Genomic DNA, 144,179 nt, shown 5'->3' with positions numbered 1-144,179 from the left:
CATTTCGGAAGCTGTTTTGAAAGACATCATTTAAATGTGTCCATTCGATGGCGGACCATTATACTCCTGACCCCCAGAGCTCAGGCAGCTCTGCTCAGGGTCGCGTCCTGGCAGCACACGCTGGGCACGCGGCGGGTCTGTGCTGAGTGAGTCAGGGTGCAAGGCGTTGCACAGGGGCCGCTGAAGACGGTCTGGCGTGGTCAGGACGTGACTAGTCTGTGCAGACGAGGCAGGGAATGGCCCCCTGAGACCGACACCTCCAGGCGGGAAGCGAGCCGACACAGTGTGGCAAGCGCCAAGATGCCGAGAGGCCGCTGGGCAGCAGAGAGAGAGAACTCCGCCGACGCCATCCTGCGGGGCCCTACCGCCACGTATTGGTACAAGCCCAGCGCGCACCCCCTGGGCTCCACGACGGCTCCGCGTGATGACGACGTGTCCGTGAGGCTCTGCCAACCACGCCACCGCCACTCTGTGACTGACGCCTGCTGTTCTGGGGGGGGGGGCACCGGAACTGTCCCTGCATTCTTCTCCACGGCGCTGTGAACCCAAAACTGCTCTAAGAGAAATGAAGTCTTTTAAAAAGATGAAATCAGTGAAGAAGCTCTCGATGTAAATGTTGGGAAAAGTAAACACAGGCAAAAACCAGAGCAGGCGCCATGACGGACCTCGCTGACTTGAAGGGCACAGCGCTCTCCCTGCAGGGCCGAGGGGCTGACCCCAGGGAGGCGTATTTCAGTGACAGGAAGAAGGAACTTTGTCCAAATGTGGAACTGCCTGACCGTGACACGTGCTGGCCTGGACAGCGGTCATTTCTGTCGCTGGACCCATCGAGGAGCAATCCAGCAGCCCGCAGCAGGGGCTCGTCTGTTCCCGCAACAAAGCACACAATAAGTGCCTGCTGTGTGCCTGCTGTGCGGGGAGGATGGACCGTGCAGAGGACGGGGACCTCACGGAGCAGCCCTCGGTGGCTCACTCAGGGAGCTCGCCCGGGTCACGGCATGAAGGGAGAGGCGAGAGGCTCGTGCACCATGGACAACCTCCTCCCAGGAACCTCCTCCCTGCAGAGTCAGAAAACAAAACGTGTTGCAGGCACACTGGTACTGAGTCACTGAATGTTTCAGAATCTTCCAGCAGGATGGATGGAAGATAAGACCACAGGCCTGACAGCGTCCTCACGCAACACCCGGCGCCCGTCGCCTGCCCTCCATACAGCGGAGCTTCCAGACGACCCAGGAACAGAGCCGTGAAGGGCTTCCGGCTCACACACTCCCTACAGTCACACCTGGGAAGCACGCATCTGGGGCAGGCTCACGCACAAAGGAAGGTAACTCATGGAGCTCATCACGTCTGCTCATTTGAAATCATGGGGTAAAACCTCCACCCAGGCCAGTGGCCCTAGAGCGCAGAGGACGAGGCCCTGGGCCCTTGCTGCCACCTTAATACGGGCAAATCCAGGTGTCGTTCCACTCCCGGAAGAAACGGAAAAGGTAAATCCACCTTCCTTTAGGAAACAGAACATTCAAGGTCATTGGATCACGTGGTTTCCACCCAAAGACCTCGAAGCAGAAGCCTGACGCCAAACATGCCCACGTCCACAGTGACGCCGCCCAGCAATGACGCGGTGACCCCCACCCCCGTGCTCTATGGGTAAGTCCCTTCCAGGTGCGTCTGGGGTGAGGAAAACCACACACTGTGGCTTGCTCATGGAAAAGCTGTTCACCACTGAGGCCACAACGGCCTCGTTTCCCACGCGAGAAGCTCAGAGGAGCCGAGTTGGCAGGCTGGTGGGCTCTGCACAAAGCTGCTGTGTGGTCAGATGTGAGCATCCGGGGTCACGGGAACCAAGAGCCCCCGTGAGCAGATCGGCTGGAAAACGTGGACTCATTCCCTTGGCTTTCTGGGAGGACCTGCGATTCACCTGTGTTTAACCAAGGGCCGCCCAAACGCACGAGATCTTAGATCCTTTTTACTCCCCTGGGAAGGCTCTGTTTGAGGAACAGGGACTTGGGCACAGACAGTTGAAGCGCCCACCTCAGCGAACGCCAGTCTCCCGTCACGGAGACCGAGGTCCAGAGAGAGGCCCGGCCAGGTGCCAAGGAGGCACGTGATGCGACGGGTGGCCCGGGAGTGTGGCCCCTGACTACCGGCCACGTTCTTCCATATCCGCGCCGCCGCTCTGCGAATGAAAATCACCCCACACAGAGCCAACACACACACACGCGGACGGGTTCCCGGGCCACAGGTATTTCCGTAAGCACGGTGTAATAGAAATGTAACTCAGAAAAGCATTCCGGCTCCCTACAAAGGCTTCAGAGGCAACCACTAAAAGGACTTGAGGCCAAATCTGGAAGGGGGGAGGGACAGCCGTATTATGCAACAATTTGTTGTCCTTGCCAAACACCGGTGCTTGGAAGTTAAGAAGAGACCGCAGGCGCACCTGTGTCCGTTGGCATCGAGTTGAATCGATCCCAAAATTAGGCCAACAGCCAATTACCTGTCACCCAAAGATTCACTTAAAGGATTTAAATAGTTTTTACAAGCATGAATTTAAATTTTCTGTGCTCCTAAGGTAGTCTTCCTCAGATATTTACAGAGACATTAAAATTTTATGGTATCACTCATGAAAAAGTAGGAAGTTACAATGTGCATCTCCGGCGCCTGCAGCAGCACGTCAGCGGCTCCCTGGGGATCCCCAGGTGGTGGGTGAGAATCCCCTCGCCCCTTGCCTGCATCTTTGATGTTTCTGGTTCCCTATAGGGACGAGCACGCGTCGCTGACGTTTCTCTCTGGCGTGCTGATGGTTCTTACTCTCTGCGACAGATTTCGTCCCTCCTTCATGGCTCCCGATTCCCACTCTCTGCCCGTCACTGCTCTGCGCCCCCGCAGACAACCGAGCAGACAGACGAATTACCCTGTCCTCACGAAGCTGGACACCGCGGAGGGCTTATTAACACAGTCACAAATCTTGCTTTGTAAACAAAATCTTTTTTTCCATTGTCTTCAAAAGCAGACGAGGACGAGAAACGGAGTATCAGGGAAATACACCGTCAACCTCCTTCTAGCAAAGATATTCCCCGGAACTCCAGGCTCCAAAATACATGCTTGCAAGGAATCCCCACGATCGACAGGCCGTGGTGGGAAAGACCTGTCACAGGTGTGGGTCCCCTCGGGGGTGTCAGCTACCACAGCAAGAAGACAACACATATTTATTTCTCTCCATAAAACTCAAGAAGCAGGTACTTTTAAGAAAAGTTTTAAGGCAGTTTTCATCTTTTTCTTTGTTGTAACTTAGTAGGTAAACAACAGTAACCGGGGCATGATTTCAGCACTGTGAAATTTCTGAAGAACTTTCCAGAACCACGTTGGCTGCGAGGCACATACAGCCGTATGGGGTCAGGTGGGGTAGGAAATCCCCCACCAACAGGCACACACAGACCCCGAGCCTTTGACCAGGGTGACGCTGACGATGGGATGTTCGGACCTTGTCGTGTGGTGAGACACCGATTCCCCTCCTGGAACAATGTTTCATTGGGGTCACTAAGAGAGATCGCACACCCCAAATCCTTCATGGAACTCGTAAGGGTACAAATATGAACAAATTTCTGGCCATGTTTGTGGTCGTTGCGGACACGGCATGCTACCCGTCTGGGCCTGACAGAAAGGCCCAGCGTAAATGTTCTTTAGGTCTAGTTCTCAGAAAAGGTTTGCTTCTCCTGAGGAACTAAGATGTTTCTTCCTTTCTAATGATGAAAATTCTGGTTCTCACCGTGGCTTCGTTTTCACCTTGCATTCCAGGAGGCTCAAAACCAAATGTGAGGCAGAATTCTCACGTCTCTGTGAGCTTTTGGTCTACTTGGGCTCTTTTCCTCCTCTACCAAACTGCTTCTATTTCCATCCTTTTAATTCTTACTAACAGTGTTTTTCTGTTGCTGGTTTTAAGCGGCCCCTAATCCTTTTCTGGAATGAGCAGGACCCAACGATGGTATGCATACATTCACATAAACCTTCAGCTGACCGACAGGGAAATTATTGGTACAATTTCTAAGTGATGGGGCCGGAGTAACAGAACCTGGACGGACCCAGAATTGGAACCCAGATCTCTGCAAAACCAGTCTGGGATTTTTACTATGCTCCCTCCCTTCCCCTTGTCAACTTCAAGGTAAACACCCAAGACACCTTGCACAGGAAAAGTGTCTGAACTTAACAGACCACACACCTTCCGTCTCTGAGACTCCTGCTCCCAAGCGGACCTGGTGTGACTGGACCGCTGGCGACGGTTCATCTACACCGATCCGAATCACCAGCAGTGATACAATGAAAACGCCCTTTGATTCATCTAAGACCCAAGTAGGTTTGGCCCAGAATGGATGAGTTAACTAGAGGGTTTCATTCCATCAAGAATTAAACTTTAAGAAACATAGGCCATAACTAAATTTTTTTTTAAATCAGTTGGCCATAAATTCCACTGATGCTGACACAGATCTCTATGACCTCCTGGCAGCTAAAGATAATCTTTTCTTTTTAAAGTTTTTTTTTTAAGATTTTATTTATTTGACAGACAGAGATCACAAGCAGGCAGAGAGGCAGGCAGAGAGAGAGGGGGAAGCAGGTTCCCTGCTGAGCAGAGAGCCCGATGCGGGGCTCGATTCCAGGACCCTGAGATCATGACCTGAGCTGAAGGCAGCGGCTTAACCCACTGAGCCACCCAGGTGCCCCAAGATAATCTTTTCTTAAACGTTTCCTCCTACCCAGCAGAACCCCCTTGGACGTACTTAGGTTTATGCCCAGACACCTGGATTTCGCCTGGATGACCTGTTCCTGCCTCGGAATGAGAGCGAAAGCAGTCCTGTTGGTTAACGCACTACAGCTGCAAGAGAAGCTCTCCCGCCCTTCTACCAACGTCCGCGCCCTGGAGAGGTGACCGGTTCCCGAGTAGAGGTTTACTTGTCTGCCTCGCCGTTGGTCTAGGGGCGCCAGGGCTGTGTCTCCTGGGGGGCCGAGCACCCTTTGCTGAACACACTGATCCTGCGATCCCGTCAAGACAAGCGGTTGCCTGCACTTTCAGGCCTGTCCACTGCAAAGACAGATTTCTGCTCAATCTGCGACCACTTCAGGTGTCGACTTCGTCACGACGATCATCCCCTCGCCTGCCCCCTCTGGCAAACCTTTGTGATTTAATAATAATAATTACGGAAGTTTCAAATGAAGAATTACAAGCTGTCAGACACCCATGTGAAGAGTTGACCAGTCTGCGATCTTGGCACGTACAACAAGGCCCACAGTAAACTGGAAACATAACCTTTTTCTACTTAGAAATGCAAAATGTTTGATAAACTATTTCAACCAACAGCTATTTGTCAAGGCCCGTCTAAGAATCGGACTGGGAATGCGTGGCTGGGGAGGGTGTCGCAAGCATGAAAGACAAGGCCGTTTCCAGGTGAGCACATTCACCTGGGTTCGGGTGAGTGGGGACAGAGGAATGGGCAGGATGGGGTGAGGGGCTGGAGACCCCGAGAGACAGAGTGTCTGCGAGCGGCTCCAGAGATGAGAGGAGAGTAACCAGACAAAGGGACCGGACGAGTGCCGAGCCGGGGGCAGGAGGTGCAGGGAGAGTGAGCACAGAAAACAGGACACGGCAGGTGCTGGCAAGGATGCAGAGACCCGGGAACCCCGGGCACGGTCACTGGGAACGCCAACGGGTGCGGATGCTGTGGATACTGTGGAAAACAGGACAGAGCGTCCTTGAAAAACTAGAACCACAACTCCTGTGTGGTCCAGCCATCCAGCTCTGGACGTTTGCTCAGAAGAACCAAGACGAGAATCTTAAAAAGCCGCCTGCTCTCTGAGTCACGGCACCTAGTTGCGGAGCCCGGATGCAGAGACGGCACCCACCGGCGCACGACCGGAGGAAGACTATGGGCTGCACACGCTCTCGGCGGCCCTTAGAAAGAAGGGACTCTACAACACGCCACGACACCGGGCGCCTTGAGGACACTGTGCTCAGCGAAACGAGGCAGCCACAGAAAGACCAACACGGTGCGTGTCCACGCCATGAGGCACCCGAAGCAGCCAAACTCGTAAAACCACGGAGCAGAGTGGCGGTTGCCTGGAGACCTGGAGGCTGGGGGGGGGGGGGGGCGGCTCACCGGGGGGCCCGGGGTGTCCCGCGGAGCCCGGCAAACAAGCCCCAGGGCTCCTGGCACAAGCGCAGACCTGCGGTCACCCACATGTATTGTCACTCGAAAAACCATTAAGAGAGTAGGTTTCACACGAAGCATTGTTGCCACAGCAAGACAGAACCTTAGAAAAGAGAAGAAAAGAAAGGCCTCGGGAGAGGGAACAGGTACCCCGTCAGTGAGGCCACGGGAGGCAGCTCAGAGCCCCGGCGACTGTGGTTGGGAGCTCGGGCCCCCCTGCGAATGCCGTGAAAGGCCCCTTCAAAGTCCGGTGAGAAGAGGAAGGAGACCAGGGTGCGGTATTGCGTGCGATCGCGGTGAATTCCGTGGAGACGGGGAGAGGAGGAGCTAGAGCCGGACCAGCGGAGACGAGGCCCGGTGCCAGGCACACTTGCCACCGCCGCTCTCCTCGCCGACCCCGCGGCCCTTGCAAGACATGCGGCCGACGAGAGAGCCTCGGGCGCGGCTGGGAGGCAGGGAGCGGGGCGGTGCTGGGAGGCTGCGGACGCCCGGCACCCGATGGCGGCACCCGGTGGCCCGCACAGCCCCTTGCCGGAGTCTCTGCCTCCCCGCCCCGCCGCCGGCAGATGAGCCCGCTAGAAAGAGGCCCGCGAGGAAACCATGACAACTGCCGGGCGCCTCCTACCCGCTGATGGCTCTGGCCCTCGCCACAAACCCAGACGAGACACTGATCGCTCCGATCAGCTTGCGAGCAGCGTCCGCATGACAAAGGCAGGTTCCCATGCGGAGCGACGCGGACCCGGCCTGTCCCCACCGCGGGGCGCAAGCCCGTCCACACGGTCCTGACAGGCAGCGGCTCTGGGCATGGGGCTCAGGGGCTCCACGCCTCAGCCCTCAACTCACCCTTTTTGTCACTGAGGCTCTGAGTAAGATTTAATTTTAAAATAAGTTTCCACTATCCCCCCACATCCTGAGAGTCCCGTAAGTAGTGACCTCAGGGGACACGTACCATCTGGTGACCTGTCCTGTGTCACCTGGCCTCGCTTGACCTCAGCGCTGCTGTCCAGACTGCTAGTGACTCACCTGCTAGTTTGGGTCAGCTGGACATGTCCGCCCCGCCCCTGGGCCCAGCAGCGGCCTGTGACCTGACGCTTCCCCCCGTGCCCCGCAGGGCTGCCCCTCGCGCCCCCGCCTGCGACCCCAGCTGCCACGCGCCCGTGCACTGTGGTGTTCACACGTAAGCCACCAGGCACCAACGTCAGCCTTCTGGACGTGGCCCGCGTGCACCCCGGCAACTGAAACCCAGCAAGGTCGCCGTCGAGCACACAACTCCTCCCAGAGCCTGGCCACCTCCTGTCTCCACAGTGGCTGCAGCTGCTCCACCCCTGCCGGAACCCCTGCACCCCGCGGGGCCACAGGTAGGGACGGGTGCTCACTCCTGCACACGGGTGCGTCAGCACAAAACCGGCGTCCTCAGCCGTGGCGAGGCTCGGGTGGTTCTAAGCTGGTTTTATTGTCTATACTGTATGATAAAATCATTCCGTGATCCAGATGACGAGCTGTGGGCTCCCCCCCTTCCTCCCCCTCTATCAGCGCCCCCCAACTCAGCAGCCACGGCCTGGGACCTAAGCCAGAAGCAGCCAGACGGATGAGCTCATGTGACCATGACTCGGGGTGAAGGGGGGTACGGGAACAGGGACGCGTCTGGATTTTAGAGAAGCTTCTGGAAGCAAGGGCAAACCCCAAGTGTTCTGCTGCTTCTTTGTGGAAGACCTTCGGCCTGGCAGAAAGCTGGATAAGCAGAACTCGTGTCCTGGGAGCAGAACACAGGTGAGCGCCATGTTCCCCGGATGGGAGACGCCTGCTCAGCCGAAAGCAGGTTGTCGGTCCCCTGCCACCTGCCGCAGCTGGCTTCAGCCCACCGAGGCGGCACTGCGGTCCCGCGGGACAGCATCCTCACAGCACGCAGGGTGCGGCCCGCACGCCCACACAGGTGTGGGCCGGAGCCCAGCAGGGTGAGCAGAGGGAGAGCAGTCCGCCCCGCGGTGAGCCGCGCATCGCACACCGAGACTGCACGAGTCCGGGCCTGCGCCTTGCGGCCTGTGGTCAACCAGCACACAGAGACCCTGCAGCCACTCCAAGCAGGATTTCGGGACAGCAGCGACAAAGACTTTCTAACCACTCTTCATCGCTGCTGTGCAGACTGAGGACAAGCCCCAGGAAGTGACTGTCCCCCATGTGTCGTTCCAATACTGCGTGTGTTTGCTTTCCATCAGAGCCCTCTTCACTGTTGGCCACAGATCATGAATATGGGCCAAGTGCATGTCCCCCAGACCCATCTGCTTGAAACCGGACCTGCAGGCTTAGGTCATGAGGACAGGGCCCCGGGCTGGGATCAGTGCCCTGCTGAGACGAAGCACCCGAGTGCTGTGTCCTCTCTCCACTCTCGGTTGGATGTCCGGACGTGGGACCCCAGCCCCAGCAGACCCCAAAGCTGCGGTGCCCTCCAGATCTGTGAGAGGGAACATCAGCGAAGCCGCCCAGACCAGGGGCATTCTGCTTGCATGGCCTGAACCACGACGGGCACTGCGGCACGAGGCTGGGGGCTGCTTCTTCCCCATAACACCGCGCTCTGCCCACGTCTCCCCATGCCACAGATGCGATCTCCACACCCACACACCCCAGTGGTGGCTTCTGTCCCCTCACAGCACCCACACGGTTCCGAGTGTGCTTGTCCCCAGCACAGAGAGCCCGCGCTCAAAGCACTGACTAGCTAGAATCCACCAGAAATCACTGGAACACTGCGGTACTGAGCACAGAAGTTCCCGCGTGCAGGACGTTCTGAGAAGAGCCGGGAGAGCAGGTCCAGGAAGATCCGCACCACCTCTGTCCCGAGACGCCCGCGGGGCTCCCCCGGCTGGGAGAAACAGTCTCATTCCCACACACGAAAGGAGGGGGGCTGACGACTCAGCTGCCCGGCTCCCCATGAAGCCTGGCCCCTGACCTCAGGCCGCTCGTCTGACCCCGGGGACAGCCTCAGCACGTGGGTGAGGTCACGGACCGTGGAAGCAGCAGCCCCCCTCCTGCACGGGAGACGTGCACAGCAGAGACCCCTCCGTCGCGTCTTACCGACACGGAGACTAATCAGCCACCCACAGCGCGGGTCCCACATCGTTACCCGCAGAGACACTGACGGACTGAAACCCGCGCGAACTCTATTCGTTGACCGCGGTGAAGCCTGAGGCCTGCGGGAAGGTCTTCTTGACAAATAACACTGTCGGCCACTGTCAGGCCCGGTCCCTCTTCCGGGATGCGACCTGAGATTTCCAAACATCCTGTCGCTACTGGGTTATTGTATATAAGAAACGCCCAGAAGAGCCCAGTGACAGGCACGAGGCTATCGAGGGCTGCCCTAGCCTCGTCACAGTCAGACACCCATGTATCGGTCAGACCGAGCCCCACAGCACCTGCCTCGCTCCCAGGGGTGGGGGGACACGCTGGCTGCAAGCAGCAGGGTCCGTGTCCACCTCCTCCGAGAATGGGCGGGCTCGGGACTTCCGCCAACACAGCATAACTGCGTAACTCGAAGCAACATCACATCGGTCAGGGTCTAGGCAAGAGAGAAAACCCACACAGTCCCCCGAACGGGGAAAGTTTAGCATAACGAACCCCAGACCATAAGCAAGAATTCGCACCATCGCGGATTTGCTAGCGACGAGTAGGGAGAACTCCTAAGAACAAAGGACCGCAGAGCCCGGAAGCAGCCCCAACCCCACACCCACCCCGGCGGAGACCCAGGCCTTCTCGGAGACGCAGGCCCATGGCTCGACCACCCACGGGAGCTTCTGGGGGGCCACGGCAGCAGAGCTTGTCCAAAGCCCTCCCTCTACGGAGCCTGGGAAGCTGTTCACAGGGAAGCATCTGCCAGAGGAGCTGTGCCACGACAGTGACCGAGAGGACGGCCAAGGGAAGCGGCGGCCACCATCCGCAACAGCAGCCGTCCCTAGGGGTCACCCACCCTGCTGGGTGCAGGAAGGGCACGCGTGTGCACAGGTCAGCACTGGGACAACCCTCCCCGCATGGGAGACCCGTGCCAGAAAGGCTGTCCACGCTGCCAAAGCCACGGAGGCCGCCCGGCCATGGCGGAGCCAGGAGGTCAAAGCCCATCCTCTTGCAGGGCCTCTCCACCGACCTCTGCCAACAGAGCTTCACGTCCAGCCGGCGGGCAAAGGAGAAGTGGTCCGTGGGCCCACGTCCACTTCGGCAGAGCGGGCAAGGAAGGGTGAACGTGGAGCGGAGCGGCAATAAATCGGTAACTCGGACATTCCGCCACGCAGCTGCCTCCCCGCTGCCCCGCCCCACCTCGACCCTCCACTCAGCCAGAGTGACGCTCCTCAAAGCTGACCGGATCGCCCCTCTCCTCTCCGGCCCCACGCTTCCAGGGGCCCCGGCCGCCTCTCCCCGTCTCAGCCGCCCTCCTCTCTCTGCCACTGCCCGTCCCCCGCTCTCTGCCACTGCCCGTCTCCCGTCCTGTGGAACTGCGTTCCCGGCCCCAGCACACGCGCCTCGTGATGGCTAACGTGGGGTCCACGTGACCGCGCCACAGGCCCCTAGACAGCCGGGCTCCCATTATTCTGGCTGCATCTGAGAGGGTGTCCTCAAGGAGACGAACGCTGGAATCGGGAGACGAGCAGAGCAGACTGCACTCCCCGTGTGCGTGGCCCTCCTCCAGGCAGATGGAGCCCCGATTGGGACAAAAAGGCTGGCCTCCTCTGGAAAGACAGAATTCTCCTGCCTGGCGTTGAGCAAGGACTGGCTCCGGAGTCTGGACTCCAACAGAAACCACTGCTCCTCCTGGGTCTCCCATCTGCCCCCCAGACATCCTGGTGCTTCCCACCCTCCATGATCATGAGACCCGACCCCTTAGAACGCGCGTCTCCGATACCGTGTGGACAGGTGCACGGCAACCAACAGGGTGCGGTGTGTATCGTTCCGGATCCCCCAGGCGCTGGCTGGCTGGGGCCCCGTTCATCAGGACAGCGACCTGGAGTAGGACGGGAGACAAGAAGTTCATCTGGGGGTGTCGCAGCCCTTGTGGGACATGCAAAGAGCCACCCAGCTGGCAGGTGGGTCTGGGTCCAGCTGGATGGGAGTCAGCAGCCGCTAAGCTGTCAGAAAGGTAGGTGTGGCCCCACTGCGGGTCGGCCAATACCCGGGACAGAAGCCTGGTACCCAACAACGTGTGGGGAAGAGCCAGAAGACACTACCTGGAGGTGTTCTGAGGCAAGCTTGGAAGCAAGGACAGCACAGAGCCTCGGAAAGGACACGGTGGCCAACGGCAGCCGCACGGGATAAGGACCGAACCACCCTGGGCCCAGCGGCTGGCCCGGGACGGGGACGGGGGCTGGATCCCGTGCACTGGCAGCGTCTAAGCAGTGGGGGCTCAGCGTGACCAGGCGGGAAAAGAGGAGTTGAGGGGGTGGAGACCCCACATCGGAGGCGCCCTCGGGGGCTGAGAACTTTTAAATACTGTCAGAAGCGTCCGGAAAGCAGGGACATTGCAGAGGGACAGAATGCTCCATGAGGGCTGTCCCTGCAGCGGCGGCCGGCAGAGCAGCCCCCCAGGGGCAGGTGGGCCGTGGCAGGAGCTGGGAGGGGGTCAGCCTTGGGGACACATCACCCTAGAGGACAGGCAGGCCCTCTGATGAGGATTTGGGGAGAAGGGAGACGGACAGAGGCGGTGGCCGTGGTGGGAGGCGTCCAAGGGGGGCACAAGAGTGGGTGCGCGTCACCAGGCGCTGCCGAGGGGACCGAACACTGCAGCCGCCTGTGACTCCTGACATCGTGGCTTCAAGCCCACCTTTCTGTGGGGGTTTCGTTTTGCTCCCTACTTCCTGCGACCGCGACCGGCTCCTTCCACGGGAACTCAACAAGTCACATACGCCAGCGGAGCCCGCACGGCCTGACACAAACCCCACTCGGAGAGCCTCCGTCAGGACAGCCCCTGTCGGACAGACGTCCTCCCGGCAGCCAGACTCCACAGACAGCAGCCGCCGCAGCGATCCTCCGGGCTAACGACGAGGAAGCCCATTGGGTTCTCCCGCAGCTCACCCAGCGGCTGGGAAGGCCAGGCCAGCCGCGCGCCCAGGCTGGTGTGGAGCGTTCCATGCACGGCTGAGCAACGCGGTTAAACGCGTTCTTGGACGAAATGCATCCTTTGCAGGAATCGGAAGTGAAAGCACCTCGCGTATTAATTACACCCACAGCTGATCAACGCACGGCACTCCCCACCGTCGCGGGCTGGGAGCCAGGCCAGGGCCAGAGGGGCAGCTCGCCGGCCGGTCTCCCGCAGCCCCCTCCCCCAGAGACCCACACCCCTGCCCTCTGTGGTGGCGCCCGGCTCACCCCTGCTCCAGACCAGCCCTTCTCTCCTCCTTGTCGCTAAGGAATAGCGATCGCCGAGCTGGTTACTCCCGAGTGGGTGAACGACCAGGCTGCCTGCCTGCGTGGGGCGGGGGCCTCACATGCCTTCCTGCAGGGGTACCTCTCTGTTCACAGGGGAGTGCTGGAGGCTCCGGGGTTGGACCCAGGGCGTCCCCCAGTTGGACCCGAGGCAGCCAGCAGCAGAGACGCGGGTGCAGGAGGAAGGACCCGGAGCCTCCTTCTCCTGGCTATGGGAAGGCTTTAGACCCAGCACAGAGGGCGAGCGCCGCTAAGAACGGAGAGACATCGGGGTGGGCTCAGCAGTGACAGAGGCTGTGTGGGGACACAGGGGACAGAGGCTCAATGGCAACAGAGGTCGGCTATGGGGACACAGGGTGGCCTCGTGCAGGAGGCAGCCACCCCAGATGGGCCTTATGGGTTGAGCAGACACGGTCAGTAGCGGGTGGGGCAGGAGGACAGGCCAGGCCTGGCAGAAGCAACAACCTAGGTCAGCTCAGGGCGCTGGCCCAGTGTCTGTGGAGAAGGGAAACGCCAAGAGCGTGAGGCCACGTGCGGGGGCTGGAGGGCAGGCACTGCACTGGGCTCAGAGCCAGGACACGCGGTAGACACGGCTCTGGGGTGGAGTGCGCCTGTGGAGCACCCTGACATTGACGATGAGGTCCAGGTCCAAGGGCGGCGCAGGGGAGTTCGGAGGAAGGCAGGGTTGGCCGACAGACTTGGCGTTACCAAGTGAGATTACAGCTGGCGGGTCTGGAAGGATCCTTGAGGAGTGATGTTTGAGTGAGGGCTCAAATACAAGCCCCCCTCGAGGGAGGTCCCGCAGAAGTGGCGGGGTCACCCATGCAGGGGACTGTGGGCAAGATGGATGCACAGGAGAGAGCGGACTGAGCCAGGATGGATGGAAAACACAGCGCCTTCAGCTTTTATAAGCATTCACATAGAGCCAAATGCACGCATGAACACGCGCACACGCACGCACATGCACACACCCACACGTAATCCGAAAACACCCTGTGCCCAACATTCTTTTCAGATTTAATACTATGCAATTAATTAACTGCAGAAGTGGCCTGCCATGGCCCAGCCAGAACGCGAAACAACGTTCAGGGAACGCAGAGCGAGAGCAGCTCAGAGGAAAGCCCAGCGGAAGGTGAAGCGGGCATTTCAGTACGAAGGAGGAAAGTCAAGTTGGATGACACAAGGCACCTAGCTCTTCATCCCAAACCAGAGAAAAATGAACAGGTGTTTGCCAAGAAGATGCTTTTAGAACCATTGCCTTCAGCATTCAGTCACTGTCTTGCAGAAATGATGACAGAGACAGGAATGAAAGTGATCACGACGACACAAACCAGCAGTCGGATCTCGAGTGTCCGCCACGGCCGGGCCCCACAGCGCGGGCTGCACACACCGTGGCCCATCCCGCTGAGCTCTCACGGCCCCGGGATCTGGTACTAACTACCATCCACTTCATACAGACTCAGAGAGGACACCCAGCTCTCAAGGTCACAGAGCTGGGATCACATAAGTATTATTGCCGACATCTATTAAACTTCCATTTTTGAAACAAAGAGAAATAATAATTCAATGGTTTAGTTCTAAACCTCCCTCACTGTTTGCTTTTCTCTTGAGCTAGAAAAACCCCTTTCCTGCTTACTGGCCGGGCCAGCGCTCTAACTCAGCACCCCGGAGAGCGGCATCCTTGCCCGGGGCCTTCCCCTGGGCTCTGCGAGGGTGTGCAGGCCAGACCCTTGGAGCCCACAGAGCACGGGACAGCACCCTCCTCCTGTGAGCCCCACAGCCTTTCCAACCTGGCCCTGCGCTGTCTCCTGGGTGGGAAGGATTCCGAGGCCGGCGGAAGCTGGGGAGGCCACCCCCGAGGCCACACAGGGAGGGAACATGCCCAGGGGAACAAGTGCCCCCCCCACCATGGCCCCAGGCCGTCTCCTCCCCCGATAAGGCAGTGTCCCCAGGCTCAGTTGCCTCAAAGGGAGGAAGTGACAAGTGGGGGCAGGAACTCCCAGGTGTCCCCGAGTAGATGTCCCTTCACTGACGAGAAGCCCTGCCATCACATGGCCAGAGTCCTCAGCGGAGCATGGCCCCGACCCTCCGCCCAGCTTTCTCATGCGACGCTCCGTGAAAGCCGCGGCAGGCTCCCCACTGACATCCGTGCTTTCTCCTCAGAGATAAAAATAGCGGGTGAGCCTTCTAGAAGTTCTGCTCCCGTTTATTGAAAGCGCCATCTCAAATGAGCTTCTGTCCTAATTACGGAGCCAGCCCCTGAGGGTGGGGCGCTGGGCGGGAGCCTAGAGCCCGGCTGGGGGCTTCCTGACCTTCTGTCTGACTCGCAGACGCTGACCGATGCCGACCGGGCAGAGGGTCCCCGGGCCAGAGTCCTTGGCTTCGCCACGTGGAGAAGAAAGTTGGAAGGTAATGAGGGACAATCCTAAGGAATAAGAAGCCTTAATTCCACATCTTAAGAGACAGCTCGTTTTCTTAACCCTCCTGCCGGCTTCCTGGACCCCCATCCCTGTTCTGCAAACGTTGAGCAGGGAGCTCGGGCGCTTTGGCGAGACGTCCGTGGAGGCCTCGTCCGAGCCTCGGCTGGAGCCGGCTGCTTCCGGAGCCGTTCTGCTCCACGTGAGGCACGCCAATGTTTTAATTTCTCACCGCCAAGTCTCGTGGAAGTCTATTTTTAAATGTATAAATATTTATGCGCTCATTTACAAAATGCTTAGGCAGTCATTTTTTGTGGAGATGCTGGCCGGAGCCCACAGCCAGCCGAGGCGCACTCAGAGCCCCCGGGAGGAAGCCCCTTACCTGGGAAGTGGGGGCGTCCAGCCAACCACGCGGCCATGGGCGCACAGCTCGCTGGCGACCGCTCCCGCATCTCCCGGCAGCCGCCTTCCAGCCCGGAGCTTCCTTCGCGGGGAGAGTCCTCTTCGCAGAGACTGAAATACTTAACCACATCGAAGACTTCCTTCAAGTGCCCCCACGGCAAACTCGCGGGAAACAGCTAAACCCTCGTAAAACAGCGGCTCTCTCCTGACCCAGTGATGGATGAGCAGGAGTTCGTTTATTCGGCAAATATTTATTGAGCCTCCACTATGTCAAAGGCCCATACCAGGTGCTGGGCTATGCTATTACACTATTAAATGTTCCAACAATTAAATTTTTCTGTGTCTAGAATGGTTTATAACTTACTCAAAGTGCTCTGTGCAAAGGACCCCGGAGCGTGCAGCGAGCCAGCCACAAAGATCCCGTCACTGACGGTAAATCACACGGCATAAACAAATAAGAACATTATTTAAATGAGAGGCCCCTTACTTACAGAAACCATATCGCAGGTATTTTCTTTCAAGATCTAATTAGATTTAAAGCTTCATTTGGGAAACAAGATGAAAATGAACGTCTTCTCCTAAGGGCATCTGGACGGGAGTCAGCCGTGTGCATAATTTTTTATCGTATAGCAAATTTGCCCAGGTAATAATCAAACAAAAGAGCTCTGTTCTAGGAGAGGAGTAAAAGGTAAGAAAAAAGAAACCAAGCCATGCATTGGGATGGTGCGTGATCCCGCCAGGACACCCCTGACCGGTCTCACTGACCACCAGTCACAGATCGTGACCATGGATGACCTGCCAGCACACTCCTGAGCGGTCTCACTGACCACCAGCCATGGATCATGACCAGGGACGATCCCACTAGCACATTCCTGAGCAGTCTCATTGACCACCAGGCACGGATCGTGACCATGGACGATCCCACTAGCACACTCCTGGCCAGTCTCATTGACCACCAGGCACGGATCGTGACCATGGACGATCCCGCCAGTGTGCTCATGTCTGATCTCACTATTTTTAACCACTATTGGAGGAAAACTCATACTGTTTAATTCAGTAAATCCCTGTATGCTTGGAAGTTCCTGAAGCAAACCACCTTCACGTGTACCCGTGCATGCCCCGGAGTGCTCTGGAATTAAAAACAGAACAAGGATAAGCTCCACCAACCCTAAAAGAAGTGGGATGTGCTGCCTAACCCTTCACACGGCCGCTAAGTATCGAATGCGGATGAGCACAGACCAATGAAGCCTGCTGGAGCCTGCTTGCTTTGAAAGGTCACAGCTCGCCCTAAACTCATTATACTAGGCCCCATTATCTGTCTGAAAATCATAAAAATATAACTGATGTCCACTTTGATTTAAAATAACACATGGGGGTTCCTGGGTGGCTCAGTGGGTTAAAGCCTCTGCCTTCGGCTCAGGTCATGATCCCGGGGTCCTGGGATCCAGGCCCGCATCGGGCTCTCTGCTCAGCAGGGAGCCTGCTTCCTCCTCTCTCTCTGCCTGCCTCTCTGCCTGCTTGTGATCTCTGTCTGTCAAAGATTTTTTTTAATTTTTTAAAAGATTTTATTTATTTATCTGACAGACAGATCACAAGTAGGCAGAGAGGCAGAGAGAGAGGAGGAAGCAGGCTTCCTGCTGAGCAGAGAGCCCAATGTGGGGCTCGATCCCAGGACCCCGGGGTCATGACACAAACTGAAGGCAGAGGCTTTAACCCACTGAGCCACCCAGGCGCCCCAAAAATATTCTCCACTTTACAGGAATTGCTGGGAAGTTCTTTCGAGCGTTGAACTCCCGAGGGACCTGAAACGTTGGTCACAGGGCAATGACTTTCAGACGAAACTTGTAGGGAGCTGGTGAGGCAGAGAAAGGTGGGCTTGGAGGAGCTGCTGCTGAGCGAGGACCAGGCAGGAGCGAGACTCCCACGGCCTTCGGGGAGAGGACGTCCAGGATCGCAGTGAGTCCCACCAGGAGATGTCCCGCCACGCGCCTGCCCGGGGCTCGGTCCTGCATCCCCGCGCAGGTGTCTGCGCGCACGCGCACTCTCCACAGCCTCATGCAGGTGACTGCGGACAGTTGGAGACATAAGGTTTGTAAGACGCAGAGAGAGCAGGGCCGTGTGAGGCTCTGTGCGCCCGGCGCTAGCGCCCCTGCTTGCCTCCCCTCACCCCGTCAGCTTGCCTCTGGCTTCCTGATCCTGACCCTGGGCCCAGCTCCACGTGAGAGCCCTCGGCAGCCCACAAATGTCCCCCTAACTTGACCTGGCCCCTGAAGAGCAGGGCTGCGCACCAGACTGCTGGGAACCGCCTATTAGGACATCACTTACCGCTGCCCTTGGCTCTGGGCTCTCAGCCGGAGCCCGGATGCCTGGGCACCGACCACAGGTATCAGCCACGAGGCACAGTCCTCAGAGCCACGTCCCTGTCCCACAGCCGGGCCTGGGTGAGGTCAGGCTTGGTCATGGGCAGAAGATAAAGGAGGGACTCCAAGGGTGGTCCCGGGTAACCGGCCACCGTGAGCCACAGAGACCGCAGACAGCCACATGCCAGTCTTCACGCTAAGCGGCACGGACCGGAGAGGGTCGGGTGAGAGGAACGGTGTTCACAGCACAGGGGAGGCCCCAGGGGACGAGCACCGTCCCACCCGCAAATCAGGGAGGACAAAGCCTGCACGGTCCCCGACGAGCACTCGTATTTGTGGAGAAAAAGAAAAGATGTCTGCGAATGGAAGCGTCCAGCTCCGTAAACATCATTATGTGGCGGTCACCAGTGAGGTTGGCTGTCAGGTAAGTGACAGGGGTCCCAGACACTCTGCCCTGGGACCCCCACGTCGAGAGAGGATTGGAGCTGGAACAGTGGGGCTCAACGGTCCTGGGGGCGTGGTGTCCGTGGGAGGGAGACCTTTCCCCCAAAGGAGGGCAGCCGCTTGGCCACCACGGCTCCTGACGCCTTCTTGTTTTCCTGACTTCCACGATGGGCATTTTCTACGCTTCCCTGGGACAAATCTCGGACCATATTTTTGCCTAATTATCTCACACTTGAGAATTCTCACAATGCAAAGTATGGTGAGAGCCTGTGAGCGTCCGGGTCCTGCCTGCAGCCTCCAGCTCACGAAATGCCCACAACTTCCATGTCAGAGTGTTCCGCACCCACCCCCAGCACACCAGCCTGGATGGCCCTGTCCTCCCAGACCCACGGCCTCAGCTGCCGGCTCCACTAAGGGCATAAACCCCCCCTCTTCGTGGGGATCCGTGTCTCAGCCAGCCCCACAAGCCAAGGCCCGGGAGCTCCTTCCACTGGCAACTCTCAAACCAAGCCCAGATTCAAAGTCTAGCTGTTAATAAGTCCTGCCACAGCTTCCCAGTAAAGGTCTCCATGTGCTTTACATTGCTCTTTGGACAACTTCCCCCACCACGCGTGAGACCCTACACACCTCACCTGCCCACTCGCTGGCACAGGATGGCCCCAGGCCCCCTGAGATCCAGTCTCTACCCAACAGCCAGGGGATTTTATGACTACAGATCTGAGTTTGTCATGCTTGTGCCCAAAACCCTCAATGGCTTCCCAAGACCCCATGAATCAGTTCCACAAGCTGCCTCCTGCTCCTGTATGAGTCTCCACTGGCCCCACACTCCATTTCTGCTGACATACTGTGACCCAGACACGCTGACCTTCTGCCTCCTAACAGCTGCCTGCACGCACCTCGGGGCCTTTGCACACACTGTTCCCTCTCCCCAGACTGCTCTCCTCTTACTTCCTGTTCTTCTGAAACACCACGTCCTCCATGGTTTCTACCAATTTCTCTCCCCTTCTCTACAGTTTCATGACACTCCCTTCTGTGCAGCACGTACCATAGACCGTGGTCACATTCCGAAGGGATTGTGGGATCACTGTGCATCTCCTGGCAGGAACGATGGCTCGTCACACCTCTGAATCCCCCGGGCCCGGTGTGTCCCAGCTCCCTACTGAGTGACTCCTGGAGAGATGGACCAACAAACCAATCGAAACAGCTGGTAAATCCTTTCACCTCGCATCACACCCACCTGGGCTAAACCACAAGAGGGCAGTTCCTCCCAGAGGCTGTGTGTCCTCCAGCTGGTGCTGAGGAGACCATTGCAGAACCAGGATTGAGGACTTTCCTAGGATGATTTGTGGCCACCTTGGTCAGACTGTGACATGAGCGCAGAAGCAACGGAGAGCACTGGAGTGTCCGCAGAAATATGGGGATGTGGGGGGCTGTAGCGGGGGTGAAGAGGGCACCACAGGCGTACCCATTACTCCCCCAGGTAAAGGGCAAGGGACAGCATGGTCCCCAGAGCCCGCTGGCCCTGGCCACCATGACCTGGCAGGGAAGGAGCCCCCTTTCTGCCTCTCCGGGGCCACCGCTGCTCAAACCCAGCAGAGGTCAGAGGGCGAGGGGCCCAGATGATGAAGCCAGCGATGTCAGCCCCCGGGGCCCAGCACAGGGCTGAGGAGGTCAGCGAATGGTCTGGAAGGCCAGGGAGAGTGTTAGCAGCACCTGCGACTTCCGTGCTGTCAGACGAGCACTGGAGGAAGATGGGGGCCCAGGCCTCGTCGCGTGTCGGTCCGACGGGGTCCTGCCCAGTGAGCGCCCTATAGGCAGCAGCAGGCGGTGTCCAGGGATGCTCCCAGGGGCCTCTCCATGCGGGCACATGCCCTGCTGCGGCCAGGCCCACCCGGCGCTGCCCTGACCCTTTGCAGCACGGCCCACCCACCGCGGAAGAGCTCACTTCCCTTCTCCTTTCCTCTCTCACGAGATAAGAGATGAAACCAGAGCCATCTGTGAGCAACTCACGCCCCTGACAAAATGCTCAGCCTCTAAAGCCCCTGGACGTCACCAAGCGGCGGTTCTGAGCTCATCAGATGAGCCAACATCACAGCACAAAGGGCGAGCGAAGGGCTGGCCCCAGACGCTCTCCCCACATCCCTCCTCCAGCGCATTAAGACATTTTAGAGCTGGCTTGCAAGTTCCAACGTTAAAGTCCTGATTATTTATTTATGCCCTTTTTGTCTAAGAAGTTAAATCCCCAAAGCATCTCAATTTAGATCAAAAGCAATTTACCAAACTTCAGCTGGCTCACCTGTGCCTGTGATTTGTTAATTACCTGCTTAGCATTTCCAGGCTGTGAGGCGGAGACGCAGCCTGGCGGGCTGCGGGGGAAACCTCTGATACTCCCCTCCCCGGATAGAGCCTTCCAGAACGCCCGAGGTGTTCAGTGGGGGAAGCGATCCCACAGCCCCCAGCTAGTGAGCCACATGCAAGTCCTGCAAATTGCTTTTCTTTTCCAGGGAGAGGAGCTCCACGCTGAGCAAACAGAGGCACCAACGCCGCGGAGCTGCTGACATTTCTTGGCTACCTGATCAAATTATGTAATGGCGCTATCTGATCCGCAGCGATCTATCACGCATGGGATCATCAAGGGCTCGCACCCATTTATCTCCCCCGTGCCCCTGGTTTACAATTTGGCATTAGGATATTAGGAATAACAATAATTACTTGCTTGTACATTGCTTCAAACGAAAGAAATCATTAAACGGCACACATGAAAAGATGATCTCATTTCGAAGGCGGCTTTGTTCGCGTTGCTTTCTTGTTCTCTTTTGCTTCTTCCCGCGTTCCCGCCTTCCTTTCCCACCCCTCTCTCATTCTTAACAGTCGTCTGCGTACGGATCACGGCCGTAGCCTATACGCAGTGCAGAGGAGTGCCAAGCAATGAAGAAGACAGGGAGTTTAGAGCAACACAACGTAAAATGTTTTTCTGGTTTTTTTTTCCAGTTTTCCCGTGAAGAAATGGAAAGCATCACCTTTTCTGAGCGAGGCAGAGAAAACGGGGCTCTGTAAGTGGGCTGCATCTCATGCGAGGAGTTTGAAATCTTAATTTGCTCGCTGTTTAACTTAAACTCTGAGGGAGTTGAATACGCCCCATGCTTTGAAAACATCTAGAAAATTAAGATTATAAAACGTATTGGCCTCTGGGAGTAGGTAACAGAGCTTTAGTTCACTGCCTCTGGGCACCGGCTTTCTGATCCTCCCCCCTCCCGCCCATGCTCTATTTTTATCTCTCCATGAAACCTGCCACGTTTTAACTTGCGTTATAATTGTAATTATGTCCCAGCTCGTTCCTTACGCTGCAAGTCCCTTTAAGGCCAGATCCTATCGCAGATCCTCTCTGAGTCCCTCCCCCAGCCCGCACCCGCCCACAGAAACCACTCGGGACGCACAGGGGCTGCCGGGAGCCAGCCAGCGCCCTTGCCTCCCCCAGGCTTTGCATCTTGCCGGTCTTTCCTCCGCTCGTCTCCAGGAAGAGCCGTGCAGCGTCCTCCCAGAGGAGCGCATGTCTCCAACACGGCTTCGTGCTCCAACACGGGAAACTCCGCCGAAATTTCTTCACAGTTTCCCCTCACTCCAGTCAATCCTATGCCAGGCCTTGAGGTGTTGGGTTAGAAAAAATGGTACATTCGAGAGAGGGACAGGAAGTGTTCTACTAGTCACAATTAAATGAATCCTACCCTTAATAACGCCACGTGAACGATCTCAAAAAACACAATGAATAATGAATCTAGAGCCGCTGTCTGTTTCCCTCTGTGGGGCGCGACACGGCAGAGCTCCCGATCGGGAATTGCAACCCATGTGGACGATGGAGCCACGAAACGCCACGCTCGCCGGGGGTCCTAGAACACGGGGCTCAGGTTCCCTCTTCCGGTACAGCCCGGCTCGGCCGCCTCGTCTTCTTCCATCACTGACCGGCTGGAGGCAGGGCCCTGCAGGCTGACTAGTAACGGTCCCGGAGAGCTTCCGTCCTCTGCAGACCCCCCAGAGCGCTCAACGGTCACGTAAGAACCGCGGCCACGGGAAGGCAGGGGCACATACACCCTCTGGCTCAGAGGCTCTGTGGGACGGCACCCATGGGGGGCGGGGGGGGACAGTGACCCAGGCGACAGGCACTCAGACACACCAGGTTCCAGCCAACCGATACGTGCGAAGGCGTCACCGTCAGCGTTCCATCCTTCTTGGAGCAGCAGCGCGAGCGCACCCTGGCCCCCAGTCTCCCCCAGGGTGAGCTCCAGGCACAGCCGGCTTCCCAGCAATGTGTGCAGGGCACACTCCAGCCCTCCTCCCTGCCTACAGTACGTGGCTCACGCTGATGACAGCAACAAGAGAAACCATGCCGTGGACCAGGAGGCACCCCACCTCTGCCCCCCAGAAACACCCTGAGACTGAGCTCAAAGTGAGTCATGCGGGGCTCGGTGCCCCCACGTCCCTGCCCCCTGCCTGGCAAGGCGTCACATGTTTGTGCATTCGTGTCCTAGGGCTGTTGTAACAAGTGAACACAAAGACAAGAGAAATTCTCTCGCCCAGTTCCGGAGGACACATATGCAATGTCAAGGTTCCAGCAGGGTTGGTCCCTTCTGAAGACTCGGTGGGGGGGGGGCAACTCCTCTCTCCTGCTTCCCCCTGCCACCACAAGCACAGGCCTTGCTGACCCTCTGTCACCACATGGCCTTCCTCCCGCATCTCTGTGGCCCTGAGTTCAGAGCCCGTCTAGTTAATCCAGGTTACCCGCTTTGAGAGCCTGAATTACATCCGCAAAACCCTCTTTTCTAAATCAGGTCCCCTGTGGATGGACATACCTTTGGGGGATGGGAGCCCCAGTCCACCCACCACACACACTCCTCTGAAACCTTGCACACCCCTGCCTCGTTTTTCCTGCACCGCTCAGTGAGTCAAACAAAGCCACAGTCTCCCTGAGAAGTGCGCGGTCAACAACACGGACAGATAACATAACCGCTAACCAGCTTTTCCAGCAGAGCACGCTGGTCTTGCCTTTCCCAACTCCTGGAGAACAAGAACAAAAGGTTTTTTGTTTTTTTTTTTTTTTTTAATTTCCATAGAACAGGCCCCCATCAGGAACTTAATTTTTTTTAAGATTTTTATTTATTTATTTGACAGAGAGAAATCACAAATAGGCAGAGAGGCAGGCAGAGAGAGAAGAAGGGAAGCAGACTTCCCTCTGAGCAGAGAGCCCGATGTGGGGCTCGATCCCCGGACCCTGGGATCATGACCTGAGCTGAAGGCAGAGGCTTTAACCCACTGAGCCACCCAGGTGCCCCCCCCATCAGGAACTTAATGTTTTAAACTTCTCCTGTAATTGCTTGTAGTTAGTTGCATTATTTCCCCGAGATTCGATTTTGTGGATTTGGATCAGGGATGAGAGAGGAGCGGAGAGTGGAGAAGTGTTATCCTCGCGGACATTACAGAGAACCGGCCATCCACATACCCTGCAGGAAGCCTGGTTCGGAAGAAGAGAAAGCCAAGTGAGGACTAACTGGGAGCACGAATGTGTAACAATCCACTCTGTACAACGCGATACGAGGATCCTGCAACTCCGAACAGAACACCAGGGCAGGAGGCAGCGCGTTCCATGGACAGAATGGAGGGATAACGCCCCAGAGGAAGTTCAAAGAGAAGGGCATTTAGAACAAAGGACGAGTGGATAAAAACGTAGAGAGAAATACGGATTTGGAGATCATGCAGGTGTGTGTCGGGGCAGAAAGTGGAGGGAGCAAAGCTTAAAATCCAGATGGAAGCCGGTTTGGAAGTTGCCTTAAACGCACTTTGAACTTCTGCCCTCTAGACAATGGGTGTTCTAAAGCTCCCCACCTCCCACACTTGGGGGAGACCCTGCCCCTGCCAGCACTTCTGTGCATAAAAGTGCAAGTTGTGCACTGAAGGACTCCGAGGCTACCATTCACGTGATGGTCTGGGAGAAAGACCCCGCCCCCTGCAATTGTGCAGTGTTGGACACTGCAACCATACAGGGCCATCCTGCTCTTCATTCTCTCTTCCCACCCAACAGCCTTCTGTGTGAAAGGCAGTTAGATATTTTGGGACTGGAAGCTAGCGCTGGTAATACATCAGAACTGATCAGAATAAAGCATGACAGACTGTCATAAAAGCTTGCTTGGTAATTCATGCTAGCATTTATAACATATAAATAAGTCATGTATAGCGTAGCTGTGCAGAAAGCCTGCAATGAGAGAGTAAATAATAAAATGATGAAAGGTTGCCAAACTGGAGTGTGTCTATCAGGGTATTACAGGAATTATTTTAAGGTTTCATTTAAGAAGAGAGCATAAGAACAGATTTATGAAATGGAAGGAAGTCCAAGCTGATCACTGGCACAAACTCGAGAGCAAGGCAGTGCTGTGTGATGGGGAGAGCTGGAAGCAGGCAGCCGACCCAGGTGACCTGAAGCCACTGCCTGACCCTCTTCCTGAGGTCACAACACCCATGAGACAATCAGACGCTGACCATTTTACAGAGTCACTGTGAGGCTCTCATATGAAAACTGGGAAAACAGAAGGGCATATATTCAGGTAAATCACAGTTTTGTCAGAATCACGCTAAATTCTTAGGCATTGGAAAGGAAATGGAGAAAGTTACCCACTGTGAACTTTTCCCTCCTTCCGACTCAGATTTCAGCATCTCATATATTGGGAAGATAATTAGCAATAATCCTGCATTTAAAAAAAAAAAAAAAAAAACAGAGTCAAGAGAGCGCGAAGGATCTGAGGTATCTACAGTTAGAAATGTAGGAGGGGGAGCCGGGCTTAATTTCAGGAGGCCTGGGCCCAAGCCTCAGCACGCTGTGAGGGTACATCGGTGAGTCTGTACCCATAACAACACTCCCTTCAGCTCCTCAGGTCGGCAGCTCAATACAAGAAAGATCGACGATTTGGAAGTGGTTCAGAGAGGAACAGAGTAACAGCACTATTAAGGGGCTGGTTTCAAGGACTGATTTAGGAAGGAAGATTAAGGGCGCTGAGTGTGCACGGCTTCCCTAATCAGGGACTCAGTGAAGACAAGATAAACATCATCACATATTTAACGGGCAGAAGTCGTGAGGATAGAAGGGGATTATTCAGACGAGATTCCCAACGTCTGCGACACACTGTAAGCTGTTGTACAGAGCTAGAGGATGAGGACTTGGCTCAGGGAGAGGAACTGGAAACGCACTCAGCCGAAACTGGTTTACGAGGCCCGCTTGCTTCCAGAAGCCTCTACCCCAGACATTAAAATGGCTGCAAAGATGAAGTTGATCTTCATTTGTGGAATGATGGGCTGTGCTTACACTAACATAAGCTGGCACTTTGGCAGGGAATAAACTGGAATAAACGGATTCGGGCACAACGCCAATCACTCATCCCGGTCTCCGCAGTCTGCTCGAGGGAGCCACCATGCAGGAGAGCGGAGCTGCAGTTCTGCTCCTGTCTCTCCACCGAAGACCAGCGTCTGACTCCGTCGCTCGCCCCCACTCCCTGCAGGTCCACTGGTCTCTCCGTTCTACCGAGACCTCGCCCATCACATCAACGTTATTATTTATAATCAGCGTGTTCCGTGGACTCGTTGCTTGCCGTTGCCTCTGGCCATCTCTCGAGGTGACTGGATTTCGTTGCTGTGGTGATGATGGCGGTGATGGTGCTGACGAGGGAGGCTTCACCCCTGCAGTTGCTGGGGGTCTTCCTTGCAGATTTCCTTACTTTAAATCTGTACGCATGGCACTGAGCTACGGACCACATGCAGCTTGTTTTGCTGCTGCTGCTGCTCCGTGGGTTGACTCCATGCTCTCAGGAACCGTCTCCACCGCTTCAGGGAGGTGTCCCTCACAGCTTCCTGCCGGGCCACGGTCTGCAGCACCCAGCTGCCACCGTGTCACTTAGCCATGTCCTAAGGGACAGACCTACCAGGTTGCCTCACACTTCCCAACACTACGTTCAAAGCTGATGCAGAGGTCACCACTGCACGGCTGGACCGGCCGGAGTTTCTCTGGGCCACGCCCAGGAGTGGGATGGTGGTACCACGAGCCACGGAGTACGGACGGGCTCTCGCTGCAGAGTCCCAGACCACCCTCCGCGTGGGTGCCCCGCCACCTCTCCTCTAAATTAGGGTAACACCCATTTCCCCACATCCTTGCTGACACTTGATATTAGAAGATTGTCCACGTTTTGGTAATTTTATGTATGTATCATGGTATTTCATGATTGTTCTGATTTTTATTTCTCTACTAACTGGAAATCAAGAGTATCTGATCAGTGGTACACTTTCCGAGTCAGAGATTGACCGGATCAGAGAAACCACACTAGGTATTTCACAGGAAGGGGGTTTAAGTTAAGGAACTGGTTACAAAAGTGTCGGAATGACGGAAGGAGTAAATCGGAACGGGAGGAGGCCCAGAGGTGAGCTCCTGAGGGAAGCCGCGCCCTCCGGGAGCTGGAGGGACAGGGAGGGAAGCGCACAGGACGGGGCGGTGGGAACTGCAGGAGGCCTTGGGAACCCGGAACCACGGCGGCCGGGCCCTGGTGCCCCTGAGACCCCAGCAGCAGGCACCAGCTCTGCCCTGGAGCCTCGGCCGCCGGAGCCCTCGGGGGGCACGGCCCGGAGAACCAGCTCCCAGCGCCAGAGCTCCAAGCTACTCACGGCAGCTGCTGCGGGAACGATCAGGGTCCAGCGGAGCCCGGGGCGGGGGCTGGCCGCGGCGATGCACGCCGACGACCGCGGCGTGGGCCGGCAGACCTGCTTTGTCCGGCGGGATGACGTCCGTGGGGTCGTCCAACCTCCACAGTCCGCCCCCGGCCCGGGCACCCCAGCTGCACTGGATCCGCTAACGTCAACTTCCAGCTGGTTCAAACACCCCCGGAGTCGGCGTGCCCTGCCTCCCCAGCGCGCATTTCCCCCGGCACGTGTCCCCAGGTCCCCTTGGGGAAGCGCAGGTGAGGGTGTGTCCTGCACAGGGATGGGGAGTCCCGCCTCCAGGGGACCCCGTGTTCCCATTCCCGCGGCAACAAACTGACCAGCTCTGGCAAACGGCAGGTGCCCTACATGACCGTTTCCGCGCCCCACGGAAGGGTTACTGGCGCGTGCCCATAGCTGGCCGACCCCCGCCCGTTTCATTCCCGGAGACTGTGTGACCGACAGCCACGCCGAGGTTCCGGCCGTGTGAGCACTCCACACCCGCTGCCATAGGACGGCCAGCTCGCCTCTGAGGGGCGACCCCACCACCTGGCCTTTACACTGGGACAGTGTGGCCCCTCGCAGCAGGACCCCCATTTCAAAGGCAGCGTCTCCTTCCACAGCCCACGGCTGAGGCCTCACGAAGGTTCTGCACGGTCTGCTCAGCACCTCTCACACATTTCCTGGGACACGGTTGACAGAAGGGAGGGTGTGGAGGCGCCCTGCACATGAGGAAGGACTTCCTGTCACCCTGAACCTGTGGGCCAGGCTCCCCGGAAACAGACTCTGAGGCGAGGCAGGCGGAAGGTTGGCTGGGACGCACTTGGCGGATATGCCACGAAGGCACAGGCGGGCGGGCTTGGGCAGAAGGATAAGCAAACCGGCATCGTGACTGACCCCAAGCCCCCGTCCAATCTCTGGGCCCCTTCGAAGCCGAGTGATCCTTTCAAAATCATCGCAAATGCAGGCGGCAGGGCTAGGCCTCGGCGTCCCCACGTGAACCACCTTCTGGAAGGAAGACATGTGTCCGCGGTGATTCTCAGTGAGGCATCCCGGGAACCAAAGCTGCTGCTGATCACCGTGAGGACAGGCGCCAGGCAAAACCTTGCAAGGACACTGGCGACCCCTGCCCCTCTTCACTCCAGGGAGGCCCTGCCATCCCCACCTTCGGGCTCCAGGCCATGGTCAAGGTGCTGCCCACGAGCCACCGTATCTCCTTCCAAGAAACACCGAAACGACATGTATCCTGTGCCCATTTTTCTATCGGCTTCAAGTCCTTTTCTTATTACTTTATAAGAGTCCTAAGAGTTCTTCACGTAGCCTAGTTTGGACATGACAAGGACCTTCTACCTTCCCACACCTGAAGACATCATCAATGATGCTCTTCCCTGGAGAGAAGCCTTGGGCCGGAGGCGCACATGCCAACCCTGCTTCGCCTGAAGGCCTGGGGTCTTCCGAGCTGCCTCCCACCTCCACTCCACAAAGATATTCCACTGCATTTTCCTTCGGTAACCTTATCGTTGTTTGTCAAAAATTTGCACAAAGTTGGACTGTATACGTTGTGAGGTGAGGGTCTCCAAGATCTTCCCATTTAGTGAGTCAGTTTCTCCAAACCCTCCCTGCAGAGCCCGTCCTCCCTCCTGCACAGGGCCACGCATCACAGTCCCCGTGCCCCAGTGTCTGGGCCTGGGCCCCGCGTCCTGTCCCGCGAGTGCCGCCTCCTCTCGGCTCGCTCCGTCGGGGGCTCTGTGCTCACGGTGGACTTTAATGCCCGTCCCACGTGGCAGGGATTTTTCCTGTTGGAGCGCCTTTTACAGACATTTCTCAGTTTCTCCTGCACCTTTATTTTTCCAAATAAATCCATTTCTTGAGTTCCTGAAAGAAATTTTGCTGGGATTTTAGTGAAGTCATTGACTAATCTGGGACAAACTGACATCTTGACGATGTAAACTCCTCCACCCACGAGCACGATCTGTCATTCCATTGATGAAAATCTCCTTCCCTGTTGCACAACGCAGTGTTTAAGCTTTCGTACAAAGTCTCCCGGATTCTCTGTCGGGTCACGCGCCCGCACTGAGCGGCTGTGAGACTGCTCTCGCCGCCCAGCGCGGACGGGGGAAAGCGCCGCCGAGGAGTCCGGCTTCGGCCGCGTCCAGCTGCTCCGCTGGCCTCTCTGCGGCTCCAACAACTCCTCTGCTGCTGCCGCTACGTCTTCTCTACAGACACGTACGTCGTATGACAAACGCCCGCCTGGTCTTCTCTTCCCTTCATGCCACGTGTCCTCCCTCGTTTGGCCGTTCCCATCCTGTTTCTGGGACCGGGATCTATGTTGGAAATTAGGGGCAGTGTCTGGACCAGGATCATAAAGAAATTCTCTAAGGTTTCTCCATAAAGCACGTCGCCTACTGGTCACTTTTGTTTATATGACCTTATGAAGTCAAGGACATTTCTTCACAGCCTTCATTTCTGGGACGCTTCTTCATTGGTAAATGTTGGACGTCATCAAACGCGTCTTCCGCACCTACTGAGCGAACCGTACGACCCTTTCTCCCTCGGTATGTCAACGTGGGGACTGACAGAGAAGTTCCCAGTGAGGAGACACTTGCTGTCCCGGAACAAGCCGTGGCAGGTACAGTGCGCCTGTAAGACCCTCTGAGTCGAGTCAGCAGCGTCGCTCCGCACACACGGGCAGTAGCAGACGAGGCTACAGGGTTCTCCGTACTCAGGTCCCACAGGGTCCTTGGACGTGTCCCCTCTGCCTGGGGGGATCTGCCCGGCTCTTCACACTGTAGTTCCTTCTGAACACGGGGTCTGGTCTCGCATGTCACGTCCCCGCGGAGGCCTTCCCAGAGCTCTGCTAGTCACTCCCTGTCCCCGATCACTACGTGAAACGGCCAGTCCCCGCTTACTAGCCGTTGCTATCTCCCAACAGACTAGAAGTCTATGGAGAGCAGGAATGTTCCCTGCCTTCCGTACTTCTGTGTTCGCGCTGCCCAGAACACGTTCTGGAACACAACAGACAATCCATCCATATTTAAGTTCATAAGTTCATAAGTCGATGCAACATGGGCCCATGACAGGCCCATGCTGGAAGCCGCGTGATCAAGCCGGTACGTGAGGGAGCACCCGAAGAATGCCGTAAAAGGCTACAGATCCCGACAAAGGCTAAAGGACACTGACATCCAGGGGTGTGAGTGACCGGGCGAGAGAAAGAGAGCTTGTTTAAGATCAAAAAATCCCAGGCAGGCCTGCAGGCCCCTAGAGGCCGTCTTCTAGCAAATGTCACGAAGCTAATCTTGGAGAAGCTTTCCTTGCAGAAAGCGGCCATCGTGCCCAGTTTGGAGCCTTCCATCTGCACACCGCAGCCTGGGGAACGGCCCAGATAAACCAAATTCCCCAGTCTCCAGAGCTGGAATTTCTCCAGGGAAACGTGTCCAGCAAACAGACGACAGGACAGTATAGTACACAGACTGTCCCGGTCACGAATGGGAGAGGAAGTGTGGGGTTTGGGGATGACCAAGAAGCCACCCAAAGTGGTTCCTAAAGGGCAGGCTGTCAGAGGACATGGCGAAGAGAACAAGCCTGGAGTGAGAAGGGGGGACGTCCCCAGGTCAGAGGGGAGCCCAAGAACCTGACACAGTACCCCAGCCTCACGCACACACTGACGTCACAGCATTCCCTGCTGCGCGAGCCTCCTGCCGGGGAGGGCGGACGCACGAGCGGGCTCCCCTCCGGCTCCAGGCAGCTTCTGAGCTGGTCGGGTTCATCACCGCGCAGGATTAGCACAGCACGTCTGCCCAGCACCCGGCCGCACCCCGTGCCGCAAACCCCGCAGCTGCACAGGTCGGGGAAGAGGGGTCCTCCTGCTGGGTAGAAGGGCCCGAGAAGGGGGGCATCGTAAGAAGGCGCAGCCCTCGTGCGAACACAGCCACCGCATGGAGATTTCTCTCCAAAGGGGCTGCCTTTGGTCATTCCTGCCCTGGACCTTCATCCAGAGATGAGAGAGGGACCCGCTGCTGGAACAGCTAACTGCGATGAAGGTAACGCCCCGAACTGGAGGAAGGAGGGAGAGCTCCCTCCTGCCCTGCTACCCGCTGGGATGCGGTCTTCAGTCCGCCGCCCCGTGCAAAGCGATGGACTTAAGATCGTCACCAGCGGTCCGTTCCCGACCTCACTGAAGACCGAACAGCCCCGGGCCGCTAGGAAAGCGTCTCACCTTCCCAAAGCTTGTCTGCTTCCCACGGATGCCAAGGCTTTGTTAACACGCTGACAGCCTTTAAACCCCTGGAACATCGCTCCTCCCACGGTCCAGTACACTCTGTCCCTCCTCGGGCTCAGATCACGTCCTCTACTCCTACTTGTTGTGGTTCTAGGAGGTATGTCCTAACATGCAAGGGTGAAAGCTCGGCCGCGTCCAAATTTGCCCTCCGCGTCCTTCGTTACTCGTGCGAGGTCCACGCACCTTCTCCGTTCAGCGTTGGCCGAGCAGCCAAGTGGTGGTGCGAGCCAGCGCGAGGCGAGGTCCCGTGGTGTTCCTCGGTGCCAGTGCTCTGCTCTCTGCTGTCCTGTCTGGGGCGGACGTGTCCCTGCTCCTTTGTGCTCCAACACCCGGCGCCCCCGGCGGGGAAAGACCACGTTCGCCCTTCTGTGTGTGCCTCTCTGGGAGCACTGTTTAAGCTTATTTCCCCATACAGCATTAAGTCAAGACCAAACGAAGATCTTTAGAGGCCTTAAGCCCCCCAAAAGATTGTTACCCCCTTATTTAATTCAACAAAAATACTATTATTCCCCAAAACTGGGTATAAATAAATTCAACAAGTTTTGATTCTTCTTGACAATTTCTTCAATGCCTTCAAAATAAATAAATCAATTCTTTCCAAGACCATGTTTGCTGTCCTGATTTTGGAGCTTCTGTTCTGCTCATACCCTATCGCTGTGAGACGACCCAGGGCCAGAGGGAGGACCTCATCCCTTCGTAAGGAGTTCCAGCGGCCGCCAACGGCTTCCCTCCAGCTGAGCCAGGTGCTATCTGGGGCGCCAGACTCCCCCCGACTGTGATCCAGAAGTCCCTGGACCTGTGGGAATCATTTCAGAAACCCCTACGTGAATCCACAGTGATCCCGATCCTGGGGCTCTGGAGGCACACTGCCGAGGAGCTGGGGTCAGACTCCGGGAAACAGACCAGGTGGAAGGATCGGCACCTGCCGCCTGAGAATCGCTGACGGGGACGTGGCTGCACTGTGGTCAGCGTGCATCTGGGGACGCGAGCTGCCCAGGGAACAGCGTCTACATGTCCGGTACTGGCCAGCCGCTGCAGTGAGCAGTGTTCCCAAACACAGCCACACGTGTTATGGCGTTGGCTCTCTCAACCCTGCGGTGGGTGCCGGCCGGGCCCCCACTGCGGACACTGAGGCTCAGTGACTTTCCAGCGGCCAAGACCTGGCTGACCTTGAGCTTAGAAGCACATTCCAGGTCACCTCTCCTCCAAGTGGCCTGGGCTCCTCCCATGGTCTTTATCGAGGTGAAATTCCAGCAGGAAAGCAAACACACAGCTGTGCGATTTGAGACCCGTAACTACTGCGCTCCCACTGACGTTTGGCCTGCTAGGTTCTGTTACCAACAGGGCAGTGTAGGAAAGCCCTAGGTACTGCTTACGGGCTCAAATCCATCCTTTTTAATGTCCCATGATTGTCAAATCAGCAGGAGGGGAGAGAGGCTCATGGCTTTGATCCCACCTTTTTGGGGTCACATTCAGTACCAGGTCACTGGGCAGACGGCGCATGGCGGAGGGAGCCCCCGGTTGACCTGAAGATTTACCCACATCGTCTCAAAATCCGTCTGGGGGACTGAATCACCCGGAGCTTCGCACGGACACTGCTAATCTAAATCAAGGACAGTGCGATTACTAACAGTCAGGACGCCTAGGAAAGTCACGTCACTCTTCACACCAACATCAAAGCAGCTGATCCACGGTGATGAAACCACAGCAGAATTTTCTTGGTGATGCTGATTTTTGTGGTACGTCTGGGGTGTGTGTGCGTGTGTGTGTGCGTGTGTGTGTGGTGAAACTCACGTGCATATTAGGTGTTTTAAATGCCAGGGCCGTGTTAACAGCAGTACCGCGAGCCAGCGGTCAAGACTGGAAACCCACGGAGCCCTCCTGGAAGGCCGTCTGCCCAGAAAGAGGGGCGAGCTGAGCATTTGCCGGCGTGCAGGTGGCGGTGAGGGTGCTTGGCTCCTGCTCCCTCGCTCCCGACGGGGCCCGTGTGCTGAGGGCTCCGTACTGCTGAGTGAAGGAATGGGGGGTCAGCAGAGACTGGACGTGCACCTGGCACCCCTGGGCCACTCGCCCAGACTGTGGGGGAAGAACCAGCCCAGACAGTCTGGCTCCCCCGGGAAGGGCACGTGCCCTGTGCCTCGCTCTCCCACACCACCAGAGCTGGAGTGAGCCCGGCGGCCCTGCCCCGGCAGCTGGTTGTCCCGAGGACCACATCTGGACAGAGCAGGTAAGACGCAGCTGGCAAGGACGGGCTCCCACCGAGGTCCTTCCCTTCTGACCACACCATGGGCAGACCTGGAGGCAGCCAACCGTCGGCTCTTAGAGGATGACAGCCTCCTGCTTGAGAGTTCCAGTTCAGAACGCCAAGACCCGCGCCGGTTTGTAGGTGCAATGCGTGGCACTTAGTGCAAAGTATTATTAGCTCAGATGACTTCGTGCTCTCCACTCCGTTTTTAATGGATAAGTGCTTCCACGCCGCAAAACCACCCTGCAGCTGGCAAGGAAGGCTAAGACAGGACCACACAGGAGTGGAGAGTGAGACCGGAGGCCAAGGAGTGAGCAGAAACGACCGGGAGCTGCTCTCCGGCCACTGGAGAGCACCGGGCTTGGGCAGACAGCAGCGGGGCGGCTGGGCGTCCGGAAGGGCCGCAGGAAAAAGGCAGCAGACGTTAACAACCCTCAGAAGCAGGCCGTGGTGTCCACCATGGAGTCACCGGCTGTGGCGTATGTCAAGCTAGGAGTCACCGGCTGGGACCCTACAAAGCAAACCCAGCTCTGACGTCCGACCGGCCCCCCAGCACAGGCTCTGCCTGCAAGAAGCAGACCTTTCAGCGGGAGAGGCTAAGCACGGGGTGCCGGGTACTGCTCCACCGGATGTAGCCTTACGAAGCGCTGGGTCTGTGTGCGGTAAAATTCAAAGTTCATTTATGGGACGAAACGGCACCCACCAGACATTTAGGAAAGGGTGACGCTTTAGACAGAAGGAGGAGAGGATTCCAGAAGAAACGGCGCAAATAAGGACAGAGTAGGAAGAAGAACTCGGTCTGGTGGGGGAGGATGCAAGCCCAGCCCCTGGTCGGGGAGAGGGAGGAAGGGGGCAGGGCAGGGCAGGGCTAGCAAGGGGGCGGGACAAGGAGGGAGGAGCGGGAGGAGGACTGAAGGGGGAGGGGAAGGAGAGGGCTGGGGAGGGGAAGGGAGAGGAGGAAGGAGGCTGGGGGAGGGGAGGGGCAGGGAGGCATAGGGGCTCCAGCAATAAGGGCAGAGGTCGGAGAGGCAGAGAAGCACCAGCAGGAAGGGGCCGCTGGGCAGGGAGACGGGTCCCCCACATCAGAAAGCGTTAGCCGGGTTCCTACAAAGACTGACTCTTCCAAGACCTGGATGTGCTCGGCAGAGGCCAGCGGCCACTGGACAAGGCCCAGCTGAGAGCCCCTGGAGTGACACAGAGGGGCTAGGCCCCTCCTCCCAGGGCCTGCAGAGTCGCAGGCCATCAGCAGGGTCTGTGTGGTGACCTGGAAATGAGGAGGACGGCCGGTGGGCTCCCCAGGGAAAATGTCTGCGCAGGGCTGCAACACTCGACTCTGGGGTGCATGGCTCTCAGAACCTCTGAATGACTGGAAAGAGATGTTTGCTAGGATCTTGAAATTACCGTATCCAGAAACAGAAGAATCAGGAGCTTATTATACATGTCCACTAGCTCGTTGTCCCAGACCCCCGCGTCACACGCACGCCGGCCCCCCGCCCGACTCGCACGGCCAGCCGTGGTTCTGCTCTTTGTGTTCCACGAGGTCCCCACCCCGGGCCCTTTCTCTGCATCCGAGCCCACTGATGCCGAGACCACCTGCCAGCCCCCGCCTCACAACCACGGCCCCAAAGGTGTCCTTCCTGTCGGGACCTGAATCGTCCCCACTGCCTGCCCAGACTCCAACCATGGCTGCTTGTGGGTCTGCCCACAAGCCCCCGCCCCGCTCGGACAGCGTCTGTTCTGGAGGCCCCATGACTCCCTCCTTTGCCCTGAAGCTCGGCCCTGCAGCCCCCAACAGAAAGACAAACGTGTAAGTCTTCATCTATAAAACCCGTCCCTGAACAGGTATTGACAGGCACCAACTTAGGAACACAGAAGATGTTTTTCTGGGTGCTCAAAGCTGGAAAACGTAAGAAAACCACGTTTCAGATAATAATACACACGGACACCGCAGGTCTTCGGAGGATGGGGAGGGAGCATTTCAGAAAGATGTCCCAAGAAATTCTGAGCTTGAAGTCAGGAATGGGACAGGTCTGGGAGTGGCGGAGGAAGTAGGAGCTTTTAGCAAGAAAACATCCTCTTTCCAGCCGCGGGTGCAGAAAGCTCAGGACGTGTTCCGAGAAGCCAGCGGGTCCCCTGCACACACCCAGAGCAGCCGGTGGGCAGGCATGATTCCAAGGCCCGCAAACCTCCGCAGACAAACAAGGATCTTCACGCGGGTGCGGACTCTGACCAGGGACCGGTGCCCAGAGAAGCAGGTCAGAGAGGAGAAGGGCTCTGGGGAGGGCAGGTTAGCCCCAGCTCGCTCAGGTGCTGGAATTCGGGTCAGACGTGCAAGGGGTCCAGCCGGCCCTTCAGTCCTCGCAACAGACTGCGACCCGGGCGCCGAGCGTTAGGGCCTCCAGCTTCCCTCCTTTAAATCAGGGGTAGAAAAAATAAAAATAAAAAATGAAATAGTGAAATAAAATAAAATCAGAGGTAGGACCAAATCTCACTCAAGAATTCCATGATGGTGCTTACGTCTTGACTTTCAAATAAAATTTCTGGGGTGAGCCGGAAAAACAAATCTAGATGCTTTGGTTCCATTTACAGGTGGCAACTGCGTTTATTTTTCTCATTTTGGTGACAAAAGGTCAGTCTGTGTTCGTCAACCTCTCCTTGTACTCAAACCTGGTTTCACACGTCATCTAGGACCACGGGCACAATCTGTGGGCCTGAGGTCAGGCAAAGACAGAAAGCCCACACGTGTCCCTGTCCTCGAGCTGCTGTGGCAGAGGCTTGCGGGCGGACGAGCTCCTGAAGGTGCGTGTGCGGCTCAGGAAGGGTTCGTGCTGGGGAGGCGGGGGCCGGGCCCTAATCAACCAACACCGAGCCGCCAGACACAATGACAGGACAGGGTCTGGGAAAGACAGAAACAGAGAAGCAGTGGGGGGAAGAGGGGGACAGAGGGCTTGGGGGCAGGAGCGGTGACCGAGATCTGTCCTTGGTGACGGACACTGGCCCTTGCTGCTCTATCTCTGGTTCTGACGCGGGAAGACTGCCAGCAAGTGTCCCGAGCACATCCCAGGCCCAAGGTCTTTCTCTAGTGCGGCTGGGACAGGTGAGGCTTCCAGCAGCAGGTACGGGCGAGGTCCAGGCAGGTGAGGGGTCGGAATGCGTGAGGCCCTCTGGCAGGTATCAGGGCGCAGTCGTGAGGAGGGAGATAATTCAGGCACTGAAGGATGGGAGTTCAAAGCCAGTGACACAGAGAGAAATCTGAGATACCGAGTTCAAAGTCGACAGCAGCAAGAACAAATTGCCGATCTGGCTGGAGCTGGGCGGGAGGGCTCCTTGCAAAGCTCCGCCCGCATCTGGGGGTCCAGGCGGGGCTGGGCCGCCATTCGGGCCGCTTTGAAGTCCCCGCAGATGACTGCGAGGAGGGTGAGGACCGGCAGGCGGGGCGCAGGAGGGGCCGGCATCAAAGCCCGACGTGCCATGCGGCCCGCGTTTGCTCAGGGTTGGGCCAATCTCCAGTTACAGCCGCATAACCCACGGTGTTCACCACTGTTTGCTCAGGGTTAACGCGGAGTTAGAATTCTGGTTTTGTTTCTCACCTAGGGGGAAAAATAGCTTTGTGCAGCGAGGTCGCTCAGTAACACTTGGAGAACTTTGCTCGCCCTCCCAGGCTGACTTCCAGCCTGCAGTCTGGTCCCCGGCAGGTGACTGCCAGAGCGTAGTTCCCGGCCGACTGGAGGACCTTTGAGGACATCCTTACTGAATCGCAGCCTGTCCCGGGAGCCACAGAGGCCCTTCCCCTGCCGGCTCCAAGCTCAGAGGTGGGGGTCCCACTGCTCTGCCAGGAAACAGCAGCCGGTGCTGGCCGTGGAGCAGGCAGTGCCTGGGGTCCGGGGACGGAGGACGGTGCATAACTGTTCTCCAGCTGCAGGACTTGCATCACCATGAAACTCCATGGAGAATTCTGCCCGTTGAGTTTGCAGACTTTTCCCCAGCTGACGGAATGCCACCAGCTTAGTTAAGAGAAGCCAAAGGCCTCGAACTAGAACTTTGAGAATAAACGCAGTGGGCAGGGGCCAGCCTCATGGAGAGTGCGCCCGACACTGCGGGGGTGTGGGGTGTGCCCTTCCCAAGAGGTGAAGGTTAAGTCTGCGGCGAGAGAGGGCGTCTGGCGTGCACGCGTCAGCGCCTGCTGGATACAAGCTCTGGCTGCATGGTGTGCATTCCAGCACCCAGGACAACGCGTGTTCAGGCTCGCTCCCCCGGCTGGGGCCCCACAGGCCACCATGTTAGAGCTCCCTGGCACACGTCCATCCTCCTCAGACCCGAACCCTTGTCCTACGTACCTGGACGGAAGCACTTGCAGGACGGGCACCATCCCCCAAAATGACGGGCTACGCCACGCCAGTGATCTTATCCTGGTATCATCTCAGAATAAACCATGTATTTCTGTGCAAGGGAACTCGAGACGCTCTAGTGCGTGATGAGTGCAACACATCCACAGGCGGCTGCCGACCGGGTCCCGATCCAGCCACCACTAAGTCAGAAAACGACAGGAACAGAAACATCACAGCCACGGCTCCTGCCCCACACGCTCCGAGCATGGACTTGAGAAGATGTTTCACCAATTACGTGCGGCAAGGACTCCGAGCTGTAAGACCCGGTGCTCCACGGCTTCCGGGGCCGGGGACTGGGGGAGGCACACAGGTTGCGATGAGCAAAGACCTTCCGGAAGCTGGTCTGGGTACTCCTGGATGCCTCGAGAGTCGCGGCAGGTGGAGGGGACGTGGGGTTCTCGTGACACAACCTAAAATCTAACACAGCTGAAGCGGGGATGAGAGGGTGGACGTGTGGGGGCTCGTCTGGGGTGGGGGGTGTCAGGCTGCATCGGGGACCGGCCTTGGTCCCATCGCGGCCCCACACCGCGCCTCCGTCTTTCCCTCTCCGGTGACACAGGTCAACTTCAGACGCGTCCTTGCCCTCGGAGCTCCCGTAACCAACCATCAGTGAGTGCCGGCAAGGTGCGCGGACGTCTCCTGGAAGTCACGACTGCCAGAGCGTGGGGTGCATGCAGGAGACACGCGCAGGCAGACTCTGGGCCTAGGGAGCAGTGGTTTTCCCAGGGGATGCGGGAGAGGCGGACGGGAGGAGGGAGCAGCTTGAGGGAGCACGTATGGGAAAGGCACAGGTGCGAAGACAGAGCAGGGGGCAGGGACAAACGCAATGGTTCTTCCAGGTCTGGGCCTTTTTCTCGCCACTGCTGAGGAATGAGTCAACATTCCCATGCTGTGCCCTGCTGGGCCGTGAGATCGCTCCGGGTTTTGCCAGAAATGCCCACCTTATGGCACAGCCCGTCCTAGTCCTGAGGGCAGGGATGACTTACATAGTCACATCTGCAAACTGGCAGGCCTCCCACACCCATCTCAGCCAAGGAATGCCTTCCTTTCGCTTGTGCAGGACAGAGACCTGGATCCTCTTTGGCATCCCTCTCCATGGCCAGCGCCTAACCCACTGGCAACACATAGGGCTTTACCCTCCGAGCACAGCCGGGCCCGGTGCAGAGTGGCCCCTCCATGGCCACGCTCACGGCCACGCGCTGCAGAGGCCCGTGTGCTTCTGCCATGGGTCCGACCGATCTTGCTTCAAAGAGAAGCCATGTTCCCAGACCACAGAAGATGATCCGTGTTGTTGGGGACACAAGAAGTCAGAGGCTGCGTGCTGCTGGTGGGGGGCCGGTGGCCCCGCGGCGGCACACGGCAGGCCGGGCCCTGCAGACTGGAGCGCAGAGCTGCCCGGACCACAGCAGCGCTTCTGGGTGCAGACATGGAGAAAGCTGGGCGCACGGCCACGCTCACAGCCACAGAAAGTGGCAACAGCCCCGACCAGCAGGCCGAGCGCAGTCCGTTTCTCTGGACAACGGAATCGTCTTCAGGCTTCAAGAGAAGGGAAATCCCGACCCCCGCTCTCACACAGTGAACCCCGAGATCATAAGGCTCAGTGAGGGAAGCCGCATCCGTGGCCTCGGGTCGGTTTCCCAGACTCGGCCCGGGTTTTCAGCAGGGCTCATGCACCTGACCCCGCGTTTCTCCAGCTCGCCACCTGTGCTCCCGGATGGTAGCTTGGATTAATGCATCAGCACAATCCATGTCTGTGCCAAAGAGATGCAGAAGTAGGAGGAGAAAGTCCAGGTCCAGAAAGGAAATCCACGAGCCGGGAAACACCGTCATGAGAGAGGTCTAGCCCCGAGGAGGAGATCCACAGAGTGACTGCTTTTCCTATTTTGTATTCTTGGGACGAACACCCACAAGCATAGTGTTATGTTCCCCAAAGCTGCATCTTGGCAGCTGACTTGTTGGCACAGAGCTTTGATTAGACTTACCCACTGAAATGAGTGTTTTTCAAGATTTTTGTCACATCGTTAATAACTTCGCTCGAAGATCACACGTCTTTACTTCAAATTAAGCGTTCAACCACGTAGTTAGCATCTTGCTGACCTCTTACAAACAACCTTCGACAGTTCAGTGGAAGTATGACTAACTGCCTCTCTCGTGTCTTCACTTACAAAATACCGCATGCATGTTCTTAATTATCTTTCCACGGCAGCACAAGTAAGGGGTATAAAAAGCTGCACTTGTGTCTTTGAAATTATTTCAAAAAATACATGTGTGTAAGTGTATGCGCACAGACACGGGCTTTTTGTATAGCGTTGAGTTGCAAAACAAAATGATTAGCTCTAAACCTTCATGCAATAGTCCTCAGTGAGACATTCTACACCATTATCTCAAGGCAGTGAGTCCACATCTACAGGGCGAATGGCTTGGCTATTTCATTTAAACTTACAGATACTAAAGGTAGTGCACAAGTTACCCCATCAGCTTTGTGAAGTTGTTCCCACTTCGTATCCTGGCGGATGGCATCTGCGGTGCCTTGAAAGCATCTGCTCTTTGTACATCCCAACCTGGGACAGTTGGGTCCTTTGAGTGGCCGGGGCCTGGGGAACATCAGACACCACGGACGGCGGGATAGCGGGGCCACGACTCTCAGCCGCAAATACGTGCACTCCTATTCCCTCACACCATCAGCCCCTCCTCCCCAAGCACTTCTTACTCCCCTGGTGTCTGACCGTCACGTGCTTCACCTTAGAAGAGTCTTGCCAGTTTTCCTATCACGTGATGGCAGGTGGGGATCAACCCTGGGATTTACCCTGTTCTGTCGAGTGACGTACAAATGTCACCTGGGAAATGGCAGAAGCGGTGCTGAGCAGAGCTCGTGAGCATCACGGCCCCGCCAGTGTGTGGCGCGAACACCGTGCGAAGAGACAGAACTCAGAAACAGAGAGACAGGTAAAGAAACGGACTGGAATCCGCAACAAGCGAGTTTGGACCCGCGCGGCCCTCCCCCGGCTCGACCCCGGCCGTGTGGCCTCCCAGGTCCACTACGGAGCTCTCAGTGCCTCGGCCTGCTTTCCGTATCGTAGTTTGAGGGTTTTACCAATTTTAAAGTATTTAGTCCCAAAGGGGAAAGAAAAAAACCACCACTGGTTATACACACTTAAGTTGGTCAAATGTTAGTTTGGCTCTTACTTGGCTGGTCATTTTGGAGGAAGAGTCTGAATCGGTTCATTTAAAAACCCGTATTGGTAGAAACATACCTTTGATTGCATTCGGTTTTTCTTCCTGAATGGGAGCCCTCTGAGTCATTCCCCTGCGTTGTCCTCAGCGGGGCTGCGGGGTGGGCTGTGGGCACGGAGGGAGACAAAGGGCCAACCGGACAGCCTTGAAAGTCAAAGCTTTATTTATCTCAAGAACAAGAGAGTCAGAGTTCTTTCAGGGACCAGAAATTATTTCCACGCTTTAAAAAAAAATTACCGGAAGTATGGAAAGCTCATCTTTATAAAAATTATTATACCTTTAGTTTGCTTCCTGCGGAAAGGTCAGAGGGCCTAGATCCAATTAATGGTAAAATCAAGTTCAGCCCACGACGTAACTTGGTCGTGACTGCATTTTATCATCCCACTGTCTCCGGGACAAAAGCTGCTGCTGCGTCTGTCGTCCAAGCCCGGGTGGGGAGGGACCCACTATCGGGCTGAGTCTCCATCGACAAGGTGAAGCCCGACTGCGGTTTCTCTCCCGCTGGAAGTCTGCGATGGCGATACGTGCGCCGTCCTGCCTGACCACGGGTGAGCAGACCCGTCTCCACGTTCCTACCGCAAATTCGTCCTGAAAAGGAGCACTTCGCACCCTCGGGGGCGGGGAGAAGAAGGGCATCCAGCAAATACCTTCCCTGCTCTGCGTTCCAAGGGCAGCTTTTGTGTGTCTTTGTTGTTTGTAGCTTAGGAGTTGAAGTGGGTTTTCCTGCCTGGAATGGTTGGAATTCCTCAAGTGGCAGGAGGCCGGGGAAGCGGCAGCGGCATTAACAGCAGAACGCAAGGGCTGCGGGGCTCAGCGACACCCGCGGGTCCCACCGCCCCTCCCAGCCCACAAAGCAAAGATGAAAGACGACGCCCTGCCCCGGAAGGTGGGTCGAGCTCTGAGGAGGACGGAGCATTCCGGGTCAGCCATGGAGGGACCGGGCGCAGGCTGTTCCCTCGGGGGGGGGGGGGGGGGGGGGGGGGGCACTCGGTGTCACGAGCCCCGCCCCCAGGACTGCTGCGCGCCTGACGCAGTCACACCTGTCAGGGAGTCGAGTCAGCCACCGTCAGAAAAGCCAAGGGACCAAAAGGCTCTGCTCTGCAGAAAAGATGAAACCCTCCGGGATGGCTGGGACAACGTCCTCGGTCGCCGCGGCCTGGCCACCTTCTCACCCCAAAGGGCACAGTGTGGATGCCTGTGAGTGTGTGAGGGGGGTAGGCCATCCGGAGTGAGAGGGCCCCTGGGGCTCTGAGTGCCATTCTTGCCTGAAGGGACCCTCCAACACGGCCTCCTCCATGTGGCCATGTCATACCCACGGAGCAGCCGCAGGCAGGTCAACGGGGAGCCGAGCTCTCCCACCGCCGCCCGCCGCCCCGCAGCTCCAGCCGCTCCGGCCAGGCACAGCCTGCTTGCTTGTCCTGCTCTCACCTTCCAGAAGGCCAGGGAACGCCCTCTCTCCTGGTCTCTACAGTCTCCTGGAGACAAGACCCCATGGCCCTGAGTCAGAGTCCACAACCTGGGTCACCCCGCGGGTGACAGGACCACGGGTGTCCAGAACACGTTTCTCGGGGAGTCAGGCCAACACCCGAGTTCAGTGATGAGCGACGGAGTGAGCAGGTGGGTCAGGCGAGCGCGGAGGGGTGACTAGTGCGTGCAGCCGTGCCCTCTGCCGCTCTCCCTGCAGACTTGAGAAAATGCCCATGAGAACACCGTAAACAGAAGATGAGCGACATGGAGCCGTTCCTTCCTTCCCTGCTTTCCCTCCGCGCTTCACGGAGAAGACACCAGCCCGCGTCCCCATCAGTCGTCACTTCCCGTCTCCCAGGGCTGGGGACGAGCCATTCGCCTCTCCCTGTCAGAGGCTTTACAAACCAAAGCCCGTGCCCTAGAAGGCCTGCAGGAGAGGGTGACACAGACGAGAAGCTGAAGCCCGGGCCTCCCGCTCCCGAAGCTGCTCTATTCTGACAGGTGGGGAAGGAGCCTAGGCCTCCGCCATCTGACTCTGTCCTTTGTTCCAGGTCCTAGTCTGTACCTGCGTGTGGACAAAGGGAACTGGTGTGAATTAGGAAGGACTCCGGGTTCTTCCTGCATCTTATCTGCAGAGGCGTCATGAAGGGAGAGGGAGTGCCCAGGGTCGCAGAGCCAGCAGACGGCCCAGCCCGGCAAGACCCCTTTGGGCAGGGACTACTGCACAGAGGGCCAGCCGCAGCCCGGCACAAACACAGGGCGTGCAAGCAGCACTCGAATGACGAGTCAGTAAACGCCAACAACCCAGCACGGAACTTGCTCCCCTTCTCGGCGGCAGCTGGCGGGAGAAGGCGCCCCGGACACGGATGTGTTAAGGATTTGTGGCACCGAAGACACGGCCTCCCAGGAACATAATAAACACAAAAGCTTCCATACTATCCCCCTCATGGAAACCCAGCGTCATCGTACGCGAATCTGTCTTGACTACCAAGTCCAGTGGTTGGGTGTCTAGAATTTAAAAAAATCATTACTAGTAACCGTACCCTTAACTAATTGAGGAGCAGGGAGATGCGGGTGCCGGGCAGCCCGGAAACATCTCCCATGGCCAGTGGCACCAAGAGAATCACAAGGACCCCAAGACAGGCTCTGTCCACGTGTGCTTCACTGGACCTTTTCTCCTTGGGGAGGGAGAAGCCCACGGACCGTTCCATGCTCCCTGCAGCCCTGCTCCCCGCTTTCCGGATTCCACGTCCAGGAGCTCTCTCGAGTCTGACCCACCCCTGTCCGTGCTGCCCCCGAAGCAGCTGTTCAACATCGTCGGGATGAATTCATGTCTCCTCACTCAGACCCGACCCCCACGCCGCTGTCTGGTACGGAGCCCGACACGCAGCCGGTGCTCGTCCACTTCTCCCCACGCAGGTGGCCAAGGACACGGGGTCACCTCCTGCTCTCGCCTCCCTCTGCGGCCCCTCCCTACACACCGCGAGCTCCTGCTGTCGAAAGCTTTCGTCCGTCCGTCCTAAGATGGGAAGGCTGAGAAGCGGTCTTCTCTGAGACAGAAACGGCACTTCTTAATCTCAAAACAGATGTTCGGTGAGAGGAGCATTTTTGTAAAAATAAAGGATAACCTGCAAGAACACACAATAGAACTGTAATTTCCACAATGGAATCCGCTCTGCCCGTTTGAAGCCTCCGCGGTACACATCCCTCCGCATTAGCGACCACGATAAACAGTGTTTTCGGAGTCGAACACGTCAATTACAGCGTTCCTGGGCAGTCCCACGTCTCTTCCTGTTCCGCTTCGTACGCAGCTCCCCAGGCTTCAAGTCGACGCTTCAGAAACACTCACTCGCCAGTTCTAAACTCACGGTGGCCCTTCCTAGCTTGAATACTCGTGTGAAAACCAGGAAAGCCAAATTTGCCTTGAGCAAAACTATTTCACCACACCACATGACACGGGGTTTTGTTCTCCGTCCAGGTAAAAAGAATAGTGGTGAGGGTAGAGGGTAAAAGTAACTCGTAAGCACATTTTCGAAGCTGGTTTGTCACTGAGAGCTGAACCCCACCGGCAACCCAATCTTGGGCGGAAAACGTTATCTGCTGCCTCTAGTCCTCTGGTAGAAATAGTCACTAACATTGTAGTATAAGTTACTCTAGTGAGTCACTTCTCTGCAAGTGCAAGGGAGGATCCGAACACAGCAATGCAGAGGCGGGGGGCGGGGGGTGGCCAAAAGCATCAAAATTTCGCCGCCCTGTGCGTAAGGAGTTCTCTCCCCCGCCTCCTCTGAAAATCAAGACTGGGGAGGAAAGAGTCTTTCAACTATAACTGATGAGAACGGAGACTGGAAAAAATATCCTAAACACCGTCTTTGAATCCCCACACTTTGACACTGCACAAAAATCTAGTGAACCTAGAATACCAGAAGTCCTAATTCCCAAATTCCATTTTTAAAATAATAAATTACTGCGTCAAGAACCTGCAGCATGGCGCCCTCTGGTGCCCGCACAGAGAAAGGGCGTTCGGTTGAGGCACCGTCCCATCCCCTTTGTTAGCCCAGAGATGAAGACGTAGAAACACAACCGTCATCTGTCGTCGCATCCCGTCCCAAAGTGCTACTAAAGCAGACAGTCTGGAAACCAACTTGAAAATCACTCAAAGTTTCGCCCAACTGACCTGATCTCGAGACGCGGCACGTTACGTTCTACTGACGCCAGCGCTCATCCTTGCACAACCCCCTCTCCCCGCAGAAATCTATTTCTGAATAATAAAAGCGTTTTCCAAGTGAGATTTCTTCGTCCTGGAAATTCACGGAACAAACGGAAGCTTTCTTCACCACGTTCTGTTTGTAAGGGCAGAGGGTACCCCTCCTCCCAGACCTAAAACTGACTTGGAAATTCAAAGTACTAAAGGGAATGAAAGTGCAAAGATCCCGAGTTGCGCTGACTTTCCCTTCCCAGAGTCCAAGCAGCCTCTCCTGACCGCAGCCTGTCCTGACCGCGTCTACACGGAAACGGGCCTGACGGCAAAGCCCTCCCTCCCGTGCGAGCCCCACGTGGCGGCCACCCAGATGTACCCTCCTCAGGGACACCCGTCCGGCCCCTCCTGCCGGCCCCACTGGTGACAATGAGTCACGGCATCTACAAAACCACCGTTGGGCCGGGAAGGCTTGGCTTGTTTTATCTCATTTCTGATTCCTTCCTGACTGCAGTCCTCGCACCAGCAGCCACCCGCCCAATGGTCAACAATCCATGTCGCAGGCGGGCCCCACTCACCGACGATCGTCCACCCAAGCCCAGCCCTGCGGTCACATGGGCCCAAGACGTGGCTTCGGGTGCATCACAGACATTCTCACGACACACACCTGCTCCTCACGGTCTTGCTTTCCAGAATGTTTCCTCCCTCCCCACCCCCACCCGTCAGTCCCACGCCCCCGGGCTCCTGTCCACAGCCGTTTCTCCCATACAAGCCCTCCGCGGCGTCTCCCACCTTCCCGCACGTGTACCGTGGCCTTCCACACCGTCCCCGCGGGGACTGCTGCAGACTCAGTGTTCTTACGTCGGTGTTCTGAGCTAGAGGTCACTCCCGATGGCACGATGACGTCCAGCTCGGATCTCCACGCTCAGGGCTTACACAGCGTCCAGTGACAGTGTTTCTTCCTGACCACCGCCCCGCAGCGGCTCTGCTCCGGTGCTCACGCGAACAGTCAGGCACACACACTGCCCCTCACGGGGAAGACGAGGTGCGGCCACAGCGGGGACACGAGGGCAGGAGCTCAAGCCGGCCCGTCTGCCCTGCGGCCCACCCCGGTCTCGCCGCGCCGCACCCGCACGCCGGAGCCAGCAGTGCCCAGCGCCCCCCGCATCCCCCCCAGGGAAGTCTGGCAACCGCCGAGGCCGGTGCACCCCAACTTCCCAGCTGCGGGGGGCGCGCGCACAGGTGGGCAGCGGGGTGTCGGGGGAAGGGCCAGCTCCGAGGTCTGCGGGACGGTGGGCTCCAGCCCCTCCCGCCACCACCGAGTCTCCGAGGTCAGGCAGCCGCCGTCGCCATCCAGACCTCGGCTCTCTCACTCGGCGTCCACCTTGCAGAGTGTGGCCTGCAGGTCTGGTATCTTCTGTGGCGCTCAGCCGGCAATGGCTTGTGGTCCAGACTCTGGCGGCAAGCAGGGCCCCTGTCCCCTCCTTCCCCGGAGCAGAGTCCCCCTCAGCTCAGTAGGCGGGGCCTTCCGGGTCCCTTGGTGCCACACGTAGCCTCATCTCCCTCGTAGCCGACTGATGTCCCTGTCGCAGTGGCTGGGCCGCAAGCCTGGGGACGGGCAGAGTGCACGAAAGGATGCAGGTCTGGGGGCGGGGGGCAGTGAGAACAGCCGGGGAGCGGGAGGGAGCGGTGCTGGGCCCCGGCCCGGGGGCAGCGAGACCACTCCTTGTCTTTGGGACAGACTAGGGCCACACACAGCCACAGCCAGTGGACGGGTACCACCGCTCCCACTGCCACTCCGCAGCAGAGTCCCAGCCTCCTCCCCTCCCCTCCCCCAACACCTGGTCTGGGCTGCTCATCAGGGGAGGCCCTGCCTGCCCACGTGACGTGGAGCACGGAGGGTCGAGGCTCCAAGTGCTTCTGGGAGAACCACGAGTCCAGGCCAAGCTGTCCGCCGCGAGCGCCCCTTCCGTCTCATCCCAACACTCCACGCTCAGCCCTCACGCGGGAGCCCAACAAGGCGTCCCACCTCCATAAATGCGACCCCCGCCTCAGAGTCCCCACCAGGGGGTGCACCCAGGTAGGGCCGGTGCTGAGGACAGGGGCCACGGAGGGCTCTGGAACCTCAGGCTGGAGGGCTGTGGCCCCTTCTACTGACGGCAAGAGTCCCTCATTCCATTCTCTGCCAGCAAGTTCTGCGAATCTCTGATCTCCAGAGCCGTGTCCGGCGGTGGCCTCCACCAGGCAGGCCTCCCACCGCTCAGAGGTGCGGCTCGGGCAGGGGCAGTGCGAGTCTGGGCTGGAACCGGGCCGGCTTCTCCACGGAGTGCACTGCACACCCCTCCCCGCGGTATCGCCGCAACAGCACACGGAGCGGACGCCCAGTCATTGCTCCTTGATCTTAATTACCAACCAGTCTGGGACCCCCTGCTGACCGCGTGTCACCCGGCCCCGAATTCGTGCCAAAGTCACAATGTGTAGAGGAAGAACGAGGACGGCCACAAGAACTTCCTCTGAGACCAGAGATGAGGACAGAAGGAAGGGAGACGGTGCCAGCCCTGGGTGGCCGCCCTGAGAGGATGAAGTCGCAGACGGCAGAATGTCCCAGCGGAAAGGGATCCAGAGCTCTACGCTCAGCGACACCCCAGGGCCCCCCCAGGCCGGCCCCCAGGTCCGAGCTCCTCGTCTCCTGACTCCAGGTGACCCACAGCCCAGCCTGAGAGGCAGGTGACCTCTGGGGGGACATGGAGAAGCTGGGACCTGTGCTCTGAGTACGTGAAACAGTGTGACCGCTGAGGACTGGTCTGGCGGCTCCCAAAGCAGTGAGACGGAATTACCACAACCCGCCAAGTCCACCTCCCGGTATGACCCGGTGCGACCCAGAAGCAGCAAACGCCAGCACGCGTCCGCATCGGCCCGGGGCAGCGCTGGTCGGTCGTGGTGGCTAGGAGGCGGTCACAGCCCCAGCGTCCCTCAACAGACAACACGACACAGACGGGCCCTCTCCACGCGCTAGAGTATCACGTAGCTCACACGCCAAAACACGGAGGGAACCTGAGGAAGAGGCCGGTCACGAGAGGTCACGTGCGGAGTGAATCCACCTCTACGAAACGTCCAGAACAGCAAGTCTGCAGAGAGCAAAAGCCGACGGGTGGCCCCAGGGCCAGGGAGGAGGGGAGGCTTGCATCGCCGGACGCCACGGGATGCCAGACTCCCAACCCGAAAGCCTCGCTCCTCACGTTCCCACAGAAGTCACTGGGTTTCTCCAGCGCGGAGGCCTGTGTGTCCTGTAAGGAAAGTCCACACGCACTACCGGCGCCCATGTCGGCCTCCGCGCGCCGGGCTGGGCTCGGACCCGCGTGCTGTGTGCGTCTCGCCCGCGTCCGTGACTCTGACACCGTCCCCCCGGGGGCTCCGCGTTTCCCAGGCTGCCGCCCGCGCACCCACGTGCAAAGGCGCTCACCGGGCGTGGGAAGTTGGACGACCCCCTTCCAGGTCCAGCACGGCGCCTGGCGGACTCTTAGTGAACAGCCACCCACGGAACCCCGTGCCTGCCCTCAGGACACGCCCCGCGCCTTCACTCAAGAGTTATGAAACGAGGGGAAGCCGTCTTAGATACCAAATCAATTATCACCAATATGTAAAGGATCGCTGTCGTAAATTGTTTTATGATTACTTTATGACTCACCACATAATTTATTGATCCGTAATTATTTTTAAGAGAGGCAAGCCTCTATCGTTAGCTTTATGTCATCCGTTAACATTTTCTTTGAAACAAAGACTCAGCACTGTTGACAGTGGTTGGAACGCCGCGGCCTTCAGCACGGCCGGCCGCAATGGCCGTCGGCAGAGGGAGGAAGAGGAGGGCAGAGATGGACATGGAGGGTCGCCTGCAGGACAGACGAGGTCAGTGCGGGACAGCGCCAAGTACCGCGCGCTCGCGACGTCACAGTGATGGGAGTGTGTGCGCGTGTGTGCGTGCACGTGTGTCTGCGTGTGTGAGCGCATGTGTGTGTCTAGGGCTGTTATTCTCAAAGTTGCCAGGCATAAAGAATTGCTCAAAACAATATCCCAAACCCAAAATAACAGCCGACTCACCGGGCGCCAGGACTCCGAGTCTCCAAGAAAGGGGGAGAAGAATCCAGTTGCCCGTCCCCCAGCTGGCTTCCTGGCGAACAGCTCTTCTACATGATCGTGTAACAAGCCACAGGAGAACCTTGAGGGAAGAGGACATTACGGTGTCAGCAGCATCCACACGAGGACCCAGGGCGTCCCCGGAGGCTAGCGGACCCAGGGCTCCTCTCCTCTCTGCGGCCCTCCACTCGGGATCTCCAACTTACTGGGGAGTTACACGTCTCTCTAACTCGCGAGTGAAACAAGGACAGGAAACCTTTTGAAGAAACTGGCTCCATGTCGCTAACAGGTTACAGATGTTGCCACTGTGCGCCCATATGCCACGTACCCGTCACTGCGGACTCCTAAAACGCTGTCGGTGCTGGCCTGAGGTCGGGTGGTCAACGCAGCCGTAGTGGAAGCAGCCAGACAGGACACTGGAAAGGCAGAGAAAACAGTGAAGTTAACTTAACTGATGGGAAAGACAGGATAAAACAGCATGGGAGCACGCGTGCCCCGTTGAAGCCTTAAAGGAAAATGTGTGAGGAAGACTGGGGTCACTCCAGGGTCAGCCTCGGGAGACCAGCAACAGACTCCCCGGGACCCCTTGCTGACATCATCAGACCTTCCCTGCACAGGAGCCACTATAAACTCCGCCCACCCCGCTCCCGTTCCCAGATGGAGTCACACCCGGAGGACGGTCCCTCGCTTACTGCCCATGCCGCACTCGCTTCCTTCTGGGAAACCTCGGGTTTTGGTCCCAACAATCCACACACTGAACAGGCCAGATGCACGCCCAAGCGACCAGAAGCACTTTCATCTTGGCCTCCTACCGTCCCTTTAAGGAGGGACAGCGTCACCGGTAACTCACTCTGCTCCAGACGAAAACCCAGCAGGCCCCATAAATTCCCCAACTGTTCAGGGGCTTCTGCCCCAAACTCAGTGCTCCCTCTTGAGCCCCCAGAAGTCGGACGACCACCAGCACAGCGAAAACGTGTTTCTCTAGAAAAACTAACAGGCAAACTTCTGGGTGAACTGGTAGAGAAGACAAAGACACAATTCGGCAATATTCGTCCTGGAAAAGAGACGTAATGCCAGATGAAATTAATGACATAGCTTAATGCCAAAACTCAAAAACTTGGAAAAATAGATGAATTCTTTGTAACTTACAAGAACTCAAAAATAAATAGAATTTCTCAAGAAACCAAAGCAGTGGTTAAGAATTTTCCCAGAGAGAAAGCACAAAACAAGAGGTTTTCACAAGTGAGTTCTGGAAACTTCTCAAGACCCAGACTGTTCCATTCTCACACAATTCTCTCCTTCTAGGGGATGAAGAGAGAGCTGCTCCCGTCATAGGAGGCCACAATAAATGGATGTCAAATTTACACCAGACCGATCTCATTCGTGAACACAGAACCCAAATCCTAAATAAAATATTAGTAAGCCAGACCCGACAGTGAATAAGAAAACATGGTATGTCCTGGCCAAGTCTCAGTTCTTCCAGAAACGCAAGAGCGAAGAATCCATGATCTTCATTCCCCACACCATTGGAACATCCTACGGTTGTCTCGACAGAGACGCGGTCAAACCTCCTTCAAGCTAGGAACAGAAAGAAACGTCTCTAACCTCGTCAAGCTTGTGGCTAAAACACCTGCCGTGAAGGTCCTTCTTCATGGGAAGACTCCGGAAGCAGCGTTCCCTCGAGATCAGGGATGGGTCAGGCCGCCCGGGAGCCACTGTGACTCAACGCCGTGGCGGAGAGCGGAGCCGGCACGTAAGGAAGTGAAATGCGTGCAAGTCAGCCGGGAAGGAAGAAGGAAGGTCATTACCCTCTGCAGAAGGTCCGTACAGGCAATTAGCGACATACAGGAAGACGTTCAGCCTCACCCCGATGGATTACCTCAGTGTAAACCGGAAGCACACGAGCTACCACGCCACACCCATGATGTTAGTGAAACCAAGAATCCTGACAACGCCAAAGCCCAGAGTTTGTGTGGACCAGTGTGTCACAGAGCGCAACTGACATAACCCCTTTGGAAAGCAATTTGCTATTATTCGGTGACACCAACAGTCTGGATGGTCCGCGATCCTACAGCCCCATTCGTGCGGGTATGTCCCCGAGGAAGCCTGGCGCACGAGCCTGAAGAAAAGTCTAGGAAAGTGTCAGCAGCTGGACAGTCGACATATCAGAAGACTAGAAAGAGCTCAGAGTCCTCTGCGGTCAGTGGAGACCCAAATGGCGGCACATTCGCACTGAGGAACCGTCTGCGACTACAGAAATGATAGGCGGCAGTCGTGTGGGACAGCAAAGTTGCCTCGATTCAAAGGCCTCTCAGAGCAGAGGTGGGCAAAGCCACTAGGGGCCAACCAGCGTGGGTGTTCAGAGTTCAGGTCATGGCCGAGGGCAGACTCGCAGGGTCTTTGGGGATGAGGTGAAGAGGACTCGGAGGCAAATCAGTGACCCAAACTGTCAAGGATCCATCCTGGGTCATGCAGCGGGTCGAGTGATACCCTTCTCTGAGCTATGGACACAGGAGGGCATGGAGGAAACTCGCACAATGGAATGGACAGTGAGTGGTAGGATGAGCCACTCTACGGTGAGAAGATGCCCAAGGGACATGAGAAAAGACCAGGCCTATAAGGAGGCAAGTGCAAAGGCCCTGAGGCAGGCCTACATTCGGTGCATTCAGGACCATCAGGGAGACTGAGAGCTCCTGATGGGAGATGAGGCAGCCTGGCAACGGTAAGCCCTCAAGGGGCTTAGGTTCCAACCTCCTGTGTCTTCTTAAAGTGCCCCCACACACGAGGAATCCCAGCCTAGGAAGCAGATAGATCACCCTTTAGTAAAGTCAAGAGTTACTTCATAACATGAATAATGCCTTCCGAATGCACTTCTACGTCACTGATCCCCCTCGGCAACGGGAGTTACTAGTTGTAACCACTCTTCTCCTCATTCACGTTCTTCTTTCCAAGCCTAACATCTCCAGTTTATCAAATTCCTCCCCCAAACTAAGGTTTAAAACTAGAGCAAAAATGCAATACTAATGAGCTAGAAATAGCATGTTGCTATATAGTAACACCAAAATCTAAAATTAGATTTTGATCTATAAAAAACATGAAATTCATTATTGTGCCACTCGTTTCTGTCATTTTTCTCTGGGTCAAGCCCATCTCGAAAAGAATCGTAATTACACAGAATCACAGAGAGCCCGTGCCACAGTGAGAGCGAGATAGAGCAGGTAATTGAAGTCCACAGGTAATCCAGAAACCTCATTTCAGTTCAATCTCAAAACTTTCTGCCATCAATACCTTATTATATCTACGCTCCAGTCACAAAATTGGTTGATGTATGAGCTTGGACAAGTTTCATGGCCTAAGACCTCTATGTCCTCCATTACCGAGGTGGAGAGGCTGCCCAGACAGTCTCACGGCCCCTCTCCCGCCTGGTGCTCTCAGGACCTCCCCCCCCATCCCACAGGCCGGACTGCTGGTGAAGGCGCCTTCAAACTCAGCTGCCAGTGGGTTCGTAACTGAGGCACCGAGGCGCTTCTCGGAGTCTCAGATCCAGACCGGCAAATGTCCAGGCCACAGTAAATCATACTTAGGAGTAAAATGACACCAGCCCATAAAGCAGGATACTGTGACCTTCTATCACACAAACACACAGACACACAACGCCACATGAAGGAGGGCACGCAGGCTGAGGGAATTCGAAATCACCTTCTTCTTGTCTTACAGAATCGCCACCAAAGCCAGAAGAGGCTTCCATCCCACGGACCCCGGGCTCGGTTCCGTTATGCGCGTAATTATTTTTCCATTTCTTTCCTCCCAGCAGATTTTCCCACTGTGCAAATGATGCAAAGGTTCCCACATCACCAATCTACTCAAAGTGCGTGGGGCTCGTTGTGTGACAGGTCCTCCGACTTGCTTGCACGTGGCCAACGTGCTTGAAAACCACGCTCAGGTGCCGCAGTGCATTGCTAGACCTCCGTCTGTGTGCGCAGACCACGCCCGCGGGCTCCTCAGCCCACAAGCGTAAGCGGCTAGCTCAGCTACGGGTCGGACTAAAACCTCAGCCTTGGCGTTTAGTGACATAACCCTGCCACAAGTTACTGGCTGCGTGTTTTTCACACTGACCCGATGAGGATGCTGCCAGGTCCACACAGGCCAGCCATTGGGCCCACAGTCACAGTCCCCAGGGCTGCATTTGAACCCGTGCCGCTCTCGGGCAGCATCCGACGAAAGCCAAGGTGGGCGCAGGGACGCACCGCGGGGGCTTGGATATAGCGGTTCTGTGGTTGTCTGATCCATCTGAGCTGGTATTTAAACTCAGGGTCTCTGCTATGCCTGAAGGAAGAAAAAGATTCATAAAAAAAAAATGCCCCTTTATCCGGGAGCCTCCGTATCCAGGGCACTCATGCACAGCCAGCAAGCCACCGTCCCTCCCGAGCCACCTGTGTACGGACCCATGTCCCCCAGAGCAGGGCACTCCTCCACCTGCTTCCATCCACCCTGTCCTATGAGCTGAACATCTTTGTGCCTCAGACCCCTCGAGATATTAAGATGGGAGAGCAAATGGGTTCTTTTATACATATATACTGTTCTTATAATCAGAAAGAAGTAATACACTTAAAAGAAAACAATGCTTAGAGTATTGGAGTGCTCATAGAACACAGACAGGAGCATAAGTAGGCAAAGAATTCTGATGGAAAATTTGGTAAAGGAAACTTGAAATTTTTCAAAATAAGCATTTTGTTTAATTCAATAAACATATTCCCTAACATTGCAATCCCATGTCTAAAAGTTTGTTTTCAGGAAACAAAGTCTTAGCACTAGTGGGCTCTTCCACGTGTAGGCCATGTCCGAATGGGATTGACATGGTTGACAATGGTACAGACCCAAAGCAACCAACACTGAGAAGAAGATGAAAGTCAGGAAGTAAAGATTGGCAGTAGGTATAAGGGTGGTCACTATCTATCTATGTATCTACATGGATGTGTTGGGTGGGTGGATGGATGAATGGATGAATGGATGGATGGATGGATGGATGGATAGATGGATGGATGGATGGATAGATAGGTGGATGGATGGATGGATGGATGGATGGATGGATGGATGGATGGACTGATCGATCAACCAATCAATGGATGGATGGATGGATGGTTGGGTGGACAGACGGATGGACAGGTGGGTGGATGGGTGAATGGATGGATGGATGGATCAATGGATGGATGGATGGATCAATGGATGGACAGACAGACAGATGGGTGGGTGGATGGATGGATGGGTGTATAAATGGATGATGGATGGATGGATGGATAGACAGATGGATGGATGGGTGGATGGATGGATGGATGGATGGACAGACAGACAGATGGGTGGATGGATGGATGGATGGAGAGATGGATGGATGGGTGGGTGGATGGATCAATGGATCGATGGACTGATGGTTCAATCATTGGATGGTTGGATGGATGGATGGACCAATGAATAGGTAGAGAGACGGACTTCCTGGCAGTCAAGGCAATGCTTACATCATCCTTATCTGAAGTAAATATACGAGCTCTTGTGAACATAAGAGTTTTCCTTGGTCCTGAGCAATGTGATTCTGAACTATGCCCTCAAAGGAAGTTTTTCTTTAAAATGCACATTTGAGCTACATATGAGTGTTTCTTTTTCAGCCTTATGGACATAACATAGAAGCATGGCCATGTATCTTTATTTCTCTGAAAGTCCGGATGATATGGCACAGGTTGCATGGCCTTATCTGTCTTTCAAAATGGAGCTAGCAATGGGGAACAGTGGAAAGGACTGACCATGCTTTACATATCATCCTTCCAGCCAAGCCTCCCACAGGGAAGGCTACTGAAACTGAGGACTATTTGGCCATGAAGGGAGCAGTGACTGTCTTACTGAAAAAGCAAAAGAACCCAACTTGTTCCTTTGGTCATAATGGAGGAAGTTGACAAGTAGGGGCTGCTTGGACTTACGTGACTTACGTGACTGCATAAGGAGGTTCCTGAGGCCATAGAGTTCTGCCCAAAGAGCCACATCTAATTTCTTTCTCCTGCTGTTGCCAAAGCCCCACCTACTCGAGTGCAAACATTTAATGTCCCTCTTGTGTTTTATGCGCCAACAGACTGCGCACAGAATCAACCCCTGAGTAAGCACCTTTACGGGTTTTAGTAGAGGCGCTCGAGATCATCCATCTAAGTGCCAAAGGAAAACCACCAAGAATGATTATTTGAGTTTGGGCAAAATTGCAGTTTAGATGATATTCTTGACCCTGATTTGCTAAATCAAGGGCTTCTTGATCCCACTCCAGAAACACGAATGTAGGGCTAATCATTAGCATACAGGAAAAACACTCAATTTCTCTCTAAAAAAGTGTACAAATATTAGAGTACACGTCAAATATTTAAGGAGCGAGGTCTCAACATTAGTTTACACCATGTAAAATGGAGATTTGATGAATTAGAATATCATTTTTGCCCTCTCAGTTCTCAGGATGGCATTAGGATAAAATGTCTAAAAAACCATTTAAAAGCTTAAATCAATATTAAGATCATTCAAATTGCCCAGTTAACAATTTCTTTCGATGGAGTCAAAGGTTGATGGTGGATACATAAATTCTATGAAATGTCTTGAAAGATTCTTGACGGGTTTTTTTTTCCCTATTAGTTGGAGGGATGGGTGTTTTATAATTAGCACTAGGAATTAGAACGGAACAGCGATCTGAGAGAGAGAGAGGGATGACCCAAGACAGGTTTTAAAGGACAGACAAGCCCAGGCGGCCAACAGGATTTGGGACGCTGGGCCACGATGGTGCCACCAGCAACGGACACGTTTCGAGCTGCCAGAGCAGGTCTCCTGTCCTGAGGTCGCGCCTGGCCTTCCCAAGCCGACCACTCTTCAGAAGCAGCACAGTTTCCAGAACTGTTTTGTATGCGACAAACAGCAAGTCTCAGATGGCTTCCACGATTTCCTCACATGTCCGGTCAGGGTGACCTTGCTCCAGGTTATGGGGTGCTATCACCCGTTTGCCTTAGTCCTGTCTTCACAGCCTTGCCGAATCTCAGCAGCTAGCCAGGAAACCTGACTCTGGCCAAGATGAATAAGAAGACTTAGAAAACAACCTGAGGGTCTTGAAGGGGTGGGGGGTGGGAGGTTGGGGAGGCAGGTGGTGGGTAATAGGGAGGGCACGTGCCGCATGGAGCACTGGGTGTTGTGCAAAAACAATGAGTACTGTTACGCTGAAAAGAAATTAAAAAAATAAATAAATAAAAGTTAAAAAAAAGATGAATAAGAAGAACAAGAATAGTGTCTCTTAAAGAAAAAAAAGGAGAGTATCTTCTTTAAGGCTGTAATGTATCTTTGTATGTAAATTAATTCAAAGAAACACTCCATTTCATGGGTTCCTTAAAACAGTTGTAACTACCCTGGAAGCAAAGCAGTGCCCTTCTGCGAAAAGGCTGGGGCTGCATTTTAAACGAGCAACTTTCAGGGGCGCCTGGGGGGCTCAGTCGGTTGAGCAGCTCTCTTCAGCTCAGGTCAGGACCCCAGGGTCCTGGGATCAAGCCCCGTGTCGGGCTCCCGTGTCGGGCTCCCTGCTCCGCGGGCAGCCTGCTTCTCCCTCTCCCTCTCCCTGCTGCTCTGCCTACTTGTGCTCTCTCTCTCTCTGTCAAATAAATAAATAAAGTCTTTTAAAAAATGAAACAAAAAATAATAAAATAAAATTTAAAACACAGCAACTTTCAATGTGTAACTTTTCCATCAATCACGCAAACACACACTATACCAACCACACAGTTGCCTCCAAGAAAAACGGGGACTTCTTCCTAAACCTTTAGACATCAGAAAAACGACAGTTGCCCTACTACAGAATTTGGGCTGAGATGGCAGAGAATGGTTTCTCCCCAAAGCAAATGTTCCATCTTTCCAACACTGTATTTGGATTGTCGTCCATGACAGACCTAAAAATACTTAATAACCCTACAGATCTATTTAGTCCCACCGGGCATCCCACCCAGGGCCTCATCAGCTGTTCCACCTTCTTCCCAGGTGAGCCCCCACAACCCCCTTCTGGCCGCCCCGTGTTCCCCACCTCCACAGTCACAACCACAACCCTCCCGGGGCTCAAACTCAAGAGACCGAGGTCATTCTGCTTCCTTTCCTTCCCCTGACGCAGCAAGACACGCCGGCCTTGTCCCTTCGTATCTGCGAATGCTGTCCCATCCCCCAGTGGCTGGGCCTCTCTGCCCGGCTGCCCGCCAAATACCGTCTCCCCGCGGTTCTCCTCAGTCAGTCCTGACTCTCTCTGCAAAGTCTCTCTCGCTTCCTTGCAAGCCCTGCTCCCTGCCTTCAACGGTTTGTTGGCTGCACCTCTGCTCCATGGTCCCGCCGGAGCGTGAGCCCCGGGAGAGCTGCGGGTCCGTCCGAGCCAAGCGCGCCTGCACGCGGGAGGTGTGCGCGGAGCGACCGCCGAGCGGGTGTGCGGGAAGCAAGTACGCCTAAGGATCGTGATACTGAGAAAAACGCACGACCGCGTTGGGACCTTAAGGACCCGATGGCCGGAGACGAGGTTCTGTAAGGACGCCCAGAAGCGAGGATGGGAGCACGCAACGGCCGGGGCGCAGCTGCTCGGACGCGCCTCAAGGACAAGGGCCGCGCAGCCCGGGCACCCCGCAGCCTGGGAGCCCCAGAGATGGAGCCCAAGCAAACACGGAGCCTGTCCTCGGCCCAGGGGCAGCTGGAGACAACAGCCCCACCAGAGGAAGCACAGAGACGAGGCGGGAGGCAGTCCCGCGAGGAAGAGCGCGAGCCCCGATCTCACAGGGGCTGGCGGAGCGCTGGCACACGCCGGCTCGGTGCCGGGTGAGGTGGGGCATTTCTGGCTCTCCCAGGAGCGCTGCGCAGAGGGACTGGCCCTGCGACCGTCTGGGTCCTTCTCGGGCTTGCGGGCTTGCTCTCGCCACACCGCACCGGACGAGGTTTCCTTGCTTCGTTCAGACGGATTCCTTGCAGCAGCACCACACCGTCCCCGCATCAGCCTCCTCCTCCAGCCCCACCGTTCTGTGCCTCGACACCCGGCAGGAGCACCAGCCTGAGCGCCGCTCCGGGAGACGGGCAGGAATGGTCTCTGCACCATGGCGCATCCTGGGCAAAACACAGCAGGCAGGCTTTGGGGGCCTGGCCACAAGCTGCCCTGGAGATCATCGCGGACCAGCCACAAACCAGACACGCTCCCACATCTGTCTGTCTTGAGACACGCCTCCACGGAGCGCACCCGCCTGTCTGCGCAGGGCAGGCCAGAGGGGTGAGGGGCACAGCAAGGGCCTCGCCCCACGGGGAGTCGTGGGTAAACACCCCGGCCTCGGGAGGACCACGCAGGGCTCGGTCCCATTCGGGGTCCCCAGGGGGACGAAGCCCAAGCCAACACCTCTTGGTAAACACGAGCCCCAGCGTCTCCCTGGGGCACCCATGGTTGCACAGAGCCCTTCACTCAGTGGGTCCCCAACAGCGTGGCTTGAAGCTCCGCTGTGGTTGTCTTGAATTTTTCCATCACTTTTGAACAAGGGATTCTGCGCTTGTGTTTTGCACTGGGCCCATGGATTATGGAGTTTGTCTAACTTGTTGGTCTCCTCCTTCGTGAGGCTTTCAGATAAACCACTTGCATCCAAACCCTCGTCTTAGGAGCCGCACTTAGAGAAACTTGCAGAGTCAGCAGAGCTCCTTGCCTTTCCTCGTACTCCTCCCTCCTATCTGTCTCCTCCATATCTCCTTCAGTCTTGGGACATCACAACACAGCACGAAACATGAAGCCAGTACCCCAGTTTTGGTCCCCCCATCAATCGAGGTCTAGCTGCTGTGATTTGTACAGACAACGTGTGCAGTGGGAACACAATACAATGACCTTCTTGACACTCACTGATCATTCCAAGAAGCCTTGCACCTCAGGACATTTGCACGTACTGCCCCCTGGAATCTTCCTCTACCCATCATAGGTGTGAAACATGGAGAAACACACACGTGTGCTCAGTCTGCTCCTACACAGACCAGGGCTAGGATAGTCACATGAGGACTTCCTGCCTTTCCAGTGATTTCACACAGGCTCCCTCTAAAGCCAAACTCCCCAAATATCCGTGAAGGGCCTTCACTCCACTTCACCCATCGTGTGAATTAATTTCGGAGCCCAGCTCAGTATAAACTGAACTGGGCCTCCTCTACCGATGACTGAACCCCCAAACACTTCCTCTGAGCCCCCACGCTGCCCTGGGAAGCCGTCCTCGCCCACTCGACTCCACTAACCCGCACAACCTGAAGACACAGCTGTTGCTGGTGGACGTTCTAGAGTAAGAAAAAGTGTCCTCAAATACCCGGGGCTGGACCATCTCCTGGGACGGGGCTCAGTTATTCCCGGGGTCCGACAAGCCCACTAAAATGTTAACAGGAGACTGAGAACGTTTGAGACAACGGAGCTTTTTCTTTTCCTTGAGAAAGTTCCGTACCGACTACATGTCCGTTACGTAACGGTTAACGTGAGTATTTTCACCCCCGAGTCCATTAACTTTAACGTGTTTGTTGAGCATGTGTTATGGGCCCACCATTACGGAAGCACACGACGCATTTAAGATACAGTTCCAGTCCTCAAACAATGACAAATCTGGCTGGGAAGGCCATCTAGCTATCCTTGAAAACTGTGGTGAAGTTACAAATATCCTTAAGCAGACAACGTACGCTGCAGGAGGGAACGAGAACTCCCTGAAGACATCAAGCAGACCTTCACTGCAAGCCTTTGCCCTGGGGAAGCACCTAGAATGCTTTCCCTCAGACACCTCCAAGGCCGGCTCACTCACTGCACCCACGTCTCTGCTCGAGGGGCTGCACGTGGGGGCTCCTCGGACCACATCCTAGCCCCTGTCCCCCAGCTCGTCACTTCTGCACGCACCTGTTAACGTGACTCCACATGGACTCCTGCGTTCCCAGCCTGCGTCTCCCCCTCCCGGCAAGTGAGGGCAGGAACCCGGTCTGCGTCTGCTCGCTGCTCGGTCCCTAACGTCTGCAGGAGCCCCTGGACCACAACAGGCACGGGACAGAGAGCTCCCCGGGAAGTGCGGAAGCAGTGAGTCGTACAGTGCGGCATATTTCACAGTATGACGTGATGAGGATTCGGATATTTTCCAGGAAGGGTTATGACCACCATATGCGATTACAAGCTTCGTCAGAGATAAGCCCTACTGACCGACATCAGCCCTGGAAACCGGGCCGGCAAGCTTTCCTATAACTTGCTGATCACATATATATCCCAATAAATACGGAGTTTGTGCACAAACGAACATACGTAGACTATTCGTGACCCGTAGCTAAAGATGAGCCCGTTGAACATATTCTAAACTCTGAACAGGAACAGCGAGGCTGGTGTGAATTGTAGATGTTCACATAACTGGAAGCAAATTAATTCCATACATCTCTGAGCCATATCTTGTAAAGACAGACCCCGTTGTTCAGCCCAGTTGGTAAGAAACAGGAGATCAATGGTGCGGCTGGGCCCTCACGGCGGGGTCAGGGATGGTCCCTTCCACACGACGACTCTTTAACCTGGAGGCTTGCTTCCTTCTGGGTTGGTTTCAGTCTGGGTGGTGTACTGTGCTCGCCGACGGAAATCAAAATTTCTCGGACGTGTGGTTTTCATCCGGTGAAATAAACGACGTTTCCAGAAAACCCTCTAGTGGCAGAGTCAGGCAGGAGCCGGCCGAGCGGGGTGCCTGGACCGTGGGCCCCTCGCTGTGGGCCGACCTCGCAGCCACGCCTCGCCCGCCCCTTCTCAGAACCGTCCTCCATCCCCGGGCACCACAGCACTCCGCGATTACTTACTCGACCTGCGTCGCCTGGCGCCTAAACCGTCTTGTAGCAGAGTCTGTGCGGGCCCGATTTCGGAGCTTCCTAGGCTGGTTATGTGCAAAGCACGCAGTCTCGGGATGTGTGTGGGCCGACAGGTACTTCGGCCACAAAGCCAGGCGGGCCATCCACCACAACCGTGCTCTGTGCACGGAGGAGGGAAAGCAGCCTGAGACTCAGCCCCGGTACCGTCAACACCAGCCAGGGCAAAGGGTGTGCCCTGTGCTTTCTCGGTCCCCCAGGGCAAATCTCTCCCGCGACGGGGCAGAATCCTTAGTAAAATGCCAACAAGTGGAGACTTTGGTCTCTCCACTTACATACCAGAGTAACTGCTACGACCTGAGGACGTCCATGCCTAAACGCAGACAGACAGCTCAGAAAGCTTTCTCTTCCCAGCGGCGGAGAAGGGGCAGCGCGTGATCTGTTTACAAGGACGGAGGAAAACCAACGTCAGGAGCGTGGCAAACCCACGCCGGTGAGGAGGGTAGGGTTTCTGCGTTTCCATCCAGTCGCCAGCTTCCCTGCAGCCCCTCCCATCACGGCAGGTGGCGCTGCGGTGAGCCGTGCACCCGCTGCCGGATCGCGGGCGAGCCCCACCGTCCGACGGCACCGCTGCCCGGAACAGAACACAAGAATGACAGCAGGAGAGCCGTCCAATTGGAGGGGCCACGTTCCTCTTCATCTCTCTGACAGGAACCGAGCTCTGCACTCTGCCAAGGTGTGACTAATGCTTCCTTATTCGGAACTCACCTAATTCCTTTTTTTTCCCCATGTAATTCTGCAAAGCTTTAAAACAGGAAAGGAACATTTGGCCACGAATGCTTTACGTGATATAAAAATCCGCCCCCCCAGTCGCCACCCCAGCCCCTCAATACAAAGCAAGTTTTATTAACACAAGCAAGTGCTCAGTTTAAAGAGACCTGCGGGCATTAAAGCAGGTGGTTTTATGTCTCCGACATGAGTGCTCCGGTGGATGAACTATCAAGCCGTGGGTAAGTGTGATTAATGCCTCGTATTTGGAAAGCATCCAAACTTATTAAATCTGATGGAGTAAAACAGCGTAACTTTCTCATATTATTTCCAAGAGCTGCGATCGGGCTGAACTGCGGCAGTGGAGGAGACCAGAGCACAGCAGCGGGACAGGGAGCAGGGAGCTGCGGCTTATTTACGAAGAGTCCCGCGGAGGGAGCGGGGTGTCTCAGCACGTACAGGCAGGGCGCAGTCACCTTGGCCCAAGGAACAGAGTGAGGGCTGAGCACAAAGTCAACACAACCTTCCCGTGTCCTCCGTGGCTCCTCCACACGCCCGAGCACGGCGCCCGCCTGGATTCAAAGGAAGAAGAGAGGATCTGAGGAATGCTGCCCCGCCCCCGCCAAGCCAGCGTGTCAGCCCGTCCCCCCCACGTCATTTCGTCCTCCGCGTGGCAGACCTATGACCGGCCGCTGTAAGCCGCCCCTTTCCACAGGCGGTTCAAAACCCGGCCTCGTACGCTTGCAGCCTAGACACGCTTGTCTGGAACCGACTGTCCGGAGATTGAGTAGCTTCGGGATCGGGCGCACTGGGCCCTTCCGAGCCGGGTGCTTTCTGAACCGAGCAGCCCCCGCCACTCAGACACTCCCCGAATTCACTCAGCTCTGCTTTGGACAAAATGAAATTCCAAGGACACAGACACACAGAAGAAAACGACAGACTGCAGAGCCTGCTGGGTGTGTCCATGCCAGGCAGGAGCTGAGCAGACAGGCCGGGCCGGTCAGGTGTCACCACAGAGGGACACAGAGGAGGACCGGCCCCGCACGGACGTGGCCGAGACATACACACTGGCCATCTCAACACTCGGACGCTTGGGCTCGGGGTCATTGTTTGAGAAGGAGAAACAGACAGAAAAGCTAAGATCCGAGCCCATCCCAGCCGATGACCAAGTCAAGGCAGATCTGAGATGCGGGACGGACGCTGGATGCCGCCCTCGCAGCCTCTTCCCTGAGGAGAGCAGAGCAAATACAAGGGGGAGATCTGCCAAACAACAAAGCTTCAGTTTATTACACATGCTCATCAATTTAACCCCAAAACCCTTAGAAGCCTGAGGGCGACCCAGGGCCTCTAAGAGGCGGCCTGCGTGGCGGCAGACCAAGGCCGAAGCCGCAGCTGCTGTCTGCGGAGATGAAAGCAGGCGAGCGCGGGGACGGCGCTGCTTGAACCCTCACCTGCGACGCAGCGAAGGGAAACCAGGAAGCAGGAAGCTTTCAGACGACACGCGGAGCAGGTGTACGCTCGCCGCGCTTCTGGGGGGCTCCGACCTGCGGCCCGACCCCGGCGGCCGGCTCTCCTGCACGGACCAGACCGCTCGTGGGAACGTGCGGCGAGCTCCACACCGGGCGCGAACACACGGGGCCTCCCCGGCCCTTCTCGGATGCATGTTCTAACGGCTCGTCCCGACCAGGACAGCGACACGTGAACCTTGACTGTGCTCCAGAGGCTAGGTCCCCCAAGACCCCGGCCCACATGCCGGCGCGCGCTTGAAAGGTGCTTGCACAGTAAATCTCAAACGTCCTCATTACGAGAGAAAAACCGCGTAACTGTGTGAGGCGATGACTGTCAAGTAGACCAATCGTGGTGGTCGTTTAAGCACATACCCACGTCAAATCCCAAAACGACCCGCGAAGTAAATAAACAAACTGAAGGATCAGGCTTCACTTCGTCTCAGCGAGTGCGCTTCCGGGGTCTTCCCAAGAAGTGGAGGGGTGTCTGCCCGAAGTCGGCAGACCTGACCCGTCCCCAGCAGCAGGGCCGCCCCCGTCAAGCTGCCTCCTCCCGAGAGAGCACCGTGGGTGTGGCACGAAGGACATCTCGGCTCTGCGGTGTCGTGCTCCCTGGGCATTTTCAGCTGATTCTAGAGAGGTTGCCCGGTTTGAGCTGCCTGCTGCTCCCTTCGCAGACCAGCCATCATCTTCCGCCGTGAACCACAGGCACCTGCCCCTCCCCCCGGCTCCCTGCCACCCTCCCGGAAGCGGGGCGCACTCCGCGGACGGCACACTCGGTCCGGCCACACGCCTGCCGAAAGGACAGCGGGCATTTTTACCGACAGAAGCACTGGACCATTGACACGGCGGGCTTTGCGTTTGTGCGCGGCCCATCGGGCGTCCCTGGGAACTCAAAGCAGGATTTCAAAAAGAAACCCCATTGCATCAAAATGAGTAGGGGAGAAGTTAATAAGGCTGACTTCTCATACGACAGGAAGCTCCCAACATCACAATTCTCTTCGACAGACCGTCTGGGAGGCAGACAGGGGAACGCACTCCCTCCTGGGTCACGGCTCTTCACGGGCTTCTAAAATGCCAGGTGCACCCTGGCCACTTGCGTTTCTGTGAATCGATAACAAGGATCGATGCGAGCTTGCTTTCTGGCCACGGAAGCTAATGGTGAACGTAATGCATTAGGCAGAGAGAAGAGCTGTTTTCGGCTTCAGGAAAGTATCTCCAAGGTAACTTTTTTTTATCTCAATCAATGAAGAGAGCAGGGCCCCGTGTGCCACTGGGTCACCCTCGCCTCGTGCTGCTCTCACGGCCCCGCTCCCACAGCCGGCCAGACATCCGCACCCCACTCCGTCCTGCGTCTCGCGTGCACTCTGCCGGGCGCTTAGTATTTCGGCTGTTCCTGGGCCCTGTTCACGCTTCCCACCTGGTGCCCGACGCAAGGTCATGACTACCGCTCACCCTCCTGAGCGTCCCAGAACAGTGACCTTCCCAGCTCAAATCAGCCAGTTGAGGGGAGCGGAATCAGACCTTTGGGTTGGTCTGCATCTGTGGGCAGGTCCTGCAGATTTCCAACCTTTCTAAGCTGACGACCAGCGAGTCCAGAGAAATCGCTGCTTCCCTGTCAAGGAGGGAATGTGGAACAGCAGCACCCCTAAATCCCATGTCCCCAGAACAGCCCGGCCCCCTTCCCCGTCTGTTCCTGCTCTTCAACCAGAGGCCACCCGACCAGGCCCAGGTCTTCCGTCCCAGCACAGCGGCACGCCTCTCCTGCACCCTCCAGGACAGCGTGAAAATGCGGAACAGAAGTCTCCTGGAAGGCAAGGCAGCCCGGGGGTCTTCCCGGCAACCCCTGAAGGACTGTGTCCCCGCTATGCTGGTCTGCTTTGTGCAGGCAGGAAGTAACGCTCTACCCCAGCAGAAAGAGACCTGTAGAATCCGTCAGCTCAAACGAAGTGTGGACGAGGAAGGTCTGGGGGACAGCACTCTCCCCTCCCCTGACTTGCCAGGAAGCAGGCGGTGCCGAGTGAACGGGCTTCAGCAAACGAGCCCTGAGCCTGGAACAGACTCGGGGAACAGACCCAGCAGCACTGGGACCATGGCTGTTGGGACACGCGCCCTGGCAAAGGTGGACTTGAGTCCAGGAAATGAGTTGGACAAGGTGCCCAATCCTCTGGGCCTTGCCTCCCACGGGATTTCAGGAACTGCTGGGATCTGACAGGCTCCCCACATAGCTGTCCCTCGTCAGGATTTAGGGAAAGCATCAAGGTCAGGGCCTCCTGTCTTCACTCCTGGCTCACATCACACCTGGCGAGCAGCCAGGCTCGTGTTCTCTCCATGCGGACCACAGCCACACCAACGCTCTGCCTGAGAACCAATGCCTGTTTGCAGGCCTTGTCCGTCCCCGCGTGTCCTCACGTCGCTCTGTCTTTCAGAAGCGGGAAATCCCCTGTGGGCGCCTTTCCACACAAGGCTTCCAAGCCCAGGGACAGTGGGCTCTGGGGATGCGCGTGGGGCACCAACGCTTCCCGCTGCCAGGCCTGCAGCTACGGGAGCCATGCGGGCAGAGGAGGAGGAGAGCCCGGCCAAGCCAGTGCCCCGCTGCCCATCGGCACCCAAGGTCGTCCACCGGCCCCCACCTGTGCGCTCAGCACACGCACGGGGCTGCTGCCTCGGGAGCTCTCGCCGCGCAGAGCCGCACACCCTCTGGGCACGGCCGCAGGGTCCACCGGGGCCACTGTGGACAGCACAGGCGTGCGGCTTCTGTCCCCGACACGCTCCATGTTCGGTCACCACCGCGCGAGCCGCACCCGGTCACCTCCCAGCGGACATGCGGCCGCACTCCCGGATACGCGGCACTCAGGGCCCAGCCAACTCCCAGCAGCGCACGAGACTGACCAGGTGGGGTCCGGGTCCGTCACCAGCGCGGAGGGTCCTGCCGCACGGACTGGCCGGTGCCCACGGGGTCCCCCCGCAGGGCAAGCTCACGAGAACCACGACGTGCTGCGGCCCCAGACCGAGCAGAGACGTCAGGAGGCAAAATACACAACTCACGGACAACAAATAACTTGTCAGCATCGTTCAAATATGTCACAAACACACTTGGAGCGAAGGAGCCGTTGTTTTCTGGAACTCGGGCTTCGCTGGCATCCCGGATGCCGTGTGGTAGCGACAAGTCAGCCTCTGGCCTGGTCAAGCCCGCTGTCCTCCACCCCTCCCAGACGCCGGGCCGGACGGGGCAGGGGTGCTCCAGGCTGCCCCAGGCCGTGTGACTGCCCCTCGCAGGTGCTTCTTAGGGAAGAAAGACTCATGGAGGTCGCGTCACCAGGCCCGTCAACAGCTCGGCTCCCCTTCCCACTTCCTAGGTCACGCATTCAAAGAGATGTCCCCACAGGCTCGTGTGTCCAGCTGCCAGCGAGGCAGTGGGGTGGGGCGGGGCTTGCGCTCCAGAGACAGGAGCCAGGCCTGCCGTCCCGGGCTCCGCTGACAGCAGCCTGGCCCCCTGGTCCAGAGTTTCCGTTTCGTCAGTAATTCCAAGCTGCTCCGACAGCGCCACGTGTCTCTGGCCCTGCAGGTGAGGGTTGGCGTGGGCTCAGGTGGGTGCCGAGCTTGGGGCGCACTTGGTTCAGCGGGAGCTCCTGGGGACCCCTGGCAGCGAGGGCAGGGTCTCCGGCAGCCAGCGTGCCAGCCGCCGGGCTCTCAGGAGCGGCCGCCTTGCGTGTGTGTACGTCCAGGTTTGCAGACTCATTACAAGACCCATGAGGCTGTCCGTCCATCTGTCCCTTTTGTCGCCTCAGGTCCACTCTCTGTCTGAATCTGCTTTATGTTCTTCAGGCTGTGGAATGTCCCTTTCCCGGGGGCTGGGCCAGAGGAATGCCCTCCCCTGCCCCGCTCACACGCTGGCCCGCAGGCCTCCTGGCAGACACCCTAATCCTGGAGGGAAGCGCGGCCGCCACACTGGGCGCAGGCACAGATGGGAGACCTCGGCGGAGACCTGGGCGGAGACCTCGGCGGACCTGTGCCCGCGGCGACATATTAACGCACTCCCCTGGGCTCCTGCAGATCCGGCCCAGCCCCCCGGCCGGCTGCGGGGCTGCTCCTCACACGTTCTCGAGCTGCTCAGAGGAAGCCTGTACCGTCAGGCTCTCTCCAAGGCCAGGGTCCCCCTCACGGGCATCCGCTTTGTCCCCTAACTCTCCGGCATCCAGGCCCCCGCTGCACACACTCTCCTTTTCCAGGCCTCGTCCAGATTCTTGGGTCTTCGGGATGTGTCCGCTACTTATTTATTTTTAACTTGGAACGTACAGACCACTTGCCAACTTGACCTTGGCCCTTCCTCCCCAAAAGTCGCAGGGTGACGGACTTGCCCTCCACCTTCCAGCCCTTCGAGCACGCGCAGGCCATCTCCGGCTTTACCCGTGCCGCCGATGGCCGCCGAGAACCGCCACGGGCCTGCACCCGGGGAAACAAAACGAGGGAAGGCGCGGCTGGCCCGGAGAGGCGCAGGGCCTGGTGGAGGAAGGCGCGGAGCAGGAGCGTGCGCCGGGCAGAGGGTGCTGGGGCGCCGTGGGGCGTAGAGGCAGGTGCGGGGGGCGTCCCGCAGAGCCGGTGGCTGCTTCTGTGCGTGGGGGTCAGAGGCAGCTTCATCGAAGGGGTGACATTTGACCCGGAAGCTGAACGAGAGCTGGATGTGCAGACGGGAGGAGGGAGGGCACCGCCGCAGGAGAAGCCACTTGCCCAGGCGAGGCCGGCCGTCCCGGTCCGAGCATCCGCAGGCTCCCCACAGTCCCCTGTCAAGCCGCGTGCCGGAGTGGCTGGTGAGGAGCCGGAGCCCGGCGCCAGATCAAGAAATGTAATTCAGCTCCTCCTTCCTGAGCGCCGATTACACACGGAGCGCTGTTCCCGTCCTGCGAAGCCGGGACAGACAACTCCCCGTCCCCGTCTGGAGCTCACGGTCTAACAGGGTCGGCGGCAGTGATGAAATGAGCAAACGTGTCCGACTCAGAGTCATAAACGCTACAGAGGAAAACACGGAGGGAGGGGAAACAACAATGTGCAGGTAACGTTAATGTTTACTTCAGAACAGTTTTGGATTTGTAGAAATGATGCCAAGACGGGCAGAGCCCGCTCAGTTTCCCCGCTGGTGCCCCTGCCACCACGAAGGAGCCAGTGTTGCTATGGTCCTGGCAGGACTCCAGACTCGCCCGCATCTCGCTGGCTGTGCCGCGCACGTCCCTCCTGGGCTCCCGGACCCCACCCAGCACATCCTCTGCCTGGCGTCGTCACTTCCCCTTAGCCTCCGCTGGTCCACCTCAGCTCCCCAGCGCTCCTGGGCTTTCATGCCCTTGAAGGTTTCAGAAGTACCAAATGTCCTCCGTGGGAGTTGTCTGACGTCACTCCCAGGCTGGGGCTCTGCCCCAGAGGCTGCAGGCCCTTCTCCTCCTATCACGGCAGGGGACAGGATGCTCACAGGCAGCCTCGCTAAGACAAAGGACAGACTTTGAGCAACGACCTAAAGGAGAAGAGGGAGTGCAACGTGCGGGTAAGCCTAGGAAACAGCGGGTGCAAATGTCCTGAGGTGGGAATGAGCTGCACATATCAGGAACAGCAGGGAGACCAGGGTGAGTGGACACAGTGCCCAGGAGAGCAGGACTAAATGAGGCCGGACAGACAAAGCAGCCTGATCACAGGCAGTCTGGTAAGAAATGAGGATTTTTTTGTAGTTTTTTGTGCAAATGATTGACACAATCAGACCAGCTCTTGAGGCGCCTTGGAGACTGTAGAAATCCCCTCTGCGTTCGGGGGCAGGGTGTGAGAGCCACAGATCCTGTGAGCCCGCTCTCCCTGCGGCGGCAAAGGCCGGTGCCAAGACTCTTCCCAAGCAGTGGAGCCGAGTCGGTCAGTCTTTCTCCTAGAAATCCGAGCCAAGAGATCCAGAAGGAATCAGGCAGTGAGTGCGGGGAGCTGGAGCTGCGAGGGCTCCACGTCTGGGCTGCGCTGGCCATTGGAGACTCGCGCTTGAGCAGAGGAGGGCCGTCTGCCGGTGAGAGCAGACCAGCGGAGCACTGTTCCCCTGCTGATGGGACTCCCCTTCCGGCCTGCGAGAGACCCAGCGGCTCGCCTCCTGTCTTTGACTTCTCCGGGGCCTTAAAACGAATGCCCTTCCTCACCTTCCTTTACCCTAACGTGAATGGGTTTCTGGGGTTTGCAACTAGCAGAACTCTGACCGTAACAAGAAGATTAAGTTGGTGCGTGGACTCCTGGCAGGATAGAGGGGAGGGACCCAGGATGCGGGTAGACCAGCTGTAAGACCTTTCAGTGGCCTTCCGGGCCTCTGATGCAGCGCTGCCCACCGTGTGAAATCAGCTCGTGCCCATGCCATGGCTAGCGGTGCCGTTCCCGTCATTTCCAGAGAAACTAGGACGAATCCTGGAAACACAGCACCTTCACGCTCCGGGAACAGTTCTTAAGGGCAGAACTCCAGGCACCTGAGCGCAGGTCTGGAAGACGATTCTGAGCAGACGAGCTTTCACGCGCCGTCACTCCAGCACCCAACCAGCCCCCTCCCCCCCGGCTGCAGGTGATCCCGGGATGACAGGTGAGCGTGGCGGGGACCGCACGGCAATGCTGCTCCAGTTCCGCTCTCGGCAGGCAGGAAGCTGGTGGAATAGAAGGCATCGTGAGCATTGCCAAGAGGGTTTAACTAAATCTCAAGCTTTGATCACGAATGTAACAAAAATACCTCATTATCAAACGATCTTGCCAATTTATTATAAGGCAATATTTCCTTTGTTCCTATATCAAAGGAACAACTGGTACAAGAATCCAGAAATGTGTTAAACTAAATACTCCCCAAACAGACCAGTAGAATCATCACGAAGGAAGGACCCGTGCAGGTCTTCAGGCGCCTTCCAACCCGGCGCCCTGGGGAGCCAGAGAAGAGACTAGAGGACTGAGCCGAGAGATGACTCCGCCCCAGTGACACAGCTGGGGACAGAGACTCGGGTCTCCACTCCTACCCGCCCCAGCAGCCCCCACACCAGCTCCCAAGCGCCCCTGTCATCACCAACGTCAGCCCCGCGCTAGGGTCCCTTTCTATGTCCGCGAGGGGACTGACTGGTCACTGGTCCCCGGGGCGCGCACGGTCTTCCTTCACAGTGACAGCCGCGGGTTTAGAAAAACACATGCTCTCCCTCTTCCGTCTCAGAACGAGAAGTGAGCCTCCAGCGGAAGCAGAGTTGGCACAGGCGTTGAGGCCCCTGCGTCCTGAGCCGAAGAAGCAAGGGGAGCCCCGGGGCGGCTTGGGGAGCGGCTCCTCCACGGTCACGGCCTGGACCAGAGTGAAAGCGGCTGTGTCCCCACTGGAAAACCCCGGTGAGGAGAACAGGCCTTCCCCACTGCGTTTCCACGCACGGCGTCAGCCTCTCCCCCAGGCTGTGCTCTCTGCCGACAACGCTGGCCTGTTGCCCTTCACAGCAGTGTTACTCTCTCTCGTGCCTACTTCTCAGTTTCTAACAACTTGGTCTGGAGTTTGGGGAGTTCCAACAACTGTCGTGTAGACCTGAACATGGGCGCCCCACAACCCTGCTCTCCCCTGCTCCGTCTCCCTCCAGTCCTCACTGCCCATCTCCAGCCCCGGCCCACTGGAAGATGGCCGAGCACAGGCCACGGCCGGAGGGCTGGTCCCCAGAGGAAAACCAGCCGCAGCAGGCAAGCACGCTGGGACAGCGACCTTCCTGCCGGGGGCCTTCCCAGCCCTCCTCCCCAGGTAGGTGGGGAGGGGCTGCTGCTTGGGGCTCAAGGTGAGCTTGGTTCAGGGTTGGGGGGCAAAGCAGCCAGAGAAGCAAGGGGTATTGTGGGAACAAAGAGCCAGTGGGCAGCTGAGACATGCACGGGTCCCTGGCAGACATGACACGGTGTCTCGAGCGAGGACCCTGAGCAGGCTGTGAACATACAGGCAGAGACATCCATGAGACCGCCGTCCCTTCGCATGCAAACTCAAGCCACACAGGGCCTGGAGAGCAGAGGGTGGAGTCCCTTCCACATCGAATGTTAGAGAATAACCTCTAGTCAAATCACTGTCACACCACCCAGGCCTGGGGGACCTCTGGGGAGCAGGCTGGTGACAGCTGGGCAGAGAGGGGCTTGCTGTGCACTGCAGGGGGTGGGAGGGAAGAGGGGGGAACACTGTGCTCTGAGCCCAGCAGGGCTACCTGCCGACACCCCTAGAGGCATAGACCAGAGTCACAGGCACCCGAGAGTATCACCTCAAATGGCCAGTTTCCAGATGCAAGTTCCCAGATACACAAACACAGAGAAAAGTTTGAGTCATCCGGGGCCGTGGGGGGTGTGATCAATAGAAGTGACTCCAAATGGACCAAAAGTTGAATTTACCAACAATTTTTTTTAAAAAGTTAGCTTTTGTAAATGTGTTCAAAGCTTCAAAGGAAAATAGGTTCAAAGAACCGAAGGGAGATGTGTTAGTCATGAGTGAGCAGAGCAGGAACAGGAAAAACATGGAAATCGCAAACAGGAACCAGGCTGTGGCTGATGAGTACAAAGATGGGAATGGACATGTCACCTGAGGGACTCACCTGTATAGAGGGGCAGGAGAAGAACATACCCAGTGAGTGGGGACAAAGACAAGAGAAACCCTTCAGTCCGAAGAACGGGAGGAAGGAGGGCTGAACAGAGACGAGCGGAGCTTCAGAGCCCAAAGCAGCACTGTGTGTCCCAACATACATGGGACAGGAGTCCCAGAAGGAGACACGGTGAGGGAAGAAAATGTATTCGAAATATTGTACAAAGAATCCCAAATTTGGTTTAAATAAAAGTATGATAGAGATCCAAGAAGGTCACCAAATCCAGGTGGGATGAACGGTAAGAAAACCACACCCGGACAACAGCATCATCAGACCACCAAAAGTCAAAGATTAAACAACAACAACAACAAAAAACACCTCTTGAAAGCAACCAGAGAAAAGGACCCATCACACAGCAAGGAACAAAGATACAACTGAAACCTGATTTCTCACTGAGGCCAGAAGATGCTGGAATGACACAGTCAGTGTGCACAGAAAAAACCTCTCAACCAACAGCTCTATGTCCAGGGAAATGAACTTTCAAAACTGGTAGCGAAGCCAAGATATTTCTAGATGCACAGGAGTGAAGAGAACGTACCGTTACTGAAACTGCACCATGAGTGCTGACGAAGGAAGTCCGCTGGGATGAAAGAAACCCATGCCAGCGGGTAACTCGGACCCAGAGGAGAGGATAGAGCATGTCGGAAACGGTAAGTAGCGGTAAGTAAGTAGGTGCAAAACACATGTTCTTCTCTTTCATGTGTTACCTTCTTTAAGGGTGTTTAAAGCAACCACTGTACACGTTGACAGACTCTAATATACAGAATATATGTGTGCGTGGGTGTCCGTGTGTGTGTGTGTGCGCACATGCACGCACATGCAGGCGTGCACATGTGTAGGTAATTCTACTCACCACACCAAAGCAGATCGCCTACATTTTGCCAGAAGAAAGTCATTGTTACCGGGAAGCAGACTGTAATGAGTTTACAACGCCTACGGAACCTCCGGAGCCATCACGAAATAATGTTTATAAAATCAGACAAAGAACTGTAGGTAAGAAATCAGTGGAGATAGTAAAGTGCTCTACATAAATGTTTAACACAAAAGAAGGAAGAATGAGAGAGCCGAATGGCAGACATGAATCCAACGATACCAAGAATTACATTAAATACAAATGTACTAATCGCTCCAACAAAAAGGCAGAGTTGCCAGACTGCATGTAAAGGCAAACTCTAACTACACTCGATCTCCCTGGGACACACTTTAAATCTGAAATTACAAAGACAGTAAAAATGAAGAAATATGCATAGTTCATGCATGAGAGACCGGGAGCAGCTGTAAAATACCCAACAAATAGTTTTTAATCTAAGGAATATTACTCAAGACAGAGAGGTATTAATGATAAAATGCTCAGTATAATAAAAAGGCATAATAATTTAGGCATATATGCCCCTACCTACACAACTCCAAAATATATGAAGCAAAATCTGACAGGATTGAAAAAAGAGATAATAGCTGGAGACTTCACCAGTCTTCTTTCCAAAATTTTAGATCCAGCAGACAGACACCTGGTAAGGACAGACACCTTAAACCACACAAACAACTGATAATCCATAAAACTCTCCTCCCAACCGTAGCAAAATGCTCGTTCTTTTCAAACACACGTGGAGCGTTTACCAGGACTGACCACAGAGCAGGTCTCAGAAAGTTTAAAATCATAAGGAGCATTGAAAGATTACTCTGGGCAGCATAGACATTTTAACAGTGTTTATTCTTCCGATTCATGAGCATGGAACATTTTTCCATCTCTTTGTGTCTTCTCCGATTTCTTTCATGAGTGTTCTGTAGTTTCTAAAGTATAGATACCTTACCTCTTTGGTTAGGTTTATTCCCAGGTATCTTATGATTTTTGGTGCTATTGTAAATGGAATTGATTAATTTCTCTTTCTACAGTAGCATTGTTAGTAAACTCTTCAACATCGGCCACAGTAACTTCTTCTAAGACATGTCTCCAAAGGCAAGGGAAACAAAAGAAAAAATGAACTTTTGGGACTTCAAGATAAAAACTTCTGCACAGCAAAGTTAATAGTCAGCAAAACTAAGAGGCACCCATGGCATGGGAGAAGATATTTGCAAATGACATTACAGATAAAGGGCTGGTATCCAAGATCTATGAAGAACTTCTCAAACTCAACACTCAAAAATCAAATAACCCAGTCAAAAAATGAGCAAAAGACATGAACAGACACTTCTCCAAAGAAGACCTACAAGTGGCTAACAGACATGAGAAAAAAATGCCCAACATCACTAGCCATCAGGGAAATACAAATCAAAACCACAGTATGATACCACCTCACACCAGTTAGAATGGCAAAAATTAACAAGACAGGAAATGACAAATGTTGGTGAGGACAAGTGTCGGTGGGAACGCAGGCTGGTACAACCACCCTGGAAAACACTATGGAGGTTCCTCAAGATGTTCAAAATAGAGCTACCCTAGGACCCAGCAATTACACTACTGGGTATTTACCCCAAAGACACAGATGTAGTGAAAAGAAGGGGCATGTGCATCCCAACGTTCATATCAGCAAAGTCCGCAGTAGCCAAACTGTGGAAGGAGATGAGATGTCTTCAACAGACGAATGGATCAAGAAGATGTGGTCCATATATGCAGTGGAGAATTTCTCAGGCATCAGAAAGGAGGAAGGCCCAGCATTTACATCGACATGGATGGATCTAGAAGGGATCATGTTAAGTGAAGTGAGTCAAGCAGAGAAAGACAATTACCACGCGGTTTCACTCATATGTGGAACATAAACAACGGCACGTAGGATCCTAGGGGAAGGATCTGAAGGGGGAGAAATCAGAGAGGGAGTCGAACCATGAGAGACTATGGACCCCAGGAAACAGACTGAGGGTTTCAGAGGGGAGGAGGATGGGGAGATGGCGAACAGGGTGATGGGTGTCACGGAGAGCACGTGTTGTGATGAGCACTGGGTCCTATATGTAACATGAGTCACTGAACACTATGTCGAAAACTAATGATGTGCTATACAGTGGCTCACTGAACATAACAATAAAAATCATAAGGAGCATGGTTTCTGACCACAGTAGAATTAGACTTTAAATTCGTAACAGAAAAAATATTCTGGTAAATCCAAAAACCTGTGGAAAGTGTACTAGACACTTATAAATGACCAGAGGAGAAATCATAAGGCAAACACAGCAGGAGCAGAATGAAAACGGAAGCACCACGTGTCAGAACCCGGGAGGTGCAGCTCAGGTGCGCTCAGAGGGAAAGTCATCGCCAGAAACTTACCCTGGGAGAGAAGGAAGTCTGTAGCAGTGACATGAAATGCCGGTGGGAAACAGGGAAGCAATAGATACAGATCAATAAAACCAAGAAATGGCTCTTTGACAATAAGCCTTTATCTAACCTGATGAAATAATACACGTACATCACGGCTGCGTATGGAGACTGGAGAGAGCTGCGATTGCTTAGTTAAGTGAACACACACTTAACCAACAGGCCCAGCAACAGGACGCCACTTCTAAGAACCTACCCCAGAAAAATGAATGTGTCCACACGGGAACCTGCCTGGGAAGGCTCCTAACAGCTCCATTCATCACGTCTAGAAATTAGGAAAAAACCCAAACACGCATCGCCTGGTAAACAAACAAACCAGACGCAGTGTGTCCGTCCGGTGAGGCAGCACTCAGCCGCCGCAGGGAAGCAGCCACTAACACGTGCGGCAAAGCGCATGAATCTCGAACCTTCCCGCTCCTGGAAGAAGCCGGACACAGAGGGCTCCACAGCGCGTGATTCGGTTTCCCCAAAGCTGCGGGGAAGGCAAAGCTCTGGCAGCTCGGCATTGCTGGAGGCTGGGGTCGGGGGGGACTGACTGCAAAGGGGCAAGAAGGGGTTTGGGGGAGGACACGAGTGTTCTGGAATATCATTGTGGCGGCCGTCACAGCCCGTCAAAGCTCAGCAAACCGTATACCGTAAGGGGGTGCATTACAGTTTACATGATTCCACACCAGTAAATAAGACTATAGTGTGTGTGTGTGTGTGTGTGTGTGTGTGTACGCGCACGCGCGACAGGGACAGCAAGCTGGCGAGCACAAACCACACCGCTCACTCCATCAGGCACCCCATGCTGCTGACAAAGGCCCCGCCTGACCTCCGCAGCCTGCTTGCTCATGACTGACGAACACGCCACTCCTGGGTAATCATACACGCCTACTGATTCCAACCCCAAATCATCTGCCCCTTCTAACCCAGTTTCTCGAAGCCCCATTCCACTACTCTAGACGCTCAAATCCCGGTAACGCGTGGAGGCCTGACCCATTCTACCTTCTGACTCTGCTCGCCCTCCTTCCCACCTCCACTCTCCAGCCCTCTCGCTCGGGGAGCAACGCTTCCACTTCCCTCCCCTGAGATCCAGGCCCGCTGCTTGTGCCCGTCGTTCCCCCGCTGGCCGCCTACCGCGTTACAGGCAGAGCGTCTGGGCTTTCCCGTGAGGAGGGGAAGCTCCACATTGATCACGGGTTTGCACTCGGGGACCCGTTGTGGAGCAAATCTACATTTGTCGTCTGCGTCCTCCCAAATCGCCAGCTTCCGTGCTTGATCTCCTGCCCGACAAGTTCTAAGCCCTTCCTCGGTGCGCTTCGTCCGGGCCATCAGAACGTTAACGGCCGTTCCTGAGACACCTCTGGGCGTTGGTCTGTCTCTGGCCCTCTGCCCCCCGGCCCAGCTCTGTGGACTCTCCCAACAGCTCCGCCGGCTCCCCATCTCCCAGTAAACTCAGCCACTTCACAAGCACCTGCCCGAGGATGGCTTCCCGATGTCCTGCAGCCACGCGTCTACCCCCTTCCTCGCTGCATCCGCCCCCTCTTCCTAGCTGGCTTCTCCCACAGCTGGCCTGGAGCAACCAGAGCCCTGCATGCCATGCGCCGGCCCCAGGCCAGCGCCGCCCTCCCGTTGCTCACCGAGTCTCAAGAACATGTTCCTATGGTGTATCTCCGACCCCAGTTACGACTGCAAACACAGGTGAGGTCAAGCTTCCTTGTTTTTTCACGTCTCAATGTGATGAAGACGCTGCTTTACACGCCATAAGCAACAAACAATATTTTTGAACTAAAATCCCTTACTTACCTCTGGGGCGCCCGGGTGGCTCCGTCAGTTAAGTGACTGCCTTCAGCTCAGGTTGTGATCCTGGGGCCCTGGGATTGAGCCCCACGTCGGGCTCCCTGATGAGCAAGGAGCCTGCTTCTCCCTCTGCCTCTCCCTCTGCCTGCCACTCCCCGAGCATCTGTTCTCTGGCTCGCTGACGAATAAATGAAATCTTGAAATAAAATAAAATAAAATGCTTCCGTTCATCCCTACAGCCCGTGCCTGTGACACGCCCTCAGAGCCTCTCTTCTGTGGCTTCCTGTCTGTCCGTCCACGCGGTCCCTCTGAGTGTCTCATCCTTGACTTACAGCCACGCGCTGCCGTGCAGACGCCAGTTGCCTTCAGAAGCGCCTCTCATTTAAGCCGTTAATTCGAGAGCTGGACGTCACATCAATCTTCCGAGGCCGAAAAGCCTCTCCTGCAATGGAGGACGGGCCCGCTTGTCCAGTGTGGACCACGGGCTTTCCCAGGCTATCTCCAGCGCCGCTCCCCCTGCCCCTTATTCTCCGAGTCATGCCCGTCCCTCAAGGTCCAGACCAGCACAGGCTCCGCCTCCTCTCCAAGTCCAGAGCGCTTCTTGTCTCTACTGTTCTCACGGGTTGTACTGAAATGCTAAAATGTATTTCAGATGCGAGGATTTTCTTCTTCTAACGAGATTATAAAGTCCTTGACGTGGCAGGTGGAAGTTTATCTGCAGCCCTCATGACTCCCAGCACGCATCCGGACAAAACGGCAGAGACCTACTACATCAGATTAAGAGATCGTGAACGCATTTGAGAACACCATGCGCTTCCCAAGTCTCTCCGCTTGGCCTCTTTCACGTAATTCCATTTAGGCTGGGACCCCAAAAGTCTTCCCAGAATTAACATTTTGTTTCGGCAACATCGGTTTTCCCAAGAAAGTTCCTAGGGAATTATTTTTGTGGTTTTCATCATTTAGAGGCGGAGAAAGCACAAAGGCTTAAGACAGGGCGTTCAGAAAACTGAAGTGTGAGATGGGAGTCTGAGCCCTTCAAACTGCCTCCCGCTATGAAGAGCCTGCAGCCGTGAAAGCCGCAGTCCCCACAAAGGCCACCAAGAATAATGCAAAGAATGGGCATGAGCAGCGGTGACAGTCTGGGGTCTCGTGTGTCTCCCAGAGGAGCCCTTCGCAGAACAGAAGCGCAGGGCCACAGCCGCATCAGAAACGGACACGATCAGCAGAGACTCCGGAGTGCCGGAGAGCCCAGGGGGGCACCCCGCGTGTTCTCTTACCTCTGAGAGACGTGTCCCCTGGATCACTCTGGAGGAGGAATTTACTCCTCGTGGCCAGCGAGCGGGCAGCCCAATGGCTAGAGTCCCAGCCCCGGGGAGGGGTGTCGGCTGCCTGGCTTGCACCCCGCTCCCGTGCCTCCTGGACATGCCACCCCAGGGAGCTCCTCCCTCTCTCTGGGCCTCAGTTTCCTTCTAAGAAATGGACACAGTCCTAGTACCCGTGAATTCTAACACACACGTCGCCGTACTCGGTAAACACCACCCACTAATGCTAGTGTCAGGGCCGTTTACGCACGTGCCCACCCGCCGCCCCATCCCTCCCCACGGGGCGCCCGCCCTCTCCTAGCCTCGGCTACCCTCACGCCGCGGCCTGCCACCAGCCCCTGAGCTGACCAGCGCCAGTCGGGCTATTTCTATGCGGGTTCCGGTGCCCAGACCAGGAAGAGCTAGACAGGCACAGCCCCCGAGAACTCTGTGCTCACAAGTCTCGCTCCTTAGCGCTGATTTGCCCCACATAACAGTAAGCCACACAGGGTCAGAACAACCGAGCTCGGAAGCCGTGTTCTTGTCCGTCTGATTGACTTTTTCTACCATCAGCACATTTTGTTCATAAATCTGCTCAGCCCCCACTCTGTTCACACCTGCCTCCTGTGGCATCTGGACGAGCATTTAGGAGGAGGCTCGACACCCTTCCCCACCCCAGTCTTGCAGAGACGGGGCGTGCGAGCCATGCGGGCTGGCTGGGAGCTCCTTCTGACGGATCTGCATATGGGGGAGACGGGGGCCACGTCCAGCCCCGGGGTCCTGCAGGCAGCCGCCACGACGGGCCCTGCGTGGGGGCTGCTCTGTGGCTGCTTCTCAGACCCCCGGGCGCTCTGGGCCTCAGCCCCCTTTCCAAGGCTGGTTTTCAGCCTTCAATCAAACTTGGGGCCTCCCAATAAATCCCCCTCTTGTTTCAATCTGACATGGCCGTCATGTCTACTATTGTCAACCAAGAACTTCGGCCGCTACGATGGCTGGAGGCCGAGTACGTATGAGGAAGGACCCCACATCCGATCCCACAGCAGGTCGCGCTGTCCGTCCCCACCAGAACAGGGTCACAGGGAGGACATGTGCCATGTGCCGGACATGATCCCATCCCTGGGCTGTCGTCTCAGCTGGGGAGTCGCTCTCTCTGAGGCCACGAAGTGATGGGCCAGGACGAGAGCCCGTGTGGCTGGGGCGGTCCCCCAGGACTACACCCCGTTCATGTCCTAAAGACACTGAGAGGCAAACACAGTCATCTTCCGTGATCTCTGCACCCTATCGCCCCTCTTCCCCTCCCCCGCTGCCATTGCCTCAGTCAAGGACACGCGGGCTTCTAGTTCCTGGTCCCCGCAGAGCCCACCGCGGTCCGTCCCCACAGGCACAGGCTGGATTGCAGAACACAGCGGAGGAGACGCAGAGCAGGTCAATTATGGCTGAGGCTCTGAGTCCCGGGGCCCCAGGATGGAGAAGCAGAAACGCAGAGTCCAGAGGAGGGGGACGAACCTGGAACGGCAGCCAGCAGGCCACTGATACACCAGCCGCAGCGGCCCCCCAGAAAATGCCGGGGCACGACCCTCAGGAGAGGAGGGGGTCCAGGAGCTGTGGTCAGGATACCGACGACGCATACTCGCTAGGAAGTAACTGGGTGGCAGCTCAGATCCTCCTGGCTTGTCTTCTCATCCTGTTCCCCAGGCTGGGGTGGAAGCCTCCAGAAGGAACCAACTCCAAGTACAACTCCAGCTAGAAATCACCCTCCAATGCCCTCTGTCCTTTCTCCCTTTGACTCTGCCCCCAAAACGGAGGTAATTAGCTCAACTCTGGGCTCAAAAATCTGGGCGAGCATCCACGGACATTCCTGGAGGATAGACAGACGGTTCAGCTGCTCAGAGGAGAAACTGAGCAGGTTCTCAAAGGGCTCCGCACGGAACCCCAGGACCCAGCAGCCCCCGCCTTAGGTAAGGATAAAAGCACAGAAACAGGAGCTCAGACAAAGTCCTGCACACCACGACCCCAGCAGCCCTGCCCACGACCGCCAAAGATGGAAATGACCCGGACGCCCACCCACGAGGGATGTGTACGCAAAACGTGGTCCATCCAATCCCTGGAATGTTACTTGACCACGAAAAGGAATGAAAGGACAGACACCTGCTACAACGTGGCCCAATCCTGAAAACACGATGCTGAGCGGAAGGTCACATATGTATGGTCCCACTTACATGAAATATCCTAAGCACATAGGTCCAGAGACAGAAGAAGACCAGTGTTGAAGATGTTTTAGGTTCAGAAACGGGCGGGGGATGCACACCAGTGTGAATGCATTAACTCTTCAAAACCGGCGCTTTCCTGCAGTGTGGGGTTCACCTAACCAAACAAATACACACGGGGCAGTAATCGCCCCCTCCTACAGAGGAGCAGAGAAAGACTGAACTCGGGGCTAAACTCGGTTTGGGTCCAGGGCTGCTCCGAACTGCTCTACTGAGAGCATCTCAACACTTCCGCCTGCAATGGGCTGGGCTTGGGCCGGGAGGGGTTCACTGTCCCTCAGCAAAATACGGCACAGAAACTGCATCCCACTCGGGCCGCACAGCAGGCTCAGAGACGGCGGGAGGTTGGCCTGTTAGTCCCACTCAGTATGGGGAAAGAGGCTGGCCAGTACCCGGATGTTCATGATACAGCGCAGTCTTCCGTGTTTCCTATCTACAGGGATGATTTCCAGGGATGAAGGTCCCAGGACCCTCACAAAGAAGAGATGGACGTTTCTGCGCCTTCTACTTGCGCAGGTCCATCTTAAATGCAAGGCTTGCCTGTTTCTTCTCCTTCCCGTTCTCATTTGTGCTTTGAATTATTTGAAATGTGTTCCATTATATTAACACTTTTCTCATCTGATGACTTCGTAGACCTATTCGTTTTCCAGTGTTGGGCAGAAGTATTTTTAGCCTCCTCATGCTATTAATTTAATTACTTTTAATTTGATGATCTGTACTTGACATTTCTTGACCTTATGTTCAAAACTGAAGTCTTCATTACATTTGCTCTAAAAAAGAAATCATAGCAGAGTTTTCTTTGATTTTGGGTCAAATAGTGTCACTGAAGAAAACCAGATGTCAGATATGAAGCTACTAAGTCTCAAATAGATTATAATATACGTGGAAGAAAATGTGAAGATATGACAGCTGATACAATTCTATCTTTAAATACTTATTCCTTTCCATCCTCATCAAAAATAAACATGTCAGTCTAATAGCAGGAATACATCACAGTGTTTATTATCTGCCAGATGATAGGGTTATAAATGAAACCGATTCTGTGTCCTCGTAAAGTTTAGTGATACCTGTAAATCACGAAGCCAGGAAACAGCATCTCATCCTCTGCTCTGTTCGTTATCCTCTCCCTCCGTGGAGTACCCCTTTCCCTGTGCCTGGATCTGTCAACTCGCGCCTCCCCCGCAGACACCCAACAACACACCTGACCCTTTACACGGAACTAACTTGCAAAGAAATCAACAGCCATGAAGAAATTTTATGGTTTTTTGAACTCTAGAAATAAAAGCGGAAGGAAGTCCAACAACAAACCCATTATTTCAGGAAAGACTTTCAAATAAAAATCTAAAACTCCTTTCCAGAAGGAATTAGTGCTGCAAGGGACAAGAAACCATAAACTGAGAGAAATTAGTAAATATGCAAATGTGATCTAATAAAGAAAACTGCACCAAATCTCAAGAATTTCTCAAACTGGTAGAATTTGAATAACAAAGACGGCTTACTTCCTACACTTATATTTGTAGAAAGACAGAATTCCCAGAAACTTAAGACTTGGTCTGCGCATCCGTTTGCTGCTTCTTCTCAGATTGTTTCCTCGTGTGAAACAGGGGGTCGCCGTGTTAAAATTTAGGTGAACGAAGCACATGGTGCTTGGTACTCGCACACAGCCCGTGCTGCTGCGGCCTTGGCGATTGGCTTCTTCCTTGACAGTTTCAAAGGCGTTATATTTTCTGACCTTCGGAGGACACCTGCGAGGTCCCTAAGTACCTCAACACGCCCCTCCGAGCCCCCGAGTCCCCTCCACGGCCGGGGCCGCACGGGGCTGCACACTCACTTCCTATGCCTCCGAGGAGGTCGCACCCTGGGGGGAGAGACGGACGTGTGAACAAATCAGGACCAGAGTGACGCCAAAGCTGCCCAGAAGGCCTTTCCCCACGAGGACAAGAGGGTGGTGCGTGAGGGCTCTCTTCAGGGACAGCGTCCATCTGCGAGTGAGCGGCAAACACACGAGGTACGACCGGCAAACTCGGCTTTGCACGACGGTGTGCCCGAGCCGCGTGGCTCATACACCTGCGCCGTCCGTGGGGCCACGTCCGTCGCCATGGGGTGGGGCGAGCAGAGCAGGTGCGGCCCCGCGGTGGTTGTCACCAGGGCGTGCCCCCAGAGGCCAGCCGCCCGGAGCACCGCAGATGAGGCCCCTGCCCGCACAGAGACGGCCTCGGGGCCGCTGCGCAAACCTCTCCCGAGCCCCCTCCATTCCCAGAACCTCGAATGACAGCTCCGACCGTCCTCCCCACAAATCCAAACCCCAAATGTCGAATGACAGCTCCAACCGTGCTCCCCCAAATCCAAACCCCAATGACAAAGTGAGTGAAACGGAATTGAAGCACTTTGACTTTTATTTCTTCTATTCCCGGAGAACTCAGGCCCCTTGTACTTTCCTGGCTTCGTGGAGAGAATACGGTGCAATTTTAGGACCTGATGATACAGCTCCGTGCACTTTCCATTAGTTCGTTCATTTATATTTGTCCTGCTCGGGTTTAATCGCGCAGTCACAGGAACCTTGTAAAACCCTCAGGCAGGACCTGGCACCAGGCTCTGCACATAATCGGGCTTAATTAGCTCGAGCAAATCTGAAAAGCAGAGACAAATGAAGAAGAGAAAACAAGAAATACGCTTCCTCCTCAAACACGGAGAAACAAAGAAGGGCCCCAAAGAACCCCAGCGCAGAGACAGCGATCTCTGCCAGGCGCAGGGCGGGTCCCCCAGATCCCATTCTCAGCGCCCCCCACCAGTTCACGAGCCCCAGGACCTCGCTGCCCGCCCCTCGCAGTGTCACCAGCAGAACTCTTCAAGTACAAAGAGCCACTGGCCTGTTTTCTGAAATTAAACAAAAGCAGAAGGAAAGCGAGGGGGTGTGGCTCGCTGCGCAGCAGGCTGGAGGACAGGAGGCCCCCGGGATGTGACCCATCGCCCCAGCGCTGGGGAAGAACAGAGCAGACAGACCCGCTAACTTTTCTCGGGCTCATATAAGCAGCCTCAGCGATGGTGATGCTGGTGAAGGACCCCCAAACCCTGGCTGAGAGACGTAAAACCCAGGAATTCTCCATAACTCAGTGTCCAGGCAAATCTGCATGGAAACGACAGAAACGCCGTCCCACCGCCTGTGACTCAGCATCTGAGGCCCGCGTCGGAGGTCGCTGGAGGCGCAGCACCGAAGATGGAGGCCACGTAGCCCTAGAGACCTTGTTGGCTTTAAGGGAACCCAGCACTTGAAATAGAAAACATCCTGACTCACAAGACCCGGAACTTAAGGAACACGTATTTTCTTCTAGAAACAATGCACTTCGCTTCTGTTCGTCACCGAGCTCCTCCATGCCACCGAGCCCTTGCTGTGCGTGTCACGCGTGGACAGTGTGACCGCTGTCCGCCCGCGCTTGCAAGGACGGTGAGCGACACCACGCACCGCGCTGAGGCCGTCGCTGTGCCATCCGTGAGCCGGGGTCTGTGCGGGAGCCAAGGGAGGGAATGGACGGGGCGGCCCCACGGTCCCGGAAGAGATGCTGCACCAGGACTCCAGCTCTAGAACTGAGGCAGAGACCGACAAGAGCCTGGGCTTGCGGAGAAGCGCACGGTGAGCAATCCCATAGAAGAAACGCCAGGGAGATCGCGGGGGAGGACGATTTCCACAGGGACAGGGCAAACAGGAAACGGGAGTCACAGCAGGAGCCTCTGACCAGGGACACTGAAGTTCAAGGTGGAAATCCAAAGGATTTGGGTAAGTGTAGTGGTTGGTCAAGGTTGCCATCACCAAGCCCCACAACCATTGCAGCCTAGACCGCAGAAGTGTCTCTCTGGGCGGAGACCAGACGTCCGAGCTCAAGAGGCCGACCAGGCCTGCTCCTTCTGAATCGATGAGGGGGAGGGGGGCCCGTTCCAGGGCGCTTCCCCTGGCCTGCCGTTGGCCCTGTCACTGTCCCGTAGCATCCTCCCTGCCTCTGGTCTGAATTCCCCTTTCTGTAAGGACAGCAGGCACACCGGGCCAGCACCACCATGACCTCGCCTTGACTTGATTACGTGCGCAGTGACCATGTCTGAACAAGGCCGTGGGGTTAGGACTTCAACACACGAATTTGGGGATGGGGGGGACAATTCAACCTGTGGTGGTAAGCTGTGCTCCTTCACAGACACGAGGTCCCAGACTGAGACCCACGACAAGGAAAGACAGAATCCTGCGGTATTTGAAGAGTTCTACACATCATTCTTCACCAGGTGCTCCTTGGGTCCTATTTCTTGCCGACAATATGATGTTATTTTTTGTCATCTTTGTTAAGGCTGGGATGTCCCTGATGTCTCCCTGTCGAGGGCAGCAGAATTTCATTAAAGGAACATCTCGGCCAGTATAGGGGATGGTGAGCGAGGGACAGGGTCCCTGGGGCTGGGCATTAAGGAGGGCACGTGAGGAATCACGGAAGTCCACCCCGAAACTAATACTACAGCATTATGTCGACTAAATCTAATTGAAACGAAGAGTGAAGAATATACGTATTATTTGGTGCCTCCATTCCAGCTAGAAAGAGGCGGTCCTCTGCTGGCAAACTTAGGGTCTATACTGCGTTTCTTTTCCTTTCATGCATCAGCAATGTGTGAAGTCTCTAAGGGGAGTGTGCATTCCCGTTTTATTTTCCTTCTTACATTTCGGTCCCCTTCACCCATTTCTCCCGCCGCCCCCCCCCCGGCCCGGCTCTGGCAACCATCGGCCTGTTCTGTGTGGTTTTACATCCCATATACAAGACAGACCACACGATGTATGCTTGTCTTTCTCTGTCTGACTTGTTTCTCCAAGCATAATGCCCTCCAGGGCCATCCAAGTCGTCACAAACGGCAAGATTTCATTTGCTCTTACGGCTGTGGGGGTGTGCGTGTGTGTGTGTGTGTGCGTGTCTAACATCTTCTTGCGCCAGCCATCAGTAGACACTTTCGTTGTTTCCGTGTCTTATCACGAATAATTCTGCAATGAGCGTGCAGGCCGGACATCTTTACAAGGTCGTGTTTTGTTTCCTTCGGATAAACACCCAGAAGAGGGGGTGCTGAATCATATGCTAGGTCTAGTCTGAAAAGTCCGAGAACCCTCCATGCTGTTCCCCACAGTGGCTGTGCCCATCGGCCTTCCCGTCAGCGGGTGCACGGGGGTCCGTCTTCTCTGCGTCCTTGCCAACAGCTGTTGTTTCCGACCTTTCCGAAAACGGGCATCCTGACGGGTACGAGGGGAATCTCATTGCTCTTTCGACGTGCATCCCCGGCCAACGAACGATGTTCAGCCTCTTCTCGTGTGCCGATGGGCGATCTGTGTGTCGTCTTTGCAGAAATATCCACTCAGATCCTGTGCCCATTTTTAAATTGGACTTAGTTTTGTTTTGGTTTTTGGGTTTTTTTGTTTGTTCTTTTGTTTGGGTTTTGTTGTTGTTGTTTGGGTTTGGGTTTTTGTTTTGTTTTTTGGGATTTTTTTGCTGCAGAGCCTATGGATTTGTTCTATATTTTGGATACGAACTGTTTATCAGGTATAGGATTTGCAAATATCATCTCCCGTTCCATAGGCTGCCTTTTATTCTGTTGACGTGCCCTTCACCGTGCGGAAGTTTATTATTTGATGTAGTTCTGCTTGTTCATTTTTCTTTTTGTCGCCTTTGTTTTTTGTGACAGAGTAAAAAAATCATCACCAAGACCAACGTTGACACGCTCACCCCCTAGATGTTCTTCTGGGAGAATTATGGCTCGGGACTTCATTCAAGTCCTTAATCCATTTTGAGCTATTTCTGTGGATGGCATAAGACAGCGGTCCAGGGTCCCTCTTCTGCCCGTGGCTGTCCAGGTTTCCCAGCATTTTTCAAAGCGGCTGTTCTTTCCTCACTGTACATTCTTGGCTCCTTTATCAGAATCAACTGACCATACATACATAGTTTTATTTCTGGGCTCTACTCCGTTCCATTGGTCAATACATCCCATTTTATGCCAGTTATGGTGGCTTTGTAACACAGCTAGAAATCGGGGACCACGATGCCTCCTGCTTTGTTCTTTCTCCAGATCGCTTTGGCTGTTCAGCGCCTTCTGTGGTTTCATGCCAATTTTAGGGCTGTTTGTTTTACTTCTGTAAAGAAGACCACTGGACTATCGATGGGGATCGCATGAGTCCATAGATTGCTTTGGGCAGTGTGGACATTGTAACATCTAAGTTCATGCCAAGAATTAACATTTACTAAGGACCGTATCCCAGACGGGAGCATCACATGACCCTCTGGCGGAGCCTCTCAGCAACGCTGTTAGAGGCCGCTGTCCGCTCTCCCTTCCCGTTCAGGCAAAAGGAGGTTTGGCTCACTCAGGCAAGCACTTGGTGGCTGAGTGAGAACTCGGCCCCCACGGGCCAGACCGTCCAGCCTCTATGGCAACCTTACGGACAAAACAAAATTTGCTTTCAGAATCATGACCCAGACAAACTGCAAGATTCTCAGCCACACAAAAAGACGAAATTGTGTTCACTGGCATTGCTCCCGTAACGAAAGTAACGGCAGAGTTCGTGCCTTTGACCAGGACTCCCGAAGATTTCCAGCAGGTGGCTGGAAGGGAACACTCCCCATGTTCAAGATCAACAAAGCTCTACAAACACACTTCCCCATCCCTGGACTCCAGGGTTAGGCTTCCTTACAACCTACGCTGGCTGCTCCCTCCTTCCATTTGGTGAAAATCTGTATAATTTTCATCTTCAATAGGCTCTCGTTACCCATAAATTTTTAATCATTTTAAAATGATTAAGTAAGGTTACTAGTTAAATCTTAACATTAAACACTGTGCCTCCAACTAAGGGAAGGATTCATCGCTTTCTCCCTCCTTGATATTCTGACTCCTGAGAACAAAACAAGTATTATTGTGGTTATTACCCATTGTTACCCTAAAGGGCCATGTATCAAGCTTTACAAGTAGATTTTCCTTTTTTTTTTCTTTTTTTTTTTCCCCCTAGTTTTTCTCTAAATTCCAGTTAGTTAACGTACAGTGTAAGGTTATTTTCAAGAGCACGATGTAGGAATTCATCGCTCGTACAGAACCCGACCGCCTGGTCCCCATGCCCCACCCCCCTCCCCGCCAGGAGTCCTCGTTTGTTCCCTAGAATTAAGCCTGTTTTCTGGTTTGGCCCTGTTTTCCCCCCTATGTTCACCGGTTTTGTTTCTTAAATTCCACATATGAGTGAAATCGTGTGGAATTTACAAGTGGATTTTTAATTCACAGGCAAAATTTCCTGGTGTTGATTTTGTGGTCCCGGTGCCGTCTCCTTCCCTTTTCCGGGAATAATTTTATATCCTATGAGTATATAATTGTGATATAATAATCCCATTTATTTATCATAATAGTTTCAAAATCCCATTTTATTTTAGGAAGTTTAACTTAGAGACCCTGACAGTACACAGACGTTCGCAAAATCCAAACAATGCATTGAAGGATGGTGTGACTCGACTTTCTGGAAACACAGCTCCTCTGAGGTCACGGAGGAGACGTGCTGAGGACACTCGAGTGGGGGGCATCAGAAAAGGCATCAGCACAGAGACTAAGGACAATGTCAGCCTTGTATCATACCTAACAGTGGACTTTTCAAAGGGCCTTGAGGTCCCTAGTCCAACATCTTCTCAGTACGTTTTGTGAAACCTTAGGTTTACGGAAAGTTAACGTATGTCCTACAAACTCAAAAGGGGGAGAGGGTCAACAGACAAACAATTTTAGGAATCTCTGAGTTTAACCAAATTAAGCAGGTTTCTTTAATTCAGAGTATTTAAAGACATTGTGATTCTCAAGAGGGAGAGAAAATGTTCACTTTTTTCCCAGATTTCCGTGAGGACGAGCCTCCTTTCCCACCGAGCACTCTACAGGTTCAGTGCACCCGAGACAAGGCTGGGAGCTGTTCATCAAACGGAGAACCTCTCGGCCGAGATGAAGACACCGCGGCCAGGGACAGCGTGGGTCCCTGGACTAGAACGCTGCTGCTTGCCCTTGGACGGGCCGCCGGCGTGTAACCCACCCGTATTTTTAGCTTGTCCTGTGCACAGAACTGTGCTTGTCTGAGGAGGCTCTGAGCACGGCCTCATTCAGCTCAGTCCAGCGCCAACACACCGGCAAACCCAAGGTGCTACATACATGCACGTGTGAGGAACGAAAACAGCAGACATCCGCGGGGCATGGCCTGTGTCTCAGGGGCCGTGCTAACCCCTTCTGGGAGAGGCGTACGACTACCACCCCCTTCTCCAGATGAGGAACCTGAGCCTTAAGATGGCTGGGGGTCAGTAAGCAGTCAGCGGATGGAAACCCACCCAAACACCTCGCCACCACGCACAAGGGAGGGTGTCTCCAGGCTAAGGGCTCAGGAAAAGCCACTGACGCTGGCTGGTGAGTGACCCAGGGCAGAGCTCCGGGAAAAGGCCTCACCCAGGTCCGGGCAAGCGCTCTCCAGGGTCGCCGCCCTACAGGGCTGAGCTGATCATGAAAAGACCTTGGTTCTGTCCTGAATCCTGCATTTCTACCTGGCCAGGCTTCTCTTCTTCTGAAATTATGCCAATGGGAGGCATTCCACAAAGACTGCTGTCCCCTGTCCCTAATGCCTCTGATTTTTATCTAAGGTCAAATTCTTCAAGGAAGTAAAGGCTACAAGATAATTCCCAGAAGAACGGTAACAAGAGAAGCCAGGAGCTTTATGCCGTAAATTTGTCATGAAAACCCTCTGTTTCTAAAACGGGCGTTCCTCCCCATTCTTGACTTACGATTCAAAGATGAAGAAGAAAGTTTCTTCTCGGTTACCGAGCGGGGGCCAAGATGTGTGACTAACACAGAGTCGGAGCGTCATGGGAGCGTCCCAGGCCATCAGGCGCGTCCCTGGTACTATGCCGAGACTTCAGGGGCAAACAATTCACTTGCGGAGATCAGACACCCAGAACGTTTTAAAAATACCGCATTTAAGACGTCCCAGATTTCATGTTTTACAGCAAACGTCCCATTTCCGAGTGTGGGGAGAGCTGGCGAGATCCTGTGGCTGGAGCAGGGGGAGCAAGTCCGAGAAACTGGGAGGAGGAACCGGAAGGTTCCTTCACCCAGATGGGGTTCTGGGAAGCCTGGAGCTCCTGGAGAGCCCGATGGCTCCCGGGGGGTCATGGCTGAGCAGCCGTCCCACGAGGTGCTGTCCGTGAGCCAGGACTCCTTCGTGGGCCTCCGTGTTCTTGCCCTTCCTACGCCAGGGGTCGCTTTCTTGAGGTGATGGGGGCCTCCTGTCTGGAGAGTTCCCCAAACACAAAGGCTTTTCTTAAACCCGTATTGTGTCTGCTGGAGTGATGACGTAGAAAGTCCCTCCCATTTTGTCTCTGAGAAATCTCATTTCTACAAAAAGGGATCCCTGAAATGAACACTGTGCTCCCAAGGGGACTCCAAGTCTGTTTTTCCTCATCTCAGAATAGTCCCACAAAATAGGAAATGTGGGCACCATGACTGCCACTTAGCCAGTAGAAGGCTAAGTCTGAGGCCCTGCTAGAGACAGAAATAAAGTGGCCCCCAAGAGAGGGCACGGGCAGTGGCTCACGGACACAGCCGAGATCTCCGTGGTAATTGTTCATTTTGTTTGCTGTGAGGGAGACATGGTGTTTACACAGGAAAATCCCCCTTCTGGGAGGGTATGTGCTGAAGCTTTGCAGGATAAAGCAGGCCGATGTCTAGAACACCTTTCATTTACTTGATAGGATTCAGCAAGAATGTTCTGGTGAAATGTCCATGAGTAGGTGAACCTGCTTCTGTGTCTGCGACATCCTGTTCTGTTCGGGCTTAAAATTCTCCCTTTAAACAGAAGAAAAAATGAAGTAAGCCGCTGATAATACCTAACGCGTGTCCTGCAGGCATCATTATGTACAAATTGCAGAGGCAGATCTCAAGACCCAGGGCAATTAGTCGTGTTTGCTGGAACAGCAAGAGGGAAAACCATCTAAACTCCTCTATTCTCAGTATCTTGCGCAAGAAATTAGGATCCGTTCCGCTTGAGCCCAGAGAGAAAAACACAAGACTTTCGCTGCTCGGATAGGCGCTAACCCGTGTCAGCTGCTGCCTTGGGGAAGTGACGACTTGGAGCCAGACAAAGGCGTGCCCTTGACAGCGACATTTCAGAGAGCCCTCAGAAGGCGTGCCAAGGCAAACAGTGGGGCTCATGAGAGTGGCCACTGGCCAGCCTTGCCCCCGGCCGCTGCTGGGGGCTCCTCTCCCTGCTCGATACTTTTAATTCTGACCTTCGACCTGCCCGTGGCCTCCACTTGTTCCCGCCCCACTTCCGGACCCTCGCGGCGGGTCTCATTCAGGGACGCGGCTTCCCTCTGGCGGAGGCGCTAATCCGGGCACCGACCTCTCCCTCCTAACCCACACCAATCCCTCCTCGCTTCCCACCCCACAGACAGGGCTGACCGGAAAACTCCACACAGCGCAGGCCGAGCTGGCCGCATACGCCCCAGAAACTTGGTTTCGAGGGCGGGTGACGTCTGTGACGCCGAGAGACACGCTGCACACACGCCGCGCACTCCACGTCCCGGTCGTTCAGGCACGAGGGGACCGCGAGCTCCGCGTGCCGGGAGGGACACACGTACACGCCTGTACACACTCTCCCTTTGCCAAGTAGTCACTGAAACTGGTGACAGCGATGACCCACGACTGATTTCTTCTCCGGGCGCTTCAGCTCATTACAGGCGCACGTGATATGCCGTCTGGGCGCTCCGTCACGACCCCGTCCCCCGAAGGCCCACGTGTGTGACATCCGTGGTCCGTCCCCATGCCGGACGTGACAGGAGCCTCCCGAGCACATCGGGTGGCCGGGGCCGACGGCGCCCCACTCACCTGTCGGCACCCCGGGAGCCAGGCCAGCACGACGGGGCGGCTGGACACCCGAACCTCATTCCCTCACGGCGCCGGGGGCCGGGCCGCTGTCCCCCGAGGCCTCTCTGCACGGTTCACAGACCACAGCCCTGCTGCCTCTCACTCCTCTCAGAGGGACACCAGTCGCAGGGGACCAAGGGCACATCCCCGCGCCATCCGTCCGCCCACTCCACCCTTCCCAGTCGCGCTGGCCACGTGCAGTCGTGTTCTGAGGAGCCGGGGCTCGGACACCAACACACACGTGGGGCCGCGGACGCCGGCAGAAAGGGGGAAATCGCGTTCGTCTTCACTTCGAGAGGGTCACCGAGACACGGAGGAGCTCCGCATCCCTGAGGTTAAGGTTTGCACGAGGGGCCCAGGTGCCGTCCCCGCATCATTGGACTGGCGGCGGGTATGGGAAACCACTCCGTCCAGCCTGCTCCCAGCCCATGGGCCGGCTGTGGCCGTGGCCGCCCATCCGGGTAGCAGGGATGGCGGGACCTGACAGAGAAACACAGACACGGGTCCTCCAGCCCTGGGACCGGAGCCCAGGGACGGTTAAGGAGCAGCCAGGGACAGACTGATGGCAGTCCCTGGTGAGCAGGAACAGCGGGAAGGGCACGGTCAGCGCAGACCTTCCCTTCCAGGAGGCCCTGGCGGCCAGTCCCCTCCGCAGCCAGGAGGCGCTCCTTCCCGGGCACGCACCAGACTAAAGCTGTGCTGTCCCCCCAGGGGACACTGTGCGGCTCGGAAAGCGAAGCCGCCTGGAAACAGACGCACAGATCCACCGGCCAGAGGGCGGCCGTCCCTGCACACATCAGCCGGGACAAACTCAGGCGAACAGACCCCGTGTGTGAGGGCCTGGCGACCCCTGGACTGACCATTCCCGCGGGCATCCACGAGCTCTCTCCACGGACGCTCTCACTGTTTGACTGTCCCCTTGCATTTACTCTCCCCTCTCAAGACAAGCAGGAGAAGAGACTCTGCTATCTGACAACTCGGAGGTGCACAGGAGAACTACAGAGCTCTCCGTGCTTCCCAAATGGACGACGCGTTTCCTGGGTTAAAAACACGTGCTAGTTTTCTAAATGGGGAAAATGTCCTCTGCAGTGACCTTCGTTACCATCTTGGTGGCAGGACCAAGAGAACGACAGAGCCTCATTTTCAAAGTGCTTTGGGATTTGGATTTTTCAGAATACCGTGGATTTGAGAGCGTGGAGCTACCCTGCCTTCAGGCAGAAGCCTTCGAAGCTGAGGGCACGGCCCCTCCAGGCAGTTATAATACACGCGCTTTCGTTACAAGGCACGTATGCAGAGGACGTGCGCACGGAGGCCGAGAGATGTCCGCTGTACCACCTTGCCCTTGCCCTGCCGCTGGGCTGGCGTGACCACGCGCATTCTCTCCCGTCCTCGTCACTACTCGCCGCCCTTCTCTGCATTGCCCTGGGCCGGGGCCCCACCCCAGAGAAAGCATAATCCTGGTCCCATGACTTCTGGTGTCAGGTGAGTCCACTGGGAGACTCGGGCGGGCGCCAGATGGCCAAGGAGCCGTGTCTCAAGGCCAGGACTCCTGCTCCCCAGATCCTGCAGGCTCCAGCTCCGGGGGCAGCAACCTCCCGGATGGTTCCCGGAGCTCTGCGGTGGCATTGCTTCCTCTAAACCCCTCACCGGCAAGAAGTTAATAAAGGGAAATCGGAAGAGATTTCAGCAAAACAATCAATATGCCATGTTCTTGTTACCTTGGTGCTAATAAGACAGTTTCAACATTTAAAAATTTGGCAAAAACCAGCAGAGGCCTCATCAGCTTGAACACGGACAATGGAAAAGCCCAAACTGTGACTTCGCTCCTCACACAGCACGTCTCGGACGCCACAGCCCTTGAGTGACCTCCCCTCCCCCAGAAGCACCACACAGAGAAGTGCGCAGGGTGACGTCACACGAGGCCCCGCTCCACACCCGCCATCCGGGACAAGGGCAGAGCCACGCAGAAGCCTGCTTCCTCCATCCCCTCGCCTCTGGGAAGAGGCTGCGTCCGGTGAGCAGCAGCAGACGGAAAGCACGGCGTAGGCCTGGAGCTGGCTGCCCGGCCTCCAGCAGCCGCCGCTGCCCACCCCGGGAGCTCGGCGCCCTGCCCGCAGCGACCGCACCACCAGCCAGAAGCCTTTCTCCACAGCCGCTCCGCCACAAGGAGTCAGGTGTGATTCGTAAAAACAGGAGAGATGAGCTTTTTAAAATCAGACAGACGTGGTAAAGAATCCTGCTTCTAGGCTACCAGTAGTCTCCTGGAGAAGGAAAGAAAGAAAAAAAACCTCTCCTGAAGTTTGTTTAGTAGAAGAGGTTTCTGTGCCCAGCAGTGGGTTTCCAGTTCCTGCTTTTCCTGTGGACTCTCTGAATCACTGAAGACCCACCACGACCTTCCCGTCACAGATACACCGAAGCCATCTGGGAACGACAGGTTGTGGGCGCGTCATTTGTGCTGAGCGTCCTCTGACTTCCTCCGTCCCTGTGTTTCCAGCAGAAAGGTTCGCCAGCCCTAGTGCGGCCGGGCCGCGGGCAGCTCCCCCGGGCTGGCTCCAAACCACTCCGCAGCAGAACACGACGTCGCAGGAGACCAGACCTAAGAGCGGGGCCAGGAAGGTGTTTCCCGGGCGCGGCCAGAGTTCCCCTCATTATCAGTGAGTTCCCCTACTCTGCCCCCAACTGGCTGTCCTTTCCCCGGGCGCTCTCTTCCCTTTGAAACGGTTTCCTTTGAGGCCTCGGACGTTGCACGTGTGACCAGACAGCATCACCTAGTGGAAAGAACGCCGGCGTAGACTCCGGGACAGCCAAGGGCTCTGGTTTCCTGGTGTCTTGGTTTTCTCGGCTATAAACTGAGACGAATGCACCACCACCTTCCACCTCACCGATGTACCCCGGAGACAAAGGCAATCGATCCGGAAGAACTTCTAACTCGGCAAAGGAGAGTTAAACGTGGAGTTGGTCACATCTCTGCTTTGAAAGTTCTCATGAGCAACCGTCTGCCAGTTAGCGGCCGCGCGAGGCTCCCTCTGAACTCCAGCTGGAGGGACCGTGTGAAACAGAGGTGCTGGGCTCCAGCGTCCTTCCCCACCAGGAGCTGGCGCCGCACGCTTCCGTCCGCAGGGGTCCCGAGAGGTGTGAGAGGACGTCCTCCTTGGATGCTGCCTGTTTGGTTCCAGTTTTGCCTTTCGGTAGGAAACTATGGAAAATTCCAACTCTATCTAACTCCAGAGTTCCAAGGGCTCTGGAAGGCGTCTGGCAGGCCTGAGTCTTCCAAGACATTCCTCAGTCTACCCCCAACACAGAAGCCCTGTGTTCTGCCCCTGGGGCCAGATCCTTTCTGAAGACACTGTTCTGGCCCTAACCATAGCTCTTAAACTCAGGAATTAGACAAAGCCGAAAGTGGATAAACGCTTGCAGCTTACTGGAATAGAAACCCAAAGTCAAGCTGTCTTGGCCTGTTGGTGGCTTATAAACAATGGACACGTCTCCCCCAGTTCTGGAGGCTCAAGTCCAAGACCAGGGGCAGGTGGTGGGGGTCACTCCCTGGTTCACAGATGGCGTCTTCTCAGGGCCTCAGTCGGTGACAGGGTCAGGGGTGCCCTGGGGTTCCTTCTGTAAGAGCAGCGACCCCATTCATGAAGCCCCACCCCCATGAACTAACCACCCCCCAAAGACCCCGCCTCCTAACACCAGCACCCTGGGTGAGGACTTGGGCAGATGGACCTGTGCAGGGAAGGGACACAAATGCTCAGACCATAACGAGAGGCAACACTGTGGTGGAAATAGTTACAGTTAAAAGATGCCCAAAGTTCCCTTTGGCTGTAGAATCGGTGTGGTAGTGAGGCTTATGACCAGCTTCACACCTAACCCAGCCCCCGCCAGCGGTTCCCACCAACCCAGCGGCAGAGCATGTGTCTGTACCACTCTGACCCTTCAAGACGCTCGCCAATTTCAGCCTGTTACCTGCTTCAGTGAGATTTCCTCTGCTGCGATTTTTTATAGGGTCTCTGTTCCCTGTTTCTTCCTAAGTAAAATCTGCCTCTCTTAATGGGATATTTAAAATCTTCCCAAAATGTGATGTCAAACTTGTGAGTCCAACACCTCTGTGTCACTCAAACAAAGTCCTCCAACTCAGGACACCTCAGAGATCCCAAACAGTCTCCCTGACTCCAGCCAACACAAATCTCCCCTGGGTCAGCTCAGGTCCTCGATGAAGCAGATGCCGAAGGGGAATGGGATGTACAAGAGACTGAGTGGGGGCAGTTCCGGGAAGATGAGAGGAGAGGGAGCAGGAGGAGGCAAGGCCGTCCCCACGCACAGTCGCAGGCCTGACACCCGTGGAGGAGAAGGGGAAGAAAGAGGAGGGAAGGCCGCTAGACCACCGTGTGGCCAAGTCCCTGCCAGCCCGCACGCGTCCCGTGCAGAGCAGAGGAGCCTCACGGCGGACAGAAGTGGCCAGGCCTGAGGACTGACAGCAGCCACACACAGGGCCGGGAGCTGCCCAGAGGGCACGTCTCCATCCCGGCGCACAGATCTGGAGGTGCGGAGCACAGGGCAGGCCAGCTGCCACATCCTGTGCAGAGAGAGGGGACTACCGTCATCCGTGGCTGTCACGACCACCCTCTGGGCACCGCAGACCCACTTCTCTACGTGCTCTTGCAAGCAGCTTCCTGTGGCTCCTCTGGGCTCAGCTTCCCACGGGAGCTAGATGTTACAGCCCCGTCACCACCACCAGTGGCCCAGGAAGCAACCTCCGGTATTTATTCCAAATCTCCACCTCTCGATGGGCACTTCCTCAGGTCTTGGTGACTTATTGGTGGTACAACCTGGACCCTCATCTCTTCTCAGGCCACAAGTGGACAAGGGCACACCATGGCAGTCCCAAGAGAAGCACCTGACGGGCAAACACACTCCCCCCGCCCCCCGTGCACCAGCAGCCCTGCCTCTTCCACTGATCAAGGTCAGCTTCCCCCGCCAAGACCACGACTCTCACTGCAGCCCCAGATACAAGCAGACCACAGCACCTGGAGTGGTTGGGCCTATGGTGTAATTAAGAGCTGGTTGTTCTCACTCTTGGGGGCCTAAGACCCCCCCTGCCTGCAGAGCCCAGAGTGGGAGAGGGCAGGATTATTACCATGAGGACCAACTGTTGGCCCTTCCGGATAGAAGCAGCCCAGGAAAGTCAATTTGCCACCAGGTGGCTGGAGAGTCTCCGTATGGGCTTGACCATATCAGGGCTTAGCAGTGACCCTCGTTGCCGGCTGGTTGGCTGAACATTCAGAGGGGCTGTAGCTAAACCACCTCTGGTAAGCGGGGCTCTCTGCCGCTGAGGCCACGGGCACGTCCACCTGTGCCGCCACGTTCCCCATGACAGGTCTCACCTTCCGAGGCCAAGGGCCTGTCAAGGACGTTCCAACTCTGTGGGCTTCTCTTCTAACGGACTCAGCCCCCAGTCTGACTCCCCGCCTCGGTCGCTGTCTCTACACCAATAACTCCCAAACCCACATTTCCACTCAGGAGTTCCACTCACGTACTTGCGTCTTCCACCTGAACCTCCGCTCCCGTATTTCACGGCACCTCGAACTCAGCCGGAGAATGAACTCATGAAGTCCATGCGGTCTGCTCCTCCCACCGTCCCATCGTGGGGCGGCGCCGTGGTCCAGGGCCCACATCCTATCATTCATTCGTTCTCACACACCTCTGCTTGCTCATGACCCTCGCCCTAGTCAGAGCCGCTGTTGTCTTTCTTAACCTACAACAGCTTCCTAGCAGGGCCTTCTGCCTTTCCACCTCCAAACCATTTTCCACTTTGCAAATAGGGTAATCATTCAAAGATATTTACCTACTTAAAACGGCTCAAGAGATAATGTCTAGCGTCATTAACATGGGCAAAAGGGCTCTTTGGTGTGGCCAGAATTATGGAGAGTCCAGAAAATATAACTAATGAAAAACTGAACTGAAGAAACTGAAATGGAACCTGCGTCTACAAAACCAGAGGGGAAGCCGCGACAACCACCGCCAGGCTTCATGGCTCTAATCTTTTTACATCATCGAAATGTGACTTGTTTGAGATCATAAACTGAGTTCTCAGGTGACCTTTTAAAACATACAGACTGTCACATACAGACTATATGACATACTCAGGTCTATAAAAATATGAACATAAGTTCATAATGAACTTCATAAGATTTTCATCTTATTTACTTTCTTGGACACACATCGCACCGGTGAATGAAGTACTTTATAGCACGTTTCTGTATTTTTCTGGGGCCGGTACCTCCTTACCGCACTTTTTTTTTTTTTTTTTAAGATTTTTTATTTATTTGACAGAGAGCACAAGTAAGCAGAGAAGCAGGCAGAGAGAGAGAGAGGAGGAAGCAGGCTCCCCGCTGAGCAGCAGGCAGAGAGATAGAGGAAGGGAAGCAGGCTCTCCATTGAGCAGAGAGCCCAATGCGGGGCTCGATCCCAAGACCCTGGGATCATGACCTGAGCAGAAGGCAGAGGCTTTAACCCTCTGAGCCACCCAGGCGCCCCCTTACCGCACTTTTTAAAACCTTCATAATTAAAAAATAAACATAACTAAACATAAAAATAAACATAATTTTTTTTTAAAAAAACTTTCATAATTAGGGACTCAGTTGGTTAATCGTCTGCATTTGGCTCTGGTCATGATCTTCGGATCCTGGGATCGAGTCCCCCGTCAGGGTCCTTGCTCAGCAGGGAGCCTGCTTCTCCTCTGCCCCTGCCTGCCACTCCCCCTGCTTGTGCTCACTCTCTCTCTGACAAATAAATAAAATCTTTTTGAAAAGTAAAAAATAAAACTTTCATAATTATTCATAGTTATTCTGAGTTCACGCAAACGAGTTAAAAATAGATAAAAACAATCTGGCACATAGTAATCTCTAAATAAATGTTAATAATAGTGTTCTTGCTTATTAGGTTTATTCAGAGCTTTAAAATAATTTTCTCAATCCAAAAAAGTAAAGAGGGAGGGACTGCAATCCGATTTTCATTGATTCTTTTAGCCCTAGCAATTCATTTCTTCAAACACGGACGTCTCCACAATATTCAGTGTCTGTATGAACAGAAGATATTTCTCCTTTTATTCTACCTCTTTGTTTCTATCTCTCAATTAAATTAATAATAGTTTCCCCCAAATAGGTTCTATACTTTCCCTCTTAATATTATTATTTTAGATAGGAATCATTGGCTTCAAAAAACAAAATACCAAGCTAACACAAAAAAAGGAGATTCTGTATATTAGAATATACCCATAGAATTCAAAGGCAGAAAAAAAAAAAAAACCCAAAAAACAAAATACAGACAAACGTCGCAGGGACTGAAACAGGGTCATCAGGAGCCATGACTCTTCTTTCCGCCCCTCTCTCGGGAGCCGCATGATTTCCTGATTGCTTTTTCCACGAATCTGCTCCATTCCTTTGCTTCTGTCTTCAGACCAACTTCTCTACTTACTCATGGTTTCTCTTTCTCCATAATTTTAGTGGACACGTAGCTGTGCTTTGCCATGGCCCATTTCTATCCTTGAACGAATTTAACCTTTGCCCCCCTCCTTCACCAATGAACTCTATAGTCTCTGTGTCTCTTAGCTCATGTTCATGAGAAAGAAAAATCTGATGAACTGTTGGCGAGTCAGTGGCTGGTTTGGATTAGCAACTTCCCTCCTGGACCAGTCGGTCCCACGTGGGTGTGAAGGTGGTACGGTGTGAGGGGCAAAGCTGTGTAAGAGGTGTGTAGTCTGGCGGCTAGCTGCGTGCGCGGCCGTGGGTGACACAGGCGAGTCTCTAGAGGTGGGGTCAGAAGGTCAGGAAATGATGCGCGTATCTAATGGTGTTCTGAAACACTGTACATAAATTTGTTATCCTCAGCAGAATTTCTTTTCATCATATTATCCACAAGTTATTCCCTTATATAGTAATAACCTTGCCATTTGTATATTTATTATATATCCAGCAACTCTGCTCATTGAATCTGTTTTTAACTTGCTTCCTTTTAGCTTTCTGTCCTAACACTTAAAATAATGATTGATTTTTTCCCTCTATTTTAAAAATGTATTCCTATTATCATGTCATTTTTGTATCAGAATAGCATTAAACAATAGAATACGAAGCATTCATTGTTTTTTTTTTTTTTTAAGATTTTATTTATTTATTTGACAGAGATCACAAGCAGGCAGAGAGGCAGGCAGAGAGAGAGGAGGAAGCAGGCTCCCCGCCAAGCAGGAAGCCCGATGCGGGGCTCGATCCCAGGACCCTGGGACCATGACCTGAGCCGAAGGCAGAGGTTTTAACCCACTGAGCCACCCAGGTGCCCCTGTTTTTCATGTTTTTAACAGTATTTCCTCTAATGCTTCACTAGTGAGTATCATGCAGGAAATTAGGAAATTATATCACAAATATTTCAGAAATGTAGGTGAATAATAATACATATGGGACAATGTGAGATATGGAGGACCAGCTTGCAACTCCCAGACCTGAGAGAGAAATCATGGTGAGAAAGAGGAGGAAGAGAGCTGGGAGCAGATTATGAAATGAATTGGGTAATGCCCTTTGTCCACTGAGTATTTGAGAGTGACCTTCCGGAAGTCCAGGAGCTATATGAAGCAGAAAGTCAGAAGCACAGAGGGGGCCCCCTCCTACAGTGGTGGTGCCAGGCCAGAAAGGGTGTTGGGCAGAGGCTGCTACCCCCTGACATGGAGGTCAGCCAGAGAGAGGACTGCACAAAGCCAGCTCCTGGTCTGAGAGTCATCTCACCAACTCTAATCATCTTAAATAACATTTTTAGGTGGAGGAGAACTTGTGAAGAATAAAAATGATACGCTGTGAAGGTAATTACCCTGCCACGGAAACCCTTACATTATGTATGACTCTAAAATTGAATTTAAAAATATTACAACATGCTATGAGCAAAAATCCTTTCTGGTTTCTTATAGTCCAGATATTTATAGTCATTATTTTGCTATGGTAAAATATTTTTGTTTTTTTTCATGAGTTAAGCCAGTCATGTTGATCAGGTAACATGTTTTAGTTAGCATACTATGTATCTATCTGCCTTTCCAAATAGTTTAAAATCTTCTTAGAACAGTAGCCGTGGTTTATGCTTCTTTCATATTCTATATAGCAGCTGTCATTTTGCTGGAACTATGACAGGAATTCAATAAATACTTACTGAATATAAACAAAATTGCAAAAAGCTGTTGATAGCCAGGAATCCCACTACTAACCAGGGTCATTATCTCATAAATATTTTTTTGGTATCAGGTGCACTAGAGTCCAAAAGAGTTTGAATAGGCTGGTACAGAACCCTTTCCACCCCAGCCTGAAGCCATCACCCTGTAACATGGTGGAAAACTGGAGAATGTGACAGGTGTGCGTGTGGATGTGCACAGGGATGGGTGGAGCTGATTTTGCTTCATTGGTTTTTTTGTTTTCTGTGGAAGAGAAATGGGGCAAGTACAGCTCCTCTAAGCCCAAAGCACAAGGCTCATAAGAGAACTCTCCAGCTTTTCCTCAGAATAAACTCTTTTTCAATTTACATATAATTTTAGTAATCTTGGTGTCTGTCAAGTTTTTTCATTGAATGTTTTACATAACAGAAAAGTTTCACTTTTTAAATAAAAACTGAAGACATTTGCTATCTATAATTCTCTCGGAAGAACTGGACTGTGTTTAGGAGCAGAGGCAAAATAAAAATGTTGTTTTCTTTGGTTTGTTTATCTTTGACATAAATCAGGAAAACATGTTTTAATTCTTTGAAAGTAGAGACCAGATGGGTGAATGGATGTCAGGCACGATACGTACAAACTCCGCAATCCTAAACGCAGAGGGAGGAGTAGAGAGCACGAACACGGGCAGCCTACGCACGCACGCGTCCGACCAATGGTCGGTCAACAGAGTCGTCTTCCCACACGTGGGATATGTGCCGTGAGAACGCACTGACCCCCCGTGTTAACTCCCCAGTGCTCAATCCCGTGGGCCCGCTATTAGATTTATGGCATCTATTACTGGGTTGTAGATCAGCCTAGATATTACATGTCAGTGTAAACACCTTTTCACACTCTTCACCATATAACTTGTCATTTTTAATCTCCTGCAGTGATGTTAAGCATCTCCTTACCATCAAACTGTAAATACAGCACGGACCATATTTTCTACGTGACTAAAAGGGATGATTGAAGAGTCGATTGAAAAAGAAATTCCTTGATTCATGTCACCTGCAGTTCCCCAGGAATATGCTATGATTTACGTCCCAGCACGGGCTGTCGGATTAGTTCACTCTGGGCTGAAATGGCAAACCATTAAAGGCATTAAAATTTCAACAAGAATGTTATCTGCACAGTAAGCAGGAGAGTGACATCTTGTGCCTACGAGCACATGAGTTCTTGCAGAGCTTCCCTTTCCCAGCGAGCGTCTGGAGAGACGCACCAGCACAGAGCCAAGTTGACAGCATTTAAGCACGAAAACTTACAAAATGTTGCAAGTGCCTTGGTCCATGGAGCCGCCCCAGCAGGGGGGTTTGTTTTCACTTTCCAGTTAGCATATACAGTACGCAAACGTGGGTCTACAGCTCTTTCCGTGATTCATGTCTGGAGATGACAGAAAGGGCATGGGACGAGCAGCGCGGAAGCCAGGTTTCCAGCCGCGGCTCTGGTCATTATTAACTAACTCCTCGTGTTATTTCCTCATTTGTAAAAGAAGACCTTTAAGTCTGAGGCCAACCACAGGACCACTTCCATACTTACAGTTCTTGGATTATTCTTACACGAACCCCTGTCAGAAAGAGAGAAAGAGAGAGAGAGAGAGAGGATGGAACAGGAGAGAGAGAGAAAGGAAGGAACGGAGGGAGAGAGGGAGGGAGGGAGGAAGTGTCATTGTTAAGGACCACATTTTGGGTGACTCACAGCATTCTTGACCACTGACACCTGTAATAGTTACCTACAGGCACAATAATGTTGCATAATGAATAACCCCAAACTTTAGGAACACAGAAGTGTGTATTTGGCTCATACATCGGAAGGCGAGCGAGGAGGTCAGCTCATATAGGTTGGGTCCAGCCAGAGCAACTCAGCTTCTTCCCGAGACTAGCAGGCCATTTGCTCCCAGAGCAAAGACAGGTGAGCAAACACACAGTTCTCCGGATGCTGGCTTATACCTGCACGCCATCATATCTAGCTTGTCTACTGGCCAAAGCAAGTCACGTGAACCCAAAGTCAAGGGCAGGGAGGTACATCAGCCCTTGTTGGGGGAAGCACAAATTCACATAATGAACCATGTGTTAGAGAGAGGAGTGAAGACTTAGGGCAAGTACACAGTCTTTCACGCCAACACACAAGAGAAAAATTAATTGGAAAAAGAGTAATCCCAATCCACATTCCCATTCCCCGACACAGTGGACACTCTAGCCCAGCTACTGGAGCCCACCTGTGTAATTTAAGTTAGTAAGTGTTTGTTCTGACCGCCTCTGAAAGAGACTTGAGGTTGGACTGGGGTGGCTGATCTGGTTCAGCAAGCTCCTGGCACCTGTGAGCCCAGGTCTGCCGACGGTCACCACACAGGCAAACGTCAGAGATGCTCTCCTCTCCTTACACAGAAACTCGAAAAGACACGCTACATGAATACAAGGTTCACCCAACTACTCTTCCAAGACACATATCCCACATGCAAACGAATAATAAAGCAGATGGATACGCAACCAGAATAAAAAAATGTAAAGTTTTCCTTTTGTAAATCACTGCAGAATAACCTACATGTTAGAAACCCAAATGTGGGAAACTTGACATACATCGGTCAACAACGTGAATGTGAAATTGTTTCTAATTTGTTGGTACTAAAGTAATTTCCTCCCCAACACTGTAGCGTTCTGATCCAGGCCTGTTTCTGTGAATTTCGTGTCGGAGTGATGTTATGTCCGACACATTTCAATAGCGGACATGAAAGGTCTGTAAGGTCAGGGCGTGCAAACGTTAGTAAAACACTTCAACAATCTGAAATAAATGAATCAAATCCAAAGTCTCTGGGGAAGGAAACAGAAACGTGGCCCTCAGGTGTCCAGTGGCTGGACTCAGAGGCCTGGTGGCCTCACTGATTCTAGGATTGTCCCCTTTGCTGATTGCCGTCCGTGAGCGGTTTGAAGACAGTTACAGACAATGGCGATTGTGGAGAAGGGGAGGTGCGGTATGTTATCTGGGATCCCTCAGATGTGGGCAATTTCAAAGCTCTAGAAGGCCCTCCTGGATGTATGTATGGAACACTGAGCCTGAGATGTACTCTGATATTTCGGGAAGGTGTCCCTCTATGTCAGTGTCCCTTGCGGAAGTCTGAAAACGTCCACCTGTATTTGAAAATCTCCCAAAGACAGAGGTGAAAACATGCAACAGTCAATACATATCTTCCAGGGGCTTCTAGTCAAGATGTCAAAATAGAGTCCGTTTTTGACGAACCCTCTCTGCCCCATGCACTTAACATGACGGATAAAGTCTACCAGACAAAAATAAACAAAAAACAGAAAAGACGCAATCAAGCTCAAAATGAGACAAACAGCTCTAGGACCCAGAGGCAGCTTTCCGGTGTAATGGCGCCAGCAGGACTAGACCACAGGCTTGCTGGAAGTCAGGTCTGGAAACAGACACACCAGCAACGATCCAGTGTCTCGGGCAGGGAGAAGTCCACCAGGCCAAGACCCAAGCAGGTGTCGGACTCCCTTCGCGCAGCCAGCGACACACGCGTAGTGGAGCCAGAGAATGACCTCACCAGAGCCGTCACACACGACTCATCCTTTTGATCATGAATGCAAAAATTCCAAATAAAATATTAGCGAATCAGCAGTGTAGAGAGAGAAGGTACCGCGGCAGAGTAGGATTTCACTTAAGAATGAAAATGGCTCAGCACGACATTTCCCGGTCAGGCCACCTCTCGAATTGACGATTAAAGAGCGAAAGCGGCGTGATCTCAACGGATTCAGAAAAACCATTTTATAAACTTGGCCATCACTCATGCTGGCCAAATGACTCACAAAATAGAAACTTCACTAACCTGATTCCCATCCCCCCCGCGAAAAGACCATCAGAGCCCACTGCAGGCGTCCCCTCTAGCTACGATAAAGTAGCTAGTGTCAAACAGGGTTCCTGCCAAGAGCAAACAGAATATCCTGGTGGGGGCGGGGTGAGATGCCAGAAAGAAATTCTGTGTGAAAGCCCTGGGGAGCCACTGGGGCCACAGGGGCCGGGGAACAAGAGCGTGGGCACGCGGAAATCACAAGGAAGATGAGCCCACGTCCTGTAGCTTTCCCTTTCCGGGCATTTGCTGACCCTGGGGCAGCGCAAGGCTGTGGACCTAAACAGAGGGCCGTCCGCAGGCAACCTTGAAGGGCAGGGAAGCCGCTAGGGATTTGGCAGTCCGGCCCGGAGTGGGGGGTCAGGCACAGGTGTGAGGGGCCAGGGCCCCAGCTAGGAGGGAAGAGACAGCTGGTGGCTGCGGGCCGTCACCTCTTCCCCCCACACACGTGCAGGGGCAGGACGCTGCGATGCAGGCGTGAGTTTGCAGGTGGTTGCTAAGAAATCCGGGACCAGGGGCAAGGCCGGGCAGGGGAGAGGGCCGAAGCTCGCGGGAGGACGGGCAGACAGGAGATCCACAGCCTGGCCCTGAGGGAGCCCAGCCTGCAGCTGCCGCGGCCATCGCAGCCACGTGGGCCCAGAGAAGAACGGGCAGACCCCGCCAGGGAAAAGAGCAGCTCGGAGGCCTTCCACTTGCTCGTGCGCCCCATGCAGCGTTAGGGGGAAGAAGGCCTTGCGGGGAAGAGACAGAGCCGTTTCGCCGAAAGTCAGGGACAAGCCAGTAGAAACAGACCCATATTTGAAGCAAATAGTAAAATTACCAGATGAGCAACCTAAAGCAGTGATGAACGTGGACAAGGAAATGATGGGGGAAATGACAGAACGGATATTCCCGTCAGGAACGAAAATCTATCAGCAAGAACCAGATGGAAATGGCAGAGCTGAACCGTACCGTACCTGCAGTTACGATCTCCTCGGAGCAGCTCCCCGTAGACGGTACTCAGCGGAAGGAGACACCCGCGGCGTGGAGGGCAGGTGTGCAGAGAGCACCCAGCCTGCACCCAGAAAGAGGAGAGCGAGAGCAGGGAAGAGCAGACGACCCGGGACACGGGCCAGACGGCACGGAGAACGCACCGTGTCGGCCGATGACGACCCACTTTCCTAAAACTAACGGAAGACGTCATCGAGCCGCAGAGTGGGGAATCTCTGCTGGTTCCAAGCAGGCTCCATCGCGGAGGGAGGCTCAGCAAACACCACACGCGCTGGCAGAAAGCCTGAAGCCCGAGAGGTCGGCAGGAAAGCGATCCCAGCCCCAGAGCTGTTTACGATTCGTAACACCAACAAAACATTAAAAAGCCATATTACATTTTTAAAAAGTCAACAACCAAGTTCTGAGCCGGAAAGTCGTGCCCTTTGCTCCGCCCGAGAGTCTCAAAGCGCCGCACCGACAGCCTCCGCTCTCGGGCAGGCCTGGCAGGAGGACGGCCCCGCGGCACCACGACCGCGGTTCCTCCCAAGACGGCTTCCCTGCAATGTGCAGGCCCCACGAGCCCACGGCCTGCCCTCCGCGTGCCAGCCTCTCACCAGTAGTTCCTGAGCCAAACGTCTGGTCACGGCCCACCAAGGTCCCCATGGCTCGGCCGACGACGTCCGTCTCTCCCCGCGGCCGCACGGCCACTGAGCCAACGCTTACCAACCCCCCAAGCACACGGGCTCAGACTGCGGACGGGCGAGCGGACCGAGACCCGAGCACAGAGCACCGGGAAGAGGGCGGTTTGTCCTCTCTCGTGTCACACGCCAGACGTCATCCGTGGCTGGAGGAGAAGGACCCAGGCTGGCCAGTCAGCCTGGCCGTGGTCCACATGTGACACTCTCTGGGTCCAAGGCCACCGGCAGGCAGGCAAGGAGGGGGCCGGGGCCCTCCTCCTTGCGCACACTTAGCCACGGCCACGCCTCACTGCGCAAGTGTCTGAGCAACTTGCCTCGAGCTCTGACCTCTCCAGGCGCGGAACGGGGAGAGGCTGATGGAGCCAAGCCAGAGCACCACGGGCCGGGCCTGTGATCCACAAACCCTGGCCCTTCCCAGGGAGGCAGGTCTGCCTGGGGACTGGGGCCGGGCCGACCAGGTTGGAGTGTACACGGCCTCACAGACTCACCACCACGCTCCCGCCGTCCCCTCCCAGACCACCGTCAGGCTGTCGGCCCTTCCCACCTCCTCCGGCCAGCAGGACGAAGGGACTTCCGGGCCTTCACTCCTGGCCCTTCGTCTACTTCTGTGCCAGCCTGCGGAGCCCTGGCCGGTGTCCCGAGGTCCAGATTCAGGAGAGAAAATGTCAGGGTGTTGGCTTCCTCCCAGAAGACCCTGGACCCGCCCATGAACAGTGTACCCCCAAACCTGCACCCCAAGAGAAGAGCTGCATTAGTACACCAGACCGAGTCCACTACGGCCTTCCTTCACCCCAACGGCCAGCGCTGCCACGGCAGGCTCCAACGCGGAGACACCGATTTACAGAACAGACAGAATTTCCTCTAAGGTAGTTTCCTGCGTTCTCATAAAGACAAGCACGCAGCCGTGTCTTTTATCTACATGTACACACGCACATACACAGACACACACGCACACACCAGATACACACACCATATACACACACAGACACATACACACGCCAGATACAACACCACATATACACACACACAGACACACACATACCAGACACACACGCCACACACCTGCACCAGACACACATGTACCACACATACACACCATATACACACACAGACACACATACCACACCTGCACCAGACACACACGCACACACACACATGAACCAGACACGCACACACTGCACATACACACCAGACACACACAGACACACACACCACACCTGCACCAGACACACACGCACACACACAGACATACACACCAGATACACACAAGCACACACATACACAAACACATGCCAAACACACACACCCCACACACACGTGAACCAAACACACACACACACACGCCCTGGTGAAACCCCCACATCCCAACTGAGGCATTCCATTACACAGTAAATCATAAATGCCACTCAGGGACATAAGAGAGACTTACATAAGAGAATACAAGCTGTTTGTTCCCAAATGGAAAAATTCAGCATTGTAAAATCTCAGTTCTCCCTAAATTAATAACTTAAGTTCCATCTGAATCTTCATGAGATTAATTTAGGAATTTGAAAATTATTTCACAAGTGATGAGGACTCACGTAACAGTCTCTCTCTGTGGGTAGAATGAGGAAAACTTGTACTACCATATAATAAAACATACAAGCAGTCATCAGAACGGTCTAGAGCAGGTGGAAAAATAATCATATGCATAAACAGAACAAAATGGAGTCAAAATAGATCCCAGAATATGTGGAAACTAAATATATAAAAAAGGAGGCATTTTAAATTACCGTAGTCATGACCGAGTAAGGAATGGTTCTTAGAACAACTGTATCGCTATTTAGAAAAAATGATGTCCAACCTATATCTCACATCTTCCATTAAAATAAATTACAGGTAGACCACACATGAAAGGGGAGGAAATAAGAGCATAAATGAAATAATTAGATGACTATTTCTGTAATCTGCGAGGGAAGAAAGGCTTTCTAGGACTGACATCAAAGCCGAAACCATAAATACTAGTTGAAATGAAAATGTAAAATATCTTCATGCCAAAAAATGCTATTTATTAACTAAAGTCAAAACAGTAATATAATTATATTAAAGGAGAAGGTATGGGCGACATAAAATAGGTAAATACACTTCAGTCATACGAGGAGATCAGAGAAGACGGTGTCCGAAACCCTAAGTCAAGGAGCTGCAAGTTATGATAGCAAAGATTTGGGAGACGGGGTTTGTTCCGTATCTTACAGACGAAATCTCGCAGTGTGTAGAAAACTTACATGCATGTCTGTAGCGCTGTCTCTCTGCCTATCGCTATCCCGAAGAGCCAAAAGTGCCAGTATGCAGAGTGGACAGAGTTAAAGCCTCGTCATTTCCTACCCAGCCCTTATGCTTCTAGAAGCTTCCTTGGTCCGTATTTTGTGCAGACGGAATCGGGAGGCAGTGGTCTCACGGCTCGTGACGGAGACCGGCTCCAGGGTTCTGTCGCGGTGTGTTGACCCAGGCACACCCAGGCACACCCTGCTCCTCCTGCTCACGTGCCTGTGTCAGTTCAGCGTGCTGGCCTCAGTTTCCCCAGCTGTCCAACAAAGAAGTTGGACCTTACTGCTGAGACCTTCCTAGTTCTCAACTAAAGTTCCGTCCCTGGTGTTAGAGAGGTTGGGAAATCTGGTGGGAAGTCCTGGAACAGAACCAACCAGCTTCTCTCACCCCAGTCCCCGTCGCGTGTGTGTGTGTGTGTGTGTGTGTGTGTGTGTGTGCGCACGCACGCGTGTGTGAGACTGCACAGACGCTCACATGCTGCCGACTGTTTCTCTAGAGAACACTGACACGTGGGACCGTGAGCGGCTGTCACCAGGGCCATGCACAGGTATCCCAGGCCGCCTCCCCCGCCCCCCAGCTGCCCCCTGTGACGGTCCCTCTGGGCACATACCACTGGGAGCCCAGAAGCTGTAGAGCCTGTGAAACTTGGCAGCACCACGGCCTGTTCGTACTCGCTCCTGTGTGACCACAGTGACAAAAACACCAGCGACCCGCGATTCTGACCTCATGCAGGCCGGCCTGTCACCTGATGAATGAGCTGTGACATCACCACCGAGAGGAATCAGCCAAGGCTGAAGTCGATGCAAGGAGAAGAGGTTTCTGTGCATGTTTCCACGGAAAAGGACAAGAATGGACGGTCCCGGTTTTCACCAACACGTTCCAGAGTTCCTCAGTGTGGCTACGGCAACGGTTTCGTCCGTCACTCAAGTTCCGTGCGGGACCTTCTAAACTTCACGATAAAGTTAGGAAGGTCCCAGACTGGATAGCAGACATTTCCCATAAAATCTGACTTTTCCTCTTTGAAAAAGAGAAGGAAAAGTGATACCCCGTATGTGTCAGGAGCACCCGGGAGGGTTTGGGTTGGGATAGAAACAGGCGACTGTAGAACCGGCATGACTCGGGTAGAGCAGCATGTTGAATTTTAACATTTTTATTGTTTTTAAATGAGATGAATTGTCAAATAATTAGGTTCTCTCTTGAGGGCAAAGGGCCAGTGAAAGCTAAGCCCCCACCTCCGGTACCGCGAGGCTTGGGCCGGGAGGGAAGCCAGAGCAGGCCCGCTTCGGACGGGTGCGGGCGGCGCTGAACCGGGAGCAGGCCAGCCGCACAGGACGACAGACGCCGCCGCCCGCACCGCTCCCAGCCACACGGGCCGGACTCCCCGTCACAACCGTGACCGACTGAAATGAAGGCCCCGCAGCAGGCTCGGCTGGGTCCGCCTCCCGACCTCCTGGGAAGGCTCTGCCCTGGGAACAGGGGATGGCGGGGAGGGACGGCGGCATCTGGGGGGGCACTGTGCCAGCCCGGCTAAATGCGCGGACTCTGACTTTAGGGAACACACCAGCCCCTGAAGGAAAAGCGGGAACTGCAAGCTTGGGTGCCTGCGAAGTCCGCGTGAGGCGCAGGGCGCACCCCGTCCAGGGCAGAGAAAGCCTGGAGAACCCCAGCGCCCTGGAAAGGGCCCGACGGTGGGCGCCGGGTTCTAGGAGAGGCGCGTCTGGTGTCCCCACCCCAGTGACCCGATGGTGTGGTGGGAGGCATGTGATCCCCGAAGACAAGCCTCAGCCACTTGCCCCGCGGGCAGCTGCGCTCACCAGCCCGGACTCCGCCGCGGGAGACACGCGCCCGCCGCGCGCACAGCCCCGCGCCCGGCCCGGCCGCTCTGTCCCCGCCGACTCCGCAAGCCGCGCTCTGGCTCCGGGCGCGGATCTATCCGGTTGCTTGGGATACGTGTGTTCTGGGACTTGTCCCAGAATAAATTTGTCTTCAAGCCCGAACCCCAGGAAACCATGACGGCGTCTCCCGCGGCTGCGCTCACCCCGGCGTCCGCTCCACACCGGCTCGCGGCGAGAAGGTTCGCGGCCTCCGCGGCTCTGCGGGGCGAAACCTGCGCCCACACGGGCACGAAGGCCGGCGCCGGCCGGGCTCAGGTCACCTCCCCGGCCTCCTGCCCCGGCGTCTCACGCGGGCTTCCGAGCGGCTCTCCGGGATGCGAGCGCACGCGTGCGTGTGTGTCGGCACGGATGTGTGAGCGCGTGTGCGTGCGTGCGTGTGCCTTATTCACAAGCGCGCCTCCGCACCCTGGGCTCCCCTCGTAAGCTCGCCCGGTCCCCAGGCGTTGGTGACGCTGCTTCCGTCTGTCGTGGCCAAACCCAGCGCGGGGCAGCAGGGAGCCCCCGTCCCTGCCGTCCCTGCCGCACTGGGGACCTGTCTCCTCTACAGCGACTGTTCCACGATGACGCTGGTCTGTCATCTACACAGAAGCTCCTAGAAACGAGCGATTCCATCGCGGCACGTTTAGGACCCTGGGAGTGTGGCCTGCCGCGTACGCACTAGTAAGTGAACAACTGCGCGAGAGCTACCACGTGCCGGAGAAGACTCAGTGCCAGCCGCGTCCTGGGGGTCCTGGGGGTCCCCCGTGGGCGTGCGGCGGAGGGAGGGAAAGGCGTGTGAGTGTGCAGGAGCTCCGCAGCCCGAACCACGACGGGTCCACGTGCGACCCGACAGGAAAGAGTCCCCGACCCCTCGTCTAGGCCGGGGCTCCTGAGGCTCCATGCCCTTGTGAAAGTACCTACCGCTGAAACTGCCTGTGAAATCAGACATATTTTCTCCCGACAATTTTTTCTAAATGGGGCAAAGAAAGATATTAAATCCAATTTATAATATCATAAATTTTCTGAATTTGAAAAACTACTCTGTATTCCGTAGGGCAGACTCGGGCAGGCGGGCCGTCGCCGTGACCCTCCCAGGCTTCCGCACATGGCTTTTCACCATGAAGACCTCATTTTATGGCCCCATTTTCCTAAGTGATATCCTGAACTAAGTAAGGAATAATTTAGATAATAAATCCATTTCAATTACTGTCCATTAGAAGACAGGAAAACATTAAACCCAAGCAAAGCAGGTAGGAATTACGAGCCGTCTTTCAGGTGAAAATTAGCGTAATGCACCGCAGGTATCCCTCGATTCCAGCTCGTGTCCTCTTCTGGAAAGAAAACCTTCCGTCCAAACGACACGCGTCTCTGCGGCGCGAGTGCGTGGACAAGCACTCGCGGCCTCCTAAGCACAGTCGGCGGCCCTGGCAGACGCACAGGACGACGGGCCCTCCTCACGCTTCCCTCTCCACCTCCCTCTGACCCCTTCTCTCGGCGACTCCAGAGCTCAAGATCCTCCCGCACCTCCAGACAGAAGCAGACAAGAGCCCATGTTTGGCTCCAACTTCCAGTCTCTTATGGGATCTGACGCGCTGAGCACAGGTCAGGGTCTACCCAGGTCCCACCGCAGGGGCCATGGGCGGCCAGGACACATTGAACAGACGCATCTTTTATGCAAAGCAGGTCGGCATCTCAGGGAGAGAGGATTGGCTCAAAGTCAAGCAAATACCCCCAGAATGTGTCTATTTCAATAGCTTTCCCTAAATTTCTCCCTAAAGCATTTAAAAACACACACATTTTGTGGTAGTGATTGATGCTAGTACCTATTAAAAGATGGAGAGATTTGTTTTTCTGCTTTCACTGGGATCACGAGCTTCTGCGTATCTTAACTGTCCTTACACAGTGAGGTCATGAGCGGGGACCCCGGCCACGCCCTCGAGCTCTCCCATGGCCCCTCGTGCTCAACAGGAGCAAATAATTGAATAGTGATGATTTTGTCTCCATCGCTCACACTCGTAGAATCATGGGACAGGCCTCAGGCATTTGGGAATCCCGAGAGGCTTTCATGACGACTATCAGGACTGGGGAAGAGGAGGTAGCGAAGTTGATCAAAGCTCACTTGTTTGCCACAGAAACTCGTAGCACACACCGGCCGGCGCTACAGGGAAGGGAGGCGCACAGTCCGCGCATCCCGAGTTCGGGGTTCTTTATGTCCCTCCCTGCCTCCCTGCCCCCGTCACCGTCAGGCCGCCAGGCCTGCTCAGAGCACCACCGCCCTTCAGCTGGGTCCCAGAAGCCTGACGGGCAACCTGCTGATCAAACCCATTACTGTAGGGGATGAGGCAAGGAGGAAATATAAGCAGATTTAGGAATGATTGGGACAAAAGGATCCTATTTGTGTCCTAAATGGCCACTGAGAGCAGCCGGGATATACTTACTCGGCCTTTGAAGAGGAGGATTTTCAACTAAACCAGAACGACACCCAAAACTAACGACGGACTCTGTGCTGGCGACGGAACATAATAGTAAGTAAATGATAAAGCAAAATTAAATTAAATTTTTAAAAAGTAAGGATGAGAATGTTCGGGTTAATCCTACAGCCCATGTTCCTACAGGTGGGATTTCGTTGGGAAGTCCACGGAGAGAAGGCTCCTTGGACAGCCCCAACGGGAACAATATAGACACAAAGAAATGTAGTGTGTACAGGGTTTGGTATAGTCTGTACTTTCGGGCACCCGCTGGGGCTCTTGGAACACATTCCCAAGGGATAAGAGGGGACAACTGTGAATATATGTTTGTCTTCCGTTACAATATGAGAATTTGGCTAGTCACAGTGGACAGTCGGTCTGGCTTACAGAAGTAAGGAAATGATGGGGCTCAGGGCACACTCCCCCCAATATGGTGCCAGGACACCAGTGTTTCCAGCCGAAGGAGGCAGAGACAGCGCGGGAAGGTCTCTCTGACGACCCCGTCCTCCCTGAGGCAGGTCAGAAGACGCTCACGAGACAGCCCCCCCCCCCCGCCCCCGGACACAGGGAAGGGAGAGCCCGGAGCTTCTAGACGGAGCGACGTGGAGCAGAGTCCCTCCACGTGCTGCCCTTACCACGCGCTGCTGAAGCACCTGCGCCCCCCGTGACGGTGCAGCCCGCGTCGAATCCCGCGTCAAATACTGGGGTCTAACGGTCTCTTCGGGTCTTCGTTTCCTTACGCTCCCACGTCAGGCGCAACTCGTACATCTGTGCGCTTTCCTCCTGCTCGTCTGTTTGTCCGTGTAACTGTCGGACCCAGCCCCGGACCCGGGGGGTGAGGAGTAAAGCGCTACTCTCCTTCAGAAGGAAGGAAAGGCAGAGGCAGTGGGGTCGTGCGGCGGGCTCCCCTCTACCCGGATCCCCCAGACCAAACAAAGCAACCTGCCAGCACAGGCTGCAGGCTCTTTCCTCCGCGATTCTACATCGCCCGATCGCTGCCGAGTGCTGCAGCGCTTGTGGGTACCACGTCAGACGCTGACACTCTTCTCTCTCAGCTTATGGTCCCGGATAATCATTTGGGCCAATACTTGGCCGACTTGGATTTACTTAATTGCCAAACCTACTCATCGTCCTAGAAACACACTCCAAGACCCTGTGCCTTTTCTGGTCAGCTCCCCCTGTCGCCCCACACCTCGACACCACACATACGCCAGCCCCCGCCAACTCCCCAGCCTTCACCTCGATCAGAAAAAGACACGGCATTTGATTGAGAACAGCAATTTCAAAATTATGATCTCGTGGGCCATCCTGGAGCCAGCCCTCAACTCAGATTCTGCCCTTCTAGTCCCGAAGCAAGAGAACGCGCCCGGGAATCAGCACTCAGAAGCCCGAACTGCAGACCGCGGGCTCCCAGAGCGGAGCCTTCTTCGTCCTTGCTGTCCTAGTTCCCGGCACCAGACGTGAGCTCGTCCCACATCAGTCATCTCTGAAGGATTCTAATATTGTCATCGCATCACAGCAAAGCGTCCACTAGAACTTCAGGTCACTAAAGAAAGCTGCCACCTTCTGAGCATCTCCTTGTGTTGGGGAACATTTCCCCTAACTTAACCCTTGCAAAAACGCTCTGAGGTACAGACTAGAACAATGAATAAAGGAGATTAAGGAATTTGTCCAAGTTCGAAAAGCTGGTAAATGATGGAACTGGTTTTCAAACCCAGACCTCTCTGACCTCAGATCAAAGTTAAAAACCAACGATCTCTGCCGACCAGCTCTGTGAGGAATCAGAGCGTTCACTTGAATGTGACCCCCCGTCCCCAAAACGTGTGACTTCAAGAAGACCCACGAAACTTACGAGCTGAGTCATGACATATATCTTGAAGACAAGCGAGGACGGCGCGCAGGGGATCGCCTTTCCAGTTTGAGATCGATGTATCGAACCTGCTCCCTGTTCCTCAGGCTAAGGGAGCTTACACGTTTTCATCTTGCCCTGATGGGCAAAACAGCAACATAGAGACAGGTGTTTGAGACACATGCTGGCAAATATGATTACCTAAAACTTCGCTTAAAAATGACCGTTTCTGGGGCACCTGGATGGCTCAGTTGGTGAAGCATCCAACTCTTAGCTTCAGCTCAGGCCATGATCTCAAGGTCATCAGATCAAGCCGAGCAGGGAGTCCGATGCGGGGCTCTATTCCAGGACGCTGGGATCATGACCTGAGGCGAAGGCAGAGGCTTAACCCACTGAGCCACCCAGGCATCCCAATAATTTTAAGATTTTAAAAATAAATAAATGACCCTTGTTGGGGAGCCTGGGTGGTTTAGTAGGTTAAGTGTCCACCTTGATCTCAGCTCAGGTCTTGATCTCAAGGTCATGAGTTCAAGCCGCCTGTTGGGTTCCATGCTGGGCATGGAGCCTGCTTTTTAAAAAAAAAAGAAATGACCCTTCTTGAGCATGTGTGGTCTAGTGGAGGCCAGAAACCAGAGTAATAAGCAGCATTTTGACACTTACTCTGAGCATCTGCTACGCAAGAGTTTGTCGATATTAAATCATCTCACGTCTTGTGTGTTAAATCCAAGACGGTAGTTAGAGCCACCTAGGGCGACCCTGGCACATTTCAGGTTCCATCGGTGGCACCCACGGGCCCTTCCTCGTAAACCGTCTCTCCCGCTCCTTCCACTCTGCACTAACCTCCCCCCGAAGGTGTCCCTGTCAGAGCTCTTACCTAATGAACCAGCAGGCACTGGGCTGTTCCCGCTGAATTCAATAAGCCTGGGTGGGGCGCCCGTCAGGTGGGAACCCGTCAGGTGGGGACCCGTCAGGGGGGCGCCCGTCAGGTGGGGGCCCGTCAGGTGGGGGCCCGTCAGGTGGGGACCCGTCAGGGGGGCGCCCGTCAGGTGGGGACCCGTCAGGTGGGGGCCCGTCAGGTGGGGGCCCGTCAGGTGGGGACCCGTCAGGGGGGCGCCCGTCAGGTGGGGACCCGTCAGGTGGGGACCCGTCAGGTGGGGGCCCGTCAGGTGGGTGCCCGTCAGGGGGGGACCCGTCAGGGGGGGACCCACCAGGTGGGCGCCCGTCAGGTGGGGACCCGTCAGGGGGGACTCGTCAGGGGGGCGCCCGTCAGGTGGGCGCCCGTCAGGTGGGCGCCCGTCAGGGGGGGACCCGTCAGGTGGGGACCCACCAGGTGGGCGCCCGTCAGGTGGGGACCCATCAGGGGGGACCCGTCAGGTGGGGACCCGTCAGGGGGCACCCGTCAGGAGCCAGATGCAGCCCCACCCACAGGACCCTCGGCACTTCGGGAACGGGAAGAACGCTTCGCTCTGAGCAATGACTCGGGGAGGCGGCTAACGTTCAGGCCAGCACCATGCCCGCCTCCTGTGAGGTCCGCCAGCCGTCCCAAAGGCAGAGGCGAAGCAGAAATGTTGGGGCCACGGCCGGCCCTGTGCCTCCTCCGGGCTTAAGGAGGAGTGGATGGAGGTGGACGAGCAGGTCCCCACGTTGCCCCGCCCCAAACCAGGGAGCTGCCCTGCACCCCACGCCCCGCACCCCTTCTGTGCTAAGCCTTCCGTAGCCTCCACGGCTCCATTCCAGGCCACTTGCAAAACCACCTCGGCGGGGATATGGTTCTAACACATAATTTACTCCTCGTTCAGAGAGCGAGCGCGGTCCGTAGTGAAAGCAGCAGCAAAGTCAGGAAAACGGCTCCTTCATACAACTCCCGAGTCGTCAGGTGAAAAACAACTTCATCACCAAAAAAAAAAGATATATATTTTTTTTAATTTATAAAACCAAGAAAAGCAAATTTTACTTTAAAACATAAATTAAAAATTCCTTTTTTACCCTTAAGTAGGAAACACACTGGGAACACTTTTCATCTTATTGGCAGGTCTTGAAAGTAAATTTAGCTTAACAGTTCTCATTGCTGATAGAGACCAAGAACAACCCGTGCTAGAAAAGTCATCACAGACTAACAGCTGCGGCATCGAAGACCTCACAGTCGGAGTAGAAACTGTGAATGAGCTGTGCCGCGGTCCCCTGGCCCTTCCTCTGCAGTTAATACCACAGAGACCCATAAAAGATTAATCAAGACAAGCGATCGATAACTTCCCAAGTGCTAATAAGCCCTGCCTTGCTCCGTGATATGTCGAGCAGCTTATCACGTTTGGCCGCGTGGAGATTTATAGGAAATCCATAGTTCAAACTGTAGGTGAGTGACGCAGCACTTAGTAAATGCAGCCGGTTAGGACTGAGGCTTTGTATCACGCCTGCCCAAGACCTGCAGAAATTGGTTTTGGTCCCCCTCCTTTTTTAAGAATCACAAGGAAAAAAGAGTCGAGTCACCTGAACCGCGTCATCAGGGGTGTGATGGGGACAGCATGCGCCGTCCCCGTGACCGTCCCCTGCTCTTCAGCGCGAGGCAACTCGAAGATCCTTGGAAATCAAGGATCATGTCTTCTGCTCTTTCTCATCCAAGTGTCAACTTCTCCAGGAAACTTTTTGGAAGTGACATAGACTATCTTTTGGGGCCATTCAGCTTCCTGCTCGCAGCCGAGCAGACGGATCAACAGGTCCCGTGAGCAGATGGCTGATACGTGATTAACAGTCCATAAACCATGGGTCCTGACCCTGAGGTCACACTACTGAACTGCACACCACGGCAGGCTATTAATTAAAAGCATCAAATTGTATGTTTTGTAAATTAACCTTTGAAGCAATATTATACTGACAAGAATATACCTAATCTAGTAGATGGGCCCCTGCGCTCTCATCCATGTGGGAACACGAGCTAACCGTGAGCGAGAACGAGCAGGCACGGGCGGGGGTGGCCAGTGGCAACAGTCGGACCAGGAGACCCACGTGCGGTGCGGCAACCGCGGAACCGCCAGGTGAATCAATTTGTAACATGACGATGTATCAAAAATGTGGACAAGGCCAAATACTCTTAGTACCACACCAAATCGGTACATGATACTTCTACAGCAGATAATGGGAGAGATGCTTAAAGATAAGGAAAACATTTCCTGGGGGAAATTCTGATATTTGCAATACTTTCTGGTCCAATTACATGGTGACTTTTTTTTAATGAGAAAATGCTGGTACACAGTGAGGTTTAAAACCCCATGTTAACGGGGGCACCTGGGTGGCTCAGTAGGTTAAGCCTCTGCCTTTGGCTAAGGTCATGGTCTCAGGGTCCTGGGATTGAGCCCCGCATCGGGCTCTCTGCTCAGCAGGGAGCCTGCTTCCCCCTCTCTCTCTGCCTGCCTCTCTGCCTACTTGTGATCTCTCTGTCAAATAAATAAATAAAATCTTTATTAAAAAAACAAAAACCACGCTAACAACACTTGTGGGTCAGCCCACACACATACCCACGCGCACCCCACACGCTTGCTCTACCCTGGCCGCTGGCCGACGTTTACTTGATGCGCCTCTTTCAGAAGTCGCTTGGTCCGACGTTTCAGTGGTGCCGCATCTTTGTCCGTTTTCAGTTCGGTTCCTCGAGTGGCCAAAATCACACAGCAGCGAGCGGAGCACGTAAGGAGGCTTAAAAACGAAGGGTATGCATGGCCTCAGAAGTCGCCCGGGGGACGAGGGCTGCACGCGGGTACATCCGCAAGTCACTTTGATCAGCGGGCAGGCCTTGGCCCTCGAGTAACAGGAAAAGTCAACCTGCAGTAGGAGAATGTCCAAGCTCTGGACGGCCTCGAAGGTCAATGCAGTAGTTCAAGGACAGCTCCGTGAACACGATGACTTCCCTCCCTCCAGGCTGCACCCAGCAGCGACCTTGGCTACGAGACCTGCGCAAGCACACCAGTGAAAGCAGCACAGGCTTTCCGTGACTCTCTGGGGGGGAAGGGCTTCTCCCACAGCCCCCAGTGAAGTTCTCCTCAGTCTCACAGGCCAGAACCAGGTCACGGTCCCATCTCTACCCCCGTCGGCAGACAGACTCATGCGATGACACCTGGATCCGCCAGGTCCTCTCCTGAGGTCAGTCCCAGGAGCTGGTACCCATGGGCTCACGGTCTGGGAATGGCACGAATGCGGCTCCTACAAATAATACTCAAAGCACATACCGGCGTGGTCCCCAGCCAAGGCCCAGCAGCCTCCGGAGAGGAGGTCACAGCACGGCCCGCTCTTAAGTCTTCGTCAGTGAGGCAGCGTGATTTTTATCACAGCTCCTCTGCGTTTGAGTCCCTCTGTGCGTGCGGTTAGTTACCTTCTTACCCAGCAAGATCTGGTTCAATGATTTAATTACATCAGAAACTATAGCTAATTATTAAGGTACTATTCAAGGTCACCGCTTCATAATCATAGGATAATTATCCTTGCTGTATAAATCACATAATTTTGATGAAATATAAAATTTACATGGCAAATAAACATTTAATTAAATGGTAAGTTCAATGTAATTATTAAGTAATCCATCAGAATATAAAATCACTACCCAATGGGTTATAACGATCAGCCCTGTTACTGCCAAAAGTTTCACATGGCTACTCATGTCTTATAAAAGGAAATGATTCTAAAATCACACACCGTGCTAAAAACAGAAGAGCTTTTTGTTTGCTTAGCTTTTCGTCTTTCGGGTTTGTTTGCTGGTGTTTGTGTTTACTAAATAGGGTCTTAGTGCTTTTATTAGGGTTCAATTCATGGAAATTTAGAACAATAACGACGACAATGTACGAAAAAAAAACAAAGGAACATGAAGAAGAAACAGAAACAAACAAAACCTTAGATTTAAAAAAAAGTCTGAAGCCAAGAACAGAATACCAGGGCTCCATTAAAGATCTATTGCTAATTTATGGAGAACTTTAGGACGGGAGAAAGACTTTTCCCTTTCTCCCTCAATGGGAGCGAATGGTAACAGGTCGCCACGAGCGTCCCCTCGTTAAACTTATTCACAGAGGGACAGAGGGATGCGCAGGCTCAGCAATCCTCTCCCATCATGGATTTCTTCTTCTGAAAACCAGGACCAAAAAAAAGACAAAGAAAAAGATCTATGACGATTGATATTCAAGCCCATTTAGCCGAGTTTAAAAAAACTACAATCTAAGAATCTGGACAGATCACCGCCACAGGCTGCGTTGTGTTCTAATTTCTTTCCACTCTTTGTCACTTTTTCCCAGTCTTGCACTCATTTCCCTTGGTCCTATAGTATCTTCCGTGCTAGTTTTCATGAGCTTTGGATCCCACAAGTTTTGTGTATTTGCCACACACTGGAGGGATTTCATTTACTGTCTCTTTCATTCCTCGACAGGCACTGCTGTGCACATCAAAATTACTCAGATTTGAAGTTCGCCAGCACTGAGAAAACAGCACAACGCGAGGAGGGAGACGAGAGGCAAGGTGGGGTGGCTGAAGTAAGGACATGGGAGACGGCCGCACGGGAGGGGCAGCAGCACGGGCAGGACAGGGAAATGCCAGCCCAGCCAGCCCCCCACCGGGGCTTATTACCTGCCTCCCTCCCAGCTGGATCCATGCCACCTGCCAAAACCCTGCAGGCGCCCCAGCTTCCAACATCTCCCCTCCATTTCTCTGCCGGTGCAGAGCGAGCTCAGGTGGCGAAGCTCCCCACCCTCAACCAGAGGGACAGAGCTGAGCTGCCGCATGCCGCACAGTGGCCCCGTGGACCTCATGACTGGGAGGAGCGGTGTGACCCCTCGCGCCCATCATCTTGCATGAGCATTTCCTGACCCTCAAGATCTAGTTTGCTACCAGCTGTCTCTCAAACACACAGCAACGAAGGGCATCGTCTCCTTGCTCTCTGGGCCTCGGCCACACTCAAACACGTTTTGTCACTCTGCCTTCCACCCAAACACTCTGGTCTCCCTGAAGCCCTCCGTACCTTTCCCTCGCGAATTCCACCACAACTCAGTCTTCCTTCTTCCTCGGTTCTCTGGGACGTTTAACCCAATCTACATTCCGTTCTCCCAAACGTTCTCCCCAAAATCTCCCCCTCTGCTATGGGACACCGACCCTTCCTGCTCTTGCTCCTTCCTGTGGCCGCTCCTTGGCCCAACTCAACCTTGTCCCAATGCCCATCATCATGCCCTCCACCAGCCCTCCAGCCCGATTCCCCATTCCCACAGACCCTCAGGGGCTACTTCTAGAAACATCTCCAATCAGTCTGGGACTCCTGCTTTGTTCCTGAACCAGGTTTTTCCAACCCTACCTGCCTGGTATGTTGTGGTGGCCCCACCAGCCCGTGACTCTAGCCCTCCGCCCGCCGCACTGTCATCATACCACGCCAACGTGCCATCCCAGCAAGTCTTCCAACGTAGCACAAATAACAGCCTTATCTTCTTACTAACTCCACCTCAAAAGACATCCCCCCAAAAGTCCTCTTCATCTGAAGTTCAAGGTTTCCACAGCTTCACGAAATCTTACTACCTTCACCTGGGAGGCGACCCAGCCTCCAAGCCTCCTCATGCGTGCTTCCTCTCCCAAGAAACCGTCTCTGAATGTGCTGATGCGTCCTACGCACCTTCCTCAGGAACATTTTTGAACTTGTCACCTTCACATGTTTGGTATTTAGATATATAAAGGCCTGTATTATTACAGAACTGCTTTATTTTAATTTTTGTCCCCAATCCTAAAGTTTATTTTTCATTATTGCTGAACATACAATAGGTGTTTAATTGCTATCAAGCACTATTTTATTTACTCAACAACTATTTACAGAGAACGACCCCGTCACTGGTATTGTGCTGGGCACAGAGATACAATGGCGTGCAAGACGGACAGGATGCCCACCATGAAGAGGTCTCAGTCTGCTCTGACAGGGGAGTTCATGTGCCATGGAAGACCAGGGAGGAAAACCTTGGATTTGGGGACCATGCAATGCAGACATATTTAAATATCCTACAAGCCAAAGGACCCTATTGCTGTCTCTGGACCAGAAACCCATCTGCTTCCCTCACCTAAATCCCCACACAGAGATGCCTTTAACTCTAACTCATTCGTGCTCTTCTTTCTCTATAGCCTGGTCTTCCACGGACCACCCCTATATGTGACAATGAAAGTCCAGAATTTTATAACGTACGTGTCGTACTATGTGGAACCATCAGAGCCATCTCACATGGATTCTTTTTTTCCTAAGAAAATTGTCATTACATGTTACCTCTGCAAAGGAATTACTTAAACTTTGGACAGCTTGTCACCCATAAATATAGTCACCGTGAGCAGTTCCCTCAAGCTTCAGTTCCTTTTACACCTGCCCATGTAACACAGTTGTCCCCTCATGCTCTGATCTTGTTCCAGTAAGAGTGTGTCATATTCTCTCTTTCCTTGAATGCTCTAATGATACTAATTCCCTAGATAATCTAAGAGAGATAACCGAAGAGAAGAAAACCTCAATAGCATGTAAATTTCAGCCTTCATTGGCATAGTAACTTCCTCTATGCTCTTTTCTTGAGAAGATCTCTAGAAGATCCACAGGTAACACTCAAAATTATATACACCTTTTCCTATATACTCCACTCTTGATTCTTATTAAGTATTTCTGTTTATTATACCTAGGTCTTTCCAGTTTCTGCTTTTCCCAAAACAGTAAACATTGATCATGTTTTCTGAAATGGGAAAGACTAATAGAATCTCAGGTTAAAGTGGAGAGAAATCAATCTTCAGGTTTGAATCATTAAATTTAACATGCTTTTGAGACAACGGAATATAAGTGACAAGGCACAGTTGGATATCCCACTCTGGAACCTTGGATGGAGATGTGGGTTGGAAATAACAATCTGAGAATCATAGACACATAGATAATATACAAGAAGTAAGTGCCCCCACCTATATCTGTAGGGTTAATCAGTATACGCACATAAAAGAAGGAAAATTAGAAGTTCCATTTGAAAGTTCTCTTATTAGCAAGTCTGGTCATTGAGTGAGAAACCTAAAAGTTTAATAGCCAAAATGCATGGTGGTCACATTAATTCTCATGCACAAGTTTGAAAATCAGAAATATAATCAAATGAAATATAACCAAGTAAGAGATCATGGTTTTTCTTTGATTTTTCACAACACCCAGATCATATTACTTCAATCTAGAATATTTACAATGAAACACAAATAGCAACAGTTAACAGCAACAAAGTATATCATTTTGTAACTACTTAGTAACAAACTACAACATTTAGTAGCTACATAGTAACAAACGAATAGTAAGTAGCTACATGGTAATGAACTATGATATTTAGTAGTTACATGATAACAAACTGTAGTATTTAGTAGCTACATGGTAACAAACTACAATGTTTAGTAGCTACATGGTAACAGGCTGATATTTAGTAGCTACATAGTAATGAACTACAATATTTAGTAGCTACAAAGGAATGAACTACAGGATATAGTAGCTACATGGTAACAAACTATGGTACTTAGTAGCTACATAGTAACAGACTGCAGCATTGGTGACCATGCTCACCAATACCAAGGCTGTCCTAAGGATGATGAACCATGAGAGACTATGGACTCTGAGAAACAACCTGAGGGTTTTGGAGGGGAGGGGGGATGGGAGGCTGGGTGAGCCTGGTGGTAGGTATTAAGGAGGACATCTGTTGCATGGGGCACTGGGTGTGGTGCATAAACAATACATTTTGGAACACTGAAAAAAGTTAAATTTTTAAAAATCCTCCTCTGTTTCTAGCAAGCAGGGGGAAAGGACCCAGTTTGAAAGCTATCCAGAGCATTCACCATTACAAAGTCCTCTGCAGGGGAAAGACTCATCTCACCTGAGCAGACAGTCACCCACTCCAGCCCCCTCCAGCCTTCCTTTCTCCCCTAAAGTGACAGAAGTCAGCAGCTTGGGTGTACTTGCAGAAATGCAGAGCATCAGGGAAGGAATAAATGAAGGAAAATACAAATTTTTTTTCGTATTCTGACTTAATCTGAAAGATAACTGCTTTTTTTCCCATCAGTAATCACAGTAACGATGCACTGGGTGGCTCAGCATATGGGTAAGTGCCGTGAACGACAGCGGCCGTCGGAGGGATGGGCATGAGGCTTGTGACACTTTGGTATAAGGTGCCTGCCGGCCTCATGAAGCAGCGTGTGCTTCCTGAAAGAGAATTTAGGTTAGTTGTAAATGTATGTTCCAGACTGTCAGGCAACCACTGAAAGAAAGGCTAGAAATAAGTGTGAATGATGTGCTAAAGAGAAGAGAGAAAATAGGGTCATGTGACATTTAATCATGCAACAGCAAATAAAAGCAGAGGAGGCAGAAGAAGGGGAGGGAAATAAACAAAAGTGCAACAAGCAGAAAACAGTTACAAACATGACAGGTGGCCATCACTTTAAATGTGAATGGCCTAAAGACACTCGTTAAAAGGCAGGGATTGTCTTATCAGAGTGGATAAAAAGCCAAGACCCAAATTAATGCAGCTTCCAAATAACTAGTGCACTTGACCCTGACCAATCACCGCACTCTCCCCAAGCTTAGAGCTCTTCAAGGATGGAGCCTAATTTGCTCGGCATGTCTCAGCAAAGGGGTGGACACTAAAAATGATCAGAATGCCCACCAATGATTGTGCATCTACTATATGTTAGGCATTATGACCTCAAGGCATGAGGAACCCTTAATGCCAACTTGGTGAACAGATGGATAAATTAATAAACCAGTTAATTAATGAAAGCTCCAAGCAAGCTGAGTCTTCTCTTCATCTGCATCTATGCCCAGCTTTCTTTCCAGGAGGTCTTCTCAGACCTGGGTTTATCAGAGCTACAAAGGGAGGGAAGATTTTTAACCCAACACTAAGTTCCCCATGAAACAATTATCTCAATTTAGTCAGTGAACTTTTCATCTTTCCCTGCCTTGCCACTCAGTAACACTTCTCAGGACTGTCTCCCTGTTTTTTCTGGCTTTGTACACTTTCCAGGTGGAGAACAGGAAATGAATAAAGGACACAGTGGCTTCACCAACTGGGCTATCATTATGTAACCGATATTTATCTAACAGGTAAAATGTTAAAAACACCTATAGCTACGTTCAGCTATGTAGGGTGCTGTGTAACCAAAAGACGAAAGTAAATGGGACACAGCACCTGGAAAATCGCTAATGTAACCCACAATTACCGATTCCGGATGTTGATCCGAATTCACTATTGTTTTCACTGATTTACTTCATAATAAGACAGTCACATATTTATTATGTATTATATACATCCAAAATACCACCATTATTTGGGCATTTATTTTGTCTCTTGAGGTTCCAGGCTCATTTTTTTTCCAGAAAGGGGTTCTGTACTACAGATATTTGAAAACTGTGATAGAGCAGTGAGAGCACAGTGTGGACTCAGACCTGAATGTGAATTTTGGCTCTGAAACCTACTAGACTTATCGCATGGGCCGAGTGACTTAACCTTTCAAAGACTCAGTTTCTTTATGGATTAAATGGGGATAATACCTACCTCACAGTTCTTTAAATGAGGCCAGTGAGCCTGCTTTCTTGGCTGCCTCTCCTTAAGGGGAAGTTATCATAGAAATACTGCCTTGAGTATTTTTTAAATGCTCCCTTTTGAGAATCAGCATGAAATCGATACTTTGTAGGCTAGCAAAGGCTTGCCAAGTGTCAAAACGTAAAACAGCAGAGTGACTGGCTTCAAGAATTTTCTAAAATAATACATAGTTTGGGTACTGAGTAATTGATTAACCAAATTATTAGTACCCGACATGTTTTTATCAAGTTTTACAAAAATGGCATAAACGTTTAAGATGCCATCCACACAAGCTAACTGCCAGGAGAAAAGCAGGACTTTATGGAATATTTATAAGATCCAATTTAAAACAGTTCCAGGCCGTCAGCCAAAAAAGGTGCAAGATAGTTGTTTCATTTTTATAACTTAAGCTTCCTATGAAATTCAACCAAACAGGAAAGGAGGAGAATTTGAAAAAATTTAGGTGCCCAAATAACACTTTTCTTGAGATTGTTCAATACACTCATCGATGTATATTTACACAGTTATCCATTTCTTTCCAGAGAATTCCCGAGATGTCATTAGAAGTTCATTATGCTGCACAAAATAGCTGGTTCTTGGTGGGGTTCAGCGTAACCAGCATACGGAAGGAAGCAGAGGGACTGCATGAAATGCCCAGAGATGGACACGGGCAGCGGATTATTAAACCACCAGGCAACGGTACGGGCGGCACGGTGGGCAGAGCCGGTCGACAGCATACCCTGACTCACGCGGTGATGAGGAGGGTCTCCAGCAGTGTAGACATCGAGCCTTGTCTTCAGACCATGCGCAGAAATGGCTTGTCCCAAAGCAGCAATGTAAGCTTGAGTGACCTGGGGAAAATGTTCACACCAATGGTCATGCTATAGTTCAACCTCTCATGCAGAAAAGTACAGATTCAGTGAACTGTATGAACTAATTTCTTTTAAATCCGGACTCACTTGCCCAGATCAACGGAAGCGGTGCCATTTACTGAATAAAACAGAAGTTGTGCAAAGACTAGTGCCCGGATGAGTGGGGCTATCGTGGCCCACTTCTAGGAATTCGGGGCCAGGACTCTTGCAAACGAGGTTTCTCCCACTCTGTCATGTCGGAACTAGTTCCAAATAGAACAATAAAAAAACAACACACGGCTGAGCCTAACAGGAAGAGCAGAAAACCCCAGAGGCCAAGAGCAAAAAGAGAAGGCAGAGGAGGAAATGTGCCAGATGATGCTTTGGTGACCCAAGACTCCAGGGGCCAGGGACTGGACCATGGGGCCACAGCTTCTGAGCATGACCAGCACCTGCAGCAGCAAACTCCGGCCCAGCCCGGGGTCAGCCCGGAACCCCCAAAGGCTGCCGGTCAGCACCTGTGGCACGGCAAGACGTCTGCCATCTCTCTATAAGATGTCCAAGAAGGGGACCGAGTCTGGATGTGCAACCCAGGGAGCCGGGAGGGGCACCGAGCACAGAGACCGGCGTCAGCTGTGTCCGGAACCACGGAAGCCTGCGTGTGCTGAGACAGCTGCAGTGAGCACGCCGCGTGTGGAGCTGCGAACCAGGACAGACGGAAGTCACACACACGCACATACATACACCACAACACACACCTTAGTTTTTCCACTTCTGAGCTGCGGAAACTGAACCACGCGAGAATTGTCATTTTGCCCACCGTCAAGGTGCTGCTGAGGAGTGCAGCGGATACCTGAACAAGGCGGTCTGTCTAAACTACCATGTTTGAAACCCAGTGTTAAATCCCCCTCTGAACCTCACCACCGCTGCGCTCACGCAGCCGAATGAGAAAGGGGAATCTGCGTCCCTGCCAACAGAGGTCCCTTTGAATGGAGACTACAAACTGTGAGTCAGAGGAAGTGAATCCAGTACATTTCCAAAATTTCAGAAAGAGCTCGCGGAACCTGAAGGGAACTAGTCTTCCATGCAGGTAGGGGAACAAAGTTAGAAATAGGTGAGTGAAGAGGAAAGCTTCAGCTTGTCCCCCGTAAGAAAGGAGAGGGAGGGCAGTGTGGACTAAAGCTTTGGGTCCCCCACACGTGTCTGCTGCGGCGCTGACTCCCAGTTGGCTGTGTTTGGAGACGGGGCCCATGGGGACATCATCACGGTTAAATGAGGTCGCAAAGGTGGGAGCTGGATCGAACAGGACGAGTGATCTTGTAAAAGAGGGAACTCCAGAGAGCTCCGCCCGGGGAGGATGCAGCCGGAAGGCGGACGTCTGCGAGCCCAGGGAAGAGGCTCTCTCCGGAGCCCCACCATGCGACACCTGATCCCGGCCTCCCCACCTCCAGAGCCAGGAGACATGAACGTCTGCGGTGTGAGCCGCCCCGTCAAAGGCATTTTGTTTTGGGAGCCTGAGCTGACTAAGACAGAAGGAAATAAAGGTAAGAGCAGAAAGGATGGAACAGGAGGGAATCAGACACGTTGGACTTCTTTGACTTCTGGGGCCACTTTAATCTATGGTAACTTCGGACATTCACAAGCTGGGTCAGCTTCCATTTTTCTTCCTCAAAACTGCCTTTGCTATTCTTGGTCCTTTTATTCTCATATCACTTTTAGAATCAGCCCATCAATTTCCATAACGTTTTGCAGTGTTTTTATTGGAATTGCACTGTGTCTACAGATGTACTCGGACACGACACTTTCACAATAGTGCGTCTTCAGATCAGGATATAGCAGCTCTCTCCATAGATGAGGAGGGTCTCTAAGCTTCAGTACGGAGATCTTACATATCTTTCACTCAGTTTATGACCAGGTGTTTCATGTTTGGGATGCTAGAGTAAGTTATTTAAATTCTATTTCTAATTGCTCATTGATCATGTATAAAAATGCAACTATCATTAGCCTTTTATCTTACAACCTTAAAAACTTTACAAATGAATTCGAATAGCTCACCTGCAGGTTCTTACAGATGTTCTGTGTACACATCCCAGACTCCGATACCTGAACGATTTTCTATTTGCTGAGTGATTTCCTCGGCTGTGTTCCTGACTCTATTGTTTAAAGTAATAGGAACGAAGCCTCTGTTTTCTTTCCTCCAGATTACAGGACATCAGAGGAACCAGCACCTTCCCTGCCCTCCCATCTTCCACCCGGGCTGCGCCCAGGGACAGCATACCGTGCTGTCTCTTTGTGAAATGATCTGTATATGAGGTCGTGTCCCCCTGTCTTTCCATGTCCTGAAAACAACGACTGTTGTTTCGGGGCACCTGAGTGGCTCAGTGGGTTAAAGCCTCTGCCTTCAGCTCAGGTCATGATCTCGGGGTCCTGGGATCGAGCCCCGCATCGGGCTCTCTGCTCAGCGGGGAGCCTGCTTCCCTTCCTCTCTTTCTGTCTGCCTCTCTGCCTGCTTGTGATCTCTGTCAAATAAATAATGAATAAAATCTTTAAAACACAACCACAACAGCAACGACTGTCTTCTTCGATTTTATATCCCCAACACGTGCTGCAAGACAAGCTCTCAATAAGTATCCGTGGGACCAAAGAGCCAGACTAAGTCACCGAGCCCAGTGGTGGCCAAGGTCACACCGTGACCTCCCACAATCTTACTAAATCTGCATAAAAAGCCGGGCGGTAGGAAAAGCACATATAATGAATAAGCAGGTGACAGGAAACTATGGGTCAAAATAGTGAGTAAGTAGGGGTTGTTGACAATTACAAGCCTGGCCTAGGGCAGGCGAGGGCCTGGGACACGTGCGCTTTCCCTCTCGGAGCACTGTTTGCATACAAAAATGGAAATGCTGAGAATGTGACTGCGGGTCAGATGTTCGTGTGGTAGGCACAGGAAGAATTGCTCTGGTTCATTATTGACAAGGGTGTCTATTCTTAGCATCTGAAGCTTTAGGACTCAAAGGGCTCTTGTGGTCCACTGTGAGCCACTGCAGAAAGCAAGACGACCTCCTGGTCTTCTTTGAAGCTGACCACAACTAGGCTACATGGCTCAAATCTACTGTCAAGATGGGCTGTTATGAGCTGAGGTGTGACTCCCGAAAATTCGTGAGTTAAAGCCCTAACCCCAAATGCGACTGTATTTGGAAACAGGGCTTTTAAAGAGGCAGTCAAGGTTAAATGAAGTCATCAGGGCAAGGCCCTGGTCCTATATGACCAATGTCCTCATGGGAGGAGGAAGAGGCACAGGGATGGGCACAGAGGAAACCACCTGCGGGGACACAGAAGGTGCCGTCTGCAGGCCGAGGAGGGGCCTCACGAGAAGCCCCACCTGCTATCCCTTGATCTTGGTCTTCCAGCCTCAGAACCGGGACAGTAAGTGGGAACTCTTATTAAGCCCCCGCCCTGCAGGATTTTGTTAGTTGCCCTCAGCGGGCAACGACTCCGGCACTGAGCAAAACTCTCAGACCCAGGTCCTGTCTCCTGGGTCTCTATCTCCCTCGCTTCCTGTCTCTCCTCCTTCATGGACGCCCTCCCTCACTTCCGTGCCCAGGAAACTCAAAACGATGTCTCTTCCGCTCACAATGGTCGTCTGCAGTTGTGCCCTACCTTGGTCCCTGCCTCCTTCATTCCCCAAACTCTCCCGTCCGGTATGTGCTTTATACGTGGACATAAGAGGAACCGAAGGAGAGGAGGGGGAGGAGCCCTGCTGCCAGGGAGGAACACAGCCCCCCACATTCGGAGAACACAGCTGTCCGCGTCAGCGACCCCATCCACCGGGAGCACCTCGCCCCCGAACAAAGGGAAGAAGAGAGGCCGCAGCCGAGCAACGGGTTCTCAGCTTGTTCCGACTCAGCTTGTTCCCGAGCCAACTCCGTCCCCACATTCTGGGTTGTTCAGCACAGCAAGCGCAGCAGAACAACCAAGCAAAGAAGAGAAATTGTTCCCGGTAGGTTCTTCGGTCATTCACTGGACAGACCCAGATCCGCTGGACACAGTTTGCATGCACCAACCTTGCAACAATGCATTTGTTCGAACTCTAAATTGTTATCAATACTTAAATTCTTATTAAAAAATTCTTATTCCTTTGCTGCTTCTTCTCGTGACTTCACCGAAGTTCCACCTACGACCTCCTCTGGGACACTTGCGTGGTGCCCCCCTGGGGTCAAACGAGGCTCACGTTTCTAGTTACTCCTACCAGTATCCGCACGACAGGAGCACATGTTTGTGGCTCTGTGCTGCCGTGTGTCGTTCTCTGATGACTGGTCTTCCCGTGGCGTGTGGACCACGTTTTGCTCCTGTGATCCAAACCAAGCAAGAGCCGCACATTTCGTGCCTGCCGTGTCCCACCAGGTCCTTGAGCCAGTGAAACCCAGGAACGTCGTAGCTCAACTAATAGCATTGTGCCGCCATGGTTATTTACCCGACGGACACAAAAACACTAATTCGAACAGATACGTGCACCCATGTCTAAAGCAGCGTTAACAACAACAGCCAAGGTAGGAAGCGGCTCCAGCGTCCACCGACCGATGAGTGGAGAAAGAAGACGTGCTGTGTGTGCCGTGCAACACCGCGCAGCCGTTAAAAAGAAGGCCGTCTTGCCATTTGCCAAGACGTGGTTGGAAATAGGGAGTATCGTGCTAAAGGAAGTAAGTCCATCAGAGAAAGACAACACCATACAATTTCACTCATGTGTGGACTTAAATAAACAAACTAGATGAGCAAAGGGGGGAAGAGGAGAGAGGAGCAAACCGAGAACAGACTCCTCCAGGGGGTCCGCAGGGGAGGCCCGGCAGGGTGATGTGGGTGAGGGGCCCCTGCCCTGACGAGCACGGGACGGTGTGTGGAAGTGCTGAGTCCTTACGTTGTACACCCGAAACGAACACCACACTGAGAACTACTGCAATTTAAGTTTAAAAATAAAAACAAAGCCATACCATGCCCATGTTAATTTCTTAGGTGTTTCTCTTAGTGTTGATCACTATATGATGGTTAAGTTTGAAATCACCTTGAATTAATACATTTTTTTAAAAGTTTGACTCTGCCATTGGCCTGGAAATGAGAGTGAAGAAAACATGAATGCTGGGGCCTGTTTCGGGTTCAGGAAAAGAGGGTGGTGGTCCCCTGCCGTTAACAAGGAGCGCTACTTGGTAAGAAAACAGAGGGTCTGTGATCAGCTGTCCCCAAACTGTCCAGGGCTTATGTCAATGAAACTGTATTTCTCCCTCAAACGTCAGTCCCACGGGGGTCTCCCGTCTTGGACTCATGCCCCCACGGTTCTTGGGGTGTGGATGGCGGAGGCGGGCGGGGACGGGCCAAAGGGCTGCGCAGGAGGAGTGCTCACGGCCCGGCCAGAAGCAGGACACACCACTAACACGTCAAGCCCAGCACTCAGTCCCGTGGCCAGCTCCGTGGCAGGGGGAGCCGGGACCCCAGTGGGCTCTCGGTGTGCCAGGATGGAGATGGCGGTGGCCTCTGCCCCCCGTCACGGGTCACAGCTGTGCGTCCGCGAGCAGCCCGCCTTCACACAACAGGTGTGCTTTCGGGGAGCGGCCGTGTCTGAGCAGCATGTCTGGAATCCCACGCTCTCACGGTGGAATCACAGACTTGTTCCTGAGAGGGGGCCATTCGGAAGTGCTCAGTCTGGGTCCCAGGGGTTAAGGACACCGCACAATCACAGCAAGCCAACCGGGGTCGCTGCTCTAAGTCCTGGTGTTAGTCTGGAGCAAGGCTGAAGAGGCCCCGCTCCGGGCAGCCTCTGGTCTCACCACAGTCCTGAGACAGGAAGGGACTAGCTTTCCGCCCAAGCGTGCAGCGGGCCAGATCTCTGTCCATGTGCGTGACATAGCGGTGCCTCCCCCCCCACCCCCCTCCCGAGAACACAGGGCTGACAGGCCCATCTTAGGGCCGGCGGAGCCACAGACGCACAGAAGGACACACCCCTGCTCCCCAGGGCCTCCCTCTCACGGCTCCCGCAGACACGAGTGGATGACTGCACAGGTCGGCCTCCAGAGTGCCAAGGCCTCAAAGTCCGCGCCTTCCCACCCGTGACACGTGACCCGAGGGCCAGGCAAGAGCTGTGACACAAAAATGTCCCCGCAGCGACGTGGCGGCCTCCAGACGGGGGCAGCCCTGTTCTAACTGTATTTAAGGGATGCAGCCTGGCACCTTCTCTGAGGCCCCTCACAAGCCGTGTTCACACCGTGTTTGAAAACTGGGCCCAGGACACCCCCGGGTCACGACTTTCTGCTTTTATTGCTGAACCCCCAACTTTGGACGCTAATACAACCTGAACTTCTGGAGGTCAGCTTTCCTTTAAAAAACCAAGCTATTGAGTGGAAAAGAAAGTCGGCGTCGTGCTGGCGCTCTTCCGCGCTGGCTCTCCAGCCTATCGCCGACGGACACCAGCCACTTCCACCATCGACCACGTCTGAGAACGGACAGTTGGAGAGACGCTGGACCTACTCTCACCAGGCTAGGGCCTCTCATTGTCCCCAGGGCCCCCACACCGTGCCTCCTTCTGGAGAATTCCTCCGGGCTTTACAATCCCCTCCCAGGACCAAAGGACTCCCAACACGGTGCCCTGTGAACCTGGAGTCCGTCCTTTCTTCGCTTTTCTTTCTGACGCAGAGCGGGCGCCTGCGGGACGGACGCGGTGTGCCCACAGGAAGCGAGGGTCCGATGGGCGACAGGGCTCTCTCGGGGGCTCAGCGCACCCCCAGCCCCGCCGCCACCAGGAACAAGCTCCCTCTGTCTCGCGGCTGTGACAGCGAGGCTCATTGTTGCCGGCCGGGCCGCAGGGACCGCCATGGGGCTGTGCGCCAGCCACTCAGCAAGCAGGAGCTGTTCATCACAAGTGCGGGGACTTGAAAAGGACTCACATTCCTGAGTCATATTTGTTCCCAGGCTAATTTGATTTTGGAAAAACCAGGTTTCCCTCCCAAGAAAGACAAGGAGGACAAGAGCAGGCTTTTAGCCAAAATAAATGGGAAGAAGAAGCCAATTCAATTTCCACTCATCTCACAGACCCTCTCCGAGCGAGGTCTGAAAGAGGTTCCGCGGCGTCACCTGTTTGTTCCTGTGACTTAAGACAAATCCAGCTGACCACGGCAAAGCACGCCCTTTGTCCCCACGTCAGTCCATTGAAAGGGGACATGTTTACTAACAGCTTAATCTATTTAGTGCAAATACCCCTTTACATTCTTTTCCTCCACCGAAACAAAACAAAAAGGCTTCAAAACCCGCATGGAAACTTCCAAAGTCATAGCTGGCCTTCGCAGCCACACGATGGCTTTGTGCACACAACGGCCCAAACGCCCCACGCTCGGCTCCTTCGTGTCCTCCCTTTGTGAAACGCGGGGGCCAGAGCTGGCGTTCGAGTGGCCGTCCCACATTGTCACAGCTCCGCACTCTTGCCTGCACAAACAGCACAACAGCAAAGAAGCTCACTTTGACCCCCAAAATCCTTTCCTCCAAGAAGCAGCTAAAAGAAAATCACCTTTCTGTTCTGCAGAAAACTAACTAGAGGCTTCGTTGGACTTGGTGTAGTCGACAAGCAGAGAGACGCTTGTAAGTTCACAACAGAATGAACCGAGTCGGCTTTTCTGTAGCAGTCGCGCAGCTGCGTCAGGAGACACCCGTTTCCGCCAAGGGATCGGCCCCGCAGAAGCTGCAATGCCCGAGGTTTCAGAGAAGCACGATATAGTCCTGACAGTGTGCCTGTACTGTACTTTAACACAGAGTAACCTTTAAACTGGACTAACTACAGACTTTCATAAAATTAAAATGCATGATCGCATAAAATCAAATCAGTCGTTAACTGAAATAATAAAACTCCGCACTGAGTCACCGTCTCTGAGTCCACAGCCCCGCGAAGCAGCAGCCGCAGAGCCAGGCTCTGCCGTCTGAGTCCCTGCTTCCCCAGCATCTCCGCGATCCAGAGGCGAAGTTCAGAAACAGACTTGAACCGCACCCCGCCTTGGCAGATTTCCACCCCACCTGAGCGGGAGGTGCCGGACGGACCATCGCAGAGTGAAACGGCAGCTCGAGAGCTGGACATGTTAAAAACAACAAGAAAAACCCATGCCAGGTTCATACCCGTCCGCGAGAGATGAAAGTGAATTCGATGTTGCTTCCCGGCGACCAGAAACAGTGTTTCCTGGCGTGACTGCTGCTACATTGTGGATTACAGGGTTTATCAGCGCGCGCTCCACTTTTCCAAGTATCACAAGGGAAGCCAGTAAGAACATTTGACTTTACACATGCACTTTATCTCTAGGAAAGGCTCCTGCTCATTTAAATCTTCAAGGTAACACTGTTTGCTCTCGTGGGGGCAGGAGACGCTGAATCGTTCCGAGTGAGCGTAGGTAGCAACGGGAAGGAGGGAGGAAGGAGCCCAGGGCAGAGTCATCTCTATTAAGTGTGTGTCTTGGATGATAACAAGCCTTTCGCTCCCGAGCTGGGCCGGAGAGCGGCGAGAACAGGGCAGGGTGAGCGGAGGTGGTTGTGCGCACGGCCCGCAGAAAAGGGGGGTGCGGGCTGGGGTCGGGGTGGCCTGGGGTGTGGGCAGCACAGCCCGTGCTGAGGCGGACCCGACCCTGAAAGAGGAGAGAACGGCAGAGTGTAATTGCCACAGGTTATGACAGCAGGAAGACCGGGACAGGGAGCCGGCGTGGAGTCTTCCAGAGAGGAAACAAAGGGCACTCGAGAAACAAAAGCTGTTATGGGCCACCGGGCTGACTCAGGCGGTGAGGTGTCAGCCTCTGGCTCAAGTCATGGCCCTGGGGTCCCGGGATCGAGTCCCGCACCGGGCTCCCTGCTCAGCGGGGAGTCTGCTCCTCCCTCTGACCCTCCCCCTGCTTGTGCTCCCCCCACACATCTCTCTGTGATAAATAAAATCTTTAAAAAAAGTTTTAAGAAAATTAAAAATTTTTTAAAGAATACATTTAGTAGAGAACAAAATGAAAATTATTAAACTGAAAAATATAATCGCTAAAATAAAAAACCAGGTGCCCTCAAAGCCACAGGGAAAAGGAAGTGACTGTCCAGCAGGCAGAGCTATGGAGAGTCCCTACACCAGGGCACAAAAACATGAGCCGGAGCAGAGCTCCAGGCCAGAGGCAGGCAGCACGTGGCCCGCACAAGGGCTCCAGGGCGGCGACCGCAGACACGGCGCCGTGAGCAACGGCAGACGCAGGGCCGCCTCCCACGTGGGCAGCCGCAGCCACGGCACCAACACACACCCCTACCGCGCACCCCGTCCCTGCGCTCCTCCCCCCTGCCCTCGGGTCCAGACCCTCCGCACCACACCCCTCGCCGGCCAGCCGCCTCTCCTCTGTCTCGGGCTTCTCCTGTCATCGGCCGGGGCTCCTGCGCCAGCCCCGTCACCAGCCGCTGACACCGACGCGCCCTCTGTCCGGCTGCCCCTCCGCTCACACGCCACTGGCCACGGCCGCTCACTCGCGCGACCGCTGGAACAGTCTGTGCCAGACTCCGGACAAGTGCATGGAACAGACTTGTTCCACGTCCTCGAGAAGCCCCAAGCCTCCTGGAAAGACCAACACGTTGACAACAAGAAGCTGGAAAGTCAGATGTGTCATACAGTACGCATATGTGTGTGAATTATGACAGAAGTACAAAGGCAGGCGGGAAAATCAAATACTCCATCAACGTCCCCGTCCCCTTTGCACAAGACGTGAGGACGGCAAGTCCGCCCCCTGCTCCCAAAGGCCACAGGTGACGTGGCGCCCGTCACTCCCCTGTGCGTTCCCGAGCTCTAGCTCCTTCTGCTCGCCATGGGCAGACTCACCTCACCCCTTTCCCCTGAGCACATCGGGGTCTGGCCGCCGCCGCCACGGTGTCCTCACCCCTCTTCTCGACCGGGTTCACGCCCCCCCTTGCCCACACCCACCTGCACGAGGCTCTCCCACGAGCACGCCTCGGGCTCCTGCTGCCCGCGGAACGTGCGGACACAACGATGTCCACCTGTTTTGTGTTCGTGACCCAGGTCTTCTCAATCAAGACCTCAAGTCCCCTTGGAGGTGTTGTGGAATGAAATGGGACCAGAAGATGAGACTTCTGCGTTCTGATAATAAATTATCTTATCGCCTTGTACGAGCTGCTCAATTTTGTCTCCGTTCCCTCTTCTGCAGAACTAGGGTCACAGGCCAAACACTGTCGTCTCCTGCCTCGGCTCTCAGCGACTCTGCTGCATTCCTCCCCGCAGTGAGGACGGTGAGACCTACACCCGCTGCCTCCTCTCTCCTAGCAGCGGACTCTGCAGGCAAGTGCAAGGCAGGGACGAGGCCGGTCCTGACGGGGGGCACTGCCACACGCCCCCAGTCCAGCAGAGACCACCTGCCCGACTCCAGAGGCATCCTGCAAGCAGGCAAACACAGACGGTGGAAAGTTCTTACATACCTAGTCGGGCGCTCCACGCTGTCCAAGACCAACCTCTGCGCTGGGGCAGGCATAGCGTCTAGGACCCTATCGTTGTGGTCAGACTCTGAGAACGTGGCTTTGGTGGATAACTTTTTCCCACTACTGCAAGAAAACAAATAAAATGTATCTGGCAAATTCTGTTTTCATTTCAGTCTGAAATGAACAGAACATTAAGTAATTTTTTCTTGGCATAAATGTTTTGTTTAGAACCCAAGGACCTGGGGCGCCTGGGTGGCTCAGTGGGTTAAGCCTCTGCCTTCAGCTCAGGTCATGATCTCAGGGTCCTGGGATCGAGCCCCGCATCGGACTCTCTGCTCCGCGGGGAGCCTGCTTCCTCCTCTCTCTCTGCCTGCCTCTCTGCCTAGTTGTGATCTCTGTGTCAAATAAATTTAAAAAAAAATCTTTAAAAAAAAAAGAACCCGGGGACCTCTTGCAGCTAGGTATGAAACAGAGCTGGACTTAAATCGACACGTGTCCCGTCACTTTTATTCCCAAACATTACTGACAGCAATTTATTGACGCTGCTTCCGAAAGACTTCTCGGTGATAATGTACCAAGACTGAGAATTTAAGATGGTTTTTATTTCATGTGTGTCTGACAAGCTTAGCATCTGGCCGGAGCCACCCAGACCGCAGGCCGGGGCACAGCATCCGAGCAGCCCACACAGGGGGCCGGGAGCGAGCCCCAGCCCAACGACGATGACGACGACGGCCGCTCTGGGAAGGCCCAGCTTCTGGGGCAGCCCGACGGCGACGAGGACGGCGACGAGGACGAGGACGACTCTGGGGCAGCTGCTCCCCAACTTTAGCTCCACCGGAGTTCCTTGGAGAGCTCGTTAAGGGGCAGAGGGCCCTGATTCGGGGAGTACGTGGGGGGTGGGCAGTAGGATCGACCTGTGTAACAAGCTCCCACGCAAGCCCGACCCTGCTGACCCGGGACCACCCCGAGAAGCACCGCAGAGAAAAGACGGATGACCAGGGGCTGCCGGACTTGTGAGGGCAGCTTTAAATCTTCCCAGGCGACTGTAATGTGCGCCCAAGTTACCCACGAGGAGCCCAGGCCGGGGCCCGAGCGACCTCCTCCCCCGCTTCGTATCACTCACAGACCTGGGGTTCTTAAGTCGCCAACGAAGCCGTGGACGACTCCAGAGATTTCCTCCCAACCGACACGACCAGCGTCACAGGCCTGGCACCAGCCCTGGGCCTGCGGTCTGTCCGCATCTCTGTGCTCATCCCGAGTCGTGAGCACGAGCGGGGACCTCGGCCCTCCCGTCTGCTGTGGCACCCGGTGCCGGGCCCAGTGGGCACTCCGTGGTGTTTGCTGAAAATACACGGGGGCTATTAGAGCCTTTCATGTGGGGAAGAGTCCCGGCCAAATCCGCGCGTTCCATGGGTCCCCAACCGAACCTTGTATACAGGATTTAAAGACAAAAACAGAGAGACCTTTTCTTGTAATGCAACAGTCCTGGAAAAGGTAAAGAGAATACTGGAATGCAAGAAATAGAAAAGGTTTAACATTTTTTCAGGCAAAATCTGTAAGACACGAAGACAAGAAACTTTGCTTACTTCGGAGAGCGCATGCGGGTTTTAATTTATCAGTAGACTCCGCACCCATGTAATGAAGAGGGACCAGACTCGATTCTACGGCCGCCTCCCCCTCCTCTTCTCGTACGCTCTGTCATGACCCGGATGCCGACCCACAGCCTCAGAGTTGGGCCTGCAGGGCAGCTCTCCGCCGTCAAGGCGACGTGGCAAACATCGGATCAGAGCCGAACAGATTCTGCAATCACAAGTCAGTTGCGCGAGCAAGGAGCTTAGCCCCCAGCTCCTCCTACGTGGCAGCCTCTCTAGCCTACAGCCGCGGCCTCAGAAGAGCGTCCTCCGAGCGGCTGACTTAGACACAGAGAGCCCAGGCTGGCGTGCGGATGGTGGCGTGCCACGCGCTGGTACCGCCCAAAACGGGGCAGGTGGAGCACTGCAGCCCCGCGCCAGCAGCCCTGAAGGACGGCGGCGGAGGCACATCCTCCCAACTGCTCAAGCAAAGCCCCCGACTGCTCGTTTAGCCCAAAAGGAAAAGGCCAGAGACGTGGTGGACAGAAGCTGTCACTCTGGTGCACACAGGTTTGGAAGGAAACTTGGGAAATGGTAATAGGGAGCGCTGGGAGGCGGCGTGGACGGACTCTCCGGCAGACGCACCGTGTGCCTCTATTCGAGCTACCTGGGAAGCTCACCCAAGGGCAGCTGCACCCGAGAAGGACCAGAGAACCAGCCTCGTGATCAGCCTGCCTCCTCCCCAGCCACGCGGCCTTGCCCAGGGGCTCCTGAAGAGCAGGGCAGAGGCTGCCGGAGCCGGGCCGGGGGGTGGGGGCTTCGCAACTCGGACTCCCGCTCCCTAAATCTGATGCGGCGATGGCCGCTGCCCGGATCGCCGACCACAGAGACCAACTCGGTGTCCTCAGCATCCCCCCGCCCGCCCGGGGAGGGCAGGCCCCCGCGACAGCCTGCGGCCTGCACTGCCGTCACGTCCTTCTCCTGGAACGGGCAGGTCCTCTGAGCAGAGGCTTGTTCTGCCGACCCGCAGTACTGTTGCCGAAACCACCATCCACGAAACGACGGGACACCTTCATCCTCGACAGACACTCCACGGAGCACGGCCGCAGACCAGCGAGCTCGCGGAGGACTATGCATGGGAATCCAGTCCTGTCCACGACCCCACTGCTCTGCCCGTGTTCTCCGTTACTGAAGCAACTGGCCGAATGGTAGAGCGGCCTGGACCACGACTCAGTTGTGGGCCCAGGTGTACGGCAACACCTTGCAGGGCCAGTGTGGGCTCTGAATCAGTGACCAGGATGGAGCGCAAAGTTCCGCTTGGGTGTGTTCCCAGGAAATCCCTCCTGAGTCCCACTTCCCGAAGCACCCACACGTACACGGAGCTGGGTTCTCCCAGCATAATCATACTGCACTTGACTGAAGCCATCTGCCTACATATTATTCTCCCTCTGTCCTAAACTGAGAATGCTCAAGGGCAGGAAATGCCCCTTACTCATCTCGCTACTCCGGGAAGCTAGCATGGTCCCTGCCGGTATACAGCAGTTTGTAAATACTTGTGTCTGTCCCATCAAACATTACAATGTATGTGCTTGGACGCACATACAGGCAATTCTGCAGCATCACCCAAGAAGTATACACACCCAGCGGACACATTGCTTCTACACCTCCCTTACGTCATTCAACCCCATGCAGGATATTTAACTAGACGTAGTTCTTGTTCTTTCTCTTTTTCTTTTTTTTTCTTTTTTTCTTTTTTTTTTTTTTTTGGTCAGAGAGAGAGAGAGCACACGCGCACATGGGCAGGCAGAGAGAGAGGAGGAAGCAGGTTTCCTGCCAAGCAAGGAGCCCCATGCGGGGCTTGATCCCAGGACCCTGGGATCGTGACCTGAGCCGAAGGCGGCGGCTTAACCGACTGAGCCCCCAGGCGCCCCGACTCGATGTATTTCTGACCACATCGCTCTGCACCAGAGCCGTCTATTTCCCTCAAAGTCGCCACACACACAGACTACAGGGTCTACTTTCCCCGTATCCCATGCTGATCACAGAGATATAGCAGCATCGTTTATAGAGGTCTTAGTAGATTAGAAGTAAGAGAATCACAAAAAACTATTACCTGACAAATCTGTGGACTTCCGCTAGAGCAGAATTAACGGACAATTTGTGGTCTTGAGTGTGTACGTCAGGGAAGAAAAAGCCAACAAATGAGACAACCAGCCTCCAAAAAAGAAGGAAAAGGAAAAAAATGTAAAATAAACCAAAGGAAATAGAAAAATGAAATAATAAAGAGCTGAAATTAATGAAATAACAACATTCAATAAACAGCGCCAAAAGCCAAAATCTTGCTCCTTGAAGAGATTAGAGAAGCTGACAAGTTTCTGACACTGAGCCAGTGTTGGCAGAAGCGGAACAAACCACCAGCACCGGGAATGAAAAGAGGGACGTCACTACAGACACTCCAGGAATTATAAAGATAATGTCATAAAAAGCTTTATACACAAATACAAACATTTAGAGCAAATTGAAAAATTCCCGGAAAAATTCAACTCATCAAACTGAATCAAGGAATAAAACTTGAATGGTTCTGTAACAATTAATGAAATTGAATCAATGATTTTCCTACTGAGAAAATACTCAGACGGTTTTAGAAGTGACTTCATCAAACTTTCAAGGCATAGATCACTAATCCCTGAACAGAAGTGAAGGAACAGAAGGGAAATCCTTAACCAGGTAAGGAATATCTGCCGAAATCTGAAGCACACATCACTTCAGCGGCAACACACCAGAAGCGCTGCTTTACTACTAGGAACAAAGCAGTGACCGCCACCATCCCTCTGCCACGACACCGGGCAGGCCCAGCAGAGAACGAGATTAAAGACCTGGCACCTGGGAAAGGAGGAATTTCATTATTTACAGATGATGTGGCTTCCAGAAAGCCCCAAAAGCATATTCAGAGAAATTATTAGAAACAGAGTTTATCAAAACAGCTTACCAGACAATCCACGTACAACAATCAGTACCATTTCTTAACCAGAGACAGAAAAGAAAAATAATAGATGGGCGGAGCCTGCACATGGACGTTTCATGGAGTGTTGCCGAAGGGCATCAGGGCAGAAAGACATGGAAAGACGGTGTTTCTGCGCAGACTCAATCTCCCGATGTGCTCTCCCAGAGCGCACGCAGACACAGCGGAATCAGTCCCCGTGAGGCTTTCTATCGACTGAGACGGGCTGATTTGCACATTCAGATGAAGCAGTCGAGGGCCAGGAATAGCCAAGGTAACTCTTGAGGAGGGTGACGGGGGGACACGTAGCCCACCAGACAGCAAGAAACATCATAACTCCAGAGTACGTGAGACGGGCCTGCAGCGTTTACAACCAACCCTTGCAGAAGAATGGGAATCCCACAGTCAGACCCAGGCGGCTAGTTGGGAAGTTTATATAAAACAGAGACAGTTTGATTCCACTGAGGGAAGGACAGCTATTTCATAAATGGTCCTGGGAAAAATTAAGTATCTGCTCTTGAAAAAAATCAGACTGGGCCCCCACATTCTTTCATAAACTATTCCAGGTAATTCAAAGACACTTCAGGTACCGTCTTCATGATCTGAAGGCAGAGAGAGATCTCGTAGAACACAGAAAGCACTAAAGACAAAAAGACAAAGTTTGATAAACTGGGCTACATTACAATTAAGGGCTTCTCCTTCCCCAAAAATAATATAAATAAAATGAAAAAATAAGTCACAAACTGGGTTATTACCAACACATCTAACTGAGGAGGGACCTATAAACGACTACACACGACTATACTAGGAAAGGTAAATGATATTACATAAGTAGAAAAAAGATATGAATGGGGAGTTCACAGAAGACAAAATAGAAGCAGAGAATTATCATATGAAAAGCTTTTCTGCCTTAGTAATCAAGAAAATTAAAATTAAGACTGCAATGAGATTACATGTTACATTTAACTAGATTTAAGAAGCTGAACAATGCCAAATGTTGGAGACATGGCAGGTTAGTGAGAACTTTACCTACCCTCTTGGGAATATCTGTTGCTACAACCACGATGAAACCACTATACAAAGCATCTTGGGGGCACCTGGGGGGCCCAGTCAGTTGACTGAGCTCAGGTCATGACCTCAGGGTCTTGGGATCCCACAGTGGGCTCTGCTCAGCAGGGGCTCTGCTTACAATTCTGGCTCTCGTTCTCTCTCTACCCCTCCCCCCAAAAATAAATAAATATGTCTTTTTTTTTTTTTTTAAGCATCTTGACATTGTTTTCCACAGTTGGACGTTTGCTTACCTCACCTAGCAGTTTTGTTATTAGGTGTATATCCTAGCAAATTTCTCATACCTCTACATTCCACACAGACACGCTCATAGCAGCCCTGAGCCTAATAAAAATAAAATAAGCTAAGAAAAACCTGAATGGCCATTTGCTGGAGAATGGGTAGACAAATTAATGTGTAAGCATCACACAGCAGAAAACTGTGTAGCAGTAAAAAAATAAATGACCTACAACTGCAGGCAACAGCACGGATGAATCTCAAAAACAACATTACTTGAACAAAGTCCTAGAAGATGATAATCAGTGCGGTGCCGTTTGTATAAAGCTGAAAAATAAAGAGGAAAATGTATACAAGTTGCTGAGGATTAGAAACACAGAATAAATATAGAAACAAAAGCAAGGAGATGATAAACACCAAATTCAACATGGTGGAATGCAGGAGAGTCCTGCCGTAGAATGGGGAAGGAACGAGGTACGTGCAAGGCAGTGGTAGATCGCTAGTCCCTACACTGGGTGGTGGATTCAGACATTATTGGATTAAACTTTCACATATATATTTATATATAACATATAAGAGGAAGGAACTCTACTCCACCTTACCCTGACACCAAAACCAGGCAAACTCATTATAAGGAAAGAAAACCACATACCAATAACCCTCATGAACATAGACATAAAATTCTATCAACAAATACTAGCCGATTGAATCTAGCGATACATAAAAAGAGACAAAATTTTTACAATAGCTCTAACACAAATATTATTAATCTTTTTTACCATATCACTGGTCTTTCTTTTTTTTTTAATAAATGAAGCCTTAAAACAAAAAAAAAATTAAAATTAAAAAAAGAGTAATATTCCCTTATCATTTGGAGCTTATCCCGGGTATACAAAGCTGGTTCAACATTCAAAAAATCAATTGAATCCATTATATAACAGACAAAAGAAGAAAAACCACATGATCACATGAACTGGTGCAGAAAAGCACTTAACAAAATTGAACATTAATTCATAATAAATACTCAGCAAACTGATAAGAAAGAAATCTCTTAATCTGATAAGGGGCATCTACAGAAAAATCTAGAGCTAACATTACATTTAATGGTGAGAAAACTGACTATTTTCTGCTTAAAACAAGAGAACCAATCACTACTCCTATTCAACATCACACTATAAGACCTAGCCTCTTCAGTATGGCAAAAAAAGAAAAAGAGCGGTGCCTTGCTGGCTCAGTCGACTGAGCATCCGACTCTTGGTTTCAGCTCAGATCATGATCTCAGGGTCATGAGATTGAGCCCTGCATTAGGCTCCACACTCAGTGGGGAGTTTGCTTGAGATTCTCTCTCCCTCTTCCTCTGCCCATCCCCCTGTTCTCCCTCACTCTCTCAAATAAGTAAACCTTTAAAATAAAAAAAGGAAAAGAAAAGGCAATAGAAAATT

This window comes from Meles meles, chromosome 10 (genome assembly GCF_922984935.1).
Source record: "Meles meles chromosome 10, mMelMel3.1 paternal haplotype, whole genome shotgun sequence".
NCBI classification, from domain to species: domain Eukaryota; kingdom Metazoa; phylum Chordata; class Mammalia; order Carnivora; family Mustelidae; genus Meles; species Meles meles.
This window is presented reverse-complemented; position numbering follows the sequence as displayed.